General features: G+C 39.9%; 1 protein-coding gene and 1 long non-coding RNA gene across 2 annotated transcripts; both read left to right on the top strand.

Moving 5' to 3' along the window:
- Nucleotides 1-7,627: 7,627 nt before the first annotated feature.
- On the top strand, nt 7,628-8,755 carry LOC132661660 (uncharacterized). The gene is made up of 2 exons (XR_009602343.3): nt 7,628-7,880; nt 8,085-8,755. It is a non-coding gene; the product is annotated as an uncharacterized LOC132661660 (long non-coding RNA).
- Nucleotides 8,756-17,915: 9,160 nt separating this feature from the next.
- On the top strand, nt 17,916-111,090 carry LOC144612954 (uncharacterized). Its single transcript, XM_078433383.2, has 4 exons — nt 17,916-18,305; nt 23,326-23,440; nt 86,202-86,273; nt 110,685-111,090. Exons 1-3 carry the CDS (start codon nt 17,916-17,918, stop codon nt 86,249-86,251), a joined length of 555 nt encoding a protein of 184 aa, XP_078289509.2. The 3' UTR covers nt 86,252-86,273; nt 110,685-111,090.
- The last annotated feature ends 1,043 nt before the right edge of the window (nt 111,091-112,133 follow it).

Genomic DNA, 112,133 nt, shown 5'->3' with positions numbered 1-112,133 from the left:
TTCATCTGTTGCCTCCTTACTCCTTACCCTCTAAGGAGCAAAGCTAGAGGGGACCTCAGAAATGTGAGGTGGACTAGGGTGGAAATCATATGGCATTAAAAATGCATCCAACCTACAGAATTAAGACACTATTGACCCTCCATCATTGGTTCAGGGACTTTGAGAATTGTGTTTTCAGCTTTAATCTAGTTTTTCTTCCTTGCCTGGTTCTTTAGGTGACAGAACACCCTTTTGTGAAACATTTAACTTAGACTAAGCTACTAAGAGTACCAAGAGAAAAGAGGGAAAGGAATTACTCTTATTCTTTTATATAACCTTTACTGGACTTGGAGGCTGCTGCTGCAACAGCCCAGTTAGTAGACTGGAAGACCAATTGATAAATAATTACTTACTGCTTGTGAATGAGGCTAGCACAGTGCTTGACCCGTGGTGGATGTTTAATAAATGCTAGCTGACTCTGGTAGGGCTTATTATTGTGGCAATATGCTATAGTTGAAAGAGCCATGGATTTGGGGGGTGCCTGGGTGGTTCAGTCAGTTAAGCATCTGACTTCTGCTCAGGTCATGATCTCACAGTTCATGAGTTCAAGCCCCACATGGGGCTCTCTGCTGTCAGCACAGAGCCTGCTTCAGATCCTCTATCCCCCTCTCTCTCTGCCCCTCCCTTTTGTATTCTCTCCCTCTCTAAAATAAACATTAAAAATTAAAAAAAAAAAAAAGAGCCATGGATTTGGCCTCAAACCACATAGATTCAAGGAGCCAAGGAGATATATGATCTTAGACAAATTACTTAGCTTCTTTGTGACCTGCTTTCCTCACCTGAACAGTAGGAGTATTCACATTATAATACCTACCCCATTAAGAATGAAATGAGAAATTAGATGGCTTATCCAAAAGCACTTTAGAATATTCTACATATGTGACACATGTGTTGCACCTGTGTGTGTGTGTGCACATAGGCAGATGTTTAAAAATTTTTAAATCATGCTTTCCTCTTTCCCATCTCAATTTTAGCAATAGAGGTCGACATAGGTCTCTGATTGGCTGGACTCAAAACAGTTTCCTGAATGCAGTATAATGGTGGATAATTCAGGGTTTGCAGCCAAACAGACCTGGGTTCAAATCTTGGCTCCTGTATTTGGTTGGTTATGTGAGTTATGACAAGTTATTTAAACTCTCTAAGCCTTGGTTTCTTGACACTTAAAATTAGAGTAATAATAGTACCTACCTCAAAGATTAATGATGATGATGTATTGAGTTATTTGTAAAGGACTTGGCACAGTGCTTGGAATATACCAAGTATTTGATACTATTATTTTTATTAACATACTTCTGACCACTGATGGAGCCAAGGAAACATCAGAGAAGTAGTGGGAGAATCTTCTTATGGTATGTTGTGGGGTGGCATTTCTACCATATGCCTGCCTTTCCTGGGTAGATTCTTTATTTTCTGAAGATAGCAGGGCTATTCTTAGACCTTTCCATATACACTGGGACTCCTCTTCTATCTCCCCCCTACCTTACTCTCTGATAGCCAAAGGATGTTCTCCATTGACCCTGCCAAGCCAGGAACAGGCCTGGGAAACTTTCCTGGACCTTTCACTCCAGCTCAGGGCCCATAAGCTCTTTTTTCCCAGTAGCTCCCAGTCCTGAGAGAGAGGCATCCAAGTAGGGAGAAATGGACTCAGTCTGTACTTTGCACAAGTCTGGATCTCATGAGTATAAATGTGAGAAGATCATCTGTGTTTGACTCACTGGAGCCCGGAGGCTAGGCTTGAGTCTCCTCCTTTCCACTGGGGCAAATGTTCCAAGTCCTCCTTGGACATTGTAAGAGTCTCTCAGGGATTCCTTGGAGGCAAGTATGACTGTCTACTCCTCATCTAGATCTAGAGTTTCAATGACTTCATTCCCTAGTGGAGAACAGAAGAAAGTAATCCCTTACCCAGTCCTTCTGGCCTCATGACAAATTGGGAACGCAACAAAAATTTATGGAGAGTCCACTAGATTAGCAGGCCATATAGTAGGCTCTGAAGATCCAGAGATAATGAAGAGATGGATCCTGAGAGCCATCATGGCACTCATAGTTCAGAAGGTGAAAGAGGCCTTTAGCAACTCACATTCTTCCTTTGGTAAGACCCTTGCCAACCCTAAGTTCTTAGGAACTTATAAAGCCCTTGCTTGACCAATAATCCACCACAAGTTTCCTTTCCCTGTTCCAAAATTATCTGTCCTGTGTCCCATTCTATCAGGAATCCTTTCACCCATGAGTTTATGTGAGCATGTTAATTGGTGTGGATATATCAGTTGGAAAAGAAGTTCCATCCATTAAAGTCCAGATTTTTAGTTCTAAAGACTTGGTAATATTTAGTGAGGAGGCCAGGCTTTTGTGGCAGTTCATCCTACTGGAAGCTTGTGGGATGATTACATTAGGGTTCAAGGGTCTCAGACCTATAGGATTTACCCTTAATACCCATATCTTGGGTGTTAAAAACCACTGACCTTGGGAAGATCTGATTTCCAAGGAGTGGCCTCAACCTAGCCTCAGTCTGGGGCAGGAGTTAGGATACCAATTCACTACAAGGATTATTTGCTTCTACTTACTTTTCTATATTCACACAGACTTGGAAAACAAATCATTTGGGGAGGTGATGTTTAAAAAAAGGAATAGCAAAATAGCCTTTATCCCTCCCTTTCACTCCTTTGTTAGTCATTTCCATCAAGGCAAAAGGATTTCTCCTACTCTACATTAAGCTACTATTTACAAACTCTCAGATTTGAAAAGCTTTACCATCTATATTATGTTCAAGGAATCTGGTGAGCTGAATATTTGGGTACAGAAATTGATGAGCTCATTTCCAAACTTGGCCTGTGACCTGAGGCAAGCTGACTCTCCCTCCAGGCTTTATTTCCCTCACACAGATTAAAGGAATACCTTCCTTTTCTTTCCTAGTACTAGTAGCCTCCCTCATTGGCAACCACTATATTCTCTTACCTGTCCCCCCAGTATTCAGAGACCCTGTGATTAGATAGATGGGTTGAACCAGGTGTCAACTGGGTTCTAGCCCAGGCTCTGCTGACCTAACATAGTGAACTTAGGTGATTCACTTGGCCCCTCTTGACCTCATCTGTAAAGCAAGGGTCAGAGTCAACCAGCTCCATACTTTATGCAATATCCTGACTGTTGCTCAGAGCAAATTGAATTCTTGTCCTTAAGGAGCCCCTAAGGTGTTTGGAAGAGTGAGCATGTATGAGTTGAATGTAGCTGTCACTGTTACCAGTCTTCTATGGTCCTGGTATGGAGGGGTCAATGGTTGCTCAGGCCTTAGGCAACAGGTTTCTCTGGGCCCATTAGTCCCCATGGTGTCTGGCATTCCATAGACTATTCACAACAAATACAACACAAGACTGACTATGGATTCCTTTTCACCTGGGACCCATTCATGTCCAGCTCCTGCCAACACTTTGGAGATCTTTCCATTAAGAGGTGAGAATCTAACATGGGGCTCAGAGCAGAAATCAGGATAAAAATCTTTCCAACTTAAATACCTCAAAGGCCTCAGAAAAGTTCAGTAATCTCTATGTTTCCTCATCTATAAGATGGTAATAATAACAGTACCCCCCTCCCAGAGTTATGATGAGTAAATCAATACATAAGAAGTGCTTAGGACATTGCATGGTATATAAAAAGTGCTCAGTTAAATGCTTGCTGTTGTTATTAGCATTTCCCCCATTCTTAAGGCATCTCTGTCCTTAATATGCCACCCTTTCAGGTCCCTCTTGGAAGACTGCTATGCATTTGAAGGGGATTTCAAGTAAAACATAAATGCTCTATAACTACTTTGGCTCTGGAGGGCTCTAAGCAGGATGCACATGAAGCAGGTTGCAGATGGTCCTTGCTGAGGGCTTGATGCATCCCTTTAGGGGCCTGGAACTTAACCAGACCATAAATCCCTAATCATAATGAGACCTTCATATGCATGAGTCTGAGATCCAATCAAAACATTAATAATTCTCCTGAGTTACAATACAGACCAAAGTTGTGTTTTGATTTGCAACTGAACATATCCTTTTAAACTAATTAGAACCTATATTCACTAATACTGGTGGCCCACAGCAGCAAGTTATTCCATGAGTCAAAACATTTGGTGTCAGCCCTGAAGATGAGGGGATTAAAGGAAAGGACAAGACAGGACTGGGCCTGAGCCCTCTCTTCTTCCTGTGACCAGTGGTTCTCAGGCTCTTCAAGGCAGTAGCTCCTTCATTTTTTCTCCTCCTTGTCATCAGAAGCCTACCTTCTCACTGGACAGCATCCCTCTGATGACTTCAAGAGGAGGATGAGAAGTAGCAGCTAAGCTTATGGGGTGACTGAAGGCAGAGTCTTTGTCATCTATGATTAAGGAAAAGTACTTTCTGTGATATTAGCTCTACAGCGTGTACTTTCCCTACCTAGTTCAAGCCCCCATGTCAAAGGAACCAACAATGAGCCTTAACCAGAATTGGGTAAACAGAGCCCAGCAAAGTTACAGATCTAGATGGAGTCATGGTTTGAGAGCTGCTGATAAAATCCATATCCTATTGCTCTCCCGCAGATTATTCTTAATGGCAGTTCCCAAAGAGTCTTTTCTTTATAGACATGAGCCCTAAAGGATTCTATCCTTGGACTAGGTCCCCAGCTTTCAGTCATTTAGTTCATCCCAAATTATAAAAGTCCAATGCATTTGCCAAATATGAGTAATGAGTTCCTTTTTTTCCCTCTATGGTTAGGTCCAGTGTCTAAGGGTTTATCTTAGAGAGGGAGAAGGAGGTGAACTGCTTCACCCTGGTGGTAGTTTTTCCTCTTGAGATAGGTCACACTTGCCCTATAGTAATGAAATAATGGAATAAGAAGGAACACCAGGTATTTCCATCAGTCCTGTGACTTAAGGTGTGCCTAGGCTTCCCTTACCTGTGGAAACTTATAATGCTGAAGGGAACTCTACTAATGTCTGTTCTGGAAAACCCAACTAGGGCTCAAAGAGGGGCTGCTCTGTATCTCAGTATACCAGTTACTACACTTAACAGCTGTTTGACTTAGGGCAGGTTATTTAGCTTCTCAGAGTCCCAGCTTTTCAACTTAAAAATGGAGATTGTAATAGGAACCTTTTCACTTAGTTGCTGTAAGGATTGAATGGGATGGTACATACCTATTAGCACAGTACTTGAGATTAGTAAATACTCAATAAATTACACTATCAAATTTAACAAATTTGATACACTATCAAAATTAACGATAGTGATGCCAACAGGAGGGAGAGGAGCTCTCATATGTTTTTAACCTTCCTGGATGGCAAGTGTTCACCTTATTCTGGGTTCCTCCTCAGCTATGTATCATCCTGTAAGTAGGTGAAGCACAGAGCCCCTTGGGTACCCTAAAAGAAATGAGGCCACTGCTAATCAAAATCAGGCTGTGAGCAAATGTTAATTGTAAGAAAGACTGGAAATATCTCCCACTATCTCTTGGGGCTCCTACTATTGCATTGATTAACTGTGAGCCAGAAAATAAGCATGAGGAAAAGGTCTGTGCCCTGATGGCAGGCCACCTGGTTGACCTGAGCAATCTGAACAGAAAAGGAACTGTGGAAAAAGCTCCACTCAGATCCTCACTAAAATCCATCTTGCTACCCTTTGGCAGTCATTTTAGGTCTTTTATCCTAGACACATGCCGTGTCCATCATTTTGTTTCTCCTAACAGCAGGCAAGGACTCTTTCCTTCACTGTTCTGCTTAACAGTGGCCAGGCTCCATGACTGCCTTATAACAAGTTGGTAAAAAAGGTCCTTCAGTGACTATGAATCCAGATATTTGTTGGGAGAGGGTGACTGGAAAGCTAGAGCACATTCAAAATTTCAAGGGTCAAAGAAGGGTTAGCTTCAAAGTCTTAGTCCCATATCTCCTCAGATCATCTCCCATAGAGGAACTGTCCTTTCTATTACAAGTTGCAAATGGAGCCCAAGAGTTGAACCTTGCCATGGGACTCAACCTGTCTTTAAAGTTCAAGAACACCTGGGTTCTCTGAAAGCAGGATTGGATCTAGGTCTTTTTCTGAGTGATATGGTTTTCTCTAAGTAAAAAGGGCTCTGGTAGAATAAAAGTTTGTGGCCTCTGAGCATAGATTTGTTTTACAGAGAAATGAAGCAAAAGTGGACTAGAGAAGAACAGTTTTACCTGGGAGCTCCCTCTACTGGCTCTTTGGTAGAAATTCCTTAGCAGTCATTTTGCCCTGCCCTGTGGGTATCAATTTGAGGCATCTGAGCTTCTTGGTGCCTTGAACCAGGGAGAAAATAAGGTATCCTGAGGCACCAAGGAAGATGAAACTCCAGAGGTTGGCCTCTTCTGCCTCCTTAATAATTTCATCTAACATTTATTGGATGCCAACACAGTGCTAGGCATCCTACTTGTATGATCTCATTTAATACACAACTGCATGTGGCAGGATTTTACAAACAAGACAGCCATGACTTTGAACATTAACTAAGTTCCTGGCATCACCAAAGCCTAGCAGACTTCCTCAGTGACCCTCATTGTTTTAGGATTCTCGTGAGTGAGAACTCAAGAGAAGAAACAACCAAGGGATGATGTGAAATTGGATGTGGAACTTGTTCTCACCACCCAACATGTGTAGGTTATACCTGGCTCTGGGATTGCTCCATAAACCTCCTGGGTTCTAGAGCATTTCAACCTTGCTTTGTAAAAAATTCAGCCCACGAGACAACTGATTACATGACAATGCTTGCCCAATCTGTGCTCTCACTGTGATGCTCAGACTGAAGAACGCAGAGTAACTACCACAGTGACTAAGAAGAATTTCCATTACAGAGGTGAGGCCTTTTTTAATTTGTGGAACATGTTCACACCTACGTTTTTAAAAATAAAATCTTGTGAGGTGGGTAGGGCACATAGCAATACACTCATTTTATAAGTTGGGAATTTAAGATATTGAGTGATGTGTTCAGATTTTGGTTAGGAGCAAATAGCAAAGACCAGAATCTTCACTCACAGCTTAAATTCTGACTTTCTGGTTGGCATCGGTTGAAACTGAGGTCTAGATTGGGCTTTTTAACTGTAGCAAATAAAGACTGTGAAACCACCTCCTTGATCCTTAGATATAGACTCTGGCCTGAGTCATTCCTTTCCCTTTTTCAGGTTGGTTCATAATCGAGTACTCTTGATATTGAGTCATTTGGGAATTAGGAATTACACAGCCACTTATCTTTTCAAGGTTGATCTCTAACCAACCCACATTTCAAAGGTTATCTAGGTCCCTGAGAGAATCTGAAATATTATTTCAACTCTCCTATACCATGCAAAGATGTAAACTTTTTCACTTAATGCAGAAGAATTTCAAAGCATTTCCAAATGGGTTCTTTGTGGGGATTTGAGACATGGGTACATCACAGGATTCCCATTCCTCTTTGAGTTGGGTGCTAATCTCCAATTTCTCTGTTGTGTCTCTAAATCTCCATAATGGGACATCAGCCACACCAGGTGTCACCTAGTTCCTCCACCCCTCCTCAAGATTTCCTGTGAGCTGCCCCTTCTCCTATAGGCAGAGTGATGTCATAATGGGATCAGAATGGTATCTGCTGATAATAACGCAACAGATACAAGGCTTTCTGCAGCACCTTCTGAGCAATTGGGCTGTCACTGTCCTAAACGGAGTAGTTGGGTTAAAAGTATTTGTCCATGACATAACTTCCTGGCGCTCAGCTACCAGTGGAAGCAGGTCTCTCTGGTTCGACCTGTTAATACCACAAACTCTACTTTGCCAGAAATGTGACTTCTTGATGAATAAGTTGGTCCAGACCTGCCAATTTGAAGTGAACTCATATTTGGCAGTCTGCTGGTAAGGCTGAGGATCCCTTTATCTAACTGTAGCCTTGAACATCTGCCCTACCACCAACATTGTGTCCCTACCACCCTCAAGGAAGGCAAAATGATATCACTGAGGGAGGGACGGGAGAGTCTGGAACTGGATGCTCACAGAGAACTGTGAGTGATGGAATATAGGTTGCTGACACCATATCCCTTTCATTCTTGCTTGTTGTAGGAGCGCCAACGATCAAGAGGAGACCAGATGAGTTTTCAGAGCAGTCCTCAAACACCCAGGACACACCTCATCCTTTGCCTCATGCTTTCTGCAATGTTGCTGCTCACATTCATCTTCCTGTTAACGCTTGCCATAATTACCCCTTCCTGATCACCATTCTTCCTCCATTCACTACCCACTCAGCTCTTTCTCCAAGGTGCCCGTCTTATGGGCAGTGGCTTTGTTCTCTGTTTGGCAAGTTCCCCTCTGAGTTATGTCCAGATGGCTAACATTGGTTTCCCTCTTTCCTCATGCCCAACAGCCCCTGCCTCATGCCCAACAGCCCCTGCCTCATGCCCAACAGCCCAGCATTCAGTCCCTAGGTGAGGAAAACCACAGCACATCCTACCTCTTCCAAAATGAAGTTGCAAGACTCTGCCAGAGCAGTCACACTCAATGAAGATACTCGAGGTATCTGAGTGTGATGTAATTAAAACTAGATGGAAAGACCAGAAATCCCTTAGTCCCAGTCAGATATAGTGAAAGCGCTTACTCATGACTGCTTGGACTGATTAAGAATGTGGAGGTAGGAAGAAGAGAAAGAGAAGGATGCTCAGAATTGGACTGCCCCTGAATACAGGATGGAATCATCCAGACTTTTTTTCCTCCAATTAAATTTGCATTTCATTCTACCACATTGTGATGGCTTCACTCTAGACATTTTCATTTGAAACCCAAGGCTTTTCTTCATGGGTTCTGAACCACAGGTTCCTGGATGGTGAGGTAAGTGACATTTACCAGCACTGTCTAGGGTGATTTGTAGTGATCTCAGAAGCCCAGTATTCGTGAGCCAGAGTCACCCTGTTAGGCTCTAAGGTTCATCTTCTATCAGTTCCTACTGACCCAAATGCCCTTCAGGGATCCCAGTCCAGCCATAGATGTTAGTCCAGGCTCACAATGTTAATCTCCGCCTCTACAAAATAAAACAGATCCCAGGTTTGACCATATCAGAATTTGTTGAGGTCATAGTGAATGCTCTCCTTCTCAAAAACAATCACTACAAAAAGTGTGGTTCTTGGAAAACCCACTATCGCTAGAAATTGCATTTTCTACCCACCCACCCCCACCCTGCCATTTTATTTCCACTTTTGAGTGGTAAGTTAGAACTAATGGAAATTTGTCACATGTGAGCTGAAAATCTCTCTTCTCATGGCAAGATCCAGACCCAATTTGTTATTTAACTCCTAGCCTTGTCAATAAGTACAAAACACTGGCCAATCCAGCAGATATGTTAGTCCATTCTTCCTCTGTTCCACAGCCTATATTTATTGGACTACCAATTAAAGAATGTGAGGCCCATTTTTTGCCGTTGGCCTATCAGATATAGTGATCCAAGCAGCTAGTTTCAAGGCATTTTTAATGGTGAAAAGATAAAAAGTTTAGCCAATTCAGACCCCCCACATGAACTCGTGATTGAGCTCTCCTTGCCCACTGAGTTCAGGTAGGGTAGACAACTGTCTACCAAGCATGAGATTAAGACCACACTCAGGCAGGCATCTTGAAGCACCCCTGAGATAGTTCTTTTCTCCCTGTGGTCCTTGTTTTTCAAGCTCTGATCCTTTTCTATATAGCCTCTGCTAAACTAAAGCATGCTGGCATCCCAAGCCCCAACCCACCCTACCCCTTTAGCTTCAGCCCCCTATCATGTGCTTGCTCTGGCTTCCTTGTCTTTGCTTAGATCCTCACCATGAAACCCACTCTAGGTATTCCTGAGTGACTCTCTAAGTCCCTGTTCTCCCAAATGTGCCTTTCATCTGACAAGGCATGGGGAAACCTATCATCTGGTTCTCCAAGGAGTGGCATAGGGAGGGAGAAGGGCATTTAAAAGAGCTTGCTCCTTGATAGTGAAGGTATGCGAATAGCAGATACTGTCTTAATTGTTCTGAAGTTGAACACTGCAAATACTTGGAGGTAGTTGAGACTTGAATGCTGGTGGCAACAACAAGAAAAAAAGAGGGGGTGGAATTCTAGTCACTTTCTTCCAGCATGCAAGTGGTCCTTAAAAATATACCCTCAAATCTCCAAATATGTTGGCTTCTAAGAAGTGTTTCCCAAGACCGAATGTACCTCTTGATCAGGGTAAGTGTTGAAAACATGTATTTAACAGGGGAATGGGATCATGGAATAGCTTGTATTGTGTATGTTGTGGCTCATCCCCTCCATAGTGCTAAAGCCTTAGTTTCTAAAGTTTTCAGAATCTGGAATATGATCAGGGATGCCAGTTTCTAAATGGGTGAAAGAAGACTTGGATGACTAGCCAACCTAAATGGAGATTTGCTGCTGTTCCCACCTTAAGACAGATTTTTAGAAGACTTTTACAAGAGGTTTTCAACCCCTCCCTAGTGCCACCCAATGTAAACGTGGCTAGGGCTAGGCATAGCAGCCTGAATGGACGTAAAGTTCGCTGTATCTCCACTCCACACTGGCTGGCTTTGGATAGTTCTCCTGAGTTTGGGATGAGGCTGAGCCAGCTGGTGCTTTCTTTTCATTTTTTTTTAATTTTTTTAATGTTTTATTTATTTTTGAGACACAGAGAGAGCATGAGCAGGGGAGGGGCAGAGAGAGAGGGAGACACAGAATCTGAAGCAGGCTCCAGGCTCTGAGCTGTCAGCACAGAGCCTGACGCGGGGCTCGAACTCACAAACTGTGAGATCATGACCTGAGCCGAAGTCGGACACTTAACCAACTGAGCCACCCAGGCGCCCCTGGTGCTTTCCTTGGTAGAAGATGGAGGGGGGTTCTTCTCGCAAGCAGATGGCCTGTTAGGAGGGTGGTTCTACTGGCCAAGGGGCTCCTTAGAAGGAATAAATCCGTTTCATTATTCAAGCCACTGCTGAGAAAGTTCCAGATGTCTGCAATTCTACGTGATGGTCCCTAAAACTGTAATATAAAAGACCAGATATTTGAATAGAGGCAACATGATGGAGTGGTATAGGCATGAGGCTTGAAGCTACACAGATATGAATTTGATTGGATCCCAAATTTTACCAACTTCAAACTTTAAGACTTTTGGACAAGTCACTTAAGCTATCTGGTATCCATTTCCTTAGCCTTAAAATAGGAAACATAATAACTAATATTCCTGGAGTGATTTCTGCACAAATAATCCAATGGGGTAGGGAACATTGTTATTATGACACCCATACAATTGCGTTAAGTATTATGTGAGATTGTTTATGTAAAAGTGCCCAGCACAGTGTCTGTCACATGGTAGGTGTTGAAAAACTATTGGTTTCTTTCCCATCCCATCCTTTATTTAAGCCAAAATAGTTCTGCTCCCTAAAGGAGATGGCTTTAGGCAAAGAGGAATCTCTCTCCTGGACTCCCTGATACACTCCCTTTTGGTTGACTTCCTGGGAGCTGCATTTTTTATTCCCTTCTCCAAACCTAGTACTTTACCTACTGGCATTTTTCTTGGTGCTTGGAGAGGAGACAGGAGACACAGGCGGACATCCTGGGTTTCACTGACCCTGAAAGAAAGGAGATTCAGTTCTTCTCAAGGGCTTGGTGACAGTAGCTTACCCCCACAGGCCCTCTGGGGGAGTATCAGGGGAAACGAGTCCTCTTCATGCTTGGGATGGCCCAGGGATGGGTTGGCAGTGCAGAAGGCGGTTTTCATCTTGGACAGGTTCCATGTCAGTCTATTAATTCCCTAGGTGCTTAGCTTGAATGCTCAGACAGGAATTGGCCACCATGGCACTTAACAAAGAATGGTGAGACAGCTCAGAAAGCCAAGGACACCACCTCCAGGCCAAGCATGTACCAAAAGACCTGACATGTAGGGCAAATGGAGATGCTGGCTACCAAGGGCTAACTTTCTGCAAATGTTTCTCCTGAGCTTCCTAGGCAGCACACCCCCCCCCCCGCCCCGCCCCAGCCCCGCAACAGCAATCTGACCAGTCAGCTTGATTACAGTAGCAAAACAGGGACATGGCAGAAGTATGTCCTCTTCTGGCAGGGGGAGAAGCAGAGACATTGAGTCTATCAGTCCACTAGAGTTAGATGAGTGTAATTTTGGCTGCGACCCTCAGAGTTTTGAGGTGCAGAGCACATTTATTCTATTTCCAACTCTACCTCATTTGTTAGAGCTAGATACAGGGTTTGCTGGAATATGTTAAGGGACCCCCACAGTGACCTCAAATGAACCTGCCTTGATCTCAGCATAGACACAATAGCATCTAACCAGCACAGAAGGCAGGCCACATTACTCTAAATGGTCTCTTCTCTATATAGTTTATGTAGTATATATAGGAACTATATGGTTTCTGTGAATGTGCCCCTATACCTGAATTTATGCTTACACACACCTAGTCACATATCATTAGAAACATACTTACTCTGTGCTTTTAGAAACATCCTTAGCCTGACATTTTCATTAATCCGAGAATACTGCATTGAAATGCTGCTGCCACATGATGGGGAAGCTTCCTGTCCATTAGGCCATATCTGGTGATACCCTGCGATAAGCCATCTTTGGTGCAAAACCCAGGGCCGCCTGTCTCCCATTGATATTTCTTCTGACTGCACACCTCCCCACTGCAGCCCCATTCTCACACACATCCATACATGCATTCACGGGGCTAAAAATAAGCAGCTACCGATGGGCTACCGGAGGGTGTCCTCCATGCTGAGCTGTCGTCCTCTGTCTCTGTTTAGTAGGCAAAACTTAAGCCACAGGCAGGAATTGAAGGTACAAGAAGGACATAAGCTTAAATCAAAATCTCTGAGGCAAGCTATGAAGCCTAGGAGGGCCTGAAGAGGGAGATGAGAGGGCATTAAAGATCACACTGATTAAAGATCACTCCCAGGCCTTGCACCCCAAATCTTAGTGGTAACCTCTGGAAAACTGTTTACTGGCATCAAGGAAAACCATCGTCAGGGAATGTTGAGGATGAGGGTTAATAAAAGAGATGAACCGTGCATCAAGCCAGGCCTCAGTTTCCAGTCCCCCACCTTTTCTGGGCAGAGGTTATGTGAGGTGCGTCTGTGATGCTGTGTGGATTTGGGAAGGATGGTCTCTGTGTGTGCGATCTTGTTCAGATCTTCCAATTTGTGGCAATTCTTCCCACATCCATCAGTCCAGCAAATCAATAAACCCTTTGTCATCCTGAGGTGTGGAATGTCTTCTGCTGAAACACTCAGATTCAGATACAACACACTGAGGCATGTACGTGCCCACACACACACACTGTCGCCTTCATGAAGCAAAATCCATTCAAATTGGTCTAAAAATAGCACTAATTCACTGGGCCTATTTTTCAGGGATATTACTTCAATAAGAAGAAAAAATAAGAGATCTCTAGGTTTTTGAGAGGGAGAAAGGGTAAACCCTCACCTAGTCTTAAAAAGTTCTGGTAATGTCGCTAGAGACTAAGCATTTGCAGTCTGTTGAATTTTCTCCTTCCTCTACCATTCAACAAAAGTAGTTTATTCGCTAACACCCTACCATCATTATATTTATAGAGGTGGGTTTCCTTTCTGCGTGGTGAGGAGAGGGAAAAGCCGAAGCAGTGAGCCCTGTCCCTTGCCTCTCGGGATCCCCTCTCCCCCCAGCAGTGACTCCTTGGCGGCCTGTGGATTTGTGAATCAGCTTCTCCCTCCCCCCATTCAGGGGAGCCCCTAAACGCTGCTGGCCAATTACAAAGGAGTGTGTGTGTGTGTGTGTGTGTGTGTGTGTATGTGTGTGCGCGTGTGTGTGCGCGCGCGCGCTAAACTGCAGGCTTATTTGTTCCTGCTCTGGGAGTCTGTCTGTCTGTAACTCGGATTATTGCTCTCTGGGAAGCTGTAGCTGACTGATTCCGTGGGAGACCAAGAAGGATGCGTGGGCAGAGGAAACAGAAGAGGGGAAAGGAGGGAGGGAGAAGAGGGGAGCAGGGGAGACAGCGGGAGCCGTTGAATCTGTTACTTGCGTCACTCGAGGAGCCGGGGCTATCTGCCCGACAAACACACAGAATTAATCCGAGTCATAACCATAGCTGTCTTTGCTACAGTGGCCAGTTGCGAAAGGGCGGGGAAAGGACGCTCGCCCGAGTCAGTACTGATCCGACTTTGCACTGGGCGGCGGAGGGCATTTGGGGAGGGGGCTGTCCTGAACGGCACGCCCGCGGGGCCCCGCACGCCTAGAGCAGACGCGGCGGCCGCAGCCTCCTCTGCAGCTGCCCAGCCCAAGCCTGGGGTGGCGCCTGCCTCAGCTGCCTCGTCTGCTCAGTGGCTGTACCGAACACAAAGCGCTGTCTCCGAGCAGAAGCCTCTTCTCGGCTGAACCAGACCCACCAAAGAGGAGAATCTGCACGTGACGTCAGTAGCTCATGACTGACGCAGGCTGGCAAAGGAGACTCAAGGCGGCTGCTCCGCGCTGCCTTCATGAGTCTATTTTCTCCAACCCTCTCGTAGTGAATTTACTAGAACGCAAAACACACACACACACACACACACACACACACACACACACACACACACATATACATTTCCAAAGGCGTTGTATTGCAAACACAGCGCGATTTTGCAAAGCATGGGTGGGAAACGTGGGAAGGGTACGGAAGATTTTCCCCCCTTCATTTGGGAATCTCCATCGTGAATAGCGTTAGACTCTAGAGCTTTCTTGAGAAGGTCTTCTGGGGAGGGGGCCTAAGTGCCCCCTCTCCCCCACCCCAAACCCCAGCATGCAGGGAATCTGGTCAATGGAGACATGCAGCTCTAAAAAATACAACCACTCCAAAGCCTTCTGCTGGGGAGACTGCGAGGAGCTTGCAACAGGCAGAGGCAGACGGGAGTTAATGGGAAGGAGGGAAAATATAATATTTGGGTATTTTTCTGCTTTAAAAAACATCACCTGCACTAACACAAGTGAGTCTGGTGGTGCAGAAAAAAGTGGGGAGGGGGCGCTTAATGCACATTTAATGTTTCGGACTTAAGGTTCCAGCAAAATGCCTTTGTGTGTGGAGGTTTTTTCAGTACTTGCTAAAAATAGCATCAGGGTTTGATCGTGTTCCAGAAATAGACCGAGGGCTGTACTGGATAAAAAGCCAGCGCGGGTGGAAGAAAACCTGGACATCACCGCATTGCCCCCCCCAACTATGTCTGGAAATTAATTGTTGGATTTTTCCTCTCCTCTCCTGTCTCCCTCTCTCCACTTTCTCTTCCCTCCCCCTATGTTTCTCTTTTTCTCTTAAGGAGTTCCCGTTTGGGTAAGTAATATTATGTCATGTGCATGCCGCAGACTGTGAGTATGAGCCGAGGCTTACTTTGTGCATGCTCTGGGGTTCTTTTTCTGGCTGCCTTTCTACCCCTTTCTGAAGAAGAGGGTGGGACTGAGTGGAGGGTGAGGGGTACAGCTGTGAGTGTGCATAATGAATTTGGGGCTGCATGCAAAGGAACTGAAAGGGGGAATTCTTGCAGAGCCGGGAATCACCCTGACGAATCTCTGAATCAATAGCTGCTGCAACTCTCTTTCTCTTTATGGGTCGGCGCTGTTGAGCCCCGTTCTCTCCACTGCCCCCCTCCCCTCCCCGTTTCCTCTGTCTTAAAGGGTGCCCAGATACCACTTAATGGACCATCTCTCTGCGAGATTAATGGAGGCAATGCGATATAGATTAAAATTGCATGGATGGGGCCGGGAGGTAAAGAAAGGGGAAAATCTGTCTTCCTTTGACAAACTTTACTCGTTCGGTTTCTGGAGCCCTCCTGGAGCCCGAGGACTGAGACCCTGGCCCCGGCTGGCTCAGGGCGCGGTAGCTGTCCATAGAAGGCAGGTGCTGAAAATTCCTTGGGCCTCCGCGAGTTCAGCTCCGAGCGCCAGGGGGCGGGGTTGGCGCCAGCTGCAGATAGACCCGCCCTGGATGCAGAGAGGGAGGCGGAGAGGAGGGGGTTAAGGATGTTCAAAGGGGAGAGTCGTGACTTCGGTGAGAGCTTTGGGGAAAAGGAGGGGTGAGTGGGAAGGAAAGGGAAAAAAAATTTAAAGGAGGGGGGAGCAAAGTGTTAGATTCCAGGATGAGCCAAGGCCCAGCGCTCCAGGAACCGAAAGCCGGTGGCTCACCGGCTTTCTCCGCAGAGGCCAGTCTCTATCTGGGTCTCCATTCCCAGGCTCCGGCACCTTCCCGCCAGTGGGTTTGAAAGATTTCTCTCCGGTGATGGTGACTCTCAAAATAAGAGGCTATAGGTTGCTTTATTCAGACCCTCATCGCCTCCCACTTCATGCCCCCACGCTCCCACATTCTGCAGTTCCCGTGAGGTGTGTAAGGATGTGTCTGTGCATTATGGCATTTTTCTTACTATTCCCCCTTCCTTCGCGTCCTAGTCATAGGAGCCCCAAATGAGTTGTGGAATGAATGAATTAGAAACCAAAGCACAGGAGTTGCTGGTGCGATACGCAGAGAATCCAGGCTTGGGAACAACGCGAGGCGCTTTAAAGTCAAAAGCCAAAGGGTTTCTGAAAACCGGCTCCGAGGGAAACTGGGAGGGGGCGATTCTTCTCCAAGTTGCCAAATGTTACTGGAGAGACCGTCAACTTCCTGGGGTTATGGACTCGACCCAGAGTGAGATTCATTGCAATCAGCCCCAGACACTTTGGCCAAACCTGTAGCCAGACAGGTGAGGAGGGAGGAAGGTTATTAGAGGCCAGAAGGGGGATGAATATCACGCGCACACAAAGACATTCATACTGATTAACTCCTCCGCGAGGAATAATAAAAATGGATCCTCAAACTGGCCCACAAAGGTGGGCTGTGGACGGCAGGAGAAATGAATCTTGCAGATCTGCAATAAGCTTGTGTGCATACAGAGATATTTTCTATATAATTAAAAATATAAACTCAGGATGGTGAGGTAAGTATCTGAGGGGGACAGTCTTCAGGAGAGAGATTAAGAGAGCCCAGGTATTCTCTGCTCCCTCTACCCCGTTCTAATCCAGCAGGAGCCTCTGGCTTTAGTGACCTGACCCCCACGCAGGGCACCCAACGCGCAGCCCTGGTTGGGGAGGGGGGAAGAGGGTGGGTCGAGTTATTTTTAGTTCAGAAACAGTCCCTCTCTGGAAAGATTCCCTGGCTGAGACTGAGTATTCGTCAACTCATAATAGTAACAAGGGCTGTTACTGATGTTGTGGAGAATAACACAAATAACGCTGCAACCCACACTTTGTCTTGACAATTCAGTTCAAACCAAAGCTGCTCGCAGCCTCTCGGCCCACCCCTAGGCCTCCTCGTCATTCACCCGGACCTACTCGTTTCCCTTCCCAAGCCTCGCCCCTCTCAGCCCCGAAAGTTGCGTGGTTGTGTTTACAAATTTTGCCACATTTGCAAAGGAAATGGTTGGGACGGGGGGGGGGGGGGGGGGGGGAGCAGCCGGGCTGGGAGGGGTAGTAGCGCAATAAAACACTTGCAGCACGTGGAGTGGTGGTGGGGAAGGGTGGTCCAAGAGTCGAGAAGGGGGAAGGAAGATGCCCCTGTCCTCATTCCCCCCCCCACCTCTCGTCCCCCATCCCTTGGCACAATGCATAAGTTTACCCCCGAACTGGATCCTATTAAATAATTCAATGGTAGCGGTGTAATTTTGGTTGGAACCAGCACGGATTCCCAAGTCGTGACTGCAAAAAGTGAGTAATGCGCGCTGGCTGCGTCATGGCTCTAGTCACAGTTCATTCCGAACTGAGAAGGAATCGTGACTTTGCCTGGAGACGTCCCCTACATGGGAGACGGGGGGGGGGGGGGGGGGGGGGGGTTGCAGACGGGGGGGGGTGCAGGCGGGGGGGACCAAGCCAGGGGAGACGGGGGTGGGGTGGGGGGGAAGACCTATCCAATGAAAACCGCTGCCAGGGGGGCATTTGAACTCCGCCGCTCGCTGTCTCGCTCTCCCCTCTCTGCCCGGTGCACCTCTCTCCCCCCCTCCCGGCCGGCGCGCTCTCCGGCGCGCTCGCTCGCTCTCCCGATACCCGACGAGTCCTCAACAAGTTGGAGGAAGGCAGGAACGCAGGGGTTAAGCTCGGAAAACAGCAATTACCAAGATCGTGACCCTCCCACACAGTACAGTAACTTATATACTTACCTGGAACAGCCTGCTTTGCCGCTGGGCAAACACCCGTTGGGGGCAGGGAGGGGCGGGAGGGGAGCGGGCCGGTTGGAAAGGGACTCCTTCAAGCTGGCTGCAGTGCGGACGGGACCAGCGCGCTCTCGGGCCCTGCGGACCGAGGTAAGGAGGAGGGGGTTGGTACACTGGTCGGCCGGTGGTCTGTAGGCTCACTGGTCTGCTGAGCAGAACTTTTTTTTCCCAGTTGCCCCGCGCTGCAGCGGCGGCAGGCGCAGACTGTGGAGCCCCCTCTGGCGCGGCAGGCGCGCCGACGCTCGGGGGGAGTGTGCGTGCGTCTGTCGGTAGCCTAGCCGAGGGGAATGCCGTGGGAGGGTGGGAGGGTCGCAGCTCTGCGGAGGGTGATGGATGGGCGGAGGGGGTGGGTCGACAGGCACTCGGAGACAGTGACTACTTGGTCTAGATACGTTTTCTTCTGGCTTGCTGAGCTGGAGTGTGTGTGCGCCCGCGCCCGCCCGCACGTCGATTTCAGGGTGGCAGAGAATAAATATGGCAACTTTCTTGCAATGTTTGCAGCATCCCACCTTGGCTGAGATTTTCCCCACTGGGGGACTACTGTTGGAGAGGGAGGTGGTCAGAACATTCTTTTGCACACACCCTTCTTGGATACTGATGGGGTGGTTGGGGAGGGGGGCAAGAGCGGATATGGGAAGGGTGGCGCTGCACTGGGAAGAATTAGGGCAACCCCTCAAAGTTTGGATGGATGGGATGGCCGAGGGGGCCTAGAGGAAGAGAGGGGAGAGGGAAGGAGGTAGAACGAAAGAAAAAGATCACCCTCCTCCTTTCATCCTAGTCTCCCCTCCCTTCCTCTCCCCTCCCCTCTCTTTTCTCCTGAAGATGCTGGAATCTCCCGTCGTTGTGGGAGCCGGCGATCAATGAGGGGCTCGCCCCTTGTTGTTACCCTCAACAATCTGCAGAATGGGGAGGAAGGGGGGCTGCAGCAATGAGAGGGCACCTGAGACGAGTGGGCCATCATACACCCAATATCTAGACGGGTTTGGGCGAGGGTGCAGAGGGAGGAGCTTCACCATTTCTCTTGAGCATTCAGAACTTTGGAGGGGGGGGGGGATTGAGACATTCTCATTTTTCTAGAAATAGGCTGACTACCGTGGAGTTTGGGTTTATTTTATGTTCATCTCTGCCTGTCGTTTTCTGTCTGAATCTTCTGGCTTGGGTCCCATTGGGAGAGGTCTCTGTCTTGAACCCTCCCTTGCTCAATATCTTGCACGCTTCCCCTCACTTGGACTGGAATGGAGGTAGGGGTCCTGGCAGCTTTTTTGCAACAACAAGATTTTAACGTGTTCCAGTCTGGATTTTGTTGAATAATTAGAAATGGAAATATTTTTTTTTCCTCCCTCCCCCTTCTGAAAAAAAAAAAAAAAAAAAAAAAAAAGGGAAAATGTGAGCTCTTTCCTGATTGGTGGGTGACGATTTTAGTCCGCACCAATGAGCTGGCGGCCTCGTCTGTATTTATTTAGTGCTCTGGGGGAGTTTTTCTCTTTACGCAGCGCCTGTAGTCACGGCTGGAACCTCGGCTGGGGGACTAGAAGGGACAAGAGCGGGTTCAGGGGAAATCCGAACTGTACCTGTTCAGAGATCCGCGACCTTGCAGCCAGGGCTGGCGGAACCCTGAGAGGGGAATGGGGGTGATAGGCCAGATAGGAGGGGAGGCTCAGGGTGCTGGGGCTACGGAAGAGGGGTGGAGGCAGGGCGCCGGGATCTCTGGTTCCCCTCCACGCTCCTCTTCTCGTCCTCCACACACCTCGCTCGCGTCTGTGCGGGCTGAGTTGGGGGATCGCGGACGGTGTGGAGAAATGCAAGGATGAGTCGGGGGGTGCGGGGAGGGGCGGCAGAGGGGCGGGCGGTGCGCGGGGTGGGAAGGCTGAGCCGCGATGGAGCGCGCTGGGGAGACCCAGCGGGCTCGGCTCCGGGGTTCGGAGACATCCTGGGCTGAAGGCGGCGGCGGCGGCGGACTGAAGAAGCCGGCAGACTCTGCCCTTCGCGAATCTTTTTGCGGTCTGGGCTTGCTGTACATAACTCAATAGCCGGAAGCCCTTACCCCAAAAAGCATTCGCGGAGGGCGCGCTCGTCGAGAAGACCGCAGCCAGCAGCGATAGCCGAAGCCCGCACCTTCCCGAAGCGGCTCGGTCCGAGCCTTTCCCAACCCTTTCCCCGTTTTCCACGGAAGAAGCTATCCTTTCCCTCTCGTCCTTCCCGCGCTCCCTGAGGCTTTGGTCACCCGCCTGTCCTCCGAGCGGCTCCCCCGCCCCCAACTTTTAAATCGACTTTGTATCACAGGGGGAATTGAAGCAGGCGGTGTGCGTGTGTTTTCGAAGTGGAAAGAAGCTAAAATACAATAAAAGTTTACAGAAGTTGTGTCTCCCCCCCCCCCCACGCCCCACACCCCGAGTAACCCCATTCACCCACTGCAAAAAAAGGGATCCGATCTTAAGGCCAAGCCAGTACTTGGAATATGAATCAGTTTAGGACATGTTCTGGTCATTTTTGACCCTAATGATCCAACTCTGCAGTCTAGGGGTGGGGAAGCCCTGGAGGGAGGGGCGAGAGGCCCTCAGCATTCTCTGTCCTAGCGTGGGGGACCTGGAGGTGAGGCGAGACGTGGTGAATTGGGGAGCTCCGAAAAAGAGGGAAACACGCAGGCACCGCCCGCTCCCCGGAGTACCTTCCCCCCCGCACCTACTTCCAACCTAATTTGAGGCGTTTTGCAGCCTCAGGTCTCCCCCATCTTATCTTTTTCAAAACTAAGTAGCAAGGAAGGGGGTAAAACAGGCGAAAGCTGGGGAAACCCCCGCGGAGAAGGAGCTTTTGAGAGATGTGGTTGTGCCCGACTCAGGAGCTCAGCAGTAGCAGCAGAAGCCCAGTCCTGGCCTCTCCAGGCGCCCCGTCCTGAGGAGGGAGGCAAAGCTGCAGGACTGAGGATCGTCTGTGGGTCCCCCTCCTCCCCTTGCAGTCGTTACCGCTTCGGTTACAAGTGGCACAAATCAGGCCTTCACCATGCTTGGCGCCCCGTGCCCTGCGCCAGCTAGAAACAGTGCTAGACGCCCTCAGGGATAGGACTAGAAGGACACACAGACACACACAGGCGTCCACAGCGATGGACACAGATAGAGGATGAGTCTGGGAATATGAAAGCCCAGGACCCGAGCTCCAGGAAGCTTCCTGTTTTCGGGGAGGGCCTGAATTCTCCCCGCACCCCAACCACGGTTCTTCCAGCAAACTAAATGCCCACCATCGTTCCCCTCCCCGTTAGCCAAGCACCCAGACTCTACCCTCTGCCGAATAAGAAAAGGGCTACGGAGCCCCAGAGAGCTGGACAGAGTCAATCTTTTATAGCTCAGCCTTCAAGAAAGCACCGAGAAGGCACGGAAGGCGAGGACTCAAACCTCTAGCGCTAAATGAGAGCCCCTCTCCCCAGATAAAGGAGATTTTCCCTCCCTGGTGGCGTTTTCTGAGAGAGTAAAAGGGGCCCTAAGATCTGCAAAGGAGATGGAGCAAAAGCAAAACCCCTGGGGGGGTTTCCTCCCTGCCTCTCACCTGGGGCCGTCTGTGGAGCGATAGCTCCGGCGGAAGGAGAGGCGTAGGAGCCACGTTAGACTCAAAATAGCTTCCCCCTGTGTCCCTTGGGCTTCTCTTTTGTCTTTTGCTTCCTACATCCCCCTATCTCCCCAGCCCGAAAGCCCTCCTCTCCCCCAAAAGCCTGCTCCTCCACCAGATTGGGAGAAAAGTGACCTAAGAGAAGTGAACTTGCACCGAAGACGTTGAGCGACCAGAGAGCAGGCTGCTCAGGGTTACCGCGTCCCTGGTCCCCACACCTCTCCCCCGGAGGCTGGGTTTGGGGCAGGGGCTCCAGAGCCCAGGAGCACCAGCCGAAGCCGGCGTCGTGCGCGCCAGAGCGAGTCCTCGCCTCGCCTCGCCTCAGCCAGACAACTGTTGCTGCCTTGAGGAAGCTGCTGCAGCCCAGCTACTGGGGCGGCTGCACGCCCGGGCCGGGGCCGGGGGCCTCTCACTTCGGATGGGGCCGGGGAGAGGCGGTCCTTGCGGAGAGGGCTGTCAGTCCGGGCGTGAGCAGAGGAAAGGACCCCTTCCCCTTTCCCTTCACAATAAGTGAAAATCTGTGGCTCTTTGTGCATCTTTCCTTCCTCCTCAAAGCAGTTGCGTCAGCCTGGGGCGGGTTGGAGCTGATCTCCCCCTTTCTCCCCACTTTGACTTTGCTGAGGAAGGAGGGCAAAGGGCGGGGGGTAATCTCTTACAACCCTCAAACTGCCAATGCACACCCCTCTTGAAAAATGCCACGTCACCTAGTAAGCCAGGGGCCTGATGGACACTTCCAGGCACTTGCATGTGATGCCAACCTCTGGAGTACCTATAGAGAAGGGGGTAAGGGGTAGCAGCTGGAGACCCTTCCTCACCCCAGTCTGTTTCTCCCTGGGGAGTGGGACGTGCCCAAGAGATCCCTGGGGAAACTTGGCTCCTCTGCCCAGACAAGTAGCTTAGTCTCCGTGTTAGAGAATCAAGACCAGAGGTTGTCTCTGGAGCTAAGGAAGGGGTGAAGGCACGGGAGAGTCCCCCTCCATCCCCCAGCCATCTGCCCCCTAGTGGCTGGGCCAGGCTAAGGGGTTCTGCCAGCTGTCACCCTCAGGCCCCCTTTTGGTTACTGTGGACCTGCCCTACTCCCTTACCCATGGCGAGAACCAGGCTTCCTCCCTTTGGATCCTTTGCCCCAGCTATCTCTTTTCAAGACCTCAGGTCTTGAGTCCTTCTGCCTTATTTGCCTTAGTTTGGAGGCAAAGGAAGGGATTGAGATTGAGTCAAAGGTACTGGGCACACTTGCTTCAATCTCAGACCAAGACCCTCTTCTCTGTCCCAGAGACTCCCCATACTGGGACGCAGCAGGAGGGAAGCTTTGTGGGTATCTCTGAAGAGCTCTCCTGTGACATCAGCATCCCTGCCTTGTAGCTCTTAGCCCAGATGTGCCCCTCTGCCCTTTTTCTGTCCTTCAGCCAATCCACTCCTTGATTTCCTATGAAATATCCCCACCCCCAATCTCTCTCATTCTCCTCCTGAGCCAGCATAGTAACCCTACCCATCTTTTTCGCCCTTTCAGGTAGTTGAACCTGTCTGGACTACTGGAGGTCTGCACAAGGGGTGGCCACTGAAGGAGGGTATCTCAGAGGCCACGGGAACTGAAGAGTCTGAACCAATGAGCTCTGGAGTCCCAGGTGAGTGCAAAGATACCTCAGCCCATGGCCGCTTGGCCTGGGTAAAACCAAGAAGACTCCACACAGGCTCTTCCCTTGGTGATGCAACACAGGGAAATCAGGGATCCAGTGCTTGGGGCACTGTCCTCAATGGCTTAGCCTTTGGCGAAGAGAGGCACCCATCATGGAGGTCGTCAGGAAGGACACAGTGTCCTCTGAGACAGGCCCCCTTCCTGTTTTATCCACTAGCTGGACTTGGGCCTGGGTATTTGGAGGCCCCAGTACTGAGGAGTGCAAGACTTCCTCAGTGGGGCACGTGGTTCCCTCTCCACCCCTCACTTCGTGGGCTGTTTAAGGTCTCTCAGCGGCCCAGAGGAGGTGTCGAGTGGAAAGGTTATTTGCTGAGCTCAGTTTCTCTGAGGCAACAGAAATGTTGAGTTATTTCTCCTTAACTAAAGTTCAGCGTAGGATAGGTAGGAAAAGTTTTAGGTTATTGATTTTTTTGAGGGGTGAGGCATTCAACTCTAAATACATTTACGTATTCTATTAACTAGCAAAATCCTTTGCTACAGAGCTTTTGTTTAGCTGCCTTTCTGACCTTCACAGTCCTACTGTGCCTTCTTATTGGGAAATTCAATTCGGAGCTCGGCAGAGAATTTTGAAAGTCCAGAGCTGTTAGATTTGTAAGGAAGGGAGAAAGTGAGCTACCTGGCTAATCCTTGGATGTTATGTGAGCAAAATGTAGGAAACTGGCAGAAATCTTAGAGGGAAACTTGGGGCTCATGGCAGAACAGAAGCACGTGACACAGAAGACCTTCAGATCATTATAGGACAGACCTATTTTCTGTATTAATTAAGTGACTACTACATGAGTTTCTGAAATGTTTATATTTTGAAAGTGGAACTCAAATAATAAATAGATTGACTGGACTCCTCTATAATCCCACCCTGTACAGTGAGGGCAAGGTCTTCAAATCATTCACTGAACCCAACTTCCTTAAATTCCCGTTTTTAGTATAAGAATCTGAAGTTTATAGCAATAGGATTGTTGTTCATTCCAAGAGGTTAATATCTCCCTCTTCCCCCCTTTAGTTGGCATTTAATTCGTATTTCAGTTGCATTGTAGAGAAATCTAAGAAAATAACAGGGGGAGGGATTGTCTTGCCTGAAAGGTTAACCTCTTCTAATCATGTTTGAAAGAAATCTGCCAGCAGGTTAAACCACAAATTTAGATATAATAAATAGCATGTAAAAGTTAGAAAGAGCTGTCGAGGATATATAGACTGATACCTTCATTTTATAAATCAAGAAACTGAGGTTCAGAGAGGTTAAGTGATTTTACCAAGGTCACACATCTGGAACTCAAACTCGGATTGTTTATTGTCTAAGCTGGGTTCTTTCTTTTTACTAAATATTTCCTACCATTACCAAATAATAAGATAATCAATAAACACAATCTAAGGCATTGTAACAGATTCCCCTCCAAAATGACTTGCATTTAGGATGCCAGGGTTCAAAGAAGAGTTTACTGAAAGTTCCTTCTTCTGGTGATTAGCATTCTGGACGTATCCCTCGGTTAGGCACGGCTCTCCTCTCTCTCTTCTGTTATGGCCTGGACTTCAGAGCCTCCATGTTGGCCCCAGTCTGCTGAGGAAGTCGTCAACACAAGAATTTGCTGTGTCATAGAATTCAAGTATTGGTCTCTTTCACAAATTCTCCCAGCATGAAGCAGCTCCGTGTGGCTTAGGCCCCTCTCCCTTATTTCTCCTCTCTGGGTGGCAGTTTGAATCTCTTCCTTCTTGCCTGCTGGGCTTGATTTTGAGTTGTTAGGAGGATAGTAAGGCCTGACTTGAATTTTCCCAGGATCTCCTAATCACCTAACAAGTGAAGAAGACTGCCCCCCCCCACCCCCAAAGGAGCTTTCAAACCAAGCAGGGGATCATTTGATCCCTGTCCTTCAGACATCTTTTAGAACGCTGCAGATCACGTGCTTGTAGGACAGCTGCTTGCCCTGGTCAGTTTTAAGCTTAAGATTTACTGCCAGCCTCCAGATCTGACTCCACTATTTCGGCTTTACGTATTTCCATCAATGACAGCGACTTCGATGCCATAGTAGTAATCGTGTCCTCATCACATGGGAATAATAGTCATGTTATTTGCGCCACCACAAATAAATCATTCTGGTGGCCTTTTTCATAGACTCTCCCCACTGTTTGGTCCCCTCCGCCACATTCTCCCCTCTTGGTTCTTACTGGTTGGCAGGTTCTAACTAGGAAATGAGATGCATTTCTTTGCTTAAAAAACAATGGTTTGGGAGGAAGAAAAATGAAATGGGGTGAAAGATACAACTAGCTTAAAAAGCAAATCAATAGGACTGACCAGCTGTGGAAAGAGTTGAAACAGCTAATTCTGTCTGGTCCTGACTACTGACATTCATGACCTTACAGAAAAACAATTATATCCTTTCTAAGTCTTAATTTCTCCATGTTTAAAATTAGGTGCTTCAGAGCTCAGATCCCTTATCCATTCATTTATTCAACAAATGTTTACTGAGTTCCTACTACCTATCAGGCCTTATTCTAGGCATCGGAGATATAAATAAGTCATTCTCCCTGGGATAACCTAATGAAGCTAGAAACTTCTTCCTAGAAAAAAACAAAACAAAACAAAACAAGAATGGAAAAGGAAATGGGGCACCTGGATGGCTCAGTCGGTTAAGCATCTGACACTTGATTTTGGCTCAGGTTGCAATCTCACAGTTCTTGAGATTGAGCCCCAAGTTGGTTCCAGCTACGTCAGCACAGAGCCTGCTTGGGATTCTTTTTCTACCCCCCCCCCCCCCCCCGCCTCCCTCTGCCTCGCCCTTTCCCCCTCATGCTCCCTCTCTGTCTCAAAATAAATAAAATAAACATTAAAAAAAGAATAGAAAAGGAAAACAAAAACAACACAGATATTTTACATACAGTTCCAGAGGGTTCATGACCTCCCTAGGCTCCACGGAATTAAAATTGGTTTGTCTAATTAGTCTCTGAGGCCTACATTTTACAACACGAAGGTTTGAAGCTTAGGGTACGTTGTGAAAGGTACATTTTTAGGCGCTTCTTATTTTTTTTTCCTAGTAGCATTCAGTGGCATTTTTGTCATGATTTTTGGCCCCCCTTTATTGGAGAACAAATATTTGGAACTTACTCAATACTGCAGAGGGCTAGATAAATGTTGAACAGAAAATGAGTAACCAAAAGTCAAGGCAGGCATGGAGCCCAGGGACAGAAGCAGATGAGAAGTTTCATGACCCAACAACGTAGTCCGGACCTGTAGAATTTCGAAGAGACAATCCTTTCTCTAGGCTACATGTTCTTGGTAGAGTCTGGTGAGTTGGTGGAGGGAAGCAAGCTTTGTGCTGGAGCTGGACAGGGTCACGTCTGAATACTTCTGACCACCAGGGAAAATCACAGCTGGACAGGACAGGGATGCCTTTCGAGGGAAAGGAACAGTCCATTGTAACATGGTAGACAGGCTTCCGCATAGCGCAGCAAGGGGATTTACCGCAGGCAGTTCCACTGAGGCCTTCGGTGAAGGAGAAATTGGGAGTCCCTAAGGCTCAAAATGGAGAGGTCAATGTGCAAAGGTTTTATCCTGGTGCCGTGCTTCGCAGCCTCTTCCTTCCCTGTGCTCAGGGCCCCCAGACTTTTTCCTCCTGATGACGAAGGCCTCGCTTTTTTCATTTAGGGCAAAGGCCGTTTACTGACAGTCGTACTGGTCAAAACTGAGGCGAACTTCACTTTCAGGGAGATGTGGATGCTCTTATTCCACACGCCGAGGGGGCATAGCCAGTGCAAGCCACTGCCCGGATTAGGATCTGACCTTGGAAAGGCTTTGAGGTAGACTGTGGGAGGACAGGCAGAATTGTGTGAATTTCTACTCGAGCAAGGAAGCAGCAGATCGCTATGGCTGTGGCTAATGTGTAGAAAAATCCGTCTCCTTACAAACCAGTCGTTTTCAATTTTTCAATTTCCTCATCTGTGAAATGGGGATAATAATACCAGTCATAAGGGTCAGGTGAGGATTAGAGGAGTTTATGCATGGAAAGTGCTTCGTACCTAGTCTGTGTTTGATAAATGTTAGCTGTTATTGCTGTTGTTTTATTATTATTATTATTATTATAATTAATAACAATATTTTTTTTTCTGTTTGACACATATAGCAATGGCATATCAGGCTTAGATCATAGAATCAGCAGTCATAGAGACACAGTTATTCCCTGAGTGACAGATGAAAGATAATCTTTTCTGGAAGCATCTGTCCATTTGCCCCACAGACTGCCAGTGCCCAGGATTACCCAGCTGGGAACAAATCAGAAGGGCTGATAGGAAAATCTTTTTCTCTACTTCATGCATCCCTACACAAAGATTATCTCTTTGTGGTTTCATTCCCCTTAAATTCATTCCCCTTTAATTCCTGGCTTTTCGAGTTCTTAACAACAACAAAAAAAAGTCTATTGAATTTAACCACAATTGTTTCTGCAAATCATTCTCTTTATACTTCTTTTTTTAACTTTCTGATGGGGGGACAAGTAGTTCACTTCAAATGCTTGACATTCACCTTTGACTTTCAGCTTCTTTCTAGTCCTAAATTTTCAGAGCTTAGGTGATTCCCACCGAGGAAATAGTGAAGCAGAAGGGCAGGGCTGGATAACACTGTTTGCTGTCATACATGATGTTTTCTCTTTCCGTTTCACACATATTTTGTCTTCATTCTTTCCTTCTTCGAACTTCACTTTTCACTGTCTTATAATTCTTTTTGTCTCCACTTACCCCCTGAAAGAAAAGATCTTTACTCTCCTTCCTGTGCTCCACTTAGCATCCCATCAGGCATTTCTTTTAAGTCTTGGCTGCAAACTGCAGGCATGATGATAGGAAGAATATGATGTGGTCTCTACATTTCTGGGTAACACTAGAGAAAAAAGGGCCAAGGCCCCCCAAACCTGTGGAGCACACTGGAGGCCATTCCAAGGAGAAAGGAAAAGATGGTTTTGGGTTTTTTTTAAAATCTATTTTAATTTTCATAAAAACTGGAGCCTGCTGCATAGATTCCCCATTTCAACTCAGAGTCTACCCATTGCTTCTACTCAGTGACATATCTTCTCTTTCTTTAAAAAAAATCATAATAAACATCTCAGGAATAAACCAAAAGCAGTCTCTGCATCTCTTCTTTGAAGCCTTTTAAGGGGAGGATAAAGGCGGCATGATTGGAAGAAGCAGCAAAACCTAGTGGTTGAGAGTCATGGGCCTTGGTGGTAGTGAGACCTCGGTTTACTCCCTAGCTGGGGTCTTTTCAGCTGCATGCCCTTGACCAACTTGTATCTCCAAGTCAGTTTCCTCATCTGGAAAATGGGGATATTAAAGTACCTATTTCATAATGAGGTTGTTGGGGCAGTGAAATGAGATGTCAGTAAACAGTTTAGTACTTCAGGCACATAGGAAATACTCAATATTAACTGTTATTGCTAAGACAGAGAGCCCTGCAGACCCAGGACAAGATATAGTCCAGAACCAGTTGGAAAAGTTGAAATATGAATAAGGAAGTAGAACCATAAAGTCACCAACTGTCATGAGGTAGGAGATGAGTCTCGAGTCAAAGAGCGTCCTGATCATACCAGGATATTCCAGATGTTGTGAACCCATCTGGAGTTGAAAATTAGTGATAGGAAGAGGGGAACTTGCTCAGTCAGGGCTTCCCAGCCTCTAAGGAGAGCTGCTCATTCAAACTGCAATGATTTACATCACAGTGATCCTTTAACACCGTGACAGGCAAATAACTTAGATGAACCATGTAAAGGAGTTATGATGTCCAGGTCAACTCATCTTTCAGGCCCAGATCTGAAAAAAAATCAAGTAAAGAAATAGTTTCACTATTTGTTTCAAGGTGGAGTGAGTGATTTTTTTTTTCTTAAATTAAGGGGTCTTCTTTTTGAATTTCTGGCAAGAACACTGGGTCAGGGAAAAGAAAAAGAGAGCAGAAAACATACTTGCTAGAGGTAGGGGTTTGTCTGGAGAATTCTATAATTCTCAAAAAAAAAAAGTCTATAATTCTCAGCTGATTATGAGGCAGGAAGTAAATTGGCAGCCTATAAATTAATTTTTAAAGGAAGAATGAATTAGATATAGCCCTCCAAACTTTATCCTTTAGACTCCCACCACCTCTGAACCTTAACACCACATTCAATGAAATAATATTTAAATAAAAGAGGAAAATAGTTTCCCTCTACTGACTTTCCTTATGCCTAACTTTCTTAAAAAAAAAAAAAAAAAAAAAAAAACAACCAAAAACATATGTAAGTAATGGAACATAGAAGCAGTCATTTATAATAAAATTTTTTAAAGGAAAGAAAAAAAATTTATTGATAGGCAGCTCCCTGGATTAAAATTGGGTCATTAAAATGTTAAAGAATTAAAATTAGAATGCTAAGAAAACATTTAAAGCTGTTAACATTCATCTAATATTTTAATGTATTTGCAGGCTTAGAAAATCGTCCAATTCATAGACATTTCCCCCTTGACATTACCTTTTAGGGAGTTTATCTAGAAAAAAGCTGTTTCACGTAGCTTTACACAAGAAATATTTTCATTTAAATATGAAGTGGTCGTGAAAACAGTTGCTATCTCTCCAAATAACAAGTGATATTTTAAAAATACAAATATAAGTTTATTGCTTTTTTGAGGATTAGCTATTAGCTTCTTAACATTTTTTAAATGAGGCTTTAGAATTCTGAAAGGAAAATCTTTTTTTTTTTTAAAGGGGGACTTTAAAAACATAAACTATACAATTTTTTTTCATCTTATAATGGAAAATCTTGCTTTTCAGTGAGCTACCTCTCAGCTAAGATTTAACGTGAGATTTTATGTTTCTTTTTGTTTGTTTGTTTTCTGTATAGTCAGCTTGTACAACACTTAAGACAGTTTACCCCAGTGAAGATCATCATTTAACCAGAGCTCAAATATCTAAGAAGATATTTTATTTATGAACATAAAACATTAATTTTTCATATGGCACAAAGGAAATATAACTTTCCAGAGGGATATGTGATGATTCTTCCACTATTCATAAATCCATTCCTTAATTTAAAAATAAGATCTCTTTTTGAGTTAATTTTTTGTTAGAAACATAATTGTTATCAAAATATTTTTTCCAGATGCAATTTTAAACTGAAAGGATTTTTTTTTTACTAACATAAATTGTAAGAGTTTATGTTTTAGCACTAGCATGATTTCATCTCTATTTTTCCTTTCTGTATATGCTCCTAGATTATAAAATTTATAGATCTTAATATAACACATCAGAATAGGTTGTTTTATTTATAATACTTATAAAAGGATTATACATGACACTAAATAGAGACTGTCATTTACTGCTCTGCTTTTTGGCAAAAATATTTTTTGTTGTGGTTTTTATTTTTACATATAGGAGAGGCTTATAAGAAGTTAAAGTAGTAGATTCTGACAGTTGTTTGAGGAGTCATGTTAGAGAATTAAATGACATTTATGGAATTTTCCATGAGTGCTTATAACTCAAGAAATCATACATACCAAAAAGAAAGTATAAAAACCCAGGCCACAGAATTGCTCCAAATTAAATTTTTTCATAGATTTCACAAGTCTTTCATTGTTTCTCATACATTGCATTGTGACCACCAACCTGTTGCACTTAAATATGCTATGTCTGCTGTAAAAAAGACAGGAGACCTGAAGTAATTAAAATAAATTTCTTGAGTAATTACTCACCCCCTTCTCACTGCCATTTTCTTGGGTGGACAGGCACAGCCTGGGGGCCATCTTTCCATATACACAAGTTTTGTTTTTTTGTTTTTTTTCCTATTCTTCCTGTTGCCTGTTAATATGCACCCTTGTGGGAAAAAATATGGCTAGCAGCACTTTTTTTTTTTTTTTTAATGGAGGTTTATGTCAGTCAGGAAGGGAAATTGATGCCTGTTAATTCTTTCTCTTCAAGGGGGTCAGAATTATATTTTCGATGAAATGCACTCTTGGAGGCTAATATACATTTACTGAAAGTAAGGAAGGGACACTATGATCTTAAAGATCCTCAAAGGATGAGGGAGAAATGTCACCAGCTAATTCGTGACATCGAAAGGACAGGATAAGGAAAGATATAGGAAGTTTATTCCAACATCTTAGCCCAGTGATGCCATCAACAACTGCCCCCCCCCCCAAATTGTATACTCAACATCTGTCCACATATTAATTTCATTATGGTATTTTTTTGTAAATGTGTATGTGCACACACACACATACAGACACACACAAATATGCTATTATAAGCAGAGATATTACATCTTTCTCACTTAGAAGGTTGAACTTAGCCATTTGTATCTAAAAGTATCCTAATGTTAAAACAATGTCTCATGGAGCCAAAGCATAAGAGACTGTTAAAAACTGAGAACAAACTGAGGGTTGATGGGGGGTGGGAGGGAGGGCAGGGTGGGTGATGGGTATTGAGGAGGGCACCTTTTGGGATGAGCACTGGGTGTTGTATGGAAACCAATTTGACAGTAAATTTCATATATTAAAAAAAAAAAAAAAAAAAAAAAAAAAAAAAGTCTCATGCTGACAGGCTGACTAGTATCCCAGAAGATATGAATTCCTCTAAGTTTCATTTAAAATTAAAGTGAACTCTACCACATAAATAAGATAAATATTGACATCATTTTTGACATAAGATAGTCTTTTTTAAAAAGCAGGTTACTCTCAACTCTGAATTAAACCTTAGAACCCTTTTTGCCTCCTTAAAAAAGACTGATTATGGAGCTGTGCAGTTGTCATTGTCTGACAATGCTGAATCAAAACATCTTTAAGTAAATAAAATTTTAATCTCCAACCTTGAACATGGGGGAAGTCCCAACAATGATATGGGAAAGGCACTACCTAAAATGGTTTAGCATCGGTATTAGTAAAAAATAAAAATAAAAATAAAAAAATACAATTGTCAAATTTCTAAAGCCTGTAAAAAGAGAAAGAACAGATTGTATTTTCTCTCAGTAAACTACCTTGAGATCCTTAGAAGGAAAGCAATGGGTAATATAATTATAACCTTCAATGGTGCTGTAAGCATCATTAGTTACTGATTTTGTTATTAAAAATATTACCAGTGAGCAAAAAAGAAAAGAATATGTATAGCAGTATAATTTAAAAAAGAAAAAGTAAAATATAAAAAAAAGGAAAGAAAACTCTGATGATAGGAAATCACATTTAGAGGACTAGGACTATTGGAGGTAGGTTTAAGCACATAATATAAATACCAAATGAAATTCTTCATGCCACACTGTCTCCTTGCAGGAGAGCACATACATAAATAACAAAATTTATACACAACAAGAATTTTTTAATTGATATTCAAGCTTATTTAAAATTTCACTGCTGTTAAATTTGCCCCTCATATTTTGGTAAATTTAGAAATCAGTATTCTCAGGAAGAGATTTCTTTTTTCCAAACTAGAAACAGGGATAGTAAGGGGAAAAGGTCAATTCATCCTTCACCCTGATAATTGGATTAAGGGCCTTCCAAATCATAAAGATGGGTACATTTAAAAATCTTAACTACTCCATAATGACACAATCCTTAAAAAGTAGTAATCATTTTAAAATACCTGAAATTTAAAAAAAAAATACAATTTTGAGGAAGAATCTTTCAGGAAAAAAAAAGTTTCTATAGAGCTTCTATATTCTATAAAACTTTCTATAAAAACAAACTAAAATTTCTATAAAAACAAACTAAAATGTGGACCCTATTTTATTAATATGCTGAAAACATAGATTTAGAGGAAATATTCTTTTGGGGGAAGTTTTCAGTAAATAAAACACATATTTGATTTTAGGAAGGCAATCAATATACTGAAAGGCTATTAAATTATATGAGGAAGTTGAATCTTAAATATATTGTATTGAATTTTTTGCTCAAAATTTTAGTAACCAATTTGGTTTTCCTTTTGTTTTTGCTTTTGTTTTTTTAAGGAGTTTTATACTGCTTTTTAAAAATTTTGTATTCATACAACTACACTGACCTCAAAACTGTGCCCCTTTTTGTAGGCTGGCTTTGGTTTGTTTGGGCCTTCTTAAGGCTTAATGAACTGACTGCATTTAGGTGGAATTTTTCTGTTTTAGGAGAGCCTTCTGCTCCTCATATGTTTTCATTAAGAATATGTTTTACCCTATAGAGTACATTTGTCACTTATTTTTCTTTGCTCCTTTCTTTCTGGATATTTTCTTTCTCTTCAGAATTTCATATCATGCTGCCCAATCCCACCAAAAATTGTCCAATCAAAAAAATATTTTGTCTCCCTTTTCTTTCTTTTTCTTATTTTTAAAGATTTTTTTCCCTTCACAGGGCAAAGACCTTTTAGTTCCAGCAAATTAATAGTCCTTCTATAGTCAGAGCATTTTTATTGGGACCACTGTGGTATTTGTACATTTGAGACCTATCGTTATGCAGCTTTGGGTGAAACAGTGTTGGTGAAATATCCAAACCGCACCATGTAAACAATTGATGTAAAAAAAGGTGTGAGTCTGACCTTGATCCCAGCAGTGCTGAAGCCCCTGTTTATTCTTGGTTGTCTCTGACAATAGAGGGGGCAAAGGACTTTGTGTATCCTTAGGACAGGGGAGGGGGGAAGGTAGAGATCTGTGGTGGTCTCCTCCAGAATCAAGGTGAAGGTTCTCGGGTCGCCTGGGTGGCTCAGTCGGTTAAGTGTCTGACTTCAGCTCAGGTCACGATCTCGGGTTTGAGATCCACATCAAGCTCTGTGCTGACAGCGCAGAGCCTGGAGCCTGCTTCAGATTCTGTGTCTCCCTCTCTCTCTGCCCCTCCCTCTCTCAAAAAATGAATAAACATAAAAAAAAAATTTTTAAAAAGGTGAAGGTCCTCAGGTTTATGTTGCTATGTGTATATGCACACACCTTGTTTATGAACTGCATCTCTTTACCCACACTGTCTGAGAGGAGGTTTAGTCCAGTCTAATTTATGATTTTACAAAGAATAGTCAAGTCCAGATCAACTGGCTTTTATTAAGCAGTGAGTGATATGTTTTCATTGATTATTTGACTAAAATCAATTGTCACATCTTCCCTCTCCCCATGCAGAAGTTGATGCAACACTGTTGATTTATTCATTCATTTATTCAACAGATCCTTCTGGATGATTAGTCAGATGTTACATGTAAATGAGGAGAACTTAACTTGTTAATGTTGGTCATCGTGTTCTGTAGGTCTGTAAATTTTTTAAGTGATCCACAACTGTCAGATTAATGTATGTAAACTTTTTTTTTTTTAATTCTTAATGTTTATCTATTTTTGAGAGAGAGAGACAGGGCAGGGGAGGGGCAGAGAGAGAGAAAGGGAGACACAGATTCTGAAGCGGGCTCCAGGCTCTGAGCTGTCAGCGCAGCCCTGTGCGGGACTCGAACTCAGGAACAGCGAGATCATGACCTGATCCGAAGTCAGACGCCTACCTGAGCCACCCAGGCACCCCTCAGATTAACGTATATAAAATTTTAAATACAGTTAATCCTCATTAGTTTCCTAGTGATCTCCTAACAACAACAACAAAAATGGTTAAACCCTAGTGGGGGGTAACCAAGCAATGTTTTTACTATTCATACATTCATCGAATAAATTTTAAAATTCCTTGAAAACGTACTTTCATGGACTGACAGCTTTCCACCTCGCATCCACAATGCGCACAGAAAACAGTCACAAAATATGCATACACAGAAATCTATTGCCCTGTTTACATAATCTTCCATATTTTGGTGTTTGTGGGTGGGTCTGAAGAATGAGTCCATTCCCAAGTCCTTTTGTATATGCTCATTCAACACAGAACTTCAGGATTTTATGGAACTGATAAGCACCCTTCAGCTCATCCAGCCCAAACTGTCCATGCTACACAAGGAGAAACTGAGGCAGAGAGAGAGACACTGTCTTGCCTAAAGTCCACAAAGAATTAGTGACTAGTCTAGGGTTACAACCAGCAAGCCTAATGAGGTCTGGCTCTGGGTGGAATATGGACATGATGCTGAGCTCCTGGGTGGGGAAAAGAAAGACGAGCAGAAAAATAGATGGTGTTGTGTTTCTGGTTAGGGCATTTTTTTTTTAAAGACAGGATTATCAAAGACTAAGCATTTTTCATCCCATCTTTGTGCCATCCAGTAGAATTGATCAGCATAGCTATTTCTCTCATTTCTTTTCATTAAGTCTCCCAAAGGAGGATAATTTAGTGACCTCCCTTCTCGAGCTCAGAAATCAAACTATTCCCCGCCTCTTCATAGAATAATACTACAAACATTTATGAACACCCAACATGTGTGAGCATGCGAGCATGTTGCTACGTATTAGCAACAGAAGGATAAATTAGATGATGTCTATGAAGACACCTGGCATCCATAGTAGATGTTCAATAAATTCACTCACGACCTGTAAGGGCAGATTTAAATCAAGACAGATTTAAATTTTTTTTTTTACGTTTATTTATTTTTGAGACAGAGAGAGACAGAGCATGAACGGGGGAGGGGCAGAGAGAGAGGGAGACACAGAATCCGAAGCAGGCTCCAGGCTCTGAGCCATCAGCCCAGAGCCCGACGCAGGGCTCGAACTCACAGACCGCGAGATCGTGACCTGAGCTGAAGTCGGACGCTTAACCGACTGAGCCACCCAGGCGCCCCAAATCAAGACAGATTTAAACAGCAACTAATACAAGGCAAAATATATTAAGTTTAACTAGAGCTCAAAACAAATGGCCGTGGCACTGAAAGAAAGGAATGCATAATTCTGACGGGAGTTCAGGGGTTCAGCACATGTGAGCTGTGCCTTGTAAGTTGAGTAGGATTTTGACAGATAATGAATAAAGGCATGTCGGGCTGTGGGAACTCCACAGGAAAGGCCTCCAGTGGTGGGTGCATGGTGTATTCTAGAAATGTTGGGTAATACGCTGTGATGAGAGCACTGGGTGACTGGAATAATAAGGAGGAAAAGGACATTACAGAGATGGTTAAGGCCCAGATTATAGAGGAATTGAATGTTGAAGCAAAAGACTTTGTACTAAATATCCAAGGGCATCACAGAAGCCATGAAGGCTTGGGAGTTGGCCTGACGTCTGGTGATGACATTAGAGGGTGGTCTGGAAGAGCAAGATAATGAAAGCAGGTGGCTCAAATTAGTTTGGGTCATCAGGAAAAGACCTGCCTTTCTTGTATTACTTCGAAGGAAGTCAAGACATTGTGAGTGCTTGATATAAACTCAAGTAGGGTGACACCATTCATGTGATCACAGAGCCTGGTGGTCTGAGAAGCCATGCGGGCCTTAGGCTTCCCTGTAGAACTCAGGGGACCCAGTACCAGTCAGCACCTGCCAAAACACAAATTATTGGGCACACTGCTGTTGTGGTGTTATGAAGTGTTCCTCCTGGGGTGAAGAGGCTTATTGTGGTTTGGGTGAAAGAATGGCTTCCAAATATCCAATGTCTTCAGCCAGAGTTATGTTATGTGTCTCATGTGTCTGGTCTTCTGGGTCACTTACACTCCTTTTAAACTGCATCGTTTGATAATGTGGTGCCTCCTCCCCCGGGATGAGGACGCTTAACCTGTCTGGTGTCCATGTACCATCTTGCTCCAGGTGTCTTAGATATAAACCTTTCTGATAAAAGCTCTTTTTAATCTTGGTTTTGACCATCTGTTTCCTCGTGGATCGGTTTCCTAATCCGGGGTCTTTTTTCCCTCCGAACTTAATCTCGGTGAAGGTGGCTTGCTTGTCTTGCACCCTCACTTCTGTTCATACTGGTCTGTGCCGGTGGGACAGTGTCCTTCTGTGGGTCTCAAAGTGGGAACCAGGCCCTTCTTTTCCTTCACGTCTCCTCCCGCGCCCTAAGCTCTCTTCCTTCCTGCTCTGTGTTTTTGCACTCTGTGCCTGCCTGCCTCTGCTCCTTTGTACCCACATCATTGTCCTCAAGCCCTCTGCTTCTTAGTCCTCTTGGCTTCAACTGCCCTTCCCCTCGAAACTTCTCATGTTTGCATCTCAGCTCTCAGCTCTGATGTCTCTGTATTGTGCCTTCGTGGGGTGTGACAAGTCAGGCAAGGGAAGTCCCTTCTGCAGGTGTAGACAAGACTCAGTCAGACCTCAGGATGATGTCGTCATCAGGGGAGGAGGCCCTATGTATGTGTGTAGAGGTGGGACTGTGATGTCACATCTACACATCTATCTGCCTGATGGTGTATGTGTCTAGTAAAGCAAGTATACTTGAGGACACAGACCCTAAACTGGATGTTGAAAGATCAGGGTCTGATTTTTTGCATCACTTTGGATAATATCACTGGTTTAGGAATTAAACGGAACCTTTTTGTTAGTAAATAGTACACACAATCTTGTTTCATTTTAATAATATTATTCCTATCTGCTCAACTATCTACGCATTAATTCTTCCATTTGGGTATCTGGATAAAATTCTCTGGAATAATACTCACCTAATGGTAACGATGGTTATTTCTAGATGGTAGGACTTGGTGTGATTTTTTAAACTTCCTTTTTGATGCTTTTCAGCACTGCTTAAATTCTTAATAGGAAATCAGAATACCAGAATGGAATGGATGTTGGCTAAGATCACAACAGCCCCTATGTGTCCCTTACTACATAATCTCTTTCTGTTTGCTTTTTCATATATAAAAGAGGAGGGGATTTAAAAAACCCCAGACATGGGGCGCCTGGGTGGCGCAGTCAGTTAAGCGTCCGACTTCAGCCAGGTCACGATCTCGCGGTCCGTGAGTTCGAGCCCCGCGTCAGGCTCTGGGCTGATGGCTCGGAGCCTGGAGCCTGTTTCCGATTCTGTGTCTCCCTCTCTCTCTGCCCCTCCCCCGTTCATGCACTGTCTCTCTCTGTCCCAAAAATAAATAAAAAACGTTGAAAAAAAAATTAAAAAAAAATAAAAAACCCCAGACAGCTCCCCAAATCTATTATCATAACTTTCTTCTTTTATATAAAAATCATTTTATTGTTTTTGCTTTTAAAGATAGGTTATGCTTCATTAAAATAGTTTGTGGTTTTAAAGATTTCCTGAGCACATATAAATAGGACAATAGATAGATGGTTGGATGGATGGATGGATGGATGGACGGATGCATGGGAGATAGACACTCAAGATACTATTACTCTCATACAAAATGAGATCATATGACTATTTTAAATAGAATTATTACATTTAATTTTGCTTAGATAGAAGAAAAGAAATTGGAGAAATTACTAAACTTCAAATAAACGTTTCTTTATCATGGGAAATATCATTTCTTAAAATCTCCCTTCTAATGCTAGGAAGAGATGATGAAGTACCTTAACATATTGCCCCATTATTTTTCACCCTAAATGATTCCATTTTAGGCAGTATTGATTTATTCCCTGCCGGGCAATCACAATTTCTTCCTTCCGCCTCCTTTTACCTCATTTTGATTTTTATTGGTATGTCATTTACATTATCGTGTGATTGTTATTTAGTCATTTTATTATTGCTTGTACATCCTCAAGTTTTGTATCATTTCTATAGCCATAATTCATAGCTATTGTCTAGGGTTTGTTCCTTTTGTTATAATCTGTTACCATAGCTTCTCCATCCTTGAATTCTTTATTTGGATTTATTATTGTTTAATTGGCTAGATTTCATTGTAAACATTTTTTTCCCTCCAAATAACTAATTGGTACCATTTCACTGAGTTCTTTTATATATATCACCTTTATATTTGAATAAGCATACTATTCTTGGGCTACACCTTATTTCTAAAGAACTACGTAGTTATTTCTCCATTATCTTTCTGGCATTGAATATTATCATGGAGACGGCTGTCAGCATGATCATTTCTCCTTGTAGGTAATTTACATTTTCTGACTAAATGTCTAAGAAGTGTTTTCTTTATCCTTGGTGTTATGTTTTGGTGTTGCGAGTTTTGCATTCAGTATTTCTAGAACCCAGAGAATACTTTTTAATAGACAGATTCAATTCTGCCTGGCTTTATATTATTAGTTGTAAAATTTTAGCGAGTTGCCTAATCTCTTTATGCCTCCATTTCTTCATCTGCAAAGTAGAAATAATTATAATACCTACCTCATAGAAGCATCAGGATGATTTGAATTAATGTGTACCAAGTGCATAGAACAGTGCCTGGCACATAATAAGCACTATTTTCAAGGTTACTATTTTTTTAAATTTTCTTGTGTTAGGTCTTTTAATACTTTTCCCCACTGTATTTGTTAGTTTGCTGCTTTAAAGATACCAATTATTATTATTATTGATCATCTTTATTCTCCATGCCTATTGGCTTTTCCCTGGCTTGCTTTAATATATCTTTCCCATATGCATGTACTATCATTATCTCAATTCTTTGTTCTATAATTGTCGTTTATTTCCAGCTGTGTCTATACTGTCCTTTGGTATTTTTATTTATTCATTTTTTAATTGTATGTTTTGGCATCCATTTGTTTCCTTAGATCTGACTCTTTCTTTCATCTCATTCTACTTTATTATGTTATGAACTCACATTCTTATTAGGTCATTCAGTTAAAACCACATGTGAAGAATCTTTCTTCTTTCTTGAGTTATATTTTTTAGACTGGTTATTTGTGTGTCTTTTGCATGCTGCGTGTGTGTGTGTGTGTGTGTACCTTGCATATGCTTGCAGTGCTGCCATTCCATTTATTTTTATCTTGATCATGCTCTGGGGGTTCTATGCATATTCTATTTTCTCTCTCTTTGGTCTTATAGTGTTAGTGATATCTTGACTGTCATGGCACAATATCATTTGTTGTTTCCTTAGGGTCTACATTTTAAGAGCTATCTAGTTTTTTCTACAGCCTGAGAGCAAGGGAGCAGACAGGCCTCGGCTAAGGCAGGCTTTGCTAGGCAGCATGGGTTCTGTTCTCCCTTTGGAGATTTTATAAGTTGTCCTGTACCAGAGTTCACAGTGTCTGATTTGTGTGGTGGTGTGGATCTCCTTCTGACGGATAGATAATCTCTGGCTTCAGATCGATGCCCCACTCAGGACAGAGCCTTGCAGAAGCAGCCTCCTTGTCCTCTGTTTCTCTCAAGCAGATGTTTGCGTCTGTTTCCACTACTTCCCTGTGAAGAAGAAAAATACTAGCAAATCCTCAGTTTGCTCCTCGCTAGGTTTGGAATTTGAAGTGAGAATTCTTGTGATTGCCTTGGCTAATCACCAGAGCTTTTGAGAAGTTAGGATGCAGTTAGGAGCCTTGCCATTTTGCTGCCCAACTCCACCCCCAGAATTGATTTTTTTCCTTAGCTGCCACTTTTTGAGCCTTAAGGTATTGGCCGTGCGTTCCCCTTTCCTTGTTAGTTGCTACTAGAGAACTTTGTTGTTATTTCACTAGGTATTGGAGAAGGAGGTCATTGGAGATCGTTCTCTGGACCTCATTCACTTCCATCTGTCTTGTTTCAGTCTTGTGGGAATATTGAGGGGCTGATAGTAAAATTTAAAAAAATATATGGACTTATATTTAGTTACAAAATGAATACATGCTCATTTCAACCAGTTAAAGAATAACAGGGATGCGTGATTACAAAGTTCATATTTTCCTCCCGGCAAGCAACCCATTTCCATTTCTGTGAGATAACAGCTTGAGTGTGGGAGGTTATGTCTTTAAAAACACAAGCACCCTTTAGAATCAAGGTACAGTGTGAATCTATTATACCAATAATGTACACACACATATTTGGGGGTTTTTTTGGTATAACTAATTAATTTGGTGCAGTGTTCCCAGGGTGGTCTTAGGGGACAATAACTTGAGGAAGAATGTAAGCCCCATGAGAACAAGAATTTGGATTCCTTTTCCCCTTAACCCCCAGCACACACTGCTGCATCATCAGTGCCTACGGGGGCTCCCAGGACACAGCAGCACTCGGTACATTTTGTTAAAAAAAAAAATAAGCAAGTTAATGAATAACAGGACTCAGGTGTTTTTGTTTTGAAAGGCATTTATACCATTTGTCTTAGCTAGGGCTAGTACAGCTTGGGCTACTATAAGAAAATACCCTAGACTGGGTGACTTAAGTAGCAGACATTTATTTCTCACAGTTCTGGACGCTGGAAGTTCAAGATCCAGGTCTGGGCTAATTCTGTTCCTGATTTGTTGACAGCCACCTTCTCACTGTGTGGTCACATGGCCTTTCCTCAATGCATGCACACTGAGGGAGCAAGCTCTGGTCTCTTCTTATTATAAGGACATTAATCCCACGATGGGGTCGTGCCTTCATTACCTTATCTAAACCTAATCACCTCCCAAAAAGCCCCACCTCCGCATACCATCACATTGGGGTGGAGAGCTCCAACGTATGAATTTTAGGAGAACACAAATATTCAGCCCACAACCATTTGAGGGCGATACGTAGGTAAGGACTGGGATATGTGAATAGCTCTAGGCTATTTGAGTTAACGTAGGTCATCCAGCTGTATCATCTTGATTATTGTCACTGTAGGCTTGTGCACCAAGAGGTGGATGGGAAGAACCACAGGAACATGGATCTAGACAGAGACTTGAGTCTGGGTCTGGGTTTTTCCCCTCTGGCCTAACCTTTAGGTTCATTGTGTTCCAATATTCTTGTGAAAGGTCAAGATTACAGGTGCGACCCTAGATAGGTTGTTTCATTTCAAAGATAAGATTGCATCATCAAAGCCTTTAGGAAGCTGTTTTGCAGACACAGTGAAGCTGGATGTGAGATTGTGGAAGGCTCTGTGCCCACTCAGCTCCACTTCTGGAAAACTGATGCAGAAAAGTTCCGTGCATCAAGACTAGCAGAATCCAGGGGCGCCTGGGTGGCGCAGTTGGTTAAGCGTCCGACTTCAGCCAGGTCACGATCTCGGGGTCCGTGAGTTCGAGCCCCGCGTCAGGCTCTGGGCTGATGGCTCGGAGCCTGGAGCCTGTTTCTGATTCTGTGTCTCCCTCTCTCTCTGCCCCTCCCCCGTTCATGCTCTGTCTCTCTCTGTCCCAAAAATAAATTAAAAACGTTGAAAAAAAAAAATTAAAAAAAAGACTAGCAGAATCCTAGTTTGGTCAGTTTAAGGAGATGCAGTTACAGTTGGCTCCACCTAATACTTTCTTCTGAGGATTTTTTTTTGTTTAATTTCTTGGTCCAAAAGGATAGTAATATACAAGTACACTTTTACTATTGATCAGATTCCACATTTCCTCTGCAAGGGATAAATACACATCAGTCATGAATGAAGCAAATCTTAGTTTGGTGAACTTTGAAATCTTGAGTGAAAAATGCTATAACATGTGATTTTATTTTTATTACCCTTGCTACTAAAAAAAAAAAAAAGTTAGATTGTAATTTTATTGTTTTGTATGCAACGTCCAGGCATCTTGTCCTGTTAGGGCACTATGTCTTTCGTTCTTTTTTTAAATTTTTTTTAATGTTTTTATTTATTTTTGAAGGAGAGAGAGACAGCATGAGCGGGGGAGGAGCAGAGAGAAAGGGAGGCATAGAATTTGAAGCAGGCTCCAGGCTCTGAGCTGTCAGCACAGAGCCGGATGCGGGGCTCGAACTCACGAACTGTGAGATCATGACCTGAGCGGAAGTTGGATGCTTAACCCACTGAACCACCCAGGGGCTCCGTCTTTCATTCTTTTTTTAAAAAACATAAAAAAATTATGTTAATTTGGGGTAAAATTCATTCCAAGTAGAAGAATGCATACAAAAGGAAATGCATGATAATTTGCTGGTATTCCTAAAGTAAACATTTGTTGGCCAGCTTGAAGAAAGATAGTGTAAGTGATGGGTTATGGAAACTAATTTGGGATCGTTGTTATTGATATTTCAAAATTTCATGGCTTACTCTTCAAAACTAAAAGCTTGTTTTGTTATTATTTTGTTTTATTTTGTTTTGGGGTTTTGGTGATTGAGTTTTTGGGTTTTGGATCTCATAAAATCTATGCCCCAATTATGCCATATTTAAGTTTACATAAAACTTTATTTTAATATGTTATTTCTAATTAAAAAAATCCTTCAAAGAATCAGATCAATTGTTTTCCATATTTATTTTTAGTTCAGTGTTAAAGTTATATAAGAATTTAATCCAAATTTGCCTCCGAACATGTAGACGTAATCTGTTAATACAGGGTAAGACATATAACTGATGTCCTAACCTGATAATTTCATGGCCAACAATGAAAAAATGGTAATGCTGTTTGAGAAATATTTGAAATAAATGAAATAACATGAAGCTTTTGTGTTTAAAACTCATTGTTATGTAACATAGGCATATTTTGAATGGTAATCTTGCAACCACGTGTCTTATTCTCCCTATTAATTCTCAGACATCTTACCTTGTAGTAGGCACTGTACATGAAAAAATTAATGTTACTGTTAAATAAACCATAATTCTGAATGTTGAATAAATTCTTATTTCTCTTCTTTCAAACTATTGAGAATTTATTATATATAGATAGATATTTATTTTGGCCTAGAATGGTTGAATTTTGTGCTCAAAATTTTCTGGACAAGTAATCTACAGTTAAACTAGATAGCCTTTATTCTGCAAAGGAGAGTAATGTTAAAATAGCATTAATGGATTTATATGGGTAAAGGTCTGTTTTATTTAGTGTTACTTTTGTTGGAATTTTCCTATTTTGTCAATGTAGACCTACCTGAAAATTGTGTACTTTAGCTTGTTTTTGTGGTTTTTAGCGCACTTTTATTTTTTTTAAGGGCCACAAAAGTCATTTGAAGGTGGCTACCGTTGTTAATAAAATGATGGAGTCAAAAAATTGAAACACAAAATGGGAAAAATAGTTAAAGCTAAGGTTTCCATCACCGTCCATTACCCTCACTAAATACAAGACCCTTCTTGTCATGATTCCACTAGGCCCCGTGGATCTGGGATGTGCACCCATTCACCCTGCAAGAAGAATTTTAACTTACCATGTTGAATTTAGTTCTGTGATCCGCCTTCTACCTCTTAAATGTGATTTGAAAATCTCTTGAATCTGGAAACTTTTCAGCACCATCTTAGAAGTTACAGTGCATCCTACAATGACGCGATTTCATATTTTCTATTACGAGTCAAGTCACAACTACCCTTCTGCAGGCTTAGCAGGCTGTTCATTCTGAGTGTGAGTCAGGGTGGAAGCTTGGTCTTCCTCTAGTCAGGTGCTCTGTCCAGGGGTGATCTTTGCAGGAAGTTTCAGGGTTTGCTGTTGGGAGCTGCCATGTATGGAAGATTCCCAGATAGGGCAACTGGAATACTTGGCCAGGTTTTCTGTGGTCTGAATGGGCAGAATGTCTTGTTATAGGAAAGAACTTAGAGTCACCTGGGATTTCTGGGGACAGGAAGGATAATTAGCCATGTGAATACTGGCCTGGAATCCCTTGCCCCTTCTTACCTAGTTTCTGTCTTAGGTGATCCATGGCATGAAAATGGATTTTTTTTTTTTTTTCCATGAGTGGTGGAAAACCCTCTGGATCCACGGGTCAGTTCAGTTACTAACTGGCTACATGGTCTCAGGCAGCTTGTTAAGCCTCTTTGTCTCCATTTTGTCTTTTGTAAAATATGGGCCATAGTAATTGCCTGTCTGTATTATAATAGTGGCTTTGAATTTGGACAAAATAGAGTATATCAGAGCATATAAAAGATTATGTAAATATGAGGTATTCGTTATCACCAGTAATAATTACAGACTTTTCTGGAGAAAGAGAGGGCCACAGTCCCTTGCATTTTGAGGTATATAAAAGTGCATGTGTGTTGTTTGGAGACTGTGTGTGCCTGAAAATGCACCAAAGAAATTAGACAGCCTCACTGAGTTGTCTTTGGTATTGTGAATGTGGCTGATCTAGTTCACATGGAGACCAGTAAGTCTAAATGGGATGATTGGCAACACTGAGCAAGGAACCGAACGCAAGAACTTCGTGGCAGGACAGAATTGGGAAAGAGGAGGAGGTCATTTCATCCAAGTCTCTGCCTGGTCTCAGACCAATTCCTGAAACATTCAAGGTAGAAGGACTGATTCTGTTTTTAAATATCCCATGAAGGGAGTTCTCAAGAGTCTTTATTTCCTTAGTAACGTTCTTCCTGATGATGTCTGTACCCATTATTGCTACAATTCAAGCACATTTATGCAGCCTGGGTGCTTTAAAGATACGAAGGACAGTTTATCTGTCCTGATGGAATCTCTCTCTGGGCACGTCACTCAGTGGCCCAACTCAGATGTTCTCTGGTGGATGGCTAAGGCTGCTGTTTGCGCGAGTGGAGTCCGCCATCACTGTGCAATTCGAGCTGAAGATCAAGACTTTTTTTTTTTTTTCAGTAAACAATAATCCTACCTAGTGTCTATGGTTCATTAGGGTGTATAAGACACTTACTCAAACATTAGTGCTTTTGGCTCTCACGACAAACTCAGCTATCACTGTCTCCACTTTGAGTGTAAGGAAACTGATGTTTGAAGAGTTTAAATCAAATCACTGTGTTCACCCGGCAACAAAGGATCAGAAGGCAGGACTGAAACACGGGACCCTTGCCTCCAAGTGCAGAGCACTAAGTAGGGTTCCCTGGAGAAGTTTCTCGTGTCCCCAGTGATCCTTCAGCCAAATTGGGATAGCCAGTGCTTTATGCAAAAGGGAGAGGAAGTAGAACTGGGACTACCAGAAACTTCTAATTTGAGGCCAAGCAATTAATTCTCATTCTTCTATAGACTACTCCCTTTTCTGGGAATTGCACGCACCCATGTAACAATAGAATGACTTGAGAATACGTGCCTTCCAAGCACTGTATTGGGAGTCAATGTGACTAGTCTGTGTGACCTTGGGCAAATTATTTAGCTTCTCCGGGCCTTGTTTTCAGTACCTGTAGGAAGGAGATCATGACAGTCCCGACATCAGATGATCGTTCTGGAAATTAAATGAATTGTTTTATGTCAAGTGCTTACCTCAGAAAGGAGAGAATATGTTCAATGCATAGTATTTATTATCTTAGTACTGTGTCGAGAAATTTTGCTTCATTATGGAAAAGTGGTATCTTATCCTAAGTCAGATTGCTTCCTTCTGTGAATTTTTGACTATGAGAGCGCAAGGAATCCTAGAAGACAGAGAAGAGAAAGGGTGATCAGTGTGCTGGCACATATGCCCGTATGTGTGTGCGTGTGTGTGTTCATGTGAACGCACGTGTGTGCTTGCGTACATGTTCATGAGCACGTGCGTGTGTAGTTCATGTGTGTGTACATGTGTGTGTTCGTGTGCAAGTGTGTGTGTGGGGCCCCACCTGTATAACAGGCCTGAGAACTATGAAGTAAACCAGAAAAGTTTCCAAGTAGACAAGAGTAGATGTCAGAAGTTATTCCATAAAGCTCAAACACTTTACTCTTGTTAGAGCCCTTCAAGCTCTGATTCAGAGCCCATGCACTTTTACTCTAATTACTTACTTTTTCTTTCTTTTTTTAATGTTTATTTACTTAGAGAGAGAGCAGGAGAGGGGCAGAGAGAGAGAGAGAAGGAGAAAGAGAATCCCAAGCAGGCTCTGTGCTGGTTAGCACAGAGCCCAATGCCGGGGCTTGAACCCACAAGCGGTGAGATTATGACCTGAGCGGAAGCTAAGAGTGGGGTGCTCAACTGACTGGCCCTCCCAGGCACCCCCACTTATTTTTTTCTTTAACAAACGTTTACTCATTACTTAATAAGTACCAGACACAGGTCTGAGTGCCCTACAAATAGTAACTCATTTGATTGTCACAACAACTTTATGAGATAGGTACAGGAACACACCCACTTCACAGATAAGGAAACTGAGGTGCGATAGTATAAATATAAATTCATGTGTAAAATAACATAAAAAGTGTAAAGTAATTAGAGCCCATACACTTGCCTAGTGCTATATGCTTTCTCAGTGATTTTTACATACATTTTTAAAATAAATGATTCTAAATTTTGACCATCTAATTCCCCAACCTGCTTCAGATTAGAAGCTATGGGCCAGAAATTGGGGAATGGGGGGTGTGACCTTGATGGCGACAAGCTGGAAGAGCTCATTTTGAGATAATAGATAGAGTGACCATAAAATGCAGTCGTAAGAACTCAAAGAACACACTGGTCCGAGACCGTTCAGTGTAGTGGAAACAAGTTCCACGTGTCTCAGTTCATCCTAAGTGCATAGCTCTGGTTTGGGCAGTTAAGGTTCATGCTGATGACTGGACCATCAGGAAAGTGAAATGATCTTCCTTTGAAGATGACAGGAACGCATGCTTCTTTTTTTTCACCTTGTCAATATGTGTTTGTTAAAAATTTGGATGTAATTGGCATATGCCATCATATTTGTTTCAGATGTACAAGATGATTCAATATACGTATATATTGTGAAATGATCACATGAGAAATCTAGTGAACATTCATCACCACACATAGTTACAAACTTTTTTTCTTATGATGAGAACTTTTAAGATCTACCCTCGTAGCGACTTCCAAATACACAAATAGCTATAATCACCATGTTGTACATGACATCCCCAGGACTTAACTTATAATTAGAAGTTTGTACCTTTTAACCACCTTCACCCATTTTTCCTACCCCCGCATCCCTTATTTCTGTGTCTATGAGTTGGTTTTCTTTGTTTTTGTTTTTTTAGATTCCGCATGTGAGGCCATACTATATTTGTCTTTCTCTGTCTGACTTACTTCACTTAGCGTCGAGCCATCTAGGTCCATCCATATTGTTGCAAATGGCAAGACTTCCTTTTTTATGGCTGGATAATATCCCATTGTGTGTATACATAAATGTGTATATATGTATATATCACATTTTTTATGCATTCATCCATCAGTGGACACTTAGGTTGTTGTTTCCACGTCTGGGCTATTGTAAATAATGTTGCAATGAACATGGGGGTACAGATATCTTTTCGGGTTAGTGTCTTTGTTTCCTTCAGATAAATACCCAGAACTGGAATTGCTGGACCATATGGTAGTTCCATTTTTAATTTTCTGATGACCCTCCATACTGTTTTCTACAGTGACTGCGGCCATGTACATGCCCACCAAGAGTGCACGAGGGTTCCCTTTACTCCACATCCTCTCCAACACTTGTTATTTCTTGTCTTTTTGATCATCTTCATTCTGACAGGTGTGAAGTGATACCTGATTGTAGTTTTGATTTGCATTTCTCTGATGGTTAGTGATGTTGAGCACTTTTTTACGTACCCGTTGCCCATCTATATGTCTTTGGAAAATGTCTATTGAGATCTTCTGCCCACTTTTTAATTGGGTTGTTTGTTATTTTGCTATTGAACTGTATGTCATATGCATTTTGAAAAAATGAAAATAAAATTTTCTTAATTTAAATGTTTATTTATTTTTGGGGGGGTAGGGGCAGTGAGAGAGGGAGACAGGGGATCTGAAGCAGGCTCCATCACGTAGAACCTAAAGCGGGGCTCGAACTCAACCGTGAGATCATGACCTGAGCTGAAGTCTGACGGTTAACCAACTGAGCCATCCAGGCACCCCTAAAATTTCCTTCATTTAAAGAACAAAGCACTTTCTTTGGGAAAAAACTTGGAAAGTAACACTTAATCAAAAAGAAGACAAAATACCCGTAATCTGCCGCTCAAAGATAGCATCTCAGTTTTGTTTGTTTTATAAAAACAGGCTCAATAACCAATCCCTTATTGTTGGAAAATTTTCAACTTAACAAAATTGGGGGGCCATTATAGGTAATGCAGCAATGAAAATAGTTGTAGCTAAATCTTCATGAACATCCTTAATTATTTCTTTGGCTAACTTATCACCAAATTGCTTTTCAGAAGAGTTGTTCCCAATAATGAAGCACTTTGGAAGGATTTACATTAAAGCAGTTGAAATGAGAGCTAAGGCAAGGAGGAGTCAGGGTTGCTGCAGAAATGGGGTCTGCTTCAGTTAACTGGGAAATTCCTTCCATGGAGGAAAATCCCATTTCCCAATGAAGCCAGATATGGAAGGTCCTGCTGTTTTCTAAAGCCTCAAAGAGCCTTATATAGGCCTCAAAGAGTGTATAGTTCCCTTTCTGTGCTTGCCGCAAACTCAATGTGCAGGAATTAGAAGAGTAGTAGATTGGCGTTAAAAACCCAGTTTGATATTCTGTCTCTCTGCTGTATGCTGTGCGATATTGAGAAAATATTTGACTCTTCTGAGTCACTCTTTCCTCATCAGTAAAATGGGAATAATAGTATCTGCCTCGTAGGGGCCCTCAGAGCATTAGCATCTCAAAATAGAGCTAACATATGTGTGTTCCCTTTATAGAACAATGAACACCTTTTCCCACTTAAGCTATGATGAATATCATTCGGTATTTAATCTCCTGCAGACCTGCACCCCTGGTCAAGGAAGAAGACCCCCAACCTGGCAAGGAGGCAGGGTTCAAATCCCAGAACTTCAAGTACCTAGTGCCGAGGGTTCTAGTGCAGTTCTCTCTGGAACTATTTCCCCATTTGTAAAACGAGGGGTTGTACCATATGGCTTCCATCAGCAAGATTTTGATATGATCCTTATTAGCAACTCTGAGATAGGCTCAGAACTGGACTTATTAGTCCTGTAAAGAAAACAAGATCCAGAAAAGTTAAATCCATTATCTATGGTTGCGTAATGTTTTCATCTCCTCCTTTCTGCAATGCTGATAGCAAGGGATAAAATGAGGGTTAATGATTCCTAATTGTTACTAGAAAGAACCATTTGAAATACGGTTTCCTACTTCTTTCCCATCAAAGATTACTTTTTCAGTATATTTTTCTCTTTTAGCCACTTGGATTGCTCAATTATTGTTGGCTAGGTTGATTCAGATATAAGGGGATTTTTAAAACATATATATAGAGGCACCTGGGTGGCTCAGTTGGTTGAGTGTCCAACTTTGGCTCAGGTCATGATCTCATGACTCGTGAGTTCGAGCGCCGTGTCAGGCTCTGTGCTGACAGTTCAGAGCCTGGAGCCTGCTTCAGATTCTGTGTCTTGCTGTCTTTCTGCCCCTCCCTTGCTTGTGCTCTGTCTCTCTCTCTCTCAAAAATAAATAAACAGTAAAATACACACACACACACACACACACACACACACACACACACACACACACACATATGATGTTATAGGTACCCAGCATAAAACCTAATTCCTTACTACATGATGGAATCTTTGAGACCGGAGATATCTATCTTATGCATTTTCATATCCCCACAATCTGACATAAAATTTAGCACATAATTGACTGTTAGTGACTACTGATTTTAAAGGCAGAGTGGTGAGCAAATGGGGGTGCAGACAGAGTATAAGGTATCTGACTTCTAGTCAATTTTTGGTTTCAGACCATTGGCTCAAGTCGGAGTCTTAAGAAGTATTTAGAAGGTATACGGAACTTAGGAGGAAGCCTAGTGGAGGCAGAAAATGTTGGTTGAAATTCTGGCTCTGAAGCTCACTTGCTGAGTGGCTTGGAACCTCAGCTTCCTCATGTGGAAAATGGAAATGATAACACCTACCTCATTGTCATGGTAACATATGGTACTAGTATATGGTAGGTGCTCATTACGGTGGAGTTCCTCTGTAAGAAAGAAGACATTACAAGAGGCTTTGAGGGGGCTGTGAGCAGCAGGGAAGATCCGGAAAATTTTGTTCTTGGACATCTTTAAACTAATGCCACCAAAAGGTTGTATTTTTTCCTCTTTGCCACGCAATGGAATGTGTACATGGACCTGCATGAATATGCTGATATGTGCCCCCACACCTCAATTGCCCATGGATAAAATGATACCTGGGAATATACAAGGTCTTCTATAGGAACATGGTGTTTTTCCTCCTGTGGGCACACTTTTAGCACTTCCGGGATTGCCACTTGGCAGACAATGAGCACATTTTCTTGGAAATTCATTAGGAAAGTCCAGTGTTCCAAGGGTTTAAAATTTGGTCCTTCCTAAAACCCAGTGTATTTGATTTTCTGTTATCTGCATGCCGACTGGCTATTTGATCTGTGGCATGTCTGACCATGAATTCAGTCTATCTTCTTCCTGACACCTAAAATAACTCCAAAAAAAACCTTTGATACTTCTAATTGAATTGCTCAGGTTCGCAAGTTACTTTAATATCATTTAAAAAAAAAAAAAAAAAAAAAAAAAAAAAAGAACAGCAGCAAAGAAAACAGTGCCAGAAAGAAACCGACTTTAAAAATGGGATCCCAAATATTTGGTGTTATCCTCTGCTTTCAAATTACTCAGCCCATAGGAGTAATCTCATTACCCCATAGGCAAATTTTACCCATCCTTTTAGGTCCAGCTCAAATGACACTTTTTAAATGAAGCCCTCCCTTCCCCAATTCCAGATTGGTCGATGAATTCTTGCTTAGGGCCAGTTTTGTGGCTGCTCACTGACATTAATTTGTTTAATAAGTGGATAAAATATCACAATTAAGAATGTACTGTATAAAATTTATGTTTAAGAGTTGTTAGTGGCTTTATGGCTATTATTTTTTAATCCTTCAGAACTGCAGACTCCCAGATTGGGTATGGAGCCTCACTGATTCTGACCTAGTAAGGATACAGATTTTTCAGTGATCAAAGAGCTCTGGTCAGGAGGAAGTAACGGTTGGGCTGTGGCCGCTAGCTGCATTGGTTGCCAACAGACTTCTCTAAAATATCTGATTTGGGGTAGTTATCTTTTTTTTAAGTTTTTATTTTCATCACCCAGTGATCATCAAGACAAGTGCACTCCTTAATCCCATCATCTGTTTCACCCATCCCCCCACCCACCCACCTTCCTCCGGTTACCATCAGTGTGTTCTCTGTAGTTAAGAGTGTGTTTCCTGGTATGTCTCACTCTCTCTTTTTTTCCCCTCTGCTCATTTTTTTTTGTTTCATAAATTCCAAATATGAGTGAAATCATATGGTATTTGTCTTTCTCTGACTGACTTATTTTGCTTAGCATTATACTCTCTAGCACCATCCATGTCATTTCAAGTGGCAAGATTTCATTCTTTTGTATGGCTGAATAATATTCCATTGTGTGTGTGTATACATATATATATGTGTATACATGTGTAAGTATATATATAATAAACCACTTCTTTATCCATTCACCTATTTAAGGACACTTGGGCTGCTTACATATCTTGGCTATTATAAATAATGCTGCTATAAACATAGGGGTTCAGGTATCCCTTTGCATTAATGTTTTTGTATTCTTTGGGTCAATACCCAGTAGTGCAATTGCTGGATCATAGGGTGGTTCTATTTTTAACTTTTTGAGGAACCTCCATAATGTTTTCCACAGGGGCTGTACTGGTTTGCATTCCCACCAATAATGTACAAGTGGTCTTTTTCCTCAACACCCCCCCAACAACGGCTGTTGCTCCTTGTGTTGTTGATTTTAGCCATTCTGACAGATGTGAGGTGATGTCTCATTGTAGTCTTGATTTGCATTTCCCTGATGATAAGTGACATTGAGCATCTTTTCACGTGTCTGTTGGCCAGCTGGATGTCTCCTTTGGAGAAATGTGTGTTCCTGTCTTCTGCCCATTTTTTAACTGGATTATTTGTTTTTTGGGTGTTGAATTGTATCAGTTCTTTATATATCTTGGATACTAACCCTTTATTGGATATGTCACTTGCAAACATCTTCTCCCATTCATAAGGCTGCCTTTTAGTTTTATTAATTGTTTCCTTCGCTGTGCAGAAGCTTTTTATTTTGATGTAGTCCCAATAGTTTATGTCTGCTTTTGTTTCCCTTGACCTGAGGGACATATCTAGAAAAACATGATATGGCCAGTGTCAGAGAAATTACTGCCTGTGCTCTCTTCTAGGATTTTTATGGTTTCAGGTCATATATTTAGGTCACTAATCCATTTTGAATTTATTTTTGTGTATGGTGTATGAAAGTGGTCCAGTTTCATTGTTCTGCATGTTGCTGTCCCGTTTTCCCAACACATTTGTTGAATAGACTTTTTCCCCCATTGTATATTCTCTCTTCCTTTGTTAAATATGAATTGACTATATAGTTGTGGGTTTATTTCTGGATTTTCTATCCAGTTCCATTGATCTATGTGTCTATTTTGGGCCAGTACCATTCTGTTTTGGTTTCTACAGCTTTGTAATATAACTTGAAGTCCAGAATTGTGATGCCTCCAGCTTTGCTTTTCTTTTTCAAGCTTGCTTTGTCACTTTGAGGTCTTTTGTGGTTTCATACAAATTTTATGACTGTTTGTTTAGTTCTGTGAAATATTCTGTTGGTATTTGGTAAGGATTGCATTAAATGTGTAGATTGCTTTGGGTAGTATAGACATTTTAATAATATTTATTCATCTAATCCACGAGCATGGAATGTCATTCCATTTATTTATTATGTCATTCAGTTTATTTCATCAGTGTTTTATAGTTTTCAGAGTACAGGTCTTTCACCTCTTTGGTTAGGCTTATTCCTAGGTATCTTATTATTTTTGGTGCAATTATAAATGGAATTGTTTTCCAGTTTCTCTTTCTGCTGCTTCATTAGTGGTGTATAGAAATTCAAGAGATTTCTATAGACTGACTCTGTATCCTGCAACTTTACTGAATTCATTCAGTATCTATTCAGTTTATTCAGAACTATCTAGCAGTTTTATGGTGGTGTCTTTAAGCTTTTCTCTATATGGTATCATGTCATCTGCAAATAGCAGTCTAACTTCTTCCGTGCTGATTTGGATGACTTTATTTCTTTTTGTCATCTGTTTGCTGTGGCTAGAACTTCCAGTACCATGTTGAATAAAAGTGGTGAGAGTGGACATCCTTGTTTTATTCCTGACCTTAGGGGAAAAGCTCTCAGTTTTTCCCCATTGAGGATGATATCAGCTGGGGGTTTTTCATATGGCCTTTATTATGTTGAGATATGTTCCCTCTAAACCTACTTTGTTGAGACCTTTTGTCATGATTGAATGTTGTAGTTTGTCAGATGCTTTTTCTGCATCTATTGAAATGATCATTTGGTTCTTATCCTTTCTTTTATTGATGTGATGTATCACACTGATTGATTTACAAGTATTGAACCACCCTTGCAACTCAAGAATAAATATGATTTGGAGTGATTGTTAAAAAGAACACTAATATTTTCAGTTTCTCCAATATACCAACTACTCATTGTATAGTATTTCAAACTCTGGCAGTAACCATGTGACTTTTCACCATTTTAGGGACAAGAAACTGAAATTTAAAGTGGATAGGTTACTTTCCTGAGGTCACCTGTTATATACTGACTCTGAATTAATTGTATGACATAACTTAGTGCTGCTTGGCTCATAGTAGGTTCTTAGTAAATACTGTTTTTTATTATTGTCAATACTATATTTTAGAGTGATGAACATAGGTCTTCTAGGGGATTCCAAGCCCCATACTCTTTCTGCTGTGTCAGGGTACTTCTATAATCTTTCTTTTGTTTGACTCCTTTCTGGAAAACAATGACAGAAAAAGGGGGCCAGTCTCTTGGTGTCAAATAATATAATTCATAGGAAAGTACTTTGAACACTGGAAAATATTCATAAAATTTTAGTCATTATAATTATTATTCAAATAATTATTAGAATATTATAACATCCAAATCTGATTATTATTATTATTGGCCTCTCTTCATCATTAGTTTGTGAGCCTTGTTGGATAGGAATCCTGTCATATTCTTGGCATCCACAGAGCAAGTACTTAGATGATGCTTAATAAACCTATTGTGCATAACACAGATTGCATTGACTTGCTTTATTTTTTTAACAAAATTTTTTCATGTTTATTTATTTTTGAGAGAGAGAGACAGAGTGTGAGCGGGGAAGGGGCAGAGAGAGAGGGAGACAAAGAACCTGAAGCAGGCTCCAGGCTCTGAACTGTCAGCACAGAGCCCAACGCGGGGCTCAAACCCACAAGCCGTGAGATCATGACCTGAGCTGAAGTCGGGCACTTAACTGATTGAGCCACCCAGGTGCCCCTGCATTGACTTGCTTTAAAAGATAGACTGAGAAGGGTCTGGATTTGGTCTGGGCTGACCCAGAGGCAGGCTGTTTCAGTGGCGGCTCAAGCAAGACACATAGTCTTATAGGGTGGAGTTCATTTACTCAGTCAGAAAGGTATATTGAGCATCTAATATATGCAAGACACTGCTCCAGATAAGGGGAAACAGCTGGGAGCAAGAGTGGAGGAAGCAGATAATGCCTAAGTAGGAAAATTACCGACTGCACTGAGGAGTAAAGAAAATAGGGCTGAAGTAAGAGAGATGTAAGAAGTAGGGCAGAGATGCAGCCACTTCGTACAGGGTGGGCGAGAGGCCTCTTCGGTCTGGGAGAAAAGAGAAGTCGGCCATGTCCGGATTTGGAAGGAGAGCCTCCCTGTAAACATCAAGGCCATGGAGCCGAAACAGGATTGGCACGCAGGAGGGCCAGAAGATCGGTGCAGCTGGAGTGCAATGAGCAAGATGAGATAAGGCTGAGAGGCGAGGTCAGAGAAGTAGTCAGGAGCCACATCACTGAGGCCTTATTAGCCCATCAGGAATTTGGGTTTAATTCCAAGATCAATGAGAAAGCCATTGGAGGGTTTTTAAGCAGAAGAATGATATGCCGACTTCTTAAACATACCTCTTTGGCTACTGGTGGAGGGTGGATTGAAGACAGGCAAGATGTCAACAGGGAGACCAATTAAAAACCTATGGCAGGTGAGAGATGATGGGGAAAGACGGTGAGAAGCAGATATATCTTTGCTGTGTTTTTGTGGCACAGCTCCTGGAGTCTAGATCGTCCGTGCTCTCAGGAACCTGAAATGACGGAGCATTGCTCTCGCTTCCTAGTTTTGTCTAGGGCTGGACGTTTAATGAACAAATATTTGCCTATTCAGGACCAAACTTGGAATCTTAGGGTTGGAAACGATCACCTTTCCCATTTTACAGATGAAGCTATAGAGGCGAAGATGAGGTAAAGTAACTGATCAAAGTTACACAATTTCTTACCGGCAAATCCAGCAATAGAGCACTCGTAGCCCAGGGTTCTTTCCATTACAGAAAACAGTTCCTCCCTAGCAATGTTCTTTTTCTCTTGTTTTGGTCTGAAGTCTGAAAGGTCGGGCCCAGAATATTAGGGGGATTTCCTGACAGTTGTCTCCGTGGTAATGTGGTTTGGTGATTGGTGGCATGGTCGGTAACATGTCGGGGCCTGATCCTTGTTTCTAGTACAAATGTCATCCATGAATTTAAAAAGTTTTGCTTCTTCCCCCCATGACCTGCAAACTTTATGGCTTTTGTTTCCTTGTTTTGTTTTTTTCCCTTTGTTGACCTGACTAAAATATTCAGGACAATGTTATGAAATGGTGAAAAAGACATTCTTGCCTTGTTCCTGAACTTAGTGGGGTGAGGAAGCTTAGTTGTAGGCTGTTTGTACACCCCCTTTATCAGTTAAGAAAGTTTCCATAATTACCACTTCATTACAACTGTTGGTTGTTTTTTTCTTTTCCATGAATGGTTGTAGAATTTTCAGTTCTTTTTGACATGTATTGAAATGATCATGTCGCTGTTCTCCTTTATTTTGTAAATGTGGTGAATTATATTGATATTTATTTATTTTAAATACTTATTTATTTTGGGGAGAGCACAAGCAGAGGAGGTGCAGACAGAGGAGGACTGAGGATCCAAAGTGGGCTCTGCGCTGACAGGCTGACAGCAGTGAGCCCAATGTGGGGCTCGAACTCATGAACCGCAAGATCATGACCTGAGCCAAAGTTGGATGCTCAGCCGACTGAGCCACCTAGGCACACCAATTACATTGATTTTTAAATATTAAACCCACTTTGCACTCCTGGAACAAGGTCTCCTTGGTCACAGTATAGTGCCATTTTTATATGTTGTTGGATTTGATTTGCTAATCTTTTGTTAAATATCTTTGTCTCTATTCATGAGAGATATTAGTTATAATTTTCTTTTCCTTTAGTGTTCTTGGCTATTATCAGGGTTATGCTAGCCTCATAAAGTAAAAAAGGAAATATTCCCTCTTCCTCTATTTTCTGAAAGAATTTATGCACGTGGTTATTATTTCTTTTTTAAATGTTGCATAGAATTCACCAGTGAAACCATCTTTGGAGTTTTCTTTGGGGAAAGTTTTTAATTATTCTCCCGTAGGTAAAGGATATAGGATTATTTGGATTTTCTATTTTTTCTTGTATCAGTGACTAGGACACTAATTCTATTTCAAGTAAATTGTCAGATTTATTGTGAATAAAGTTATTCATAATAATCTTGTATTGTCATTTTAACGTTTGAGAGATATGTAGTGATGTCCCTCTTTTATTATTTGTATTGTTAATTTGTATTTTCTCCATTTATTTTTATCTTGATCAAAGAGGAATATATTAAGTTTATTGATCTTCTCAAAGAACCCGTATTTGATTTTCTTGATTTTATTTTTTTCTATTTTATTGATTTCTGTTATCTTTATTGTAATTATCATTTATCCTTACCTATTGGCTTTATTTCCTCTTCTTTTTCTAGCTTCTTACATTGTTTATTTTAAATCTTTCCTTTAGCTTCATGCTTTAGCTGCATCCCACAACTTTTCAGATATGATATTTTAAAATTATTATTCATTTAAAGTTCAATTGGGGGCTATTTTAGAGCTTTTGCTGATGATTTATAATTTAATTCTTTTATAGTCAGATAACATACCATATATGATTATAATCCTTTGAAAGTTATTTAAACTTATTTTATGGATCCATATATGCTCTAATTTGGTGAGCATTCCCTGTGCACTTGAAAAAAAGTATATTCTGCAGTTGTTAAGTATAGCGTTCAATGAGTATTAATGTGCTTAAGTTGGTTAAGTTATATTCTCACTAATATTTCGTTTACTTGTTCTAGCAATTTCTGAGACAGGAGAAATAACATCTTACAGTAATTATAGATTTGTCTATTTTTTCCTTTAATTCTGTTTGTTTTGGCTTCATGTATTTTGAAGCATTGTTAATAGGTACATACTCGTTGGGGATTGTTATTTCTTTTTTCTTTTTCTTTTTTTTTAATTTTAACGTTTATTTATTTTTGAGACAGAGAGAGAGCATGAACGGGGTGGGTCAGAGAGAGAGGGAGACGCAGAATCCGAAACAGGCTCCAGGCTCCAAGCTGTCAGCACAGAGCCCGAGGTGGGGCTCGAACCCACGAACTGCGAGATCGTGACCTGAGCTGAAGTCGGACGCTTAGCTGACTGAGCCACCCAGGCCCCCCCTGTTATTTCTTATTAATAAAGTGACTCTTATCATTATGAAATATTCTTATCTTTGTTAATATAATATCATCTGATATTATATCACACTCCAGCCTTCTTATCATTAGTGTATGTGTGTAAATACATATATATATATATATTCACTCTTTTTTCTTTTAACTCATCTGTATGTTAATGTTTAAGACATACATAGTTAGATCTTGCTTTCTTATACAGTCTGATAATAACAGCCTTTAATTGGTTTGATCAATTTCCACTTAATGTAATTTCTAATACAGTTGGGTTTAAGTCTACCATTCATGTTATTTGGTTTTGATTTGTTCTATCAGTCTTTGTTCCATTTCTCCTTCTTCTTCTATAATAATTTAATATTTTGTAGCACTGTCTTAACTCTTCTATTAGCTTTTAACTATAACTCCTTGATTTTTATTTTTTTCTGTTTGGTCTAGGAATTGTTATTTTCATTCTTAATTTAAAATGTTTTTCTATGAATGATTCATGATTTTCTATGAATTAATATGATGCCATTTCATGTATATTGTAAGAATCTTATAATGTGATATTTTCATATGTTTTACTTCTGCATATATTATAAACCACATTTTTATACCACTCCTTTTAAGGAGATTATAAAATTAGGGAATAAAAAGTTATGTATATATAAGTTATATGCATATGATGTTCTTTGCTCCTTTGCGTATGCAATTTTCCTTCAGCCCAAAGGACTTCCTTTCACATTTCTTATAGTGCAAGTAGGCTAGTGATGAATTACCTTAGCTTTTCTTTATCTTTTAAACAAAGCCTTTATTTTGCCATCACTTTTTGAAGGAGATAGAATTCTCATTTGACAGGTTTTTTTTTTCCCCCTCTCAGCATTTTAAAGAGGTCATTCCATTGTCTTCTGGCTTTCATTGTTTCTGATGAGAAGTCAGCAATATTTAAATTTTAGTTTCTCAGTACGTGATTGCCTGGCTATTTTGAAGATTTTTCAGGGAACCTGGCTGGCTCAGCTGGAAGAACATACAACTCTCGATCTCAAGGTTGTGAGTTTGAGCCCTGCATTGAGTGTAGAGATTACTAAAATAAATAACTTTAAAAGATTTTTCTATTTATCTTTGGCTTCAGAAATGCGGCTACACTGTATCTAGGTATGGTTTTGCTAGTATATTTGCATCTTGAGATTTGTTGAGTTTCTGGGATCTGTGGGTTGATATTTTTCATCAAATGCCAGGGAGAAAGTTGGTCACTTTTCTGACTCAATCTGTATCTCTTTTCTCTCCTTCTAGGACTGCCATTACACCTATATTAGACCCATCTCTCAGGTCCCCGGGACCTAGTTATTTTTTCAGGTTTTTTTTTTTTTTTTTTTTTTTTTTTTTTACTTTCAGTGCTTCATTTTCTGATCACTTCTTCTGCAGTGTCCAATCCATGATTTAGCCAATTCAGTAATTTTTTTATTTCAGATAACATAATTTTAGAATTTTCATTTGGTACTTTTTATAGTTTCTGTTTCTGTTCTGAGATTCTTCATCTGTTTACCTATGATGTCTGGTTTCTGCTTAAAGTTCTTAATATATTTTGAAGTTCTTGTCTACCAATTTAATATCGGTGTTATCTGCGGGTCTGTTAATTTTGACTGCTTTTTTGCCCTTGGTTGTATTTTTCTGTTTCTTTGAATAGCTAGTGATGTGTGTGTGTGTGTGTGTGTGTGTATACTGGACATTGTGGATTTTACATTGTTGTAAGTGGATTATTTTTCTTCCTTTGAAAAGTGTTGACTTTCATTCTGTTCAGTGGTTAATTTACTCACAGATTTGTTTTATCCTTTGAGATTTGTTTTTAAGGTTTTTAGGGTGAGTATAGACTAAATCTTTTTCTAGAGGTAGAATAGCCCTGTTCCTAAGATTTTGCCCTCTGAGATCTCAACTGAATGCCCAGGATATGCAGTGAGGTTCTCTCTGTTCTGCCTTGTCGGATCTCACGTGTCTCCAAGCCCTATGCAATCTCTGGAATCTTTGTTCAGCTTAAACTTTCATGGTAATTCTCTGCCATAGCTCACAGAGGTTTTTTTTCTATGCATATGTATATTTATGTATATTTCTGGAGGTTTTTCTTTCTCTACAGCCTCTTTCTCTCTGGTACCTGATATGCACATTTCAGCCACCTGAGCAACCCTGAACTCCAGTATTTACCCATCAGCTCAGTGAGATCATTGTGCCTTGCCCGAGCTACCCCTTCTCACACCACAGTCCAGAAGGTATTTCTAGATAGAAAGCTGCAGGTGATTAGGTAGTTGACATCAAGTGTTTTCCTTTTTTCAGGAATCACATTCCTTCTCTGATTGTTGTCCAAAGTGTGAAAACTTCTGTTTCAGTTTTATATTTGTTCACAGCAGGAAGACTAGACTAGTACTAATTACTCCATCATGGTGAAAGTGGAAGTCTGTAGCACAACTGAGTGATTCATATCCAATTGTTCATTCCCCTCCATCTTTGATGGCTATAGCTTTACCTTGGAGAAATGATAAATCTCTGAAAAGGCATATGAAGCTAAAAATATTTTAGAGACAAGTAGCATGACTGATGTGACATGTGGAATTCAAGGTGTTGTTTACAAACTCCGGTTTAATACTTTTCCTGTAAGTGTGACTGTGTGCTTTTGTGTATTTGTGTGCGGGAGAGTAAGGGTGAGAGAAGATGAATATTTGAGGAGGGAGAAGAGAGATCAAAAGAAAGGAAGACCTGCTGGAAGAGTCAAAACTTTTATTTTTTTTTAAAATTATACTCAACATTAAAGTAATTTAAAACTTAAAAAAATTTTAACTCTTCTTGTAATATTAGCTAAATTTTTGATGCTTATCGTGTGTTGGGCATTGTTTCAAGTGCTTCATGTATTTTAATTTATTTAATCCTCACAACAACCCTTTGTCTCAGGTGCCTATATTGTCCCTGCTTCACAGATTGGAAAACTGAGACATAGAAAGATGGTACAACTTGCCTAAGGTTATAAGGTCAATAGGGAGAATTTTGGATTTTTTCCCAGGTGGTCTGCATCCAAAACTATGTTTGTAACCTGTATGTTGCTTTCACATCAGAGAGGGATTTTGTCTCTCTCCTACTCCCTTCCTCACTACCTTGTTCTCAGAATGAAAAAACAATTCCATGTTAAGCTTTGGTGAGCTATAAAAACCTCCCTGGGATTTGGTGCTGGTGAGAGATGCTTGACCATTGAAGAGATAGGCATTTTTCCACACTAGGTTCTTAGCACCGTCCATTTCATTAGTTTCAGTTACCGGTATCTCTTTTGATATTCACTTGACCTTCAAGGATGGCAAAAGTTGAGTGATTCATGTAGATTTTTAGTACCTATCTTCTTTTTTTTTTAATGTTTATTTATTTTTGACAGAGAGAGAGACAGAGCATGAGCAGGGGAGAGGCAGAGAGAGAGGGACACACAGAATCCGAAGCAGGCTCCAGGCTCCGAGCTGTCAGCACAGGGCCTGATGCGGAGCTCGAACTTGGGAATGGCGAGATCATGACTTGGGCCGAAGTCGGACACTTAACTGACTGAGCCACCCAGGTGCCCCTTTAGTGCCTATCTTCTTAATCTGGATTGCTGAGAAACCAGGTGACAACTGCGATGACCCATCTTTCCTTAGCTATAGAAAGTCGCTGGAAAAAAATCACTTCCCTAGATCATTAGTAATTAAGTCAGGACCCTTTCAGAGTAGTTCTGCTTCTGGCGGGGGGATAGTGATCTTGGGAGGGTGGGTAGGGACCCTTATCCAGGCTAGAGGCACCAGGTCTCTCTAGAATTTTGTCTCCCCTTCTCTACCTGAGAGTTGATATCTCCCTGGGCTGAGTTCTCCCTGGGCTGTTTGAGATTTTTAGGAAGGAAGGAGATAGCAGATTGCAGGCTATTATTATGGCAAGATCATCTCTCTTTGGCCACCAAACAGTTGTTTCCTGAGTCATGAACCACTCTGTTCAGTGGCTGTTGAACTAAACTGCCTTTGAATTCAGAGGAGAAAGTCTGTGTGTGCCAAAACCAAGCCCCTGAGTCACCCAGCGCCCAGCAGGAAGACAGCAATGAATAGGGCTGGAAATAGTGCCAGGATCCATGCCAAGCAGCTAGTGTGGACCTTCAAGTGCCCATTCCACTGACATCTTTCCAGGTCATAAAATCTCATGTCCTCATAGATAGGAGGTACCATTGTCTATTCTCTCTGCTGTCTGCAAGGTTCCTGATTAGTGAATCATCTCCCTAAGTATCTTTTTATACGGATTGAGCCATGTACTACAGAGATCCTATTTTATTTGTAATATCTAAGGGAACTGCATTCGACATGACAGTTTATAAAACAAAGTAGGTGGAGTTTGTATTTGGAAATATAATATTGCATTTACTAGGAAGATCTGAATTTGGAAAGATCTGCCTGGGTCCATTTTAAAACCAGAAAACTAGTATATCCTTTTTCTCTTGTCAACCATAGTTCTGCAATTATTCTATATAATTGTTATTTTTCTTTTCTTTTTGGAAGGAGTCTCCCGCTGAAGAAAGAATCTAAAGAGATGCCTAAGTTCCAGGGAATTTTCCTCTAAGACAAATAACGTCAAGATAGCTTTTATTTTATTTATGTTTATTATTTTTCCCCATTAAAATATGTGTCATCTTCAGAGATCCTGGGCTAGAATTTTTTTTATTTTCCTTGTGCTGGTTGAAGAAAAATCTCAAACCCTGATGCTGTTTTTGTTTATTTCATGAAGAAGTTAAGATGGTGCTTGACAACTTATGCCTCCTACAAAACCAAAAAATATTTTCTACACTGTGTTCATTAAGATATCTTCCAACCGACATTTCACCAAATAAAAAAAAATTGAGCCACCTTGCATTATATATTTTTGGTTAAATATTTGAGAGCTATTGTTTTGAAAGTCCCCAATAATAATAATAATAATAAATAGCCAACTTGGGGCACCTGAGTGGCTCAGTCAGTTAAGCATCTGACTTCAGCTCAGGTCATGATCTTGTGGTTTGTGGGTTCGAGCCCCGTTTTGGGCTCTGTGCTGACAGCTCAGAGCCTGGAACCTGCTTCGGATTCTGTGTCTCCCTCTTTCTTTGCCCTTCCCCTGCTCACACTCTGTCTCTGTCTCTCAAAAATAAATGTCAAAAAAAATTTTTTTAAATAGCCAACTTAAAAAAAAATTCTACTGAAGGGTCAGGTAAATTTTGGCTCTGTTTCTACATTTATACTCCATCTCTCTGCCTCTTTTAGTTCTTCCAGAAACAAAACAGAGCCCCCCTCCTCCAGCAAATCACTTGCAAAATTCCACATAAAAAAATGCTGAGCTTGAAATCACAAAACATCACCCTCAGTTTCTGAGGATTCCAGGATCAAAACTCATCCAGAAACTTTAGGATTTAGGGCCCAAGAGCCTAGAACATTAACTTCTGAAATAGAATGATATTGGCTCCATGGTTAAAAATAGAAGACCACAGTTTTATTGCCAGTGATTATGACATACTCCCCACGAACATCAGTAAGGCGCAAACGTGCAGTGAAGGCAGCCGATGGGTAAATAAATTAAACTGATGTGACTCAGAAAGCACGTTGGGAGCAGAGATGTGCAGCAGTAACAAGGGATTTTCTTCTTGAGAACGGCCCCACTCAGAACTCAAGGGAAAGAGCCTCATTAGGAAACTCAGAGAACCGCGGTACCAAAATGAGCTTCATTTATCAGCTTTCTCAACAGACCTAGGGAAGAATATACGTACGATGATTGAAGGGACTGGTACTAAGGGGCTTGCTCTTTTCAAGTTCTTGCACTTGCCATACATTCAAGCCAATGCACCTTTCCTTCTAAATGAACGGAATAGCTGGATCATGTGTACCAGGAATGTCTGTTATAAAAGATAGACTACAATACATTGCTGTAAAGACCTTGAGACTTTCCTCACTTACCAGCTTGCTTCTTGGAACAGCTTTGTACTAGGACACTGAGCTACTACCAGATCTCATCTATGTAGAATATTTTTTTCCAGTGATCTGCCTTTATGACTTAACTTTGCTGTATTTTCCTGTACCGGGACAAGGCCCAGTTGTCCATTAACTTTCATGAAGGCATCTATGGAAGATTTTGAAGTCCACTGGTTAAGAGGAAAAGTGCTTTTGCGTTTGATCAGTATGTAGGCAGAAGGTAGTTAGGAACATTGCTGAGTCACACTTTAAAACAGCTGCACTGCAAACAAAGTGAGAGGACTTCATCGGTGGCTTTGAAGTCAGCAACCTGGGGCCTGGCCTTTGCCGTATCGAGGGCACACCTCTAAATGTCTATAAACTTTGTTCACCTTCTCTTTAACCACCAACATTTATTGAGCACTTACTATGTGCCAACCACAACACTCAGCACTTTTATTCCTTTAAGCCTCACAACGATCCTGTGGAGTAAACATAATTATCATCCCCATTTTACAGATAAGTAAATGGAGGCTCAGAAAGGCCATGAAGCTTGCTCAAGTTTACAGAGCTAGAAAATTAAAAGGACCAAAATATAAGTTCTCATCAGTCTCATTTCAGAGTCTGAAATGTTAATCACCCTGAAATGGGGCTGATGATAACACCATGGTTAGCACCGTGAGTATCAAGAAATCATGTTTGTGAAAGCACCAAAGTCATACACACTCGGTATAATTGTTAGATCTTTTAAGACAAGAGAAAACTAAGAAATAGTTACTTGACGAGGTCGTGGAAAAGTACTTTCGAATGCTTATAAACCAGGGCTTACTTGAATTTCCTGAATATGTTATTTTACTTAACAATACCCCATCAAAATATTAAGTATGTTACATAAATTAGGTATGATGCATGATGATTCTGTATCAGTCTGGGCAACCTACAAGACAAAGAGAAACAGCTCTGGTCCCTTTGTTACCTCTGAGCCAGACTGCACTGGTCTGCTTATTCATTTAAGTTATGAAGACATTTGCACAGAAATTCAGCTCAAACACCCCAGGAACAATAATGTAGGTTACCAATAATCAAGAAAGTGTTATTTGTTTGCTTGTAGGACATAAGAGGATCAGAGTGTATGAAACGGAGACATAATGTTCCTTAAATCACCACCACAAAAAAATATACACGATACTGAATTATTTTTACTTTCAAACAGAAATTTAAATGGACCCTTACAAACAGTAAATTTAGAAACACAATGATCAAACTGCTTTGTAGATTTACAGCTAAAAACGACCCAAACAATGAAAACAAAAACAAAAACAAAAAAAAAAGGGGTTTTATAAAGATTTTTTCGAGTTTCACATGGTCTCTCTCAGAAATGTAAAAAACCCAACTGTTCGGGCCACAAAGCCAAAACAAGAACAAAACCCACTGTGAGCGCTCCGCTTTCACTGTGTGGACTGGTCTTCTGTAGTCAGAACTCTAATGACAGGTTGGTGTGTGACATAGAAGAGAAGGCTGAGGTTCTTCCTTCTCCCTGGCTACATCAGGGAGTCAACAAGAACCCTTCGGTCATCAGCAGGAAGGCCGTGGCTATAGGGGCCAACTGGGTGGAGTCTCTCGCATACAGCTTCTAAAGTCAAAGAACACACTTACCTTGTTCTAGTTCCCGTAGTGCTGATAGAATTGATTAAACTGGTTATTTTAGGGCTATGCAGACAGATATGAATATATCACAATAGGTAGATCAAGGGTCAAGAGACCGTGGTCAAGAGTGTGTCTCAAAATGAAAATGTAAACCCATACCCTAGTCACCAGATATTGTACCCTTTGGGGAGCCTGAGGACTGAAGACTTAGAACTCATGCTGCTGTCCCTTATAAAGAAATACTTTCCAAATTCTTCATGGTGACAATAATTCCCCAACTAGAAATGGGGATATTTTATCTGACGAATGTCTTTTTTGTCCCTGAATTATGAGTCAGTTGAGAGAAAAAGTCTTTTTGAGTTCTAAATTTGCATCCCATTTAGTGCATGTTTAATACTTTTTCATTGAAATGAATAACATTTTCTGAAATTGGGGCCGCACTAGAAAAATCCACAGTGAATGGTGTCCATACTGATGGGTTATCTTAGCTGATCTCCATGGGCTGAGTTGTAACGGCTTCCCTTCTGGAAACCAAAGCTGCCTCCGGCTGAATGTTTAGTTGAGTCATAGAACCAGTTATGTAGCTCGTGCTCCAGTCTTTCCCCTTTTGTCCAAAAATAGGAAAGGGTTTGTACTCTAAACAATTTGAAGTGGTTTTGTGAAATTGCATGGGCTCTGTCCTTGGAAAGGGTGGACCAGAGATGGATTATCTTAAGAAAGGAGATGCAGGAAGAGGTAGCTGAATGCACAGCCCAGCCTTTGGGGGGTAGGAGTTTTACTCTTTTACTGTTTTGATCTCTAATGGACCCTGTTGACTTCTCAGAGCCCTGTGGCCCCCAACTACTCAGTAATAGCTTTTTTATCATCTGAAGTTAGAGAATCACTTTCATTATCCGAGGCAGAAAACTGAGAATTACTTTTAGAATAAATAGAAGAGGATATGTGGTAAAGAAGATGACCAGATTTTATAAAGAAATAAATTGCAACTAATTGATAGAATTTGCCTTGTTTTGCAAACGTGATATTGTAGGGGCGCCTGGGTGGCTCAGTCGGTTAATCGTCCAACTCTTGATTTCGGCTCAGGTCATGATCTCACGGTTTATGGGTTCGAGACCCACATCGGTCTCTGTGCTGACAGCGCGGAGCCTGCTTGGGATTTTCTCTCTCACCCTCTCTCTCTGCCCCTCCACCACTCATTCCCTCTGTCTCTCTCACAAAAATAAATAAATAAACTTAAAAACATTAAAAAAAAAAAAAGAAATGTGATATTGTAAACTTACTACTTACTAGCCCAGCCTCCTTTCTTCTTAATTGTACTAATTTCGTGCACTTTGAGAAATCAAGAGGGCATGAATCATCATATGACAAAGGAAGAAGTTAATCCTCACGTGGAAATTTTTTTGTGGGGGAAAGGCTGATGAGAATTTATCTAGGTGCGCCCAAACCAAAATGGCTGAAGATAGGACCATTTTTAGAAGGCAATCCCAGGAATTTTAACACCGGGATGGGGTCTAATAGTTCTACAACATTTATGATGAAAACCTTTTGATTTTGAATTAATTTTTTCTCCTTTGATTAGCTCAACTTGATTAATTGTGAACAGGTCCCATCTGTGATGCCAAAAAGTGTGTTTCCCAGCAACCATTTTGTGGGTCTCCCCAATAACAATAAGGAGAAATAATGTTGCTTGAGTAGTGTTTTAAGCTCAATTAATTAATAAAATTCAAAGAGGTGTATGTTTTTTGGATTTGTGGCTAAAGCTTTTCTTTCCAGATTTTAATCTGGAGGGAGAGTAATTTATTTAAAATATTTGAAGATGAAGGATTCCATGCATGGTCTTGCTTTATCAAGATAGCAATAGCAATTGTTGGAGCACTAAGGCGACATTGATTGGAGCTTCGGACTCAATCATATGTTGTCTTTCATTTTCTTTTTAATTTAAAATTGTTTTCAGTTTTATTGAGATATAATTGACATACAGCACTGTATAAGATTACGTGGTACAGCATAATGATCTGGCATATATATTTGCAAAGTGATTACCACAATAAGCTTAGTTAACATCCCTCACTTCATATAGTTACAAAAAAAAAAAAATGTTTTTCCTTATGATGAAACCTTTTGGGATTTACTCTCTTAGCAACTTTCAAATATTGTATACAGAAGTGTTAACTATAGTCATCATGCTGTGCATTACATCCCCTGTGATTATTTATCTTACAACTGGAAGTTTGGACCTTCTGACCATCTTTATTCAATCACATTTTTAACTCTTTCCAGTCTGCAATTAGCCATTTGAGAGAATGATGGAGAAAGACTTAGACTTTTTTTTTTTTTGCATGTATCTCCAAAAACATGATTTTTTTTTTGAGCAGCTTATTTTTGTCTTATGAAATAATAAAAAACTTATAAAAAAAATTTTCGGCAAAACATAATTGAACAATCTTATGTTTAACAAATGAAACCATTCTTGCACTTAGTTCCGTTTTCTAAAAAGAGTTACCTTGAAGTAGTCATTCAGCAATATGTTTTAAAAAACACAAATAAAGACCTTTCCTTTTTGTATAAATAGGTAAATATTTTTATTTGTTCATGAAAACTGGGTGGGGCTGGGAGATAATCCATATTTTCCGGCAAAATAAGTGCCAAATTAAGAAAATCTGTGATAGGCTTTTAAAAAAGGAAAAATACAACAGACCCTGGTAAGTTTTAAAACATGTATATGTACATATATTTCTGGATAACGACTGCTTAAAACTGTCACAAGATTTCTGGAAGGCTTCAGATGCAAGCAGCTGGTGAGATGACATGTGGAAGGTAGTAAGAATTACAATTCAAAATGCAGTTTAAAAAAAAAAAAAAGCAGTTTCAAAAATCACAGTCCTTCCAAGCCTTATTCAGTCTAGTTTCCTGTCTAGACATGCAAATTGAAGTGAAGAGTTGAACCAATTATTCAGATAATTCAAAGGGGGAAAAAAAAATCCCCTCACTGAAAACAGAAGATTCTAGGAGACTGAACTATGTGGATTGTTTGTCCTCACTGATCAATTCACCAGATAATTGCTCTTTACCCAGAGAGTTTCAAGAGGACCATAGGATTTGAGTCAGGAAGAAATTTCATGAACATTTCTCTTTTTTTTTTTTCTTTCTTTCTTTTTTTTTTTTTTTCCTGTGCATCCAACCTCCATGAAATGAGTATAATTTAAAGGAAAAGAAAGTATGTCTCTTTACAGAATCCTCTTTCAAGAAAATCTAAAGTTATTTTTACGAGGGATAGACAAATGTTCCACCAAGGAATATTCCCTTCTGCCCCCGAAAAAGTTTTCTCAAAACTAACCCTCCAAGTACCTTTCTTTTTCAGATGAGATAAGATTTAACAGAAGATAAAAGAAACTCATTAAGCTATTTGTCAGCTGGAAGTGGTACCCTATGGTTTTTCTTCAGGTGGTATTTGTATATTCTTGTGAAATACACAATTTAAATAAAGGAAGGAATTATTACCTGTGTGTCAAATGCACATAGGGGTAGTTATTGATAAGTGCTAAAGTAATAGCAAAGCTATGAAATTATAAAGGCTCAGAAATGCAAAAGTAATTACATTGATCTAGTCAGCAAAACATATTCTTTTAAAAATATTTTTAAACCCATTTTGAATATCTTAAAAAAAAATTTTTAATAAATATTCACATAAAACTGAATTGGACTGCAAATTTCAAGGTAAAAATCAGGTAGATTAATAGTCCATGAAATATATCAGATATTTAAATTCAGACAAAATTTGAAACTCATTCATGCCAGAAATGAATACTGCCAAGGCTTGTCATATGTACTATTAGAAAATTAGAAGCATGATATTTAAACCAGGAGTAGCTAAATGACTATAAAAAGAAAGTTTATTATTTATCTCACTTGTTCTTCAAATATAGACTGTGGAATACATTCAACAGAATCACATTAATTCTAATATTGTCTTAAAAAAGTTTCAGGCACCTGCAAAATTTAAAAGACAGTTCTACAAGCAAAAAATATGAGCAAAACCACATTTCCAAATATTAGACATGAAGCGCCTATCATCTGTTTACAAAAAGCTTAAACTTTGTGAAATTAGATTGACAAAATGTAGAAAGAAAACAAAATTAAAAATTAAAATTTCTCCAAACTTAACTTTTAAGATCTTTCATTATAATTTTATAATATTTGAAGATTTTTTTTCAAGATGGCTAATTAAATATTTTGAACTCTTAACATAAGCTTTTATAAAGCCTGTGGTAAAACACTGGCCTTAATCACTAAATGTTAAAAATAATGGTTACTCTTAAAAATGATGCAATTATATATTTTAACTTCATGTATTTTCAGAATTAAAGTAAAAATAAGTAATTCCAAAATAATTTGAAAAACTAAATTTTGATTATTAACAAATAATCCATTTCTTTGGCAATTAATTTATAGTTCAGAGAAAAAGAAGATATTACTAAAACGTATCTTTTAGAGATCATAACTTATAAATGTGTTGTAAGAATGCAAGGCAATTTATCATATGTTTATGATAACATTATTTTAAAAGAAACAACTAAATTACAGAGAGATGTTACCCCTACAAATTACGTTGTTTAAATTTTTGCCAAGTAGGAACATTTTGATGAAAGCAAATTGATAACTATAGAAGTTCATTGTCAATTTGGTCCTGAAATCTGTCTTTAATAATTTAAAAAATGTTAAAAGAACTAGAATAAGCAATTTTGGACTAATAGTTAACATATGATTCTGTTAAAAACCAATATAATTCTTTATTTTTCTCCCATAAGGCATCACTGGCAATTTCTGATTTTTAATATGAATTATTTCTAATTCATGGATATTTTTACTCAGGAATAAAATTATTATAAATATTTAAAACTATTCTTATGTTTTTCAAAAAAGCTTAAATTCTTGATTTTAGGAATATCAGTATTTGAAATAGTAAATGGAAGATGAACTAAGTTCATTAGTTAAAATTTTATTTCCATGAAAAGCAAGGAGTTACTAAGCAAGTATTAATTGCTTAGGATTTTTTATTTGAATTTCTGAAAAATTGAGCTGAAAAAACTCTGCATTATATCTATTTGTAAAACAATAGAAAAATATACATACTAGATAGAAATTCTATTTAGAAATATTTGCTAAAAATTAAAAGCAATCTTAACTGTATATAAAGTTTTAAAAATTATCTTAGTTTTTCTCTTTTTAGATTTGTAAAGCAAAATAACAGATTGTAATTTGAATGCCGAACATTTAAGAAAGTTGGTATTTTGCTGCTTAGGTTTTTGTACCCTTTACTAGGAAGATAAACCTTCAATTTACTTCAATTTATTTAGAAATTCTAAAGATAGAAAATACGTTTGAGAACTAGTCACATATTCATGTATTGGTTTTTAAAATGCATATAAAATAATGAATTTTTGTTTTTACATACAAATAAACTAGTAGCAAGAAACAGAAACTGTATGGGAATTTGAACTTTACTTCTCTATTTTATTTTTTGAAAGTTGCTAAAACAATGATTTTAGGAAAAGGATTATTTTTATTTTATCTAAGACCTGTGGTATCATAAGTAACATTTTCAAGAATGTTAGGGAAATAATAACACTGTTTTTAAACTTTCCATTTGCCAACTCATAGACTTACATAAAACAGCTGCAGCAGATTTCAGTTTTAATGCAAAATGTAACTCAAAACATGGATCATAATCATATCTTACTAAACTAAGTATTTACATTGATACAGAAATAAATGCTACATGTCCTATGGGGTAAAAATAATAATAATAATAATAATAATAATAATAAAGGGTATTGCGCAGAACATAAGAACTATCATGGAAAGAATCAATAAAGAGGGAGATTCTAATACAGTTTTAGTACCTTCAGGTCCGTGGCTAACCAGTTGCATTTACTTTGGTTTACTTTCTTAATTAATTAATCTCACAGTTTTGAAAGTTAAAGGGGGGACACCTTGGTTTTAGAGAGTGTTAAAAGGTTGTAAGGGTCAGTTCTAGGTACCTGATGTTTACAAACTTCCAATTGTCAGGCATCCCCCAGGCAACATAGCCCTGTGCAATTTTTGGTTTTCAGACAGATGTATTGACATTATAAAAACACAGTAATTGATTTTATAGCAATTATATGGAATTATACCAACATTAAAAGAAATGTTAGGGATAAGCCCTGTTATCTCCTGAATTTGCTATCTAAATGTTTAAGTATTATATCTTGCTTAAAACAAAACAAAACAAAACAAAACAAAACTCGATCACAATAAACTGCATTTAAGAAACAATATAGACATGTATATTTCTGAGTTAAAATAAAATGATATGATTTAACAAAAAATTCATAGCAATATCTTATTAAATAAGAACCATAGAGGAAAACTGAAATATGTTCCTATTTTATTACTATTTACTATTATTCATTTACTAGATACTAAAAAGCATTTTTAATAGTGATGTTATATTTGTTAGCATGTAATTTTTAAAGAACTTTTTAAAATTGCACAGTATTCTATATTCCGGTCCCTTAAAGTAATTGCCAGTGTCAGTGAAAGCTTGACAAGTAAATCGGGTTTATTTCTAAAATGTATTTGGATATTCTAAATGATATTTCTTTCTTTAGATTTTGAGCACAGAATTCTGATGTAATGCTAACCTTTAAAATCTTGATCATGATAAAGAAAGTTTCAAAAAGTTTTGATTGTGCCTAGTATTAAATTTTTTATCTGTATTTAAAAAGTATTATTAGAAAATTGAAAGCACTGGCAACATTTTGTTTTTGCCAATTTTAACGTATATAATAATAATATTTTTAAAGTGTCAGTATTGGTCCAGAAGGTTTTGTCTTAATGACTTTTTTTTTTTTTTTTTTACAAAATGCCACATAAGAAGTTACAGAAAATTATCTTAAGATGTTTGCAACATGTCACATAAAATAAATATTCCAAAGTAATGATTTTTTTTTTAGTTACTAGAGAAATTAGACCCCATCTCAATGAAACTTTCTTTCCTCTTGTAAACAAAATTTTTGACTTTTTTTTTGTCAGCTTCCAACGTCTTGTTTTTATAGTGATATCCCATTTTACTGAATAACTTCGTATTTGAAATTTACCCCAAATAAAAAAGATATAAGCATCCTCAGCAACGTCATTATATGCTTGGCAACTGCTGACTATATCCGTTTCACTGGCTGTATATTACCAAAACAACAACAACAACAACAAAGCCTCTAGGCTTGATCACTTTTCACTGTCACTACTGATCAGAATTTTAAAAACGTTTTTAATTCTCAAGATTTGTTAGGCATTCGGATGAGCACTGACTCACAACTTAACAGATAGAAAAGAAATTAGATTCCCCCCCTCCCCCCCAAAAAAAGATGCACAAATGTAAGTGTTAATAAAAATGGACAAGGAGACCACTTCATTGTTGCAACATTTCAGGCCACTTTGACTTAAAAACATAAGGTCCGAATGCAGATTTGGCTGAGTTAGAGCTAGTCTCCGGAGTTAACTTTCTAACCACCCCCCGCCCCCACCCGCCACTTTTTTTTTTAGCCTATGTGATAGCCATGGCCAAAGAAATGAGAAATGACTGAATATATGGAAGCACACTCATATTCTTTTGGTTTTATATATTTATTGTATTCGTGGCTCTAACTAAACTGTGATACTGCAGAATACCATTGGTAGAGCTATCCCAAACACTTCTAAAAAGCTCCGAAATTCGTCGAAATAATTTTCAAACAAATATTCTTGACTTTTGCAATGTCATTTGACTGGCTTAATCAAAAGTATTAAGGGCTATACAATACGAGCATTTAAGAATGTCACTCATCTTTACTGATAATCCATACCATGTATCTCCTGACCACATTTCATCCACTGTCTATGTTTGTAATTGACATAAAGCAGTTTATTTGGCCAAACATGATCCCATTCCTACCATTTTTTTTTTTCCATGTTGAACAGATTTGGGAGTTGATTTACCCAGGCCTATTTTTCTAGGGAAAGATGGATGGGGAAACATGGAAAGGGAAGGATGAAGAAACATCTTTATTCTTGTCTGTTCACAAACTTGAAAATATCTAAGTAATCGCCAATTCTGACAAAGTCTATTTGCAATCCTTTGCATAAAATATAGTAATTTTTGTAATGTCACAGTTTTCCAAATGAGCAGTGTTAAGTGATTCTAATGGGGTCCTACAATGTCTTGGCGTTTGAGTGGTGGTCGTGTGTGGTATTTTTGTTCATAACATGAGTTCAGTCTGGCTCATTATCTCTAAATGTACATTGAGAAAGCTACTCTTATCATGGTTTTGTTTTGTCCTTGGTATTTGTTCAATTTTCTCTGCTTCTAAGCTTTCAATGTATTGGGTGACGCTAACCAACATAGATTATCTTGTATTTAGTCTAGAAGAGCTCAATGGCCAGTGGTTCGAACCCCTTGCTGGTTCGATTCATGGAGTTTTGTTTGTTTATTTTTGAGAGAGAGTGCACACGTGGGTGCATGCGAGTGGGGAGGGGCAGAGAGAGAGGGAGAGTGAGAATCTCAAGCAGGCTCTGCACTGCCAGTTTGAGCCTGATGCGGGGCTGGAAGTCACGAACCTAACTGTGAGATTAGAACCTAAGCCAAAATCAAGAGAGCCACCCAGGAGCCCTCCATTCGTGGAGTTTATTAAGCATGACTGGTGATGTCTCCCTCCTCAGGTATCACTTCTCTCTAGATCTAGAAGACACAGTACCTTGGCCATAGGCTTAATGGGCTTTAGCACTAATTTCATTTGGTGAATTCCTAGTGACACAATATAGCTTCTTTTCTGTATTGAATGATTGCTATGAAATAGGAAAGCCCATTGGGTTGGACTTCCCAGCCAAAGCTACACTTGACGTTAGGTCCAGAAGGGAATTTGCAGATCAACATATTCTCCAGAACTGTTTAGTAGGAAGGATGCAGTGTTGGAATTTTTTTTTCAAGGTAACTGTTTATATTTAGTCCAATCTCCAATTCAAACAGGATATGTTTATCTTTGCTTTTTTAAAAAAAATTGGGATACCAAAGAGAAATCATAATATATAAAGTACAAATGCAGATGCTAAATAAACAGAAGCTATTGTTTTGAGATGCCAATTAAGAGAACATCTGATTAAGTGTTGAGAGACCTCATTTTGATTCTGAATCTGGCAGTGACTCAGTGTAAACTTCCATAGTAATTCCTTTGTCTGGAAAATGGTGGTGACACTATCTACTGCAGAGCTTTCTTTACAGGATTAAATGAGGTGATATGTGGTTAAACGTTTTGGAAAGGCTAAATTCAGTGCATAGAAGAGAATTGGATGCGAGGCAGAGGTCCTGGATTTTTTAGCCTGTTCCTTGTGTGGCTTTGGGCACTTTCCTTCTCTGGATCCAGCTCCATATCTACAAAATGTGAAATATGGACTACGTGATCTCTAAGTCATCTTGTAGATTTGACAACCCGTCCTTTGGAACGATGATGAGCATTAGGGGAATATCTATTGACGAGATAGAAATGTTCCAAGCTACATCCTAAGTGGGGGTTCGTAGGGTGCCCTTTGACTTTCTCTGTGTACAGGTTAATGCTCTACATTTCTGCTTGCTTCTCGTGACTCTTTTTAGGGGATATTGCCTTAGAGGGTACTCCAAAACATGACAAGCCCCTGTGTGCCCAGGTATCTCCGACAGCCAGAAGGTTTTTTTGTCTTAACGTCCAGCAGTGAGGTATCTTGCCATGCATTAGACTGTGGGGCAAGGTTGGATATTCAGCCACCTCAGCTTCTGTATTTCTAGAAAATTCATCTTCTTTTAAGAACCTAACTTGGTGGGTGAAAAAGATGAAGGTTCAAGGTGGTTGAGTTTTTACTGTCTTCATTAATGTCACCTCTGTTGAAGCTTCCCCAGCATTGGCCCTAACGCCCCCTACATGAAATCCTAGTAGTCTAGTATGTTTCCTTTCTGAAAAAAATAAAAAACAAAAAAATCAACACACCTCTGTCTTTCAAAAGTTAAAGCTATTGGATGCTTGGGCACGTGATTTAGACTACAAAGGAGATTTAAGTTTGGTGCAGACAGAAAACAGATGGTGGATGGTTTGGCAGGGGTAAAAAAATATATATGAAAGGTTTTTTGAACCAAAAATACAGATTGGGTAGAATGTAAAGAATCTCAGGTGTCTATGAGTATTTAACAAGAACTCCAAGAAGACTTTCTAAAATATATTTTAGAAATACACAATTTACATGTTAAGCTTTCTTTGTTTTTAACAACTACTTTAAGAGATCAGAATATAGACTTTTTAATACTATAAAAAAACTTTTTAAAGTTAACTTAAAAAATACATGCTAACAAATATACCATGACTTAAAAAAAAAAAAAAAAAAAAAAAAAAAAAAGGACCTTTCAAACATTTTCCCTCAAAATTCCTAAAGGCAGCTTCTAATGGTCCGTGTGGTCAGTCCTAATAGGCATCAGCTGAGCTGCTTCTGAGCCATTCTCTACTGTTAAAGGAGACCAAGTTAATACCGAAAGACAGGAAGGCCCCCTATCAGGAGACTGAATTAACAGCAAAAAGTTATATATATATATTTTTCTATTTCTCTCTCCTCCTTTGCCTTCATTTCATCGTAGGAATTGTTCTCTCTGGAACTCTTAGCTCTAGCCTAAAGATACCCTGCACCTACACGTTGCAGTGAGTTACGGATTTTGAGAGAAAGGAACCCCTTATTACTTGATTTGGATTAGTCTCTGTAGAGATCTAGTCATTTTTCTGGGTATTGGTAAGGCTCCATGTCCCACAGCCAGCATCCTGCTCTTTCTCTCATCCCATCACCTCCCCACGACCCGCCTGCATGTGGGGAGGGGTTGGGGATGGAGGGCAGGTGGTTGAGTACCACTCTTCAGGGCGCATGCGTGAGGGAGCCGGGACGTGAGGAAGGAAGAAAGAATGGGGCAAACTCCTCAAAAGTTGTCCAGAGGTACAATTCTTAATCTTTTAGTTTTGGTGGGTATCCTCTACCGTGTCCCTGGCTTTTTATTTGGTGCTTCCTTCTTCTGAGCTCTTTGTTATCTGTTGAAGAAGATAACTCTGGCCAGAAAGCAGTGTGACCTTGGTAAGTCATTTTACCTCTCTTGTCTTCCTCCCTAAAGTGAATAAGTTGAATTAGGTGATCTCTGAGGACGCTTCAGACCTTAAAGACCAATGTTTTTATTACCAGGCAGGTAGAGGTAATCTATAAGTATTTATTAGATGAGTAAGTGATGCTGACATTCTGTTCCTCTGACAGCTCGGTGCCTGTATAGGATGGCATAAATGAAACTACTTATGCTGTAAATTTCATTTACAAAGTAACTCTTTAGAGAGAAAAAACAATCCCTTTCCTACAAGGCATTTGAAGTTGTCTGTAGTGTCTCTGTGTGTATGTGTATGTGTTCATTTTGAGGTTGTTTCTTGTAACATCCCATTGAGTGCGGGCAGGAAGGCATCAACAGGGAGTGATCACAGGGGCAGGGTGTGTGCACAGCCTGTCTGTCCTTCTGCATATGTGCTGAGTGGTCTGCAGCCAATGTCAGTGGTCAGGGATAGACTTCTGAGTTTTTAGATCATTATAGATCTTTTACAGCTATTTTTACTTCTTGCATATTTGCCATTTTTTCTTGTTTTAAAGGCATTATTCAGGAGAGTGGTAAGGGGAGGTGGTCAGCAACTAAGTTATTTATTGATTTTTCTGGAGAGTTTCTGATGACCGAAGGAAAAGATTGAGGACTGTCTTTGGATTCTGACTTCCATGCTTTGGTGCCATGTTGGAGATTTTGACTTCCTCTACCTAAATACCATATCAAATGTAAACATTTCCGTACATGTATTTTTGTAAATGTGCACAGGGGCATGTTGGCGTGTCTTTTAGAATGAGGTTCTGGGGGTATCTGGGTGACTCAGTCAGTTAAGTGTCTGACTTTGGCTCAGGTCATGATCTCATGGTTTGTGAGTTCAAGCCCTGCATCAGGCTCTGCGCTAACAGCTCAGAGCCTGGAGCCTGCTTCAGATTCTGTGTCTCCCTCTTTCTCCCCCTTTCTGCCCCTCCCCCACTCATGTTTTGTCTCTGTCTCTCTGTCTCTCTCTCTCAAAAATAAATAAACACTTACAAAAGTTTTTAGAATGAGGTTCTTAAGAGGATGCCATATGGCTGCGTGTTGATGGCCATGCCTTACTCAATTCTGATGCTATCAGATCTAAATATTGTCTACTTATACATTTATTATATTTCCCCTATTAAACAAGAAAAAAACGGAGAAAAGCATAATATAGTATGGTTTAGTTACAATGAAAAGAGGGGGTACCTTTATCTTTTCCCCCATGTAGTTTCACCTCAGTGAAAAAAAAAAAAATTGTATGTCCTTAACTAGTTCAGTCTTATAGAAACCAATTAAAATGACAACTTAAAAATAATAACATTGCACACATTATTAAGGCAGTTTTGTATATTCAGGGACAAGGGGAAGACATGAAAGGTAAAGGTTAAGATAAGATGTTCCAAGCAGTGTTCTCACACTTAATGGTGCAGAAGAATAGCCCTCAAGACAGCTTCAAGTATTGGAGCTTACAAAACCCTTTACCATCTCCTTTTGTTTACATCAGTTTTTGAGAGACTCATATATAGGAGATGATCATTTCTAGAAAAACAGGTAGCTTGCAGATGGAATTGAAGCAAAATGATAATCTTAGCTTACCTACTTCTTCTTCTGATTATCTCCTATAAAAGGATAAGAGAGACCTTTCACCCCAGTCTTTATGACTGAGCATGACTTAAAATTTATGTCAGGTCCATTTCCATTCTTTCCTCCCTCTGCCCCCTCTAAAAAGAATCCTCTTTATTCCTTACTCCTAAAAAAACCCAAGTAATCCAGTTATCCCTTCCACCAATGGATTATAATTTTACTTTTACTGTATTGACTAAATGAGTGAAGGAAAAGTAATTTTTTTCCCTCTGATTTTCAATCAATTTGAGTCTATGGAAAATTACCACCTTTGCATCTTGTGTGGGTTGGGCTATATAGACCTGTATTAAATGATTAGACCAAACAAGCCCACTTAAAACTGTGACCGGGGGCACCTGGGTGGCTCAGTGGGTTAAGCGTCTGACTCTTGATTTTGGCTCAGGTCATGATCTCACAGTTTGTGAGATCAAGCCCATGTCAGGCTCTGTGCTGACAGTGTGGACCCTGCTTGGGATTCTACCTCCCTCTCTCTCCCAAAACAAACAAATAAACATAAAAAAAAACCAACTATGTGACCGTATTTAGCATTTTGTGGTTCCTTGTCCTACTCCCTTTGCTCCCAATGCTCAGTGATTACGGAGGGAAAATATGTACTTGAAATTCCAGTTGTTTTTTTTATCCAGTTCTCATCAGTGTTTGATTTAACATAATAATGTCTCCAACAGGCATAAGGACAAGACTCAGGGGTGCCTGGTGGTCTGTCTGATAATGGGCTTGGAGTAGTTCAGGGAGCACATTGCTATCTTAGCAGAACTGGTTGGAATTAATCATTTTAGAGGTGGCTTTTACTTAAAAAACACGTATGTGCTGTATTGACAGAATAGAGACTTAAGGATATTATTAAGAAAATTAGATCTCTCCTGGAGAAATTAGAATATGGCCTTGGTAGTGGGGAATTATTGTTAATTTTGTAGGCTTGATCATGGCATTCTGGTTATGTAGGAAAATGCCCTTCCTTCTTAGATGTGCACAATGAGGTATTTAGGAATAAAATGCCATGATGTCTGTCATTTGCTTTAGAGCACTTCAGCAAAGAAAAAAGGAGATGAAGCAAATGTGATTAAATGTTAACTATTAAATAGAGATGATACATACACGGATGTTGGTTATACTCCTTGGTTATTATAAATGTGTTTTGGTTGGTTATGGATGTTGGTTATACTCCTTCTAATTTTCTTTGTTTAAAATTTCTGTAATAAATTGTAAACAACAACAACAACAATCTTGAGATCCAATATTTTAGCATTAAAAAACTACCACACATATTAATAAAATAAAATCTTGAGATAGTTATTTGTGCATGCACAAGACGGGGCCAGAGATTTGAAATTTCTCTGGATTTAGAGGCAAACTCAACATTCCGAGGTGGGACTTTAGTTCTTAAGAATATGGTCAATAACACACAAACCAGTACAAAATGAAAATGCTGTGCAAAAATACTATTTATTTTATATTCTGAATGCCTTTAAAAGTCTAAGATTGAAGCTACAAGAAAAGCACAGTAGGACGTTGAAAATGAAGGCATACTCCTTTGTATTTACTTGAGCTAAATGCTAAGAAATTTGGGGTTCTGACCTCAGAACAAGGTGGAATGTTCCTTGAGGAAGATCACAGCAATAAAAGGGTTTGAGAACCGTGGCTTCTCCAATAAGAATTTGAGAGGCAATCAGAGTAGCCAGTGTCATGCTAGAAGCTCACTGAGATAATACAAATTATGAAAACATAAACTGTACCAAGATTATTTTATTCTACTCACATTCGGAATTACCAGATTAATGTTCTCCTTTAAAATTCTTCTTTTATTTTTTGAATGGTTATTATGGCAGTAGCTGTGTTCTACCCAAGTAACGTAGTACTTTTTTGATATGTTAGTATAGCATTTGTTGATAACAAAATGTGTGTGTTTATTTATTGCAATGAGGACACAGAAAGAAAATATACCTCCAGGGGTGCCTCGGTGGCTCAGTCAGTTAAGTATCCAACTCTTGATTTCGGTTCAGGTCATGATCGCACAGTTTGTGGGTCCGAGCCCCACATCCGGCTCTGCGCTGACAGTGCTGAGCCTGCTTAGGATTCTCTGTCTCTGCCCCTCCTACACATGCATTGCGCGCGCTCTCTCTCTCTCTCAAAATTATACTTAAAAAAAATAAAAAATAAAATATTGTTAAGAAAAATAAAATATACTTCCAACAGTGAAGTGATTATTTCTATGTAAAATTCTGGAATTCTGGAATGCAGAGCCGAGCTTTAAGTGTGTTAACTTTAGGTCCTTTGACTCTTTGCTGTACACAAACTCATGCCCAAATCTACTGTTATAACATTTAATACATTACACTGATTTAAAAATACTAATATTACTGGGGCGCCTGGGTGGCTCAGTCAGTTAAGCATCCAACTCTTGATTTCAGCTCAGGTCATGATCTCACGGTTTGTGGGTTTGAGTCCCTCATCAGGCTCTGCAAGTATGGAGCCTGCTTGGGATTTTCTGCCTCTCTCCCTCTCTCTCTCTGTTCCTCTCCAACTTGTGTTCTCTCTCTCTCAAAATAAATTAATTAATTAAAAAAATAAAAATATTAATATTACCTGCACAACCCTTGCAAGTTCCAGTTTTGTTTATACAGGAAAGAGACTTTTCCTCCTGAACACCTATTTTTTTTTTCTCTTCTTTCTTTCTTTTCTTTCTTTCTTTCTTTCTTTCTTTCTTTCTTTCTCTCTTTCTTTCGAGTAAACTCTACCCCCATGACATGGCACTCAAACTCATGACCCTGAGATCAAGAGTTGCATGCTCTACTGACTAAGCCAGCCAGGCACCTCTATTTTTCAATTAACAAATATAAAATGGACTCATTCTCAAGTATGGGGAGAATTTTTCTGGTAAAAAATTTGCTTCACCAAATCAGTATCACCATCTGAGAAGACTTTCAGCTTGTACTCAATATGGAGGTGATCTTTAATAGATACAAAGCCTCTGGTAAGTTGCTCTTCCAAAAACTATCAGATGCTGTTAATTACTGGTAGCAAAGCCTAGCTATGTGTTAGGAGGTGAAGGCAGGCAAATCCAGAATCCTTGATTCCTTGCAATTTGCCTTTTAGCAAGAAGAGTGTAGTTCAGAGGGTAAAGCCTTGGCATCAGAAACACAAAACGCACATTATTTTTTAAAGTCTTACAATTTAAGTGTGTCTCTTTAGTTAACACTGTGTTCATAAATGGTATTGTTTACGAGAGGCGGTGTGCGTTACTTCTGGGTCTCAATCCTAGTTTTTCCATCTGCAAATTGAGAGATTCCCCCCATGAAATAATTGCTGACTTTTCCTCAAGTTATTTACTTTGTGCCAGCCACTGTTTTGAGCGCGTTACGTTAAATTTCTTCATTTCTCCAACAACACTATAAAGTAGATATTCTGATTATGCCTACTTCATCTATTAGGAGACTGAGATAATCAAATGCTGGGTAATAAGAGAATTTTAGAGGTAGGAGGGTCCATGGAAATCATCTAATCAGAGGTTAAGGGCATCTAATCATGGGGTTAAAGGCACAAGCCCTGTACCCAAAATGTGTGGTGTTCAAACTTGGACCCTTCACTCATTAGAAATAAACCTTGAGCAAATGACTTAACCTTTGTTTGCCTATCTGTAAAATGGGGATGACGATAGAGTCTGCATTATGTGGCTGTTAGGATTAAACGTGGAGGGCTTAGAACAGTGTCTGTTGCCTAGGAAGCTCTTGGTAAATATGATAGATGAGGATGACGATGGTAGGGTCTGGGTGAGTAAACACTGTTGTTTTCTTAGAAGGATGCGTTACCATATTATTAAGGGATCCCCAGTTAGATCAGAAAAGCTGCTGGTGGTAGTGATGGTCTTAATGGAAAGAATGGAGTTAGCATTATCAGTGATGCAGAACGGTTTCTTAGGGAAAAAAGTATCAGGTTGAAGAAGCAAAGTGAAGAGGACACTGTTAGCCTAGAAGGGCAGAAAAACGTGTTATGTTGTAATTCAGCAAAAAGTTTGCAGACACACAGTAACAGCAGTAGCATGCACAGAAATGAGGCCCAAATTTGGGTGCTGACATGGAGTTCTTCCAGTTTCTCTGGATCATCGTCGACACATATAGAATGCTAGTGCTAAATGGGACCTTGGAGATTGTCCTGTACAGCCCCCTCATTTTACATTTTGCATTTTACATTTTTCTGTGAGGACAGTTTGGTGAAATTTAGCCAGAATCTCAGTGCAGTGAAACCAGGAAATTTTGTGGTATGTTTAAAGAGGGATTTCAAGTAAGGATGAAGGGAAAGAGGGAGGAAGTTACTTAACATTTTAGAGTGATACCCAGGTAGCAGGGCAGAGAGCAAAAGGCCATGAATTTCTCCTAATTAATTAAAAGAGGGAGAGAAAGGAGGGAGGGAGGGAGAAAAACTCTTAATTTTATGCTCAAGAGTCTTGGATTGGATTTGTTGTTAATGTTTAAAAGTCCATGAGAAGAAAAACTCTTACTTTACTATTTCTAAGAACTTGGTTTCCTAAAATGTAAAGGAAATTTGGGAGAGAGTTTGGCAGTGCTGTTGGTTCCAGCAAATGAAGGATTAATCCATTTGCAGCTGTGGTGTTGAAACTGGTAAGCAGTTAATGTTGATCTGTTACTGTTTAGGATGGATAAACCTTGGCTTCTAAGAAAAATCACTTTTAACCAAGTTTATGCTTAGTGCTTTCTTTTAAATAATGCAGTGTCTCAATAGGAGCTAATGAATCAGATTAATTTGGCGTGGAGTTCTGAGCAGGGAAGGGGGCAGGAATCCTCTTAAAATGCTTTGCTGAGTTCCCTTTACAATTTGTGGAACCAGGATCGAGTTGGAGGGAGTTTCCCTGAGGGGTTTAAAGGCTCCCCACTGTGCTTGCTCCCCAGTTACAATAGCATTGGGTTATAAATGAGGACTAGTTTGTGTTTACATGGAGGAGAAGAAGCCAACAGCACCCAGGCTGAAGCAAAGATAAGATTTTTATGGCTGTGAACCCACTTTTGTATTATTCTTTACAGAAACATTTACCTAGGATGTCAGTATTTTAGAAAGAGGCTCTTAGTTTGGCTTTTTTTTTTTTTTTTTTCTATTAAAAAGGGAAAACACTGCTGTTAATGTCGGGCCATATTACTGTTTGCACTGTTGTAGGGTTTGGGGATATTGGAGACTTTCCATGTTGTACCCCTCAACCTTGCCCAATACCACAGGCCACCTCCATTGCTGGGGAAAAGGCTTCAGGAAAATGGGTGGAGCTGAGGAATAAATGTCTGTTAGTTTCAATCTTTCTTCTTTTTGCCTTTTGATTGGGTTCCTACTTCAGCATCCACTTGTTGCTTTGTGTGATGGAATCACGTTGGAGACGAAGAAATTGAGGCACAGTGTAATTTATAGGCTCGTTTCTGCAAGCTTTTAGTCCAGGTGGAGGCCATGCTGCCTCTGCCCTAGAAATTGCTTGGACGGTGAGGGGTCAGTTCTCCTACCCTTAAAAGAAACCTCTCCTTTGCACTTGCAAAATTGTACCACAAAGGACACATTAAAAAAACAAAACAAAACAAAACAAAACAAAAAAAAAAACAATGGTTAGGAACCAAGGTAGCCAAGAGATTTAACAAAAAGGAATATTTTAGTGCTTGGGCACATGAGTTTTATAGGTTCTGTGTTGTTCTAAAGCCTCAAGGTTATGGGCAAGATACTTTCAGTGAGGTGACTGGTGACATCAATGCTTGGCATTCTAACTCCCCTATACTCTCCAACTTTATTCATCCTGCATGAGGACTCCAAATGGGATGTCCTGGTGAAGAACGGGAAATTGCTGAGGTCTGGTGAACAAAAGCCCACAAGTCCCCTAGTGGCAGGTGAAAACTGGTTATGTTTGAAGTATGGAGAGGGTAACACTAGCTGGCCTGTGATACATGCATCCAAACCCAAAACAAAACCAGAATACACCCTCAGATGTTGGGGAGAGGGATGTTAGACACATCTTGTTGGTCTGTTAACAACAACAACAACGTGGGGTATGGCAGAGTCATACAGGGGGGAAAATTAGAAAATAGCTCTATGAGAAGAAATTTGGGGGAGAAATAGTATAATTAATACTCATTTCCTCCTTCTGGAGTTGGGAATAGTAGATCCTTATATGAAATTAAGGGGAAATGTAAAGAATCTGAAATTTTTCTAAGCAGAAGATAATTTTGCTTTGGGGAGAAGGCATGTGAGTTAATAAATGTAAACCTGTTTTAAAATGGAAAGAAAATTATGAGCAGAGAGAAGCAGAGGGAGGAACATGACAATTGTTTTTAAACATTCAGTCTAAGTCTTACTTTTAGTTAGCATTTCTATCTTAGAGTATATAGTGTTTTAAATATCTCTTTTTGGGGAAATTGATTTGAAGCTAGAAAGGCCTTTGAAAATTACAAAGTTTAGCGCTCGGACTTTTTTCTTTCACGTGTTTAGAAATTTAGCCTATAGAAACTATGTGTAAAAAGGCATTGATATGTATTAGAAAACATCTTAAAACAGATTAAGATAGTTAATGACATGGGGCGCCTGGGTGGCGCAGTCGGTTAAGCGTCCGACTTCAGCCAGGTCACGATCTCGCGGTCCGTGAGTTCGAGCCCCGCGTCAGGCTCTGGGCTGATGGCTCGGAGCCTGGAGCCTGTTTCCGATTCTGTGTCTCCCTCTCTCTCTGCCCCTCCCCCGTTCATGCTCTGTCTCTCTCTGTCCCAAAAATAAATAAAAAACGTTGAAAAAAAAAATTAAAAAAAAAAAAAAGATAGTTAATGACAAATATATCAAAAGAATGTTAAAACTATGGAGTCCTAAATAAGACCCATATGATATATCAATAGCAGAGTAAAATACGGAACAACTAAGTATAAGAAACTATTATCTTGTGACGGTTCTGTGGTAAAACTTAAAGTTTAAACGAGGGTGATTTTTTAATTGGCAGCACTGATTTAATTTAATTATATTTAAACCTTGCTGTCTAAAATTAGGACTCAAAAAATCCAAATACCCATCTTTCTATTTTGATTTTTCAGAGTAAAAGTGATCACTAATTTGTATCTTTTGTATTTCTATAGGAAATAAAAGTCGAGTTTTGTCTTCTGAAGAACCTTGGGGACTTTTTTAAAGGCGAAACTTTTCATCTTTAGGTAAGGAAACGTTTTCTATTGTTTTTCCATCTGTTGAAAAGAGAACATTTCAATTAGAAAAAAGAAGTAACATATACTTAAGCTTTGCTTATGCTAACTGATATACAACATTATGAAGATGATAGAAAGCTGACTTTTTAAGTTAAATAAAACAAATTAGTTGAAAGTTTTTCATTTAAAAAGATCAATTTGTTGGGGGAGAAAAGAGGCCCTTTTTATGCACTTTCTAATAGACGGATATTATCACAGGATTCCCATCATCATCTTTTCTAAGTATTTAAGACATAACAAAATTAAAAGTATATATTGCAAAATCTAGAGACACCTAGAATATTCCTAAACATAAATATAAACGTATGTGATAATAAAAAAAAAATAAACCATTTAGATAAATTTGAGAGACTGGTCACTGCTTTAAAAGGCCAGTGAATTAAAGTTACTTAATGTTTGGGCAGTAACAAAGAAGATTAAACGCTGGGATATACTCACATGCTAGGAAAATATTGCTTTTGTGGAATCAGAAAATGTAAATATCAACAATCTGTTTAATCAGGCAAGAACCTGTCCTTTGTGTGTGACCTCTTTTCAGTTTTTATCTGTGTCATACTGGTAACGTACGAAAAGGGAAGACAGACTGACTTTTTGAGCATATTAAAATATTAGCAACTCATTCTATTTTGGGCACGAATTCTATTAGTGCAATTTACTGCCATGAACAGTATAAATCACATATATGAAAATCAGATGTTTGAAAGCAGATAAACTAAAAATGCAATTAAAATGCCTAAACAAACATTTAAAGATACTTTGAAGTATTGTATGACGTTAAAAGAATGAAAGAAGTAGTTAGAGAAATTATATACAGAATCTGTTATAAAATATACAAATTTGTACATTCTAGCTTTCTCACCAATACCACATTTGGAAAAAGAAAGAGAAATAGATTGCAATGTTTGTCTTCTATTAACATATATTCTCAAGATTAACATATATAAACAAGATTTCTCCTAATTTTAAATATATGAATATAGTTACATGCAAGTATTTTTAAAAATCCTAGCATAGAGGTTGTAGTTTTTAAGAAATACACGTAAAAATTCATGTGGTTAAATAGAATCTAAAAACTTCAGGAGAAAAAAATATTAAATTTTTTTACATGGATTTGAAGAATTCATTTCTAGAATAAATTTTTTTCCTTATACAAACATTCATATTAATATTAAGTATATAGGTTAAGACTTCCTTAAATTACTTAATTAGGATATACTAAACTTCTAAGTTATTTTTAAAAGAAGAATTTTGGTAATCTGAAAAAAATTCTAACATTATTTCCAATATACTCTTTAAATAAGGTCCTTTACTATGCCAGTTTTTAAATCTTATATTTTTAAAGATAAAAAAATTATAGAAAAAACTAACCTCCTAATGGAAAATATAATTTTATAGCACTGAGAAAAGAGTTGTAATCATGCTATAAATATACGAGGAGATCACTTTCATTTCTGACATGTTTTTGAGACTTTCTGATGAATCATATATTTAAACAGCAGGAGAATAATATATAAAATATACATTACTATTTTATGATTTAGCAACTATTAAAAATAAAGAGGAAAAAATGTAACTTTGCCTACCTGAATTCTAACTAGGATGTTAAGGTAAAATTAGAAAAATACAGAAGCTAAAGTAGTATAATGAACTGAAATTTAAAGTGTGTATATATATATATATACATATATATATGTATATATATATTATATCTTGACATATAGCATTTATCTTAATTGTTAATGAAACTATATACTGTAACATGGATGAAAAAATAAATGATGGAGAAGTATTTTCTCATTGTAGTTTACTAGATCAAAAAATTTACTAATAAGCTAAATGTAATATTAAGACTCACGTTTAAAACAAAATTGTATGGAGTTTTGCTGAAGAGCTATCTTTCCACAAAGGATTTGAGGGTTTTTTTTGTGTATATTAGGATTTCTGAGTTTTGTGATTTGAAATTCATGATACATTTTGAATGCCCTTTCAAATGGCAAAATGTTTCCGTGGAAAAATCAGACATTATGTACATTAAAAAAAATATTTTGGTACGAGGAAAATAGCAGATACTTTAGGAGAGCTCTAGTTTTTGTTTTAGTGCACGCATCAAATACCAAACAATTATTTTGTCTGTCAGTCAGTTACACGTCTGAGCAAGTTACAGTTTGTGTCTGTATATCTTAGGTATTTAATTTATAGAGGATACAGTGATCTCTAAATGTGATTGTCAGCTTTACTGAAATTATGGGCAATGTATTTAAAAGAAATGCATTCCTAAAACTTATTTTTAATTAAAATGAGAAACTTTCAAGGAGTCCTTTCATTAGCAAAATATGTGATTGTGCAGTTTTCTGAAAGAATGAACTCTTAGTTTTCTTTTCAAATTATATGAAAATGTTTCTTGACTGGTTGTTTTCTATATTTTAAAGTCAGAAAGGGATAAAGTAGTAGTATATACTATTTCTGATTATCTTTCTATCAATAGAGAGAAAGGGAAAACAAAGTATGTTGACACGATAGAGTTTTCCCTTTAAAAACTTTTGAACTTGAAATTGAAAACATATATTGTCCACACCTAATATTTCTTATCAGGACTTATTTGGAGTTGCATGAGTTTTCTGAGGGAATATATTTGAGGAATTTTATCTTATAAAACGTGGAGATAGAGAACATTGTAGTCAGCTATAGGATAGTCCTCTGTTGTTGTTTCCTAGATTTTAGACAACAACTTTTAAGTTAATAATATTGAGTACCAAAATATCTGGGCTATAATAATTTAGAAAAATGCCAGAAAATTATAAAGGTGAGGGGGAAGGTTAATTGAAGCTAAATGTATCCCTTAAATGATAAGCTTTGACACTGTGAAGAGAGCTCTGGGGATAACAAATAGTACTCTGTCAGGGACAATTTTCTGGGCAGCTGAGGGGGTTTGCGTGATAAAGGAAGGCTGCGAGATAGCAGAATTGGAACTGCTTGACAGAATTTGCACAGTTAGTTCGGGATGGTGAGGACGAAAGTTGGTGCAACAATTGGGTGCTGGGAGGGGGAGAGGAGAAGGGCTCGCCAACCCGGGCGCTACGACAGGGTTAACCGCGGCGCCGCCCGGTGCACTCTGGGAGTTGTAGGCCGCGGGTATTGTGGGAGTTGTCGTAAAAGTCCGCTTTTTTTTGGTATGATGGCCGCCGCCGAGGCAGGAGTTGAGGGTTTCTGTCGTTCCGGACGGCTTGGGGGGTCTGTGTGCCGTCAGAAGGCCACCAACAGCCCCCAGGTCACCCAGGACCTGTTAATTGTGTGCCTGGGAGGTGGGCGAGAGGTCTGGTGGGTTAACGTTGGGGCCTGGTGTCGCTAGGTTGGCCCCCGGGCCTCTGGCGGCTACGAGCTACTTGAGGGGCTCCAGCCTGCCAGACCCTGGCCGTCTGGCATTCAGTCTTCAAAATATCTGGATAATTAGCGCCTAAGCGTTTGGGGTGTGCATTGTTTGGTTGTGGTTTGTATCCTGGATCGCTCCCTCTTCTCTTACAGTGTTCGACTCTGTATTTGTAGTCGTTGATGCTCACGACCCTATTTGGGGTTAGGTCGGGCTCGTTTTCTGGGGTCTGGTGGGATTTGTGCAATAGCTGTAATGTTGGAAAGTGTGGACGGCAGGGTCCTGAGTGTTGTCTGTCTTGTTTTAAGTGTAAGAAATTGTATGAGTTGTGAACGTGCCCCCGAGTGTGTTTGCTTCACTTTCTCTTGCATGTGGTGAACCTTGCCCTTGTTTGGTCATACTTGGAGGCAGTGTCTGGCGGTTCCTCCTTGTGAAATGCTTTTCTATTAACTTGGATGTGTTCTTAAACCTTTGGAAGCCTCCAGAAGACTGTTTTGCAGTTGTTTGTAGAACAGTTTGTAGAACAGTCTTTAAATTCAAAAATGAATTTAAAAGAAATACCACCATCACAATTACCTTTAGTTCTAGGGAGCAAGTCCCTTCACCTTTGTTTGCTGTGAAGTTTTGGGGTACTTATGGGAATCAGATTTGTTTTTAGCTGTGTTACCTTACTCTTGGCTGACAGGGTACTTCTGCATGTTGGGGCACTTTGATCTTAACTTGTTTTTGGATAATCTCTCAGCTTGAGGCAAAAAGGGACACTGTGTACTGACATGTAACCGCACCTATCAGAATCTCTAGATAACACCGGATTGCCCAGCAGGTCAGTACCTGCCTTAACACCTCTGCACAAACTCACTGTTTCTGCCACTATGGGCTGCTCCATAAATTCTGCATTATTTAGACAATCTGGTTGTTGTCTAGGTAACTTGAGGCCTATCTGGCCACGAAAAGCTATTTCTCAGGCAGTATTCATTTAAAAGCTCCCCCCCCCCCCAATAGAATTGGTGTCTAGAAAGTTTTTTCATTCAAGTTTGGTGAAGTGGGGGATTTGGAATAAGGTACAATGGTGTTTTTGGAAATCAGCTATCAATTTTTTTAGATTTGGGGGCAGACCATGTGACAAATGATTTATAGTGAGAGGGAAAAAAATTATTCTGTCTTTCTCTTCATATTTGAGGCCTATAAAACCTATTTCTATGTCATTTTTTTGGGCCACTTTCATATATCATTAAAAAGTCATTTGATGTTTTGTGATGAACTGGGTTTTCATAATTGAGTTTGTCTGAGTTTGCTTAGTACTTGGTATTTGAAAATATAGTAATGGTGGAGAAGGGAGCAAAACTGGATGGGTTTGTATACATATTTCTGTTGAATGTGATTTCAGGTAAAGATGGATAGACTAATACTGTTGGCTTTCTATTCAGGTCTCAGGAAAGTATTTCCTTCCCTCTCACCTAACCCCAGTGTATCTTAGAATATTAACTAACTTGCCAATTGAAAAAGATTGGGAAACTTATTTTAAGATTATGCATATTGTTCATATCTGTTATTGTTTGGTGACATAAAATGCTGGTGGGTTGGTTTGGTATCTCTGGAAAACTGAATGGCTAGAATTTGTAGATTTGAATCATAAAATCATTCAAAACCAACAACAAACACAATTTGCTTGAAATAAGATGCATACCTTTTTTAGTTGCCAAGTTACCCGTGACTTGGGTACTCAACAAATGGTTCATTAGAAGGTGCTTGGAGAGTAAGTGGGTACTTACTTTGCTAAGTTTAGAAATGTATCTCTGTATTTTCAAAGAGCCCTTTTTGGCATTTGTGAGTAGACACATCTCTATGAAATGGTGACATTTTAACATTTAGTTCCTGAGGCCTTTGTTTCGTACTCTACTTACTACCTCCATCACTTTAATTCTTCTGCTGGTGTGACAGGCATTTTGGAATACACAAAAATCAACTGTAGTTTCAGAAAACATGGTGAGGTCCATTACCTTCTGGTGACTATGTTTCGTAAGGTTGTATATATGTATTTGATAGATGTGTCAAACATGATCATTTTGAAATGATACCCTTTGTGATATCAAAGGGTAACTGGTAACATTCTTCTTTTTCTTTTTGCTTTAATTAAAAAAAAAAAAAAAGGTTTTTAAAAAGTTTTTAAGTAGGCTCCACATCCATTGTGGGGCTTGAACTCATGACCAAAAGATAATATGTCCCTCGCCCTACTGACTGAGCTAGTGGAATTGCCCCAGTGGTAACATTCTTGACACGGGTGTTATAAATGAAAGGCTTTGGTTGCAGGTGTTCCTTCAAAAGGAAATACAAACTTACTTCCAAATAATACAATGTGGGAAATAACAAAATTAAAGTTTTCATTTTAGATTGTAACCAAAATTTGGAAACACTTGGGGAGAGGGGTTGAGTAGGAATATCTGTTTGAGTCCTTTACACAAATACTTTCTAGTTTTGTTTCCCTGTACATAACTATTCACATTGCTGAAAACAATCATTTCTCATTAATGTATTCCTGCATCTGTGAACATTTGTGAGTGGTAAAACTGTCCATATAAGAGGACAAACCACCCATTCAGAATTTGGCCGTTATTTTGCATTTACATTATGTGAAGAGGAAGGATTATTTATTGTACTTTGTGCACTTGTATATGTATTTTGTTTTCTCAAGTGTAATACATTTGGTTTTAGATAGCAGTACTCTTAAACATGGAGTGCACCCCTCACCCACTCCACCTTTTGGAGGATAATATGGCTTCGAAAGAAGGAGAAAATTTTTAAAAATTTTTCATGCCTTTTGATGAATTTTATTTTCTGCTTCTTCCTACATATATTTCCAGGACAGGATACGTTATTTCTGCTCTGCTGGGCCTTATTTCTTGAAGACAGGTTACTAATCATATGATTTTTATAGGCAAGTCACAGCATACCAACAGTTACTTCAAAAGGTTGTATCTAGATTAAAAGATACTACTTCATTGGGGCGTCTGGGTGGCTTGGCTGATTAAGCTTCCTACGGCTCAGGTCATGATCTCGTGGTTTGTGAGTTTGAGCTCCGTGTCAGGTTCTCTGTTGTCATTGCAGAGCCTGCTTTGGATTCTCTGTCCCCTCTCTCTCTCTGTCCCTCTCCTGCTTGCATGTGCACATGTACTCTCTCTCAAAAATAAACTTAAAAGTATATTACTTCATCTACCATTGGAAAGAAAAAAAGATCATATGCATATGTCCTGCCACTGCAAGAATTCTAGCTAGACAAAACAAAACAAGAACTCTACCTGTATTTAAAGCTTCAAGAAACCATATGAGATCATTTTGCTTTGTCCTCTGCCTTCCTTATTTTTCTTTTTGTTCAACTTTCTCCCTTCAGTATGCTTTTTGTAGTTCTAGAACTTAAAAGACATTTTGGGGTTTTTTTGGAATTTTTTTAAACAAATTATTTGTTTCAACTTTTAAAACCATTTTTTCTCTCAAATAGTCATAATATTCAAAATATCCATGCTTTACGAAATCAAGAAGAATATTCTTGAAAAAAAAAAAGGAGTCTCAGAAGAGAGATAAGATTATAGAGTGTGTGTGTGTGTGTGTGTGTGTGTGTGTGTGTGTGTGTATGAAACAAAATAAGATTTTAGGACTAAAAAATACAATAACTAAAAACCCCAAATTCCCTGGAGGCGGTCAATTGCAGAATGGAGATAATGAAGAAAAGAGCGAACTTGAAGCTAGAATAGAAATTATACAATCTGATGAATAGAATGGAAAATGATAGAAAAAAATAAATGAACAGAGGCAATGGACAGTATCACAAGGTCTAACATTCATGTGAACCCCAAAAGGAGAAGAGAAAGAGTAAGACAGCAAAAAACATCTGAAGAAACAGCAGCAGAAAACTTCTCCAATTTGGTGAAAGATACACACTTAACAATCTCAAGGCCAATGAATCTCAACATAAATTCAAAGAAATCTGTACTGGACATATCACAAACTAAATATTTTAAATAAAGCATTATTGCCATATTACATTTTTATAACTAAAATGCTATACATGCTGTGTTTCTATATTCCGTGAAAAAATGAGTTAATCGCTTCCTCAAACCTCAGCACCAAGTGCCAGAATTTGACCTACAAAAAAACTAGGACGTGTGGCTTTGGTTTCCTTTTCTGTCATAAACCTTTTCTGTCATTAATGAAGAGATGCATGATTTGTCATTTTCAGACAAGTTTACTTGAAGACAGTATTAACTTCATGCCTGACACTCTCATGAAATACATATTTGTGAACTTTTTATTAAGACCATTTAAGAAGACATTTTTTAATGTAAAAGAATAGAAGAGAGCAGTTGTGTATGTTTACGAGTCTAAAAAATTATTTGTAAACTGCCTTCATGGTTTAAAAAAATTCAAATCCATGTTTCTGGATTTTAAATTGTTTTTTTTTAATTTTTATTTTTTTAACGTTTATTTATTTTTGAGACAGAGAGAGACAGAGCATGAACGGGGGAGGGTCACAGAGAGGGAGACACAGAATCTGAAACAGGCTCCAGGCCCTGAGGTGTCAGCACAGAGCTTGACACGGGCTTGAACTCACTGACCGTGAGATCATGACCTGAGCCGAAGTCGGCCGCTTAACCGACTGAGCCACCCAGGAGCCCCTTAAATTGTTTTTTAAAGAATTTTTTTTGAGGGAGTGGGAACCATATTTTCAGTGAAGTTGTATTAAAAGAGTGGCCAACTTATTCCTTTAGTATTAACCAAAAGTAATAGAGTATGTGCAGTTTATAAGATGGAAAGAAAAGGCCCATTGTATTAGTTAAAATGAAGACCTCAATGATTTTAAACTTTCGTGTACTCTTTGTTATAATTGTAGAATTTGAATTTATAATATAATAAGAGTTAATTTTAAGATACCTGTGAGGGGCGCCTGGGTGGCGCAGTCGGTTAAGCGTCCGACTTCAGCCAGGTCACGATCTCACGGTCCGTGAGTTCGAGCCCCGCGTCAGGCTCTGGGCTGATGGCTCAGAGCCTGGAGCCTGTTTCCGATTCTGTGTCTCCCTCTCTCTCTGTCCCTCCCCCGTTCATGCTCTGTCTCTCTCTGTCCCAAAAATAAAAATAAACGTTGAAAAAAAAAAAAAAATTTAAGATACCTGTGAAATGGCTTATTCCTTGATAAGATTCTATATATTTTTTTGAGATACATATTTTTTTTTTGCATTCTAACAAGATTTTAAAAGAAAACTAATAGTAAAGTAAATGAAACTGACTTACAGTCTTCTACCTGAGGAGGAAAAGTTGGAAAGAACAAAATTTTTAGAAATGCAAAGGTTCGAGATACGTAATATAAAGAGTTTTATAAGTCAGAAAGAAAGATAGAAAGTTTAAGCCACGGCTTGACGGTTCACAAAAGAAAATAAAACTGTCAATACATCATGTGTTTTCCAAAGATGACCACAACAATATCTCCCAGCTGACTGCTCTTCTGCAATGTGATATTGTCACAGTGTCATCAAAAGGTGGTATTTCTCCACTTCCTTAATTTTGGGTAGGCCCTTTGACTGCTTAGACCAAGAGAATGTGGTAGAATGGATGATATGCCAGTTCCAGGTGTTGGTCTTACATGGCCTGACAATTTCTTCCTGCTTTTTGGAAGCCAGCCACTATGTGACAGATGCAATTACCCTGAAATCACTATGTTGTGAGAAAGCCAAAGTCATTTAATAAGGCCTGGAGGATACATCTATTGGAGAGGCCAAGGAGCATCAGGGGACCAGACCTATAAGTGAAGAAGCCATTTTGGAAATGGATCCTCCAGCCCCACCTGCCATGTCGGTTGCTGTGTCAATCGGATGAACCGTCCAGTAGAGCACTTCCCAATTTTTGACCCATAAAATCATGAGCAAATAAAATGGTTTGTTTTAAGCCTCTGTGGTTTTGGGTGCTTTGTTTTGTGTCAATAGATATGTGGGGAAATAGTGGGAAAAAATGATTTCATAATTTTAAAAATAGCAGTATAGGAGAATATATTCACTAAGACTGTCAAGGAATTAGTATTTACTAGTACAACAAGGAATGCCTAGATCATCAAACAAAACTAAGAGCCTCAATAGAAAAATGCACCAAGGATATGAACAGGCTAATGACATAGAAAGAAATGCTCAAACTCACCAGTAATGAGAGAGGTTCAGATTAAAGCCACAATAAAATATCTCTTTATACCCAATAGACTAACAAAAATTAGAAAGATGGATAATGTCATTGCTGATGGGGATGGGGATGGGTAGGAACTCTCATACACTGTTGCTTAGGGTAAAGTGTTAGAGCCATTCTGGAGAGCAGTCTGGCAAAATTTAATGTAGATATTAAATTGTTTCTGGGTATATGTCCTCAAGATGTCTTACACAGGTCTTTAAAGGAACAAATATGAGGATATTAGTCACATTGGTTTTTTGGTGGCAGAAATTTCAAGCTAATCTGGGTTTCTTAACCATTGATAAGAATAGGTAAAATACAGTGGAGGCATATACATACAGTTATGCATTAGACAGAAGCAAAGGACTACATATATCTACCACATATGCATATGTTTTAAAAATACAGTTTCATGAAAGTAACAAACGAGTCTATAACATAATTCCATTTGTATAAATTTAAGACACATGGGCACAAAAGTGTCTTGCAAGAAAATATTAAAAAACCTGTGTCAAACACATTGGAATGGTTTCCTAAGGAGAAGAAAAAAGTTGCCTATAGTGGGAGAAGGCATGGGGAATGATGTAAAAGAAATTAAAGGCCAATGATGATAGTGTGCCCTAAAGCAATGTGTATGAGCAAATGTTCTGTGCCCGAGGTCCAACAATACCTACTCTGCCCAAGAAGAGAAGATTATAATTCTCCGAGAGTCCAAAAGAGTAAACTGAAAGAGTAGAACTATATTAAATCTGCCACACTTAGGGGGAAAAACTTTAAATGAGAACAGTACATACAAAAGTGTGGTCAAACAGGCAATATCCTATTTGATTGGATATATAAATTGGTATGACCTTTTAAATGACAGTACAAAGAGCCTTAAAGATGCTTATGTCCTAGCAACAACTGTAAGATGAAATTTAGAAAACAAAACCATTTAAATAGCAAACAAAATACCTAGGGATATATCTAACAAAGTATGTGTAAGACCCATAAGTGGAAACTAAAACATTGCTGGGAGAAACTAAAGAATATCAAAATAATGGGAGAAATACCATGTTCATGGATTGGGAGACTCAATATTGTTAAGATTTCACCTCTCTTCAAATTGATCTATAGATCCAAAGAAATCCCAATCAAAACACCAGTAGGCTTTTAAATTATTTTTACAGAGTTCAGCAGGCTAACTTTATAAGGAAATGCAAAGACTCTAAAGTAGCTAAGACAAGACAAAGAAGACCTACTCTATCTGATTTCAAGACTTACTTTATAGTAATGTACACAGTGTCATTTTAACAATGATAGAGATATAAATCAATGAGACAAAGTTGAGGTGTACACATATATCAAGTGATTTTCAATGAAATTGATGAGGTAAGTCAGTAGGGAAAAATAATTTTTCAATAAGTGGTGTAGGAACGGTTGGATATCCAGTATGTAAAATGATGAGCCTTATTCCTAGCCTCATACTATATACAAAAATTAACTTGAAATGGGTTACAAACGTAAACATAAGAGGGAAAAATTCTAGGCAAAACAAAAGGAAAATCTTGGTGATTTAGGTAATGCAAAGATTTCTTAGATAAGACAGAAAATAGGAAGCATTTTAAAAAGTTGATAAATACAGGTGCTGTGCAGGCTCAGTAGGTAAAGCATGTGACTCTTGATCTCAGGGTTGTGAGTTCTTGCCCTATGTTGGGTGTAGAGATTACTTAAAAGTAAAATTTTTTAAAGTTGAGAAAAGTAGATAAATTGGGTTTCATTAAAATGAAAAAAACTTCCTTTTCAAAATACACTATTAAGAAATAAAATGACAATCCATAGACTGGGAAAAAATATTTGCAACACTTCTGATGAAGGATTCCTCTTCAGGATATATAAAGAACTCTTAGAACTCAGTAATGAGAAGACAGACGACCTTATTAAAAGAATGAGCAATCTGGGACACCTGGGTGGCTCAGTCAGTTGATTGTCTGACTTTGGCTTAGGTCATGATCTCATGGCTCATGGATTTGAGCCCCACGTTGGGCTCAACTCAGAGCCTGGAGCCTGCTTCAGATTCTGTGACTCCTCTTGGTGCCCCTCTCCTGCCCACGCTCACTCGCTCTTTCTCAAAAATAAACAAACATTAAAAAAAGAATGAACAATTAAAAGATGGTCTTTGTGTTGGCTCCAAGTTTATTTCTTTACTACAGTCTGAGACCTTTTAGCTAAACGCCCACTAATGTCAAACTCAAAATTTTACACATCTCATTATTTACAAAATAGCCCAAACAAGTTGATTTTTAGCCATTTAGAACCTGCCTGCTTTGCACACTCCAGGTAACCTCATTCTACTCTGCTGGCAATCAATAAGATAGGCTGTGGGCCATAAAGGCCCCAAACCATTGCTGCTGACTTTCCAAGCTCTGACACAGAGTTGCCCTACTATAGTGCTGGAGCATATCACCTAGATATGTAAGCTCCCTGTCCGATTTCCCTCTCCTCTAGGAGTTCCCTTGCCTTCCTCCCTTTTTGGATGGCGACCCCCTCACTGTCAGCCTCCAGACAGTCTCAAGCTGTGAGAGACTTCATTCAACCCTGAAGACTCATGCAACTCTGTCCAAGTGCTGCCCAATAAAGCTCATATGTTACTGCTTCTGTTCTTATCTTTTTCCTTGATCAGTCCCCAAGTCCCTCAAATCCCCTACAAGACTCTAACAGACACTTCACAAAAAAGAAATGACTATCCAATAAACACATGAAAAGATGCTCATTATCTTTACTCTTCAGAGAAATGCTAATTAAAGCCACATTGAGTTACCACTATATACCCACTAAATGAAAAAGACTGACAGTACTAAGTGGTGGTGAACACTCAGTGCAAAATGATATAGCCACTTTGGAAAACCTTGTCAATTTCTTATAAAATTAAACATTTACCATGTAATCCATAATTCCACTCCTCAATAGTATTTAGTCAAGGGAAATAAAGGCATATGTCCACACAAAGACTTGTATGTGAACATTCATAGCTGCTTTATTCATAATAGTCAAAAACTGGAAAGTCACATGTTCATCACCTGAAGAATGGAAAACCAAATGGAATACTACTCAGGAATGAAAAGGGATAGACTACCAATATTGCACCATGGCTCAATCTCAAGGACGTTATGCTAATGGAGAAGCCAGACACAAAATATACTGTATTATTCCATTTATATGCATTTCTAGAAAAGGAAAAACTAGAGCAATAGTAAATAAAACCATTGGTTACAATGGATGAAGCATCAGGGAGGGGATTGACTATAAAGCATGAGGAAACGTGTATCTTGATCATGGTAGTTAATGCAACTCTACCTATTTATCAAAAGTCATCAAACACTTAAAATCTGTGAATTGCATTTAAATATGCCTCAATAAGGTAGACTGAGGAAAAAGCAAAGTGCTCATGCTTCTTAACTTAGTAATTGCATTTCTAAGAATTTAATATAAAGAAATAATCTGAGATGTGTTTAAGACATACTAGAGCGTTCATTTCAACATTTTTTATAATAGCTAAACACTTGAAACAACCTAAATGCCCAGGAGTAGAATATTGTTTAGATCTGTCTGTGATTCATACAGGGCATCTATCAAGCCATTAAAAATTACATAGAAAATAGGAGTTGGAGAAATGTGTGCTATTTTACATAAAAAGGCATATTACAATACAGTATGTGCTCTAGTTTTTTACTTCTGTTTTTATTTTAAAACTGGAAGTTAATAGAGTGAAACATTTTTCACTATGTCATTGATAAATGAGGTGCGAGTGGGATTTTTGTGATATTATGCAAGTGAGATTTGAAAATCTGCTACCTCCATATATGTTTTCTTCTTCTCCTTGGAAATGGGAGAGATGAAACATTTAGACCAACGTTCTTTAGCAACAAGATAGGCCAAGTTCACTATTTCTTTTTATTATAAAACAGGGATTATATGCACCCTGAAGGATATTGACTAATATTTACAAATCCTCAAGCTGATACCCTTAGCTTTGATTTTATATAAAAAAAAAACAACAAACAAACTCCTTAAATTAGTTTATGAGGATAGTTATCCATCTGTATCTAAAATCAGAAGAGAGTTGAAATGAGATTAATTAGACACAGACCTACAATATATTTCCTGGGGTATGGCAAGGATCAGAATATCTCATCTTACCTATAGCTTGCAGGTAAAATGTCCCATATGCTGGTTGAGCAGCCCCAGAGCAGGAATTCAGGATGACTTGGAGTACTGAATATCCCCACCTTGAGGCAGGGAGGGAAGGTAAAACAGATAAACTCAATAGTGTTTGAACAGATAAACTCAATAGGGAATAAAGGGCCTTTGAAATCCTTTGATTGGTCTCTCTCTTGGTGTCCTGAAATTTTCATTTCATAATTGAAAGAATAGATCAACTCAGAGATCTCCAGTTTTGTATCTCCAACTTTGACAGGCCCTAGAACATCAAGGAAATATCTAAAATTAGATGTATTTGGGGGTGCCTGGCTGTCTCGGTAAAGCATGCGCTTCTTGGGGTTGTAAATTCAAGCCCCACATTGGGTGTAGAGATTACTTAAGAAATAAAAATCTTTATTTTTTTAAGTTTATTTTATTTATTTATTTATTTATTTAGAGAGAGAGAGAGAGAGAGAGAGAAAGAGAGAGCAGGAGGGGCAGAGAGAGGGGAAGAGAAAATCCCAAGCAGGCTCCACCCTGTTAGCACAGAGCCTGACGCAGGGCTTGAACCCACAAACTGTGAGATCATGACCTGAACCAAACCAAGGATTGGACACTTAACCGACTAAGCCACCCAGGTGCCCCAAGAAATAAAAATCTTAAAAATAAAACAAAATTGGATATATGTTTCAGTATCTATTCACTTTTTTAGAGTAAAGTAAGAAAATGTTAGTAGTAGCATTCAAACATTTCAAGCATGTTTTGTATACACTTGTAACCCTGTACTCAAAAATTATAATCTTGTCCACAAATTTTTTTGTTTTGTTTTGTCTGTAAGTTTGCGATTCATTGGACTTTTTATAAACAGGATCTTCTTTTATGTTAAGCCCAGTTTGTTAAAATTTTGTGAGAATAAGAAATATTCTTGGTTTTAGAAAGCAAGTATTTTTTAACATTCCCATTTAAATGATTAAAATATCTCATTCATCAAATGATGAATGAGTACCTTTTTAAGAGGGACTTGCGAAAATATTACAAGTGGGCCCTTTGGTGTCTGTACAAATCTAGGCCAAGAAAGAGAACTACCTTAAGGAACTTACAAAAATGTCCATTCATATCTTCACCAAACACACATATACATATATAGTGAAATGTGGAATATAGTTATAACTAAGGCAATTCGTACGGAGAAATATCTAAGACAATGTATGGATTGGTAACAGAAAACAGAGCCCCCAAACTGCTCATGTCTTGCGTAAAGGTCGTTTCTCCCTAATTTAAACTAGGGTGTCAGTGTGCTATTTCCAGATGATTGGTGTCAGAGAGCTATTGTCATTTATACCCGTGCATTTTCTTTCTCTCTGAATTTCATCTAAGACAGGTATGCCGGAACCACGAGTACTTGTTTGCATTGCATCCAGCTATAAATCGAGACCACAACCTTTGTGCTCTAAGAAGGAAGCCATTTCACCTTTACTGTATTCACATATTCTTTCTCTCTCTTTCTCTCTCTCTCTTTTTTACTCTTTGGTATTCAGAAAGTAGAATGCTGTTTCCTAAATAGACTGTTTGTATGTATTTCTGGTGATTGTTTGTGGTGAGTCTAGTTACTGATTTTCCATCTGTTTTTCACAACTCACTTTTCAGTGGTTCTTTGTATTGCTAAGCTAACTACTGATTTTTGCAGCTGGCTTAAAGCAAACATGTATTTCTTTTTCATGAATCCCACTTTCTCGCTAGCTTTTCTTGTCCATCGTAATGTTCTCAACTTGATGAATCTTCCATGTATGTCACCTTTAAAAATAAAATGGCCACTTGTTAACAAAATGAGTTTATTTGGGAATAGTGGAGGAATTGCATGCAACTGGGGACAAGGCACCTGGAAAAACCACGGGCAAGTCCAAAGAGACAAAGGGAAGGTAAGCTTTTATTAGGCTTTACAAAGAAATTGAGGAGGGTTGTTAGGGAGGAAAGGTCATTGGAGAAGAACACAAGTTTGAGGTTGTGGTGATTTCTCATTGGCTGTAAGGGGTGGGGAGTGTGTTGTTCCTGGGGCGGAAGGAGACCTTCCTTCTTGATGTTTGTGTAGGCAGCTACCAGCGGTGTGCATGGGAGCGCTCCCCCTTCATGGTGTCCCAACTCCATTGTCAATGAGGTTTCCTTTGTTCATTTTCTTTTTTTTTTTTTATTAAAATTTTTTTTAACGTTTATTTATTTTTGAGACAGAGAGAGACAGAGCATGAACGGGGGAGGGTCACAGAGAGGGAGACACAGAATCTGAAACAGGCTCCAGGCTCTGAGCTGTCAGCACAGAGCTTGACGTGGGGCTTGAACTCACGGACCGCGAGATCATGACCTGAGCCGAAGTCGGCTGCTCAACTGACTGAGCCACCCCCGGCGCCCCTCCTTTGTTCATTTTCACAGATATATGCTGGAAACTTTGAAAGAGTAAAAAAAGTATGTGGTGTGTGATTTCAGGAATATATGATTTAGAGGTACTTCAAACAAAAGCACATTAGTCATATTAACAATTGCCAACAGACCATTTTTTAAATAGTTTATTTATTTTGAGAGAGAGTGAGAGTGCAAGCAGGGAAGGGGCAGAGAGAGAGCGAGAGAGAGAGAATCCCAAGCAGGCTTCGCACAGTCAGCACAGAGCTCAATGTGGGGCTTGAACCCACAAACCGAGAGATAGTGACCTGAGCCGAAATCAAGAGCCGGACACTTAACTGACCTGAGCCACTCAGGCACCCCTTAATGTCTTTTTTTAAAAAAGGTCTATTTGTGGGGCACCTGGGTGGTTTAGTCGTTAAGTGTAACTCTTGATTTTGGCTCAGGGCATGATCTCAGGGTTGTAGGATCAAGCCCCACACCCTACTCTGCACTGAGCAAGAAGCCTGCTTGGGATTCTCTCTCCTCTCTCTGTTCCTCCCCTGCTCACGCTCTCTTGGTCTCTCTCAAAATAAATAAACAAACTTAAATAAATAAACAAAATAATTTTAAAAGACATTAATAAGACAAAAGTTGGGAATATAAGATGGTAAGAATACTGTTAATTTTTTAAGTGGAATAATGGTATTACAGTTTTGTTTTTAAAAAAGATCCCCTTATGCTTGTTGGGATGAGTATCCAGTGTTATATGTAAGTGATGAATCACTGGGTTCTACTCTTGAAACCAATAATACACTATATGTTAACTAACTTGCATTTAAATAAATTAATTAAAAATAAATTTTTTAAAGAGCCCCTTATAATTTAAGAGATACATGCAGAAATATTTATAGGTAAAATGATTATGTTTTCTGTGATTTGGTTCAAAATAATTCAGGAGAGTGGGCATCCACCCCACTGGCTCAGTAGATGGAGCATGTGACTTTTTTTTTTTTTAAGTTTATTTAATTTTGAGAGAAGGAGAGAGTGTGCCAGTGGGCAAGGGGCAGAGAAAGAGAGAATCCAAGCAGGCTGTACACTCACAGTGTGGGGCTTGAACTCATGAACCTTCGGATCACGACCTGAGCCGGAATCAAGAGTGGGACACTTAACTGACTGAGCCACCTAGGCACCCCAGAGCATGCGACTCTTGATCTCAGGGCCATGAGTTTGAACCCCACATTGGGCATAAGATTACTTTAAAACATAATAAAGGAAAGGAGAAGTGGATAGTTGTATAAACAAGATTGGGCATGAGTTGATAGTTATGAAAGTTCATTATACATAGGAGTTTATTATATTATCCCGGCTACATTTTTATATGTTTGAAATTATCTGCAACAAAAAGGTAAATGCATTTCTAAAAGGTTTAATAATCTTATACGAATAACCTTGTAATAGGCTTTTATAAATCACTAGGAAAAAGAGGAATATACTAAGTGAGCAAAAGATGTGAACAAGCAGTGTGCAAGAGAAATGTATAAATGGCAAAAAAGCATATGAAGAAAACTTCAGTCTCAAAAACATGCAAATTAGGACAATGTGTAATATTGTGATTTATGGTGAGAAACACATATTTGGTCTCTATCCACTCTTATTGGCTCAGAGCTCCCCAAGCCCTTGGAATTTCCTAAGGAAAAAGAGCAACGGGAGCATCTTTTGTCATAATATTTGGCCTTATGTGATCAGTTCCTCAAACAACACCATAGTCATAAAGGTGAAAGGAGTGTATTGTTGTTCATAACAGGCCCTTTCAGCCACGTCTAAGTTTATGTTAATGAAGTGAGTTTTGAAGAACCCTTAGGAATGGGGCTAGTTGTCAGGGGAGCCAACTGGCATTAGGGGGTTGGAACTTTCAGTCCCATCCCTCACCCTACCTCTGGAGAGAAGACAGGGGCTGAAGGTTGAATCAATTGCCAATGGCCAATGGTTTAATCAATTGTGCCTAAGTAATGAAACTTTCATAAGAAACCCACTAGTATGGGGTTCAGGGATCTTCCAGGTTGCTGACCATGTGGATGTGCTGGGAGGGTGGCATGTCTAGAGAGGGCACTGAAGCACCACGTCCCTTCCCACATATCTTGTCTTCCCCTATGTGTGTTTTCCACCTGGCTGTTCCTGACTTATATCCTTTCCTAATAAACCGGTAACCTAGTAAATAAACTGTTTTCCTGAGTTCTGTGAGCTGTTCTACAAATTAATAGAATCCCAGGAGGGAGTCTTAGGAACCTCCAGTTACAGCCAGTTGGTCAGAAGCACAGGGGACAACCTGGACTTGGAACTGGTATCTGAATGGGAGTGGTCTCCTGGGACCTAATGCCATCACCACATAGCATCCAAATTGAGTTCATTTAATTGCTTGGTGGTGTTGGAAAACACATTTGGAAATGAGATAACTTTTTTTTTCACTTGTAGAATTGACAGAGAAAAAAGTTTAACAATAACTACTATTGATGAGGATGAGGTAAAGCAATAGTCCATTTACCACTCACTAGTAGACAGATAAATCCAGTAGGTCCCTAGGGATTTCTTGGTTGTCATCTCTACCTTCTCTGAAGGGTGGGCATTATTTGTCATTCCCATTTTACATGTGAGCTTACTAAATGCCAGAATTATCCAAGGTCACACAACTAAGGGCTTGTTTTTTTCCTTCTACTACTGGAAAAGAAGATTCTGTTGATGAAATATTTTGCAATATATATGATAATGAGTTCTCCAGAGTTATTTTCTGACCTGGGTGATCCCAGATGATTGAGAAACAGAGCAGACGTAAGCCCAGCCCATGGCTGGGAGCAAAGCCCAGCTGATGCCAGCCTGTATCAGCCAAACCCTAGTCTACCCACAGACTTGGGAGTGAGAAATAAAAGTAGTTCATTGTACACCAAGGAGGTTTTGTGGTTGCAAGCAGCCAGCAGCTGCCTGAGGCGTGTCACCTCCCTCCCCTCCCTACTGCTCTTACACAGCAGTCCAGCTAGTGCTTTAGCCCTACAACCACTAGGCATGCTTCTCCCTCAGTTCCCTCAATACTGGGGTGTTAGGAAAGGCAGGCCGCTTATTTCTCCACCTTTTTACCTTGTTTCAAAGAAGATTTGAGGAAGCTTATTAAAATTCTCATAATGCAAAATAAAGAAAACTAGAAGGGCACTAGAGATAGGGAAATCTGTTTAGATCCCCTATATAGATAAAGTGAACATAGGCCGCTAACGATATCTATTTCACAGAAGTGTAACAGGTATTCTGATTTTTTCCCACGTCCTATATATAAACTGGGTAACATGAGATAGTTTTCCAAAGATCCCATCATTCTTAAGAGGTGGCAATGAAGTTGGAGACTTACTACATGGCCTACCTGGGATGACAAATAGTAACTAACTGATAGTTCACTACTTTTAACAGCTTGCTTTTCCCACTGCAGACAGCAAACAAACTAGTTTCGGGCAGCTAGGACAATAAAACGTGGCTTTTTCCATTGTTTCACAATTTCTGTTCTTGGTTCTATAAAGGAAAACTCCATAAGTTATAACTGAAGAGAAAAATAGAGCCAACAGACAAGCTAGAAAGTTTAAAATTTTTTAATTATTATTATTATTATTTTGAGAGAGACAGACAGAGCATGAGCAGGGGGCGGGCAGAAAGAGAGAGAGGGAGACACTGAATCCGAAGCAGGCTCCAGACTCTGAGCTGTCAGCACAGAGCCCGACGCAGGGCTTGAACTAGTGATCTGCAAGATCATGACCTGAGCTGAAGTCAGATGCTTAACCAACTGAACCACCCAGGCACCCCAAGCTATATAGTTTTTTTAAGTGGTGACTGATTTTTTCAACTGGAAGTTATTGGTCCCTGCCACTAATTTTTACTCTTTTCTTCAACAATAATCCATTCGGGTGTGCCTGGGCGGCTCAGTCCATTGAGTGTCCAACTCTCAATTTCAGCTCAATTCATGATCCCAGGGTTGTAGGACCAAGCCCTGTTTCAGGCTCCATGCTAAGTGTAGAGTGTGCCTAAGGTTCTCTCTCTCTCTCTCTCTCTCTCTCTCTCTCTCTCTGTTTCTCTCCCTCTGCCCCTCTATCCCCCCTCGCATGCCTCTCTTACTCTCTCTCTCAAAAAAAACAAAACAAAACAAAACAAAACAAAACAAAAACAAAACAACCCAATAATCCATTGGTTCACTTAATGAATGCTTATTGAGAGCCTACTGTACATTTATCAGGACTACATTGGTGAATGAAAAAAATAGACCTTTATGGAGCTTTAAGTATAGATGCTGTAGGATGAACTTTGGTGCTTTTGAAGACCATAGGGTAGACCCTTATGGCTTTGAGCTCAGTAACAAGAGAGGGCAGGGGCCAGAGTCAGGTACGCTTCCTTAGGATACATCCATGCACAGTATTAGTTTTCTATTGTTGCTGTTACAAATTCCCACAAATAGGTGACTTAAAGCAACACACACTTGATATCTGACAATTCTTTAGGTTACGATTACCAGAAAGAACTCACTGGACTAAAGTTAAAACGTTCCTTTCAGAGATTGTAGGGAAGAGTTTGTCTCCTTGCTTCTTTTCAGCTTCTAGAGGCTGCCCACATTCTTTGGGTCACTGACCTCTTCCTCCTTCTTCCAGCCAGCATCACTGCAGGTCTCTGACCATTCTCCCATGGCTGTATCTCCTTTTCTGACCAAAGTTGTGACAGGTCCTCCAATTTTAAGAACCCATGTTCTTAGGTTAAGCTCACCTGGAAAATCTCCCCGTCTTGAGGTCCTTAACTTAGTCATATCATCACAATACGTTGTCCTATATAGTAGCATTCACAGGTTCCAGTAGTTAGGATGTGGATCTCCTTAAGTGTGGGGAGTGTCAATGTTTTGCCTAACACACACTTACACATACAAAGGTAGTTATGTAATGAATATTAAAACTTATATAGAAATTATTTCAAAAAATGGAAATAAATAAAATGAACACAAACAAAAAGACTGGACCCTGAAACAGGGGCATACTCATTTTAGAAAGAATAGTTTTTCATGTATATATTATCAATATGTCTCTGATGAGATACTGCCACTGACATGGAAGAAAAAAGAAATCGAGAACTACAGCTATAGTAAACAACATGGATAATTCTTAGAAACGTGATGTTGAGTAAAAAAGCAAGTCCCAGACAACTACCCAAGTACAGTTCATAGGTCTATAGATGAGTTTCTTTAGGGCTACAATGCAGATTGATAAACTAGGTGGCTTTAAAGAATAAAAATTAATTCTCTCACAGTCTGTTGGCTAGAAGTCTAAAATCAAGGTATGGGTAGGGTCATACTCCTTATGAAGGCTCTAGGGAAGAATTCTTCCTTGCCTCTTCTGTTTTCTGGTGGTTGTTGGAAATCCTTAACATTTTTCAGTTTGTGGCTATACCACTACATTCTTCAGCTCATAGGACCTTCTTTCCTCTGTCTCTCTGTGTAACTCCAAATCTCCCTGTCCACATAAGGATACAGTCATTGGATGTAAGGCCCACCCTAGTTTAGTCTCACCTCATCTTAATTTGATTACATCTGCCAAGACCCTATTTCCAAATAAGGCCACATTCATAGGTGGGGGTGAGGGGAGTTAGGATTTCAGCATATCTTTTGGGGGACACAAACCCATATAGTCAGGTTTCCCAGGAAACAGACTCTGAGACTGAGATTTGCTTGCAGGGGATTTATTTATGGAGTACCCCGGGAAACAGCATCAGTAAGGGAGGGAGGGAATCGGGATTAAGCTGAGGGAGAAGTTGAACTGTGACGCAGGAGTAACAGAAGCCTGGGATGATGCCACACAGGGCTCTGAAGATAGGATGGCCTCACAGATGTCCATAGTTGGGATAAGTGGGCCAGGCATTTGTATTTCTGCTTTAACTTGGCATTGGATGCATCCTGCACATGTGAAAGGGGAAAAGAAGCTCCCTTCAGCCAAGAACAATTCCATAGAGGAACACAACTGGAACTCAGCAACCAGAACTCTGCAAATAAATGTCTTGGTCCTGGAGGGGATATCAAGATTGCATACCCTACTGTATTATGGTTTTCAATAGATCTCAAAAATCAGCAAAAGTGAACAATATATTATTAATTCATATAAATTTGTGATAAATTATTTACATGTATGTATATGTCTATATATGTTCTTAGTTTTTTGGTTCTTGAGTTGGATGGTGAATTTATAGTTTTTAATTATATTATGATTTATAACTAACTTATGTATTTCATGTAATCTTTTGCGTGTATCAAGTATGTAATCTCTGCACCCGATGTGGGACTTGAATTCATGACCCCAAGATCAAAAGTTGCATGCTCTACTGACAGGGCCAGCCAGGTGCCCCTGTGTCAAATATATTTACAAATATCATAAGAGGAAGAAAGAAAACTAGGCAAAGGTAATAAATATTAAAGTAGCTAGAAATTTTAGAAAAAACATGAGTAAAGATAGCAAATCCTGAGTCCATTGCTAAAGCATTCAGAGGAAGAAAAACTTCCCCTGAAATTCCCTAATGTTCTTTGCTTTAGTTTGCTTGTATTGCTGTCTAATGTTATGTTATTTTTGGCTGAAAGTATGATATTGACGAAGTATATTGTTTATTTTCCTTTTCACTTAATTTTGAATTGATTTGTTCACCATGGCACTAATTTATTTTAAGTGAAAGAGGGGGTAAGGTTGTTGGAGTGATTAATAGATCTGTTGGTGGAATAAAGAAATCCAGTTAATGAACAATATTGATATGTCAAGTTTTCACCATGGTATTTTTTTTTAAGTGTATTTGTTTATTTAAGTAATCTCTACACCCAATGTGGGGATGGAACTCACAACTCCAAGAACAAGAGTTGCATGCTCATAGGACAACTGGGTGGCTCAGTGGGTTAAGCTTCAGATAAGCTTGAGTTTGGCTCAGGTCATCATCTCACAGTTCATAAGATCGAGCCCTGCATAGGGCTCTTCTGGGTTCTATTGGGCTCTGCGCTGACAGTGCGGAGCCTGCTTGGAATTCGCTCTGTCTCTCTCTCTCTCTCTCTGCCTCCCCCTGCTCACACTTTCTCTCTCTGAAAATAAATAAATAAACATTAAAAAAAAAAAGTCACATGCTTTTATGCCTGAGCCAGCTAGGCACCACTCACCATGGTAGTTTTGATGGTATATTGAGTGGAGAAAGAAAGTTGTTGGAGTATGTTTGTATGATCACAGTTTTTACTTTAAAAAACGTGTGTGCAGGGGCATGTAGGTGGCTCAGTTGGTTAAGCATCTGACTCTTGATTTGGGCTCAGGTCATGATCTCACCATTTGTGAATTTGAACCCCACGTCAGGCTCTGTGCTGAGAGTAAAGAGTTCACTTGGGATTCTCTCTCTCTCTCTCTCTCTCTCTCTCTCTCTCTGCCCTTTCTCTGCTCATGCTCTCTCTCTCGCTCAAAATAAATAAACTTAAAAAATTTTTAAAAAGTGTGTGTATGTTGTATATATCATATAGCTTTATATTTACATAGAAAAAGAAATGGAAGAATGCACTCCAAGTTGCCAGGTGCCATCTGTGGGGATCAGAAATGGAGTGGGCTACTTTTTCACTTTATATACTTCTGTGAGCTTTTGAAACTAAAAAATAACATTAAAACATATGTTTTAATCACTTGTTTCAAAATGAATGGCTTTAGTTTTTTTAGGCAAGAGTTCATCTTCATGCGTTTTTTTTCCTTGTTGGAAAAATGGCAGTGCTACCATGACATTCGAATGGGATAATAATGTATGTGAAGTCAAGTTTGAAAATGCTAATGCAGTATTGTGGCACAATTAATGTGAACGTGCATGTCTTATAGTAATATTATTTTCTAACCTGTTGGAAATCTCCCAATTTCTCATGCCAAAAAATTTAGTTTCTTTTATCAAAATTTTAATGTTTATTTATTTTTGAGAGAGCAAGACAATACGAATGGGGGGAATGGCAGAGAGAGGAGAGAGAGGGAGACACAGAATCTGAAACAGGCTCTAGGCTCTGAGCTGTCAGCACAGATCCCGACGCAGGGCTTGAACTTGGGAATGGGGAGATCATGACTTAGGCCGAAGTCAGTCATCCAATCAACTGAGATACCCAGGTGCCCCCCAAAATTCAGTTTCTTTTAAATGTGTTAGTTCATCATGCACTATTTTTTTTTTAATTCTAGGATTGAACACCTTCTCACCTGAATTTAAAGGAGAGATTAAGTGCAATGTTTTGAGCTATGCTTAAATGAAGATGAAATAGAAGAAGACAGAACTGTTAAAAATATGTAAGTTTTATTACATGGCCAAATGAAGGATTCAGCTTTGTTGTCATGGTATTCTTAAAAATTCCTAGCTTCTATGAAATTCCCTAATTATGGAATTTTCTTTCATTGTATTGAACTACTCCTGTTTTTATCATGAAAATTTGATCTGAAACTCAATTTACAGAAATACTGAAAATGAATTTAAAATTAAATGGGACCATCTGTATACTAATATGATTCAATGTTGTTGATTCACATTTTCTCCAGATTAAAGACTGTTCTGAACTCTAAGTCTTTGAAATAAATGAGACTGAAATTTAAAGTGGTTGTGTCTGAGTATGTTACTTGTAAAATGGCCAATTATTTCTAGAAACTCTTCTCTCTGTTAATCATTTTTTTTTATGTTGCCTTCTCTGAGCTAGTTATTGAGACACAATTTCATAACCACACCTTTTTAGCCGAAATCCCAATTCTGCCACTTACTCTCTATATGTCCATAGGAAAGTTACTGAAATGTTTTAAGCCTCATTTTCATCATCTGTAAAATGGGGTAAGAATAGTACCTACCTCACTGAACACTTAATGCCTCTCTGCCAATCACTGCTAAATGCTTATATGGTCTTGTCCCATTTTACTGTTGTAAAATTTTAATGCTTAATAGCTAAATCTGTACAAGATCATACAGCCAATAAGAGGTGGAGTTGGGATCTGGTCCCAGGTTTATCTGACACCAAAGCCTGAAGTTTTATAGTACTCCTTCCTCTTTGGAAAGTTATTAATGGTTCCATATGTTTGGTTAGGATGGCTCTGCAAATCTCTGGAAACCCTGGTCTGTACATTAAATTTTAGCATAGAATACTGCTGAATAGGAGTAGACCATCATTAAGGGTTCCTGTATGCATTAGAGTTTTTAAGTGGTTCATAAAATTTATCCATAGACAAAGGACTGCTGTTCAATTCCAAAAGTCTATAACCATCTGGAACCCAAAGGGCTTACTCTGGCATAGATCATTTCACTCTGTGGTGCTACTGTTCTTCTAGTCAATAGAATAGTTAATATTCATAAAAGGCTGAGGTGATCAGAATAAATGTGTGCATTTTTAATAAAGATTATTCCTGTTAATTGCTCAGACATTATAGGAAAAATAAATGGCTACCAAAATGAGGTGGTTTCAGTCTTCAACATTCCCTCAGTAAAAATACCATACTCAATATGAATTCTAACAACAGTAGAAAGTCAATTTCTTTTTTTACTTTTTTTTTCTTTTTTAAATTTATTTTTGAGAGAGAGACAGACAGAGTGTGAACAGTGGAGAGGCAGAGAGCAAGGGAGACATAGAATCCAAAGCAGTCTCCGGGCCCTGA

The sequence above is a fragment of the Panthera onca genome, chromosome D1 (genome assembly GCF_046562875.1).
Source record: "Panthera onca isolate mPanOnc1 chromosome D1, mPanOnc1 haplotype 2, whole genome shotgun sequence".
Lineage (NCBI taxonomy): Eukaryota > Metazoa > Chordata > Mammalia > Carnivora > Felidae > Panthera > Panthera onca.
Note: the sequence above shows the minus strand (reverse complement) of the source record. Positions and strands in the feature narration are given on the sequence as shown.

What these genes read in the sequence shown, in the direction of transcription:
- LOC144612954 (XM_078433383.2), top strand. Translation starts at nt 17,916, where the DNA reads ATGAAAACCGCTGCCAGGGGGGCATTTGAACTCCGCCGCTCGCTGTCT. An exon ending in CTCGGGCCCTGCGGACCGAG is followed by an intron (nt 18,306 to 23,325) that starts GTAAGGAGGAGG and finishes TCGCCCTTTCAG; the next exon opens with GTAGTTGAACCTGTCTGGAC. An exon ending in AATGAGCTCTGGAGTCCCAG is followed by an intron (nt 23,441 to 86,201) that starts GTGAGTGCAAAG and finishes GTATTTCTATAG; the next exon opens with GAAATAAAAGTCGAGTTTTG.